Source organism: Xyrauchen texanus, chromosome 38 (genome assembly GCF_025860055.1).
Source record: "Xyrauchen texanus isolate HMW12.3.18 chromosome 38, RBS_HiC_50CHRs, whole genome shotgun sequence".
Taxonomy (NCBI): domain Eukaryota; kingdom Metazoa; phylum Chordata; class Actinopteri; order Cypriniformes; family Catostomidae; genus Xyrauchen; species Xyrauchen texanus.
This window is the reverse complement of record NC_068313.1, coordinates 31,463,969-31,608,147: the sequence shown is the minus strand read 5'-3', so window position 1 is coordinate 31,608,147 and position 144,179 is coordinate 31,463,969. Positions and strand designations below refer to the sequence as shown.

The window sequence follows — 144,179 nt, the reverse complement described above, 5'->3', positions numbered from 1 at the left end:
AAGGTCAGGAAAATGTGCCATCAAAGAAAAAAAAAGTTTGCAAACAGGTAATAAATAAATGTCTCTTAGCATCTACCGATAAAACTGTATAGGCAACTCTTATGTACACTGAGTGCTTTTCATACAAGAATGTAAAACTAAATTCAGGTGGTTGGTTGATAAAGTGACATTCCACTTTCATCGTCACTCAGATCGTCTTCAGAATCAGTGAACGCTTGTTCATAAGCATCCGGCTTGTCGAAGAAGTACTTCAAAACATTTTCGTTGTAACGGCCACGGTTCAGCTCGTCTCGCGACATTCTTTGCGGCGTCCATCTTCATTGAATTTTGATATCAGATAGAGCCGGCTAGAGCGCTGCATAATAAGTAGCCACGCTGTTGGGGGCGGGGGCAAAAGCGCCGGCGGCTATTCAGTACGGAAATACACACAGACAATGATACGCCCCTACTGCATGCTAGAATCTCCGAAAAACAAGCCGATTTCAACCTCAAAATGTACGCTTTTAAATATACCAATACTGTTATCTCAAACATGGAGAGGCTTCTTCATGATCTCAACTAACAGATTCTGCAAAAAAGCGGAAATCACCAATTTTGGAAAAAAACACTTGTTTGGATGAGATTATTTATCAAAATATACCACAGTCAAATTATCTTTGAATACAGACAAACTTTATAGCTATTCTAAACATAAAACTAATCTAAAACATACAACATAAAACAGGTTGGTGAGTAGTGACAGAATGTGAAGTAAATGATCAATACAGAGACATTGAAATTTATAGAGTCTGTTGACAATGTCTTAAGAACCATTTATCCTAATTTGAGTCTAAATTGATTTGCAATCGGATTACCCAAAGTATTTAACTAATACACCAGCACTTTGAGAAAAAGTCTTGGAGATGTACTTGCATGTCTTTGCGTTTCCTTGCATTGCATACTTTGTGTTGCTTGGTTCTTTGGCTCTTTGACGAAAGTTTGTTCCATCAATGTTTTGGATTCTGTTATGATCACAGATAGTTATTGTCTGGATGAAGCAAGGCCTTCTGCAAGGAGGACTCGTGACTCCCGTTGGGTGTGTGAACCGTAGAGCAGAGAGTGAGAGTCTTCCTCCGGACTTTGTGTGTCCTGAGTTTTCCTTGGACTCTACATGGCACGGAGGTTCTGGAAGAAGCAAGATAGTTGAAGAGGAGAAACCAAGTGACGGTTCAAACGAGAGCGTTGCAAGAGAGGAGTTTAGCAAAAGAGGGAGAGAGGACATTCTTCCTTGGGTAGGAAAGTTTCAAACTGAAATTGGCCACACCCTAAAAGTGTCCTGAGCCAATCAGAAGTGGCTTCTCAGAGTCACTTGGTCGACTGTTCTGTCCATTTCCAAAGCTGATTTATGATCTTTTGTGGAGGATTCTTACAAACTCAAGCTCAAAAATAGTGCATGTTTAAACATGAACTTTTATATCTTGACAGCAATACAAGTGACATGACATTCGTTGTCATCAACATTCTCCACGTAAACAAGCAAGCATTTACATGCTAAATATGACATTCTTTCATGAATATTATGTGTAAGTAACAAAACATGAAAATCCCTGGTTACAAATCATACTGGTTAATTAATTGGTTTTACAACATGGATAATACATTACACGTTATGAGAAACCTGATTGTCGGGGTATAATATCCAGTTGAATAGTTACCATTCTTAGTAGAATGAGATGAATCATACCAGATTAAAGATTATAATCATCGATTTCTCAGTTATAAGTGATTACCAATAACTACACATATTTTAGAAGTTACATCGGCTATAACCATTCATTTGTCAGTTATAACAGTGATCACAGGTCATAGAGATATTTACAGAGTTATCTAGCAATACTAGGTATTGTGTACATTGTGGGTTTAAAAACATTCTGTACATTTTAGAGGGTTAACTCAGCAAAATACAACGTTCATGGATTCCTTTTTAGATGCTGTTTGCAGCATAATAATCACAATGTCTCGTGATCTGATGAGTCTAAGTGAAGCAAATTGGTTATATCGAAGGACAAAACAAAGTGTGTTCTGAGACTTTCTTGTAAATTCCAGGGAGTGTGTTCTCTGTCTTTTATTGCTTGTGACCCCTGCACCCAGGGGCCTCTTTGCAGAGATGGTCTTATTAGCAGTTTAGGCGCCATGGATGAGTTTTTATGATTCTCTAATGGCTCGGTAGGGGAACTCTCTGATCTGTGTAATGTGTTGTTGTGTTCATTTGATGGCTTTGTTCGTGGATAATCCTACAGTAAGTACATAATCTCAGTACAGCAAACTCTTCAGGTTCTGACAAAACTCAATATATGCTTTAAAATATCCATAATTATTTACAATTCTCAAAACATGTCCAACTTTACAGCTGTGAAGGCGCTAATAGGCTACATAGCTTTTCAGGTCAGTCTGCTCAGGTTCTTCCATCGATGAATAAAGACTCAACAAAATAACTCAAATGCTTCTATATGGCCATCGTCCTGAAACCCATAACCATTAACAGATATGTGAGGAAGAACAATATCACCTTGCTATAATTTGTTCTCAAGTTTCTGTCATTTAGTACATATCATAACGATTGTTTACACTTAAACGGAAGTTCCGCCCTCATTGAGCGCAAAGCATCATGGGACTCAAGAATATTGTGGATAGAGCATTGGACTTTGACAGCCACAGTTCAAGCCCAGCCAAATATGCACGTAAGTGAAAGTGGTATAGAAGCGACACAAAATGATGTGGTTGCCTCATTTTTTGATTTGCAGTTTTAGTTAGGGTTAGGTGTTAGTTAAGGATGTCGGTTTTTGTTAAACTCTCATTTGTCTTTCCAGACACTATTAGTTAGGTTTAGGTTAAAGTATTTGGTAAGGGAGGTTCATTTTATTAAAACTTCCATCTAAAACTCACCTTAAAAACCTTGTCGATTACAACCTCATTTCGCTCAGTTTTGGCACCTCCCACTGGACATTTCACTTGAAAACTACAGCTAAACATGTAATCAAGCACGTAATTCCAATTTTGCGAAACCATTGCAATTTTAACATAAATTTCATGAGACCAGGCTGGGTAAAATGCAACTTCCGAATCGCGCTCATCATTGATTATGTGTACGCAAATATTTCCTGGTTTCCAAGTGACCAGAACTCGTGTCTTTGAGGCTCATCAGTAGCACCACAGGAAAAGGTAAAGAGTACTGTCAGAGAACCAGAACATTCATTACAACATGTCAACAGGATGCTCAAACAAACATAGCAATGTTTTGACAGTGCCACAGAGCCACAGAAGATTTTTACAAGAATATCTCAGCTCTGTAGATCCATACAATTCAAGTGAATGGTGACCAAAACTTTGAAGCTCCAAAAAAATCACATAAAGGCAGAATAAAAGTGATCCATATGATTCCAGTGGTTAAATAAATATGTTCAGAAGCAATATGATAGGTGTATGGGGGTGGGCACATCAATATTTAAGTCCTTTTTTACTATAAATCTTCACTTTCACATTCTTCCATTCCTTTTGCCAATTCACATTCTTTTTGGGTAAACTATCCCTTAAACTGTTTTTCATGCTGATTGATTGATGTGTAGTCACAGATGTACAAATATCAACTGTTTTACATCTGCTTTCAGCATGTCTTATCCAATAAGTTGTTTGAGTCTGAACTATCCATTTTATAATGCAGGATATGAAACTGCACTTGTGGTGTTGGTGTTGCACATTCTGGGAAAGCTCTTCCTTTCCACAACATTAAGCCAATAATAGCTGTCATTATTGTGACAGATTAAGCATGCAGATAGAGGAGATCTCTATGTTCAAAAGGCCATGATTAGAGAAAACAACCACTTTGCATTGTCTCTTTCTTTGTCTGTCTCCACAATGTAATGTTTTTGGGCTCATAGTCCACTACATTAATGCAACTAGAACACATATTAGAGTCTCCCATGAGTATCAAGCTGTCAGAGAAAATTCAGTGGGTTGTAAGTGAATAATGCAGTTTACCTGAAATACTGCACTGTAAATAAAGTCTCATTCAGTCTTTCTCTCTCTCTTTCATCCACATACACACACAAAGCAGAAAACCCTATTGATTCTGCAAAATATGTGCAAGGAGAATGTGCTAAACCAAGACAAAGAGATTTGAGAATGCTAGAGACAAAAAAATAAATAAAAATTAGCTGAGAAAAAGACGATGTGTGGATGGACTGTAATATAACGAATCTTTGTATCTTCAAGGAAAAGTGAAGGATTATGTTAAGCCAATATATCCATGTCAAAGCAATCTTGATGTAGCTGGTGGGCTGTAAAAAAAAATCACATGGATAAAAAAATATATATTTGGGGGTTTATCTGACAGATGTTTTTTATTTAAAATAAAACAACAGCAGCGGTTGATGGGACTAAATTGTAATAAAAACAAAAACAAATAAATATGGTAATGAAATAAGGTAGAGGCTAATGTTAAACTAATACACACATAGAGCATTAAACTACCCCTGCTTCAGCATACATCATCGTAATATACAGTATGCTTAATTCACAGCATTTTATACATTCAAGTACTTGCTAAAATACTCACAGTATCTAATGCATTTAACACATGCTTAAATCACTCAAAGCATTTTACTTATTAGGCTATTATACAAGGTATTGCAGTTCAAAACAACATCATTCTCATTACATGTTCTCATCTCATGTTTTCACATATAACACATATTGCAGTTATTCAGTAAACTGGAAAACACTCTGGGCTATAAATCATTGATGTTTTATAAATCATGGTTTATTCTAAATGTACATAGGCTACCCAGCTCTCACATGTGTGCAAAGAATCAAATAAATCACACTTCACACATGCAATCCATATGCATCCTTCAAAAATAGCCCAAAACAAACACTCCGTTTTAACATATGACTCATGCAATTTAACAACATTTTGCATTACATTTTATATTTACCCAAAGAACTCTCAAACGGTGAACAAAACCGGGAGCACCTCCTGCAGAATGTATGCTCTCACTAGGGATGGGAAGATCGATCCTAAATTATCAATACTTCCGATATTGGTCTTGTATCAAAAATATTGATCATCACACAAAAATGATAACCATAGTTTTACTACAGTAATATTGTAGTAGTAACCATGGTTAATTGTGTATTAACTATGGTTTAACTAAATACCATGGTTAAACTATAGTTACTATAGTGTTGTAATGGTAAACAAAACAGAAGTCTAATCATTTTCTGTTTAGGCTCAAAAATGTAATAAATACATAAATAAATAATAATAATAATGACTTGAATTATGACAAAAAATAATATTTTAAATGACCCATTTATCCCAAGAAATAAAAAAAAATTTATGACTGCCGTAAATTACATTAATTTTCTCCACTTGGCTACATTGATAAGCCTGATCTTTCTTTGCACAAACAGTCAAGATGAATTTGCACTGTAGTAAAAAGAAAGAAATATTTGTAATTAAATAGCAAATTTAGCATATGGCTCCTCTGTCAGTTAATGGTACTCATGCTGCACCCAAGCCAAAGGGATCAAAGCAGACACAAAACTAATTTACCCACCGCAGCAGTGTGAAGGGCCTTTTGCCCACTAACAATCCACTGTCTCATTTCACTTGTGTTGATTCATTAGTCCATGACTTTCTAACCACTAAACATAGAATGGAAAGTGATCAAAACAAGAGCTGTCAATTAAAGGAATTTCCCTGTTCACTTGCTTTTATATTTGTACTTATGTATTGTGCTTTTTATTAAGTTTGAAACCTTTATAAAATATTTAGAATATTAGATTTAAATATTCTATACAATATTCGAATACAATTTGTATGATAATGAAATATGATATATATATATATATATATATATATATATATATATATATATATATATATATATATATATATATATATATATAATTACCTGTACATCTACTTGTTCATGCAATTATTGTATCAGCCAATCGTGTTGCAGCAGTGTAATGTGTAAAGGCTATAGTTCCTAGCTTCAGACGCTCGAGCACCACTTGAGGCCAGAGGAGTGAGGTTTACTGCACAACTATCATGCACCAGCTGGCTCTTGTTACAGGGGCATGCATTAAGTGACATAAGAAGTTTTATCTCCCCCTTTTAAATATTGAAGAGCCTATTCATTTATATGAGCTCATTATATTTACTACCCCATTTATTTCCTAATTTAAAACATCATTCAAACAGAACATATATTACACAGGAGGAAAACTTAATCATTTGTCTCTAAGTCTTGGAGGTCCAGACTTTAAAGCCCTTTATTGACTTGCCCTTATATTTACAGCGCAGTGATATATAAGCACAGGTAAGACCATGGATGGCTCCTCATTACCAATGTTAGGTCAGTGTAGCTAATCTAAAACTACTATTAATATTAAATTATAGTATTTATAAAGAAAATAGTTGTCAAAACACATTTAGAAATGTTAACTACCACTGCAACTGTTGTTAGGTCTAATAGATTCTACCTAACAGATTATTTAATATAAAACTATAAAAATGTTATCAAAATATAACTTTTGATAAAAAAATGTTACTACTGTAAAATCTTGAAACAATTTTGTAAAAGTGATGATGTGTAATGAAAAAAAAGAATAAAAGAGCTTTTGTTGCTCTTTCTTGAACTTGAGTACCATGTTCAAGAAAGTTCCTGCCGTGTTCCAGACCCAGGGCTGGACTGCTAATCTGGCATACCGGGCATTTTCCCGGTGGGCCGACACACTTTGACAGTGGTTTCAACACTACAAATCCACAATAACTCTGAAACACGTCAACTATAAATTAGATTTTTAGAATTCAACGTCTGTAATTTTCCTTCCATGTGCAAGAAGGAACGATGGGTGTAGGTTTGGGTGTCAAGGAAAGAATAAAATAGACATAACAGCATATTTGTTTAGAATCTTGATCAAAATGGGTGAGCCTGATTGACACTATGAAGAAAATACAAGCAGTTTCCCTTCAATGAAAGCAACAAAATGCAATATATCCATGAAGAATGCTAGTGACCTTACCGTGACTTCAGCATCTACAGAGTTTAAAGCACTGAACCACACATTGAACCATCCAGCCAGCTGCCTAAATCCTTAGAGGCTCTTAGCTGACCTCATTACTCTTGATATGTCATACCAGACTAATCTTTAAAGGCATCAAGAGCTCACCTAACTATAGATAACATGATTACGAGACTAACAACACTTGGATTCTTAACACAATGGATTTCATTTTGTGACTGATTTAGGAGCATATGCAATCTTAAATGTCTTTTTGGAATTTGGTGAGGGGGTCGGACAGTGTCTTGTGAAAAATTCTCAACTGGGTGTGTTAAGTCAGTTTTGATTCAATGAATGGACACAAGTGAGTAAAGTCAGCAGACAGATTATACTGTATGTATCACTTCTGATTCTGATACAGTTTTACTGCATTTACTGCCTGTGTTTATAATTGATCTTACCAGGCATATAGAGTTCAATTTGCTTGGTTGTTCAGGTTCTCAGATAACCCCATGATTAAACGGCACATGGTGATGGTGCCTAGAAATAAAGGTCAGAGGACATCAAACAATTCGATGAGATCAGGTAATTAAATAAATAAATTAAAGGTAATTGCTTTGTGATTTAATCCACAGCAGTTTAGCTGTCAAAACAAGCTATAAAAAGTTGTTCCTGTTAAGTATCTTGAGAAAATAAGGTCTGGTTGATTTGCAGTGCTCTGGATTTGGCACGGTTCTGTGATTTAGGAAAGAAATGCTTGGTTTAGTTGTGTTTCAAGGTGAGTACTCTACTGAAAACAGGTTAAAGGATTTTATGACTTACCATTCATTGTCTGTGACAGTCTGACATCAGTTTATGGTTCTTTTTTATGTTCTAACACCGAAGAGCGAATGAAAGATCAAGGACATCAATTAAGTGCCATAATGATGGCAGGGTGGCTCTAGTTTGTGTTAACTGGTTTGTATTTTTAGTACTAAAAGTAGTCAACTCGAGCGAGAAATTCGTTTGACGCGTTGTCGTGAAAGCCTATCAGCATTGAGATTGTCCGGATGTCACTGACGTACTGATGTAGCAGAAGAAATCTGGACAAAGTTATGAAAACATTGTTGTAGCGGTGTATGGGAACCCGGAATTGTATGACACAACGTCATACATGTACAGAGACCGGATGAAAGAAGACATCGCTTGGAGGAAAGTGAGCGAGGAAGCTGGACTACCTGGTAAGTTCTGAAGATATGCGCGTCTACTTGATTCCAGCGATTGGTTGTATTTAACTATTAACCAAATTATAGAAGCCCCTCCCCCTGTCCTTTTCTGTAAGGGGGAATACTCGCGGGTTTGCGTTAATCATGCGAACGCAAGTTTAAACACAAATTTATAATCCAGTGGTCAAACTCACGTGAGCAATGCGAGGCAAAATTTTCTTCGCATTTTATGTGAACGCACCATAAGTGTTTAAATTCAGCAATTCATCATGCACCGTTTGTACCTCCAATCTTGTGGATTTTTAAAGACAGGTGTACTATGCATTTGTTGTTGTTTTTTATGTTATTATATTCTTTAAGCAAAATATGATTTCTTATTTTATTTTAATTTAGGATGAAATATGACCTGGACATGGTCTTGACAGTTGACTGATGATTTTGGATTTGGTTACCGTTTAGTGTATAGTAGCTGCTCAGGGACACAATAGCATTGTTGCATGGATCCTTGTTGGGTTAGAACCTACAACCTTTCAGTTATCAGCTCAGATGTTTATCCACTATTCCACACCACAACAAGCAAATGTATCATTGTGTTATTATTTACTATGCAGAAATTGTAAATAGTTTGTTTTACTTGGTCTTTTGTCTATTAATTTGAAGGGATAGGAAATAGAGGGGAGACAGAAGGTGAACGTGATATTCTTTGATATTTGTAATATTTCTTGTTTTGAATTTATGAAACATTGTTCTGTACAACCTCTAGATACATTTTCAGTTCTCTTAGAAATGTAGGCCATGTACACACTACTACATTTTTGTTTAAAAATGAATTAATTGAGTTGTTTAGGCCTTTCATTCACCCTAGAACTGTGTTTTCCTCAACCAAAAACTGAGACTTTCACAAAATAGCTCCATACTAAGAAAACCATGGCGTTAGGAAACTGAAAACAAATCAAAATGGATTAGTGTGGACGTGGCCTTACTCTTAGTTCCTTCAAGAACTTTAAGGACTGTTTATGATTCCTCCAGTAACCCCATCATAAGAGAAAAGCTTTGATGCTTTGGAATAAATATTGATGTTCCTTGAGTACATAAATAGAATATTTGAGACTCCTTTAAATGGTGCCTAGAGTTGAATCTCTTTTAATTTTGTTCATGTACTATTGTGTTTTCATCCAGTATGAGAATAATTTGAGGAAATACAAAAACAAACATATTCATAAATTCAAGATTTAATTACATCCAAACATTGTTTTTAATGCATTGCTACGATACAAAAATATATACAGCAAAACAATGCCTTCAACAGACCACCACAAATTTGCATCAGCATATCCACTATACATCAAAGAGAAGAATATTATGTGAAAGGGAAACATTCATCAAGGTCCTGGTTAGCAGTTTGTCAGGACCCCCACCCCTAAAAAGAACTGGCTCCACCAAATCCCATTACAATTCTGATGCTCACATAGTCCAGCAATAACAACAAATCTGTGGTGAAGAAGCAGCCAAACAAACCAAACTCGCAGCCTTGTCTACATGTCCATGACATAACCCTTTGCCAATTGTGCTCGCGTGAGACCCATGGAGGGAGTGGCAGCATGCAAGACGAAGAGCTTCAAATGTTCCAAAAATTCCAAGAGTTACGGGTATGAGTTGGCAGGGCAGGAGACTGTTATGCCGGAGACACAGAAGACACCTCTGTCTTGCTGGTGGACACAGAAGACTCCTCATCTCCCATGGGGTTTTTACCGCTGAACAGAGTGGTTAGCATGCAACTGCGGGACTACAGGGAGCCGAATGATTGGATACCGTATTTGATAAGCTTTTACACTATGTTCACAAGGAGGTGCTTTATTCAAGGTGCTTTATTATTGTTATTTTTGCAGTTCTGTTTGGTGATGCTAGAGGTGCAGAAATGAGCTTTAAAATAGTAAAAAGTGAGCATACCTATTTGTTTAGCAGCACATAGATGATAGGGTTAAAGCAAAAAGCAGGAATAGCCATGAACTGGGCAGAAAAAGGGGCTCCTTTGTTGAAAAAGATCCAAGCAGCAACACTGGCATATGGGGTCCAGGCCACCATGAAGCCCACCACCATCAAGATGACCATACGTGTCACTTCTTTCTCAGCCTTCTGGGTAGAGGCTGAATCTTGCTGCTGTGCTGCGGCCTGTCAAGTCATAAAATGTGTATTGACATCCTGTTCCTCTGCGGTAGGTGCGCTACAGTTTGTTGGCGTATGTTTACATTCCCTGGTGAGTATATCATTGTTTTAATTAAAGGTGTGCTATGATATCCGAAATGGCTTTTTCTCTCAAATCAGATCAGTTTGAATGACACTAACCAATAGAAATCATTACGAGACAATGGAAAAGCAATTATAGAGTGAAACCACCATAGAACGATTGTACAATGCATAACATTTTGTCTGCCAAGAATCTGTCTGGAGTACTTACTGCTTTGACAGTGCATACAAGCCGTCCATATGTAAAGAAGATGACGGTCACAGGAATTATAAAGTGGCCAACAAACATGTAGATCACGTAAGACTCATTGTTGAATTTAGGGCTGAGTGTGTAGTAATTTGGCACACACGAGCACTGTATGCCCTCAGGAATGTACCTGTAGGAACAGATACCCCGAGTAAATTAATAACCACCAACATACCAGAGAAGTTCTTTTTTTAAGTATGCAGTCATTTATACAAAGTGACTTTAAGCAAACTTATTGCAGTTACAATCCCCCCTTGGCAACATGAAGTAAAGTGACTTGATTAAGAGCACAATGATTTGAACCTTGAATTTGAATACATTTGAACCTTGAACATTTAAATTAACAGCCAGATCTGTAACGACTACACCACCAAGCCCTCTAAAGAACAAACTTATAGGTAAAATAAAAATGAAAATAAAGTGAAAAGAATAAAAGATGCTCACCTTGACCAGCCAGCAAGTGGTGGAGCAGCACGAGCCATAGTCATAAACCAGGTGAAGCCAATTCCACCCATGGCATGTCCTGTACTGAATTTGAAGCTCCCCATGGGCTTACAGACCACTACGTACCTTTCAATGGCCAGCACCACCAGTGACCAGAATGCTACCTCACCTGATGGGAAAATCAGACAAATCACTTTTACTTTGTAAATTAACTCGATAAAAGGATAGATGTTAATATGAGATGGTTCTATGATATCTTAAAGGGTGTGGCTATACCATTATAACTGGGGGATTATTTTTGGGAGTTTATTAAAACATCACATTTTTCAAATGGTTCCTACACCCCTGCTATTTAAGTTTTTCAGCATCACTGACCTCCAAGTGTCGCCATAAAACCTTCAAATGGCGCATGCCATTGGCCCAAGTATGAAGTAGCCATTCATGGCTGAAGTGATGGTGATGGTGAAGCCAAAGCAGACCATGATCATCCCGGCAAGTGCCAGATTTACTAGGATATAGTTCAGTGGCTGCCAGAGCTTTTTGTGTTGTGCTGTGACCAAAAGAGTCAAAACCATTGATTGGAAAGCCCAAGCAGATGAGCAGGAACATGTTAAACACTAGAAGCCTAAACTGCCATGGGTCTGCCAGATAATACTTTGTGTACAAGACAGGGTCCCATACCAGCTCTGTGCGGTTACTCAAAGGGATATAGAAGTTGTCGCCCTCGAAGCCATGCAGCCCAGGCATCTTTTCAGACATGTACGATGATGATCTGAGTTTTCTCTTTGCGCTTTGCCTTCCCTTCTGTGCCTTTTCTGCATTGTGGTGGTAGTTTTTATACCTTGAGTAGATTGACTTACAGAGATTCATGGGGAAGGGACAAAATGGGATCAGGCTGGATGTGCAGAAGGTGGCGGATGGAGAGCTAATCTGATGGAGCTTCATTAAAAGGTGTGAATCATGCCAAACAATTGCTTGTTGAGACCAACAAGAGATCTGTAGGTATTTTCAAGGCCTATCAATCTAACACTGACCTTACAAAACAATGTGCTAACGATTTACAGTTGTGTCTGTAGTGTCAGGCTTTCACATTTAACCTTATATTAATTGATATATATTAATGTGTACTTTTATTTATCACACTGCCAAAAAAAAAAAACATAATTACCAATCACCTAAAATAAAATAAGTTTTCACAACTCATTTGTGGAATGTTCTTACATGTTACAAATAAAAAAATAAAAAGGGAACCAAAGAACAGAACACTTGAAATTTTGCCTTTATCTTTTCATTCTGTCAGAAGTGGGGCAGTTTCTTAAGAGCCCCAGTGATTGCGTGTTCTTCAGTCAGACACAAAATCTAGAATGAGTGGCTGACCCTTTCATCATCCGCCTCTGCAAATGTCAAACGTCACTGTTTGCCTTCACAAACTGACAGTAAGTGGAAAAAATAAAGAGCTCTGCCTTGACAAGGATCCTCCTTAAATAACTACAGAAACACTTAATTGTTAATCCAGAATAGCAGTATTTGTGTGATGGGCCATTTATGCCAACAAAAGCTAATTTTGAAAGTGCTTTCAATTAAATGGGGTAGCTTATTGTGTACAAATCTGATGTATTTATAATGTTACCTGAATGTCAAATAAACTGCACTTTTGGGTCAAGAAGATCAAGGTGTGATGGATGTCAGACATTATGTCTTGTTTTGAATAGCCTCTTTTTCCTTTCACATTAATGGACACAATTTTTCCACTGGCACATTGAGTTCAAAGCACATGGTACAGAGCAGAAATGTTTTACTGATATTTCTTTCCTTTTTGTCCTGACAAGTGTCAGGGTGCTCATCTCTGGCAGTTATAAATATAATTTAGTGGTTTCAAGCATTATCCAACAACATAAAATAATAAACAAATGTAGGTTAAAGTCCTTTAATCTAACTTCCTCTTTGTAACAATGTGGAACCCTTCTTTCCTTTTGCCAGAATTTCTCAACCCAATCCTGATAATCCTGACTAAGAATTAAGTTTACATCACATCTGCCTTCATCTGTACAGTAAATAAGATTTAATGTTTTGTAAATGTCATGTCGTTTTAAAAGGTTCCCCAAATTTGGTGTAATTTGTCATGGTATTGGTTTAAAAATCTAATATTAAAGTCAGATATTACAGCAGCTACTTCCAAAGTCTTAATTATTTCTGAGAAAAACAGCTTTGGTAAATTCTGTTTTGTGCTCTGCAGTATAGATAAAAGTTTTAAATTTATGCCAAAAGGATTATGGATTTACTGTCTGCTTATCATTCACTGTGTTGAGGAAAAAAATTATCGAATTAGGTAACGCTTAGTTCCCCTACTGTCACTCACTCGACGTTGTGTCGATATAGTGACAATAGGTGTCGCTCCTGGAAGCCCCAGACATCTCTGATCTACGAGAAAAGGCCAATGAAAATTGGCGAGTGGAATTTGCATGCCACTCCCCCAGACATACGGGTATATAAGTAGCTGGAATGCAACCACTCATTCAGACTTGTTCTGAGCTGAGAGGTTGTATTTCACTGAGCTGAATTACTCTGCCAACCATTCATCTCTCGCTCTTACCAGCTGTTGTTTTCTACGGCGCATTGCAGCGGTTCTCCCACTCTCGCACTGGTGTTGAGCAGAGATACACCCCAGGGCACTTCAGCAGCGAAAGAGTGTATTTTCTAAAAAGAAAAAAAAAAAGAAAAAGAGTATATTTTCTCTAAAAATATAATTTTCTTACTAAAAGAGTGGCACTTACGAAAACATCTTTTTCAAGATGCCTTTTCGTTTCTGTGTTTATTCCTGGTTGCGGTCGCTATCTCTCTGCTTCTGATCTGTCTCACATGCTTGGGTGCTACTCACGCGGAGACGATGTTCGTGGATGGTTCATGCCCTCATTGTGAGAGTATGACGATGGATATGTTGCGGTCGTGGCTTCCCTTCATCAGAGGGAAAGCCACCTCAGCAGCTCCCTGGCTTGGTCCTTCTTCCTACCGTATGAGGCAGAGTCAGTTAGCACTGGGGCGATCTGGGGACTTCAATGGGAACCTCTCCGCTGGGAAACCTCCAACGGACCTCCCATTCCCCAGCACGCTCGTATGCCCCGGTCGAGTTCTAGGATGAGACTGCCGGCCCGTCACAGGGTGGGGTTCGTCAAGAGGATGAGCTGTCGATTGCAGCATCGGAGACCAGGTTCATCATGTCTGACACGGATGACTCGAATTGACTCCCACCCTCGGGTGCATTAGCCCAGTCGCAGGCTGACGCGGAGCTAGGGCCAAGCTTGCCCAGGCAGCCGCGAGTGTCGGGCTGGAGTGGAACCCTCTGCTCACCCCTGAACCCTTAGCGGCTCGACGATTGGTTCCTGGGACCAGAGCGCCGCTCACGGCGATTCGAACCCGATTCGCGAACTCCTCCGCTCTCACTACCCTCGACGGTGGGGCGGCAAGGGGGTACTCTGCGATTCTTCAGGTGGATCAGGCGGTCGTGGTGCACTTGTGCCTGCAGAGCATCGTCATCTTACGGGTCATTGACGGCTAAGACCTTCAGAGCTTCTGGACGCGCCGCCACCATCCTGCATGCCATGGCACTCCTACAGGTGCACCAAGTCAAGGCACTTAAAGAACTGCACAAGGGTAGTCCTGATCTGGGACTAATGCAGGAGCAGTGCTCGGCGTCCGATCTCGCCCTCTCGGGCAAGTGTTGTCCACCTTGGTGCTCCAGGAACGCCACCTTTGGCTCAACCAGGCCGAGTCGAGGGAGGCCGACAAGGTTTGATTCCTTGACACCCCCATCTCCCAGGTTGGCCTGTTTGGTGACACTGTCGGAGACTTCGCCCGGCAGTTTTCAAGGAAGTGAGGTGAGGAAGCAGACGGAGGCTATTCAACACATCCTGTCCCAGCGCGGCTCAAGATCCCGCACCCCATCTGCTCGTTGTCAAGGGCGTCCCCCTGCAGATGTAACACCAGCTCCGCCACAGCCCGACCCAGTGGGCCAGCCTCGGCATGCAGCCACCCGCAGGAAGCAGACGCCACGCCGGCCGCACAGAACCTGAGAAAGGCTTCGAAGCGCATCTTAGTGAGAGTCCGGCATCAGGATTGGTTTGCTGCAGTTGTCCTGAAGGACGCACTTAACACAGTTCAGTAGTTGTGGCATTTTCCATAGGGACCCCTAATGTCACTACATCGACACAACATTGAGTGAGTGACAGAAGGGGAACGTCATGGTTACTAACGTAACCTCTGTTCCCTGATGGAGGGAACGAGACATTGTGTCCCTCCTGCCACAACACTGAACTACCTGCTGAAATGGCCGGGACCTTGTCTCGGCTCCTCAGTGCAAACCTGAATGAGTGGTTGCATTCCAGCTCCTTATATACCCGTATGTCCAGGGTAGTGGCATGCAAATTCCACTTGCCAATTTTCATTGGCCTTTTCTCAAATATCAGAGATGTCTAGGGCTCCCAGAAGGGACCCCTAGTGTCACTACATCGACACAATATCTCATTCCCTCCATCAGGGAAAAGAGATTACATAAGTAATCATTACGTTTTTGAGTCATTTGAATTTTTTAATCAGTACAATATAATCTTTAATCAATGTCAGTATGTAATGATTTACCATATGCATATGTCAAAACAAGTATTTTTTAATGGTGGTACATGGTTCTTAGATTCTGCTTCCTGTATGTTTGGGCCATTTTCAGGTGTTTGTGAATATTTACAAGCTTACATGTACAGTAAATAAACAGTAACAGTTAGCAACAGAAATATCTCAAACAACGGCATAATGTTCTGAAAGCTACAAACACATCTGATTCTCTTCTCATCCTATATTTTAACCTAAAATGGGAGAAAGCGAGAAAGAACGAGAGCAATAGTGTATTTCCTTTTCTTGAATTTTCATTATATATGCTGTTTTTGGTATTGTTTCCTAGCCATATGAAGTTACAGATATCTTAAATTATTTAAATTCATGGTGTCAGATTTGCTGACTGAACAGATGTGTGTGTCTTGTCAATATAGCAAAATTACCCTATGTAATGTGTAATCTGACCAAGTACACCATTACAATATTCTATTTGTTTCTCCAACATCCTTTACAACACATAAGCGGACAGTAAATTAATAATCATTATGGCATAAAAACAATTTTCGTGAATATTGTAATAGCAGCACTGCTGCTGGGTGTACCTGAAGGGACCTAAGAAAGCTAAATAAATTATTTGAATGATGATGTATGTACAAATTACCTGAGGCTGAAAATAAAAGCCACACTGCAGGCTACATCTTATAACTTTTAAAGCACCCATTGTTTTTATTTTGTCCCTTTATAAATGTTGTACTCATTACATCACATCTCTGGTTGTGTTTTAGAACTTCCAAGTCTGACCACAAGAGATGTTCAAACAAGGTGGAACATGGGCTAAAGAACTTAATTAAGACTTATACAGCATGTTCACCATTAAAGGGATAGTTCTCCCAAAATAGAAAATTCTGTCATCATTTACTCACCCTAATGCTGTTTTAAACCTGTATGACTTTATTTATCCCATGGAACACAAAATTAGATGTTAGATAGTGTTTATTTCAGTCAATATCTACTTCAATCTTCTTTCAATACAATGAAAATAAATGGTGGATAACGTTCTACAAAATACCTACTTTTGCATTCCATGGAATAAAGTCGTAGGAGTTTGTAACGACATGAAGGCTAATGAATGATGACATTTTAGTGACCTATCACTTTAAATGTGCCTCTGTGATTGTTGTTTCACACACAGGGTAATCTGTTTAATCAGATCTTTGTGGTTCTCTTATGGCAGATGAGAACTTAATTGATATGATAAACTCAGTGTGAGTATTTGTTTCCTTCCAATGCTGGGCCCGTGACAAGTGATTACTTGAGGAAACTCAGCAGCACTCCTCTGAAATCAAGTCAACCCCCTAGAGTGTTAATAATTGAATGATTGGTTCAAATAAGGAGTCCAGAAAGTTCCCTTAATTAAAAATATCAAACCAAACAAATACACCAGTCTTGTTGTGTTGGTTGCTATTTGAAATTTATGTTATATATGAAATGAAACTAGAATTTACTTAATCTTATGATTCAATGTCAATCACTTTTACACTCAACATTTGCAATTCAGAAGACAGCTACAGATATGGTTCAAAACAAAGTTTTATCTTTAAGCTTTAAACTTTTTGGTTGAGAACAGGGAGCACATTGAACAATATATATTTTTTCCAGGAACCCACAGTGACTTAAGCTTTCACTTTCCTTTAAGTGTCACAGCAACTCTTCAAGAGCTGGTTGCAAGTCATCTTTCATGTATAACTCGAGATCCAGATCCGGATCATCTAGATCAAGGATGATGAATTTCTCCACCACTTCAGCACACCTGAATCAGGAAGTATATTAAACATTCAGAACAGAGCAGCATGACTTGGTTTGCTAGTTGCACATGTTGATTCCTGGGTTAATTGCAGCATTTTGTGAAAAGACAACAAGCGATAAAAGCTCGGTCTTCCAACTGAACTGTACTGAATAAAGCGATTTGTGTGATTTCCTCAAAACTGCTTTGTACTTGCTGAGCAATTACTCCAGATTTAATTGCATTTCCAAACCCTGACATGAATTGAACCATTGTTCTACCAGTATGTGACATAATCTTAAAAAGAACTATCCCCTACCTGTTGTTCTGTTCATCAGCAGAGGGCCTGTCTATCTTTTTTATGGGCCTTCCTGTTCTGTACAAATCTGAAGCCTGCACAGACAAAAAAATGTAGGATGTTAAATTTATCCACTAGAGACAACAATATAAATAATAAAAAAAAACATAAAAGCATGAAAATATATGGTTAAAATGGAAGACATTTTCTTTTTAAACCATGTCATACCTCAACTCCTCTCTTGACCAAGGCAGGGGGGATGCCAGCAAGTGTGGCAATATTACCCGCATAACTCGACTGGCAAATGCCATCTTTAACTTCGTACAAGAACACCAGCTCTTCCCCCTCTATAGCCGTCTCAAGAGTCTTTCAAACAACAACAATTTAAAAGGAAGAAGAAGAAGAAGTAGTTTTATTTATATAGCACCTTTCCCAAGCTCAAGGTTGCTTTACAATAAGCTGGTATGATTTAGACATTTCATTGACACATTGCGAATGTACCCAATAAAGTACACAAATGGGGGGAACAAACAAACAAACCATAACTTATTTTATAAGTGGATTATTAAAATTGTATAGAGAAGAGATTAATTTTGAGCTGGGAATTGAAAATGGATAATGAGGTGAAATTACGAAGACTAAGACTTAGTGAGTTCTGTAGTTTAGGAGCCACAGCACAGAATGGCCCACCACCTACGGTGGATAATCGAAACATGGAACTGAAAAAAGTCCAAGTTCAATGGATCTAAAGAACAGAATGGGGAGATACGGGTGGAGTAGATCAGACAAATAGACTGGAGCAAATCCATTTAAAGCCTTAAATGTAAGGAGTATTTTGAATTGAATTCAGATGCAATGGGAAGCCAATGGAGATTATGCAGAAGAGGGGTGATACGGACAGAGCACTTAGTGAAGGTGAGAACTTGATGCTGCATTTTTTTTTTTTTTTGATAAACCAACAGAGTGGGCATTGCAATAATTAAGACATGAGGTGATCACAGCGTGCACCAATGTTTTGGCATCCGCCAAAGTGAGAAAGGATCAGAGGCGTATATTCTGTAAGTGATAGAAATAATGTTTAACAACAGTGGAAATATGAGAATCAAAAGAAAGAGATGAGTGCTGTGAGATGTGCAGAAATCAGACTGGTAAGGTTAAATTTAAGAGAGCAGCTGAGAGGCCAGTACTCATTCTAAGATGTATGCTACAAACAGTAAATGTGACCTGTAACTATTCAGATTTAAAGGATCTATTCCAGGTTCCTTTAGAATTTAAGTAACTGAAGCAGTTTTAGCTCAGGTGGGACTGTGGCAGAGGTTAGGCTACAATTAATCAAATGTGAGACAGTAGCTGAGATTTCAGAGACACTCTTTCTGAGTAGAGAGGTGGGAGCAGGGTCAAGTTGACTGGGAGAAGAGTTAAGACTTCATAATTAGATCACTAACAGCAGAAGGAGTAGTAGGAGCGAAAGTGGTCAGAGAGTAATTTGAACAGTGTGACATACACTACCAGTCAAAAGTTTTGAAACACTTATTCTTTATTATAATTTGTTTTCTTCAGTCATCTTAAATTCAGTCATGTAAGTCATCAAAACTATGGAATAACATAAATGGAAATATGGGAATTATGTTGTGACAAAAAATAAAAAATAAAATACTGTGCTATATTTTAGCCTCTTCAAAGTCACCCTTTGTCTAGAATTTGCAGAAATGTACTATTGACATTTTCTAAACCAACTTCTTGAGTTATCACCCTGGGATGCTTTTTAAACAGTATTAAAGGAGTTCCCATCTATGTTGGGCACTTATTGGCTTCTTTTCTTTATTATTTGGTCCAAGTCATCAATTAAAAAAATGCTTAAGCATAAGCCTTCAGATCAAAAGATTTTTAAGATCATGAGAAACATTTCAGTCAAGTGTTTCAAAACGTGTGGCTGGTAGTGTAGGTCCTGAGTGAGAAATATGTGGGGAATCACTGGTGAAAGACAAATAGATAGATTTTAGTTTGTCTGTGAAAACATTGCACAAGCTCATCAGAGCAAGATACACTACCTTCTGGAGGCATAATGAATTTGTTTACAGTGCTTTAAGTCTGCATAGAGTGTTTTTAATTGAGAAGAGGAGCGTGCAGCAGTGATAGCATCCCAATAGTTAAGCAGGTGTTCTGCATAAGCCAAAGAGTGAACAGTAAGTCCGGAGCTCAGGAGTGAACCAGGGTTAAGCACGATTGGAGGGAACCAGCCTAGTTGGAACAGATGCATGCTTTTCAAGTGCATTACAAATAGCATCATTATAGTTGGAACAGACCATTTATGTACAGTGAGAAAGTAAGGAGTCTAATAGATGAGAGGCACATATTGAAGCAGAAAAAGATTTGGGGTCGACAGAGCTGATTTTACGGTAGGGTAAAACATTTATTTTCCATGCATGGCATATATATATACTGCATGTTGACTTTGCAACTCACTCTAGGGGTCATATATTAGAACTTATTTGTACATCTGGCTTATTTAATGTCTGTCTCTGACTCTCATTTACCACAAGCTCACAAAATGTAGCTTTAGTTTTAATATATACAGTGAGGAAAATAAGTATTTGAACACCCTGCTATTTTGCAAGTTCTCCCACTTAGAAATCATGGAGGGGTATGAAACTGTCATCGTAGGTGCATGTCCACTGTGAGACACATAATCTAAAAAAAAAATCCAGAAATCACAATGTATGATTTTTTAACTATTTATTTGTATGATACAGCTGCAAATAAGTATTTGAACACCTGAGAAAATCAAAGTTAATATTTGGTACATTAGCCTTTGTTTGCAATTACAGAGGTCAAACGTTTGCACACACTGCAGGAGGGATTTTGGCCCACTCCTCCACACAGATCTTCTCTAGATCAGCCAGGTTTCTGGGCTGTCGCTGAGAAACACAGAGTTTGAGCTCCCTCCAAAGATTCTCTATTGGGTTTAGGTCTGGAGACTGGCTAGGCCACGCCAGAACCTTGATTTGCCTCTTACAGAGCCACTCCTTGGTTATCCTGGCTGTGTGCTTCGGGTCATTGTCATGTTGGAAGACCCAGCCTCGACCCATCTTCAATGCTCTAACTGAGGGAAGGAGGTTGTTCCCCAAAATCTCGCAATACATGGGCCCGGTCATCCTCTCCTTAATACAGCGCCCTGTCCCATGTGCAGAAAAACACCCCCAAAGCATGATGCTACCACCCCCATGCTTCACAGTAGGGATGGTGTTCTTGGGATGGTACTCATCATTCTTCTTCCTCCAAACACGGTTAGTGGAATTATGACCAAAAAGTTATATTTTGGTCTCATCTGACCACATGACTTTCTCCCACGACTCCTCTGGATCATCCAAATGGTCATTGGCAAACTTAAGACGGGCCTTGACGTGCTGGTTTAAGCAGGGGAACCTTCCGTGCCATGCATGATTTCAAACCATGACGTCTTAGTGTATTACCAACAGTAACCTTGGAAACGGTGGTCCCAGCTCTTTTCAGGTCATTGACCAGCTCCTCCCGTGTAGTTCTGGGCTGATTTCTCACCTTTCTTAGGATCATTGAGACCCCACGAGGTGAGATCTTGCATGGAGCCCCAGTCCGAGGGAGATTGACAGTCATGTTTAGCTTCTTCCATTTTCTAATGATTGCTCCAACAGTGGACCTTTTTTCACCAAGCTGCTTGGCAATTTCCCGTAGCCCTTTCCAGCCTTGTGGAGGTGTACAATTTTGTCTCTAGTGTCTTTGGACAGCTCTTTGGTCTTGGCCATGTTAGTAGTTGGATTCTTACTGATTGGATGGGGTGGACAGGTGTCTTTATGCAGCTAACGTCCTCAAACAGGTGCATCTAATTTAGGATAATAAATGGAGTGGAGGTGGACATTTTAAAGGCAGACTAACAGGTCTTTGAGGGTCAGAATTCTAGCTGATAGACAGGTGTTCAAATACTTATTTGCAGCTGTATCATACAAATAAATAGTTAAAAAATCATACATTGTGATTTCTGGATTTTGTTTTTTAGATTATGTCTCTCACAGTGGACATGCACCTACGATGACAATTTCAGACCCCTCCATGATTTCCAAGTGGGAGAACTTGCAAAATAGCAGGGTGTTCAAATACTTATTTTCCTCACTGTATATATATATATATATTAAAACTAAAGCTACATTTTGTGAGCTTGTGGTCAGAAATGGCTAAATGAGAGTCAGAGACAGACATTAAATAAGCCAGATGTACAAATAAGTTCTAATATATGACCCCTAGAGTGAGTTGCAAAGTCAACATGCAGTATAAGGTTGTAACATTTAAATACATACGTCAGTTCATTAGCTCGAGGAGTATTTTCATGTACACTGAAATCACCTTGCACAATAACAGATAAGGACAAGGCACAAGAAATAGTCAGTGAATCGTGTAGTTCAGAAAACAAAGCCAGGATGAGACTTTGGAGGTAGATAGATTAAAATTACAGCCAATGATAGATGACCATCAACTTTAAAGACTATATACTTAAAAGAGGAAACATCTTGAAACGCAGTCAAAGTTAATTTAATACTCTCACGGCAAATCACAGAAAGTCCTCCACCTCTTCAATGAGGTCGTGGATTAGAAAATTTTGTGTATCCAGGCAGTGTAAGCAGGATTAAATTCAGAAAGTTACTGGGCACCTGCCAAGTTTCAGTAAGTAGAAGCATGTCAAGTTTTTTATCAGTAATCATGTCATCGAGTAGTGATGATTTACCCATTAAAGACCAACAGTTTAGCAAAGCACAGTCTAAGTTGGATGGAGAGGGTTTTGGTTTCCATAGTGGGGATCAATGGGAAATTATCTCAGATTGTCAAAATTAATTTTATGGTTCCAAGTTGGAGATTTAGGGAGGACTAGACAGTTTGACCAATTAATAGGAATGATAGTCGGAGATGAGCTGTGGACGGACCAAAAAAATCCTCTGTGAATGATGTATATAACGCAGACGACATACAATTCTGAGTTATTTACTCTGCTAATATGTATCTGTGGTAAGTTGGAAAAATCCTTTCAAAGTTCTGAGTTCAGAAGCTGAGTATTGGACAACCATAACGGATGATAGAGTAGGGTTAAGGCCAACAAAAAATACTCCAAACAGACCAAGTAGCAGCATTTGAGGGAAGCTATAGAGAGACATGGCCAATAACAGTTCGCTACCCGAAAAGACACTTAACCGATAATGCTGCGTTAGCTAGAACCATGTCAGACCCACACCATAAACCATAGGAAGGAAGGCTACCCAACCATACCAAGGATTTCCAACACAAATGATAAAATAAAGTGGAAACTCACTGTACCAAAGTGTCGAGGAGGAAATGGGTCTGAAGGAAGAGGGCTCAGAGATCGGTGGTGGGAACAAACAAAAAAAAGAGGCAGGTCAGTCTACAGGTTTCTTAGCATAATGAGTCCAGGTAAAAATCAGAGATCGACTGATAATCAGATTTTCCGATATTTTTTCCAATATTCAAGCATTTTTCTTTATCGTTTATTGGTCAATATCGTTTTTGTAATATCGGATCTACTGATAACTGCCGCCATCTAGCGGGAGTTCCTGAAATTGCACGCAAGATGGCCATTGCTACAGTGTGTGTGAGAGGAAAGGAAATAAAGCTGGGGGTTGTCCAAAGGTAAATAATGTAACTAGATTTTGCAATGTATCGCTTGAATGACATTTTATTAAACATAACAGCCATTAATGTTCTAGTCAGAAGTGTTACTTAAATGCTTGATGTGTAGTTTAAGCACTCAGAAACGGAGACAAACTCACATAAAGACAAATCCTGCAAAGTCCCAAAGACGTAACATTACTTCACATTAATCAACTGGAAGAGCCTTGGATGAGTGCATGTTGGGAATTGAATTCTCTGTTGGCTGTGTTTATTAGTCTTGTAAAATTGTCATTCAGGTAGATGCTCATGTTCCAATGGAATGACTGGCAGTGTGCCAGAATGGCCACCATATGCCAGCGCAGGTTTTAACACAATCCACTTGTTTAAAATTCCCTAAATTATATTAACATTTACTTATTAAACTTTATTTCACTATGAATCATCATCGACATGATTACAGCTCTGTGTAAATGTATTATCTCAGGACACGGTTTGAGTAAAAGTTTTGCATAAACGTAAAGACATCATGGGGCAAAATACTTGTGTCACAATAAACGAGTCTAAAATAGCTTGGTGTCGAATGACAATGAGAGCATTAATGAGATTTGCGTGTCATTTGCTTCAAGATAAGCTGCAGATGCTGTTCACTGTAAAACCAAAAATGTCAGCTCTGTCAGCAGGTCGTGAGGCAGCTGCTATAATCTAGATACTGATGAAATATTATTTAAACTGTAGGTCTTGTTTAAAATGGAAGACTACATTCATGCAATGACTCCCTTTTCTTTTATTTATGTTCTCCATTTGAAGTTGGAGGTTGAGGTTGTTAAATATGTTAAATTTTTCCTATTAATATTATTATTGTTGTTGTAATAATTATATATAAAACATGGTACGTGATTATTTTTGTAACATAACCTTTTTGCCATGTTTTTCTCGGTTTAATATTTTCTCTGTAAAATAAAGATGTTATCGGATATGTAAACAACATAAAAATAATCGTTATCGTATTGGTTTTAAAAAACAATATCAGTCGATCTCTAGTAGAAATGTATTCCAGAGGCAGTTCATCCAACTGTGTATAGATCCAATCAGACCCAGGAATAGCTGAAGCAAAAAACGAAATGAAAACACATGACAACAACAGACAAAAACCAGCGGCCACCAGCGTAAAGCAGCAGCACAAGTGTGCACAACGTTCTCACACCGGAAACAGGAGCCATATTTTAAACACAGTGCCGTTCATAAATAAGCACTGTGTAACAAATTAGACTAAATATTTTCTGAAGTGTAGCTTACATTTAAATGTAAACCATCTAACACGTATGTTACATTATTCATGCTTTAATGTTGTCATTTTATGCATATTGTTCTGTGCATACATTGTGCATTGCAGCCTTAGTATTAATAGATTTTTCTAGGTTTGTTGCATTGAGCCTTACAAAGTTAGTTTGTTTGTTGAATCCTGTGTTATTAATAGGTAAGTAAAAGTGACACACAAAAACTCTTTTTTATAAATACCACACTTGTTTAGGACTACAATGACTGTATAGACTGAGTCTGATCAAAGCGCTTTTTTTCCCCCTCAAACTCAAGCGTACAGAGAGAGTAAGTGAAGGACCATATACAGTATAACGTGAAGATGGATGAAATGAAAATTAATGTGCTAGTTGCAAAAAGTTTTCTTTCTTTCATTTTGTATCTGTTAAATGACAGAAAACAATTGGAATTATCTGTATAAAACATAATGGATTACTTGGATGACCCGGAAGCGTGGTTGCCTGTGTTGTGAGGTAATGATAATTTCATCTATAAGCCCAAAACAACTGCCATATCAGCCAGTTCAACATAAATGAGAAATGACGAGTGACAATGAAAAACAGTGATACCAGTAAAGACAGCAATGGGGAATCAGGCATCATGCCCAACTGTATGAGGCTGTGGAAGTTAGTCGACAAGAGCACGTGAGGACACTGTGAACCTTGACGCAACCAGTGACTGAGACATGCAGTCAGGAGAGACAATCCATCCACCTGTAACACATATAATATTTGCTTAAACGAGTCCTCTCTGTTCTCCAACTACTAAAAATGATTTGTTCCTACGAGCTCTATCTTACGTGCTGTTTCACACTTACTGTGTTGGTTCCTTTACCAAATTCATCCACCAGAACAAGAGAATCTGCTGTGCTGTGGTTCAGAGACTGAGCCATCTAGATTAGAATACATGTACTGTATCACAATTACTGGAAAACATCTGGATCTGAATGATGACATCACAGTTTAATTGTGATGGGGGGAAAATGTAATTCACTTATGCATTGTGATTCTTTGTCAAACAATTCTGGATCGATCCACGAACAATCAGTATTAGAATGCTTAATTAAATATTAATAATTCTGGTTATTAAAAAGCATGCACAGTATAAAACATTACCAAGTATAAACAGCAATCTGTCTCTAACCACATGTGATTGGATATCCCAAGACGAATATCACAGAAATACAAAGTGTAAACAGGGCCTATGCGTGCATGCCTGTGGCGTCACCTGGTTTAGGTCGATCATGAAGGTGCTTAGACCCACTGATACAGACTCACGGCTCTGCATGCGGGTGAAGATTCCATCCACTAGCCCGATCTCTGCCTCTTTAGCAGGTACATCTGAGCCAATCAGGGCCATGAACACAATCAGACCCACCTTTAAGGTAAACGGTCATTGATGGCATGTGTACATATTATGACTCAGTGTTTCCAAACAGGATTTAGTATTTATTTAGGATTTAATTATTATTATTATTTTTTGTATAGAGCTTTTTACAACACACATCGTAAAGCAGCTTTACAGAAAATTATGTTATATCAGAAAATTAAGCTGTAATGTCGGTAATGTCTTAAGAGTCATTATTGTGCGGTTTGATGAAAACAAAACTGTGGATATGTAGCTTTAATCTAATGTTGTCATTTGAACAACCAGTCAGTAATTAGATAATTTAAAGATAATTTTAAATTTTTAACACTGCCTTCAAGAGAGTCTTTGTTGGACCGATCCAAATAGGTGTGTTTGATTCAGTTTGATTTGGCAGTAGATTTGTCTAGGGGTTTAACGGTTCTCGGTAAAAAAACGAACCGTACCGTTCGCCACCCACGGTTCGGGAAGCATTGGCCCCACGGTCGGTTCACCTAATTTTTAATGACGCATCTGGAGCACAAGTTTTGGTCAAGAAAAAAAGCATTAAACAGACAGGCACAGTTACAACCTCCGCTAATGCACCTGAATGGATCTGTAAATGAATACGCTCCACCTGTGTTTTACGTGGGTCAACTTGATGACATGCAAGCGTTGTGTGTAGTTGAAAATGGCAAATGTAGAAAATGAACATTTTCTTTTTGCAGTCAATTACAACAGCGATGGTCAAAAGACGTTTACAAAACAGGCATTGTTTCCAGACATCGCTCGACACGAGTGCTGTATACTGGTAATATATGTCAATAATGCACGTGAGGGTTTATTTAATACACTCACATGAGTTCTTGTTCCCTCGCACGGATGTAATCTATCGCGAGTGTCAATAATGTGCTTTGATTAATGGCAATAAGATGCCGTTATAGTAATACACTTATACGTGATTAATCATTTACTCCGACATAACCCAGGGAGAGACGCAGGTGAGCCGAAACTGCACACACTCCCTTCCATTTTTAAGCAGGCACTCAGTACTAATTCAGACAGACATGAAACAATAACTAAAGCACTTGGGGTGTTCATGTGGGATTTCCTTGTATGATTAAAATACTCAAGCAGCATTATCACATCTCATCCCATGGATTTGACAGTAATTTTTTTTTTTTTAACAAAGCAACTACAGAACAGTACCAAAGCCGTGACCCTTAAACCTTGATACAAACCGAACTGTTAGAAATATGAACCATTACACCCCTCGATTTGACTAATTAAATAAAAAGAACTGCATCAATCAAGGGATTCGTTTCTATGTGCTGTATATTCATTGTTGTATGCAGCTAGGATGGACAAAACAAAAGTTGTATAATAGTTGTATTGTCCATTTTTTGCCAATATATTAATTTGTGACATGCAGTCTTTTTCTTTCACCACATAGAATTAACAAGCTTACAGGCACTGCAGATTCAATAGTACTCCTCAATAGTTATACAGGAAACAATGTCTAGACTTATATTCAAGATTATTCTCAATCAAGGGTCATGGAACTCTGTCTTTCATGGCTTTATTCTAATTTTAGAGTGCTACCTCTATGTTGTGTGTTGTGAATGTGATATCTATGATGTTTTGTGCTGTGCTTGCCTGTTTGAGGTAGATGCTCTTGCCAGAGGAGTTTGGCCCTGTAATAACTTTCACTTTGCCCTCAGTTTCAGTGCTGAAATAACTGTTTGATACACAGACTGGAGTACACAGCTCAAGCAAAGGGTGTCTGAGAGAGAGAGAGAATGAGAGATAGAGTGTTGTAGCAAATAAGAAACACACAGCATTCAACTCATCAGAAGAGATGATGTGCACAATGCAATATAAACAAAAGTAAGTAAAAGTAAGTTGCTCTAAAACAATAGAAATATTGTTTAGAAATAAGGCCAAGAACATTTCGATTTTCTGGTGTCAAACTTTGTGAGAATAACGCATAAAGTTGTATTTTATTTTGTGATGTCACTAGAATGGAGAGCAGGCCGCAGTTAAGCAATGTAAACTTGAAGCACATCTCTGACAGCTGTGTGCAGATATTGCCTCAGAGAACAGTGAGTTTATAAACGACTATTAAGGAGGGGTCAGAGTGAAATAACATAAGATAGCTTACTCCAGCCACTACTTTCCGTAAACACGAAAAGAGAACACATGATCACATCATATTTAGCAAGGCTAAAGTGATCATTTGCATGCTGACAGCTGATTAAATCACACATTTTAAGGGGCCAGAGATGAAATACAGGGAGGCTGAAGCCTAAATAGAGTCTAGAATTGCCTAGGATGTGTACCGTGATTCAACCAGGGCAAGTCTGTGGTTCGGTGTCAGAGTTGGACAGCGGTAGCCATGGTCCTGAGAGGCTTGAGCCAAAGCCATGAGACAGTCCAACTCTGCACACAGGGTCATGACCTTGTACATACAGCCACTCCGCTGCAGCACCAAGGCTTGAAGCTCCCTCATTACAGACATCTCCAAATCTGGATAAAAACACACATACAGTTACGTACAGTTTTAAATTGACACCAGTTTCATGCAATCAGTTCATTAAGAAAGCAAGAAAGAAAGAAAGGAAGAAAGAAAGAAAGAAATATTACCTATAATATCACAATGAAGGTCTCCCAGTATGGTGTCCAGCTCTTTGGTTCGAGCACTGCGGTAATGCAGTCGGTCCTGTGATAGAAACTGAACCAATATGTATAACACAAAAATCAACAATCCATTTGAACTTTAATGAGTGAATGACAAAGAGGCAGGAGATATTCACGCCACATGCACATGTAATTTCTGTGATATGACCAATGATTGGAACAATTTTGATACCACAGCCTGAGGGATGACATTAGTCAACAAGCTCTTATGTTGAAAGGAAGCAAATTTGATTGGAACGATTCATACACATTTTCTACAAATCCGCATATAGAAAAGAAAAAAAAAGGGACATTTTAATTTAATTAAATAACAGTGCATAGTCAACATAATGTTGGCATACTCACAATGAAGTCAAGACCATCAATCTCAAAGCTCTGTTTATCCAGCATAGTAGGTAATCTTGGCAATGACAGCAGAAATCCAATCTGTCATCAAAACACAATATGAAATACTACATTTTTATTGCAGATATCAACAAAATAATACCATCACTATCCATTAAAATGTATACAAGCATTTGATCATATCTGCTATTACAGACTTTGCCTTGAAATGCATTCCTTATGCCAGTCATTATAAAATAGCACCAGTGTAACCTAAAACCTATTATTTAAAACCTACTTTAATGATAAGATCCCTAAATATGTTTAAAAAAGGTTGTCCCATATAAGTTTAATGTGCAAGAACAACTAACAAAGCCCATCATAGGCTGACTTTTCAAAAAATGTAACCAGTGTTGCTCTGTGTATCTTTTTATAATATCGCTGTTTGTTTGATTGGCACAACATGACAGCTCCGGACTCAACCAATGACATGTGTGTGGTGTAGGACTTCCAGTTTGTCAAAACAATGGAAGACTGTAAAAGCATTTGGCCAATGTTTTTGCAATTCTGTTTGGTGCTGCTAGTGGTGTAAAAATACACAATTCACCTTCTGTAAAAATTCTATGACCAATTACAAGCTATTTCCTCTTCAATACACAACCTCTGCTTCCACAAAAAAAATGTATGAACTCAACTGTTAACAGTCAGAGTGGTTAATGCATGATCTATAGTTGCTTGTCATTTGACTACACTGCAGGACACTAACTGCAAAAACCGTCACCCTGGAGCAATCTGGGGCCAAGTGCCTTGCTCATGGGCACAATGGTGACCTCAATGCCTCTTTATTTATTGGGCCACTCCAACAAGGAATTTAACCAGCACCCTTTATGTTAACAGCTCAGAGTCTTAAGCATTAGATTACATGTCTCCCTTTAATGAATTGAGAGCAGCGTTAATCATGTCCAGACCAGAGGGAGGTAGATGACGCTACAGGTGGAGAAACGAGGGTCAAGGTTCTCCAGCTCTGTACGAGCCACATCGGTTAGGAAATCTGGAAGACCCATCATTGTTCTTTTCTCTGTGAAGAAGATAATACAGCTTTGTATAGTTGTTGATTTATCTGAATCTGAGATGACAAGAGTTGACAAGGTTCCTGATTTAAACCACTAGCAATTGAATTGAATAGTGGTTAGACGTGGTTACTATTCAGAACTCAAGAAATGCATGGAAAACCACTCACTCTCGTCGATAACAGGGTGTACATTTGGCCTTACGGTGAATCGATTCTCGGCTGTACTTCCATCAAAGTCCACCTGTGATGAAGAAAGTCAAGCATAATGCATTAAGAACCATTTAGTAATAATTTAACAAAAACACAAATAAAACAATTATTAAAACAAAAAGCGTAATATGTGTTGGTCTGAGCTCTATTATTCTCTCTCACCACTTTACTGATGTATGTGGCAATGTAGTACATGTCATCTGTAAAGTTTTCACTGATATCTTGAAAAAGTTGAATGGTTTGGGGTAGAGAGCGAACAGTGTCCCTAATGCATACTGCATTATACACCGTCTAATAAAAGAGACAAACAGGGAACAATAAATGTATGGCAAGCACTCTGTAGGAAGTGTATACACTAGCTACGATTAATTCATGGAATTTTGTGCGCACACCTTGTAAATATTTTGCCAGTCGATGACCTTAGTGCGAGAGAGAGACATTCTCTGCAGCAACATCTGTATGAAAGACAGGTTTTGAGTCAATTATTTGTTGACCATTTCTTGTTCTTCTTCATTCTAGCTGTTTTTTAGTTAAAAAAATCACAACATCATCTGAATGATGGTTGGACGATGGTTGGACGATGGTTGAAACTGTACCGAGATGTTCTTGATATTCCGCAGGCAGCTCTGTAATGTGCTGAGGTCAGCAGAGTTACGAGGTGATGTGAAGAAACGGATCACTTCCTGCCTTCTCTTTAGGACATTCAGATCTCGAGTAGGTCTGTGGAACCACTGGCTGAGACAGAGAGACAGAGGGAGAAAGGAGGTTCATTTTTTTTAAATTTTATAATAAATCTTAAACACCTTTTAAATGCACTGAATTGTCTGATATAAAAGTAGGTAAAAATTACCGTAAAAGAAGAGAACCAAACTTGCTCCGGCAGCAATTCAGTATGCCTGCGAGCACAATGAAACTATAGTTTTCCCACAATGCAAGTGTCCCATAAAAATGTTATGTTCTTAAATAAACTGTAAACACTAACTTTAAATAATACAATATTTCATCATAATCACAATAACAGGATTTATTTAACTGTAAATTGTAAACAGAAAAATGTTGTTTACCATAAAGACTTAGTCCCTCTTTTTCTCCTGACTGGAGCTTATAAACGGAAGGATGCAGCTCAGATTTAAAGATCTGGAGTGCACTGAGGAAAGAGTACATAGGTTTTAGAACTTTTTAGAAACATTTTATGAACACAACAACTGAAGCAGGGGATGACCAACCTGTATGCATCCCTGTCAATGTATACAACATCCTTCCTGTGAAATAGTGAACAAATCAAACAGACTTTAAAACTAATTGTACTTGTAAAACTAATCATTGTAAAAATACAGAATACTATTCATGTTTACAGACAAAGCAAAACAACACAAGGTCTATAGAGTGCAACAGTAGCGTTCTGAAATTAAAAAAGATTAGGTATACCATGTAAACCTTTCAAGAAGCGATGGTATACAGTATGCTTCTGTAGGAGCTTTGAGTCCCTGTTACTAGTGAAAAATTTAGACAAGAGCTCAGCAGCGATCTCCCACTCCCCTGAAGTATTGTCAACCACGTAATCAAGTGGGTCTCCCTACGCTCACACACTACATATGGATTTATTGCAATGAACCAAATCAAATATATTGCTCTTATATTTGTAATTACTGACAATATAGTTTCATATTGTTTCGTAATTTGTTTTATTCAAATATGTCACTTGCAATGCTTCATTGGATAGTACAAAATAGTTCATTCACATATAAAAGATGTTAAGTGCAATGTCGATTATTTACTTTTTAGAATTGTATACACTTTTTTTCAAACAAGAGTCATTATTGTGATTCAACCCAGAGCTTGTTCGGTTGGTTCGTGGCTTAGAACTTTTTTGAAGAATATTTTTTTTTAATCCTTAGAAAATGAACAGAAAAATACTTCAAGAACAGAGTACACAGAAAAAGTGGACAATCATTGTTGTGCAGTATTAAACAGTAATTTGAATGAATGATTGATACAAATTGTCTTACAGTGTGTAAGTCAGAAACTGAAATACAGGGATGCCCACACTGCTGTCCTCCATCTCTACAAATCTCCTTCTTTCAAGACACTTCAACAGTCCTCCTATTGACCTCACCTATGATAAAGAAGATTGTCATGACATGCCCATTAATTTCAACAGCAAGGATATTTCTCTAGCATGACACACCAATCTCTGATGCCTCACCATCATCACTGATTCTAATGGGATACAGGAGGAAAGATAGGGGATTTTTTCACTCTCTGTGATGGAGGGAGGGAGAAACGGAAGGTGTGCAGAGAGCAGTCGCTGTTTACTGACCTCCAGGCCTGCAGAGGGTGGGAGAGGGTAAATAATTGATACTGTTCAGGCTACTGTTCATGTCCAAAAACCTGGAAGAGAATTCACCATGGGTTCCCTCTGGATTTTCCTTTGGGTTATTATAATGGCAGTTTTATGGCTGTGGCATCCCAGTCCATGTCCGGTGCAGCGGGGATTATTTGTGGGTGGGTGAGGTGTGGGGCCTGGGGCTTGTACCTTCCCACCAGGGCTGGACTGGGAAGAGAAATCAGCCCGTGATTTTACATGGCAACTCGCCCAACTGTAGAGCGGGGGGGATTCACTGTCCTTTCGTGAATATTGCAGCGCCATTTTGTGGTCCGTTCTGCATAACGTGGCGGCTCATTTTTGCTTATCGCGGCCTACCGGCCCGCTCGGTTGTCCCGATGGCCATTCCGCCTCTGATCGGCACCAAAGTGCGTCGGCCCACCGGGAAAATGCCTGGTATGACAGATTACCAGTCCAGCCCTGCTTCCTGCCATCCCCCTGCACTTTTTCACCCTGGATTTCTTGCCTTGGGCTGGTTCTGCATTGCATGCCTCGCTTTTTTTAATGCGTCACATATTAGCTGAGATACATACACATCTATTATGAGCTTAACAAGGAATGTGTCAGAAAAAGGAGAAAAAGGGAAAAAAGAGAACACAACAACACAGGGTAAGCGTGGCATGTGTGTGGTGGCCTGGGCTTTGCCCTGGGCTGGTTCTACGCTGTGCGCCTTTCGTTTTCAGTGCATCACAGACTAGTTGACACACATACACACCTATTGAAGGAGGAAAAAAAGAAGAAAAAAGACCAATATAGGCAAGTGGGGAGTGTCCTAGGGGAGGGGGGTGTGGGCCTTGGGCCCTGTGCCCCGCAGCATCTCTCCCTGACGGCCCGTTGTGGTGTGACATGGGCGGGGGACTAATTTATGATGTGGCCACAGAGGGATCAGAGGCAGCCTTATAATAACTGAATATTATTATTATTTGCATTCTTCCTCGTCCTGTTTATTATTATTGTCATTATTCATATTTTTTGTTTTTACTACTGTTATATCTGTTATGCATTTCTAGATGTTCTTTTGTTTATATTCTTCACCCCAACACCCAGATACACTTACACACACACACACACACACACACACACACACACAGGAGATAGACTTGTCATGTTGGCCATTGGTATGTATGTTTGTTTGCCTTGGTTATTTTGCATTTGTTACATGTAAATACAGTCACATTCTTTGTTTGCATAATAATAATAAAAATAAAAATATGACAGTTTTGGATTATGAGTAAAATATGGTCTGTGGTAAAGCCTACTTGATGATACGTGGACAGTTGTTCTACAACATAAATTACAAATGTGCATTATGAAGCTACAAAACTCCCATTATAAAAACCAATAGGAAAATCCAGAGGAAACCCATGGCGAATAACCTTTCCAGGTTCACCAAAAAACTGATGTGTCACGGCTAAACAGCTCTATAGTTAGGGTTGCCACTTCTGAAGTTGTCAAATTAGGGACACCTAAATGGGGGGTCACGGCCCCTAACCACATCCTCCACCGTTTTAGCAATAAACTTGTTGAGTTAATATGCATTATTAATAAAACATTTATATAATTTCTTCTATACTAAAATGAGAACTTTGCTGACCCCTGACTAATAAAAAATACATCTTTTATATGTTAAAAATATATTCATTTTATTTTTTGATTATTTGTCCTCTTTATCTTATTTATGTAAACATTTTGGTTGGTATATATGGATTTAATTTTCTATTTGTTTATTTTTTCCTTCACCTGTACTTATCTTCATAACTCAGTAAACGTATTCATACATTGTCTGATCTTTTTGAACATTTATATAGAAAAAAATCCAGTTTTAGCACCATTTGTGGACTTTTCAGACAGTCCCTTCCCACACCCTCCACAGTATTAGCATGTTAGCATGTTAGACAGTCCCTTCCCACACCCTCCACAGTATTAGCATATTAGGCAGCATAGGCAAATTTTCCAATTTGTATCTTTGTTAAATTAGGGATCTGGAACCATTTCACCGTGATGCCATCTGACCATCTTAAATAAGGGACAAGTCACATCCTTTATTGATTCGATACAGGACACATCATTTTATCTTTAAATACGGGATGATCCCTCATTTTACGGCACGGGTGGCAACCCTATCTATAGTGACACAGAACAGGGCACAATTTACCAAAATTAGCACTTGGAAACATTACGATCTCAGGCTTGTAATCCGGATTGGATTCTGAAATTAAAGCAAAAATGTTGAGAACCTAAATTAGACACTGGTTTGACAGTCTTAATGATAACATGATAACTCACTAGATTTAAAGATGTTTAAGAGATTGATTATCTGTGCTGATAATCTAAAAGTATAATTTAGACAAAGATAAAGCGTTTACCGAGATTTTTGAAAAACTGGGTCAAGCTGTGGTCCTGTTTGGCACTTGTTATGATGACGTTTGGACTCAGCTCCTGTATGACTGATTAAAAATTCACCACAGTGGAAACACTAATACACTGGCCACATCAAGACCCAATCAACCAAATGCATCACAAATCAATGTACTTTATAGCCTGATTTAACATGCAAGTCAAGTTTATGGCAAATACAAACATCAGACACAGTACCTGCAAGAAATGTGTTTTATGTGTTCATGTGAATTAACTGTGAGCTTATTAATTTTCATGGTATTTCCAGGTTTTCCATTGGAGTAGGACCAGTTGCTCTCTCCACCCATTGAGTCCTGCAGTACCTCTATTCAGCAGCTGGAGGTCGCTGTTGTCCACTGTGTCCGGCATGAAATGCAGCGTATAATCACGTCTGTCATAGTAACTCAGTCCAATTTGACTTTGCTGAACAAATACACTCAGAAAAATCTACGAGTAAACAAACAGACCACATCGCTGTGTTCCTGACACAACAAATCACTTCATAACTGAGATATGATTAAAATAATAATCATTTACCTCACGATTTTCCTCATCGTCATCATCTCCATCTACACTCGTAGCTCTAAATGCAGGTTCTTGTACTAAACCGCCTTCAGCCATATTTCACTGTACAAATATAGTTAAAAGTTTGTATACATGTCTTATAGTTTGCATTCTGTTAATTAATGATGCCATTTCGACTAAATGTAATCTCTCCAGACCTGAGGCAAATAAACAGGTAACATTTCTGAAGTAGTAGAGGTCGACTAAATTAGATTTAAACCACACGTTTGTATACATTTCTGAGGTAAATTACTGTCTTAAACACAGGGAGAGAAAATATACTATTGTTTAAAATATTTGTTTGATTCTCATTCAGTCCTCTGACCACAAGAGTGAGACACAAACCTGTCGTGTGAGGATGGCGAACTACACAGGCGCTCGGTCAGTCTTTCCCAAATGTAATAACAGCAAGGTTAGTCGCATCAGATCTTTTAAAAGTACTCCAGTGTTTTGTTTGAGGTTCTTGCAGTAGTGTAATCGGGGTCATTGTTTACAGGGGGAGGTACGAGGTACAGCCCCCAATATTTAAACCATGATCAATAGAACACAGAACAAGTGTTCTGACGATTTGTGCTACCCATCGATATGTGCTACTTACTGGTTATGCGCATGTGCAGACTCACAGTTTTGTTCAGGCACGTTGGTCTATCAAAATATGCAACTCCTGACATCTTAAAGATGCTATTACAGAATATGCTGCTCCTGACATCTTGAAGGCATAATTACAAAATATCTCAACATACTCTCCATATTCTTAAGGTGCATATGGAGTGAGTAGTGATGTAAAATAAAGTGAATTTGCACTGGGAGCATTATTTGATAGGGCACGTTGGTCTATCAAAATATGCAACTCCTTACATCTTGAAGACATTATTATGTAGTATTGTTTTTTCTAATGACAGTGAACATAAGGTAAATATTCATGTGTCAAAAAATGCTAACTACCATATGAATATTTGTACGGTCAGCCAGCTGAACAAGAATAACTGAAAGTTTCAGTTAGGAAAGGTGTGCTTTGACAGGTCAAAGATGAATATTTTATGATAATTTTTACTTTTCACACAGTTTTAAAAATAAAAACAGTACAGTATACAGTACTCATAACTTATAATTTTATTATAATTGTATTTCATATAATATACAATAATGTCATTTTTACTTGTTATATCAAATGTGATAATTGCTGGTTCATTTAAAATATAAAAATATGCTCCCCATACACTTGCCCTGTTTTAAATGAAAAAACGATGTCTTAATATTGTGAGATTTACATCATTATGGAAACAGTAGCTAGAAAATGAATCGACATTCTCTGTGATCGATTCGCGCTTGGGTAGCATTTTACGACAAGGCAGCACAAATCGTCAGACACCGGCCCGTAGACAGGAGGGGTTCGGGTAGTTCCCCCCTCCTCACTGCCAAAGCTCCAGAATGTATTTATTTCGTTTATTCATTAATATCATCCTTTACAGAAGTTACATGCGCAGCAACTGACGTTATGCACTAATAGCAAAATATGTGAGCGCGGTAAAGTTTGACGTTCGACATTCGTTGGACATTCGGTTTCTCAGATGTAAGGGATCGTCTGAAAACTCCACTCACTACGCTAAAACATAGGAGATGTCCACTCATTCATTCAATAGACTGCCGAAGTTATGACGTCACTTTGTAGGCCAAAACGCGGAAGTGAGTCAGCATTTTAGCACTTCCGGTTCCCTCGCCCTAAAGTCTATGGGTTTTTTGAATGGGTTTTTGCTAAATCGCCTGAAATAAGGTCTGTGGTTAACAAAGCCTCTAAATATTTTCACGTTTTGATCTATGAAATAAAACACACCAGTTATAACCTGCTTGTGGTTTTTTAAACTGTATTGTGTCTTAAAAACGGTGATTGCTAACAAGTTGCTAAAAGGGACTACATCCTTTGGCGGGGACTTTAGACGTCATCATGACAAACAGCCTCACGTTCTTAGAAGTTTACCATTCAGTTAATATACATAACGTTATATATTTAGTCTTTTCAAATTGTAGTTTTTCCAAATATTTTTGTACACAGGATTCTGTGATTTATAGTGGTTCTCTCCTCGATCTATGGTTTTTCTATCGTCTAAGAAAAAGGACATAAGATTGGAAATTGATACGGCCATAGCTAACGTTAGTGCTTATGAGATGGTAAAATCGCGGGTTTTTTTCTGGCGAATTAGCAAATGCTATGCAAACATACAATCAAACATAATACAGTGAAAGATAATCTTTAAAGTTTATTTGGGGCACAATGATCAAGGCATAATAATCTTAAATCACAAAGAAAATAATATTAAGGTTTATATAAACTAACAAAATAATAAACAAATAAATAAAACATTAACAAAAGATTTTTAAAAAATCTCAGAGAGGCACGCATAAACAAAATTAGTTTCTAACATTTTTGGAAAAAACGAATGGGCAATATTTCTCATGAAAAAGTGGATAAGTGTTCATACACAGCGCAGATCATAATGAGCGAGCGTGTTTTTTAAATAAAGTTTGAGGAAGCTTGATGATGACGTTGATCCACGACCATGGTGTGCTGTAGTCCGTTTATATCCTACCGTTAGCATTTTATATCTGACGGCTATATTTAGGCTTCAAAATGAATACATTTTGGATTAACTTGTAAATATTATCTTGATAGACAAAACGTGTAAGGGTCACAACTCTTTGTTGAACACAGATCTTATTTTTTGCGATTTTCCAAAAGTCTATGGGGAAAATGCATAGCTTTTCGATCGAGGGAACCCATGCGCCGCTAACTTCCGTTTTGGCCTACAAAGTGACGTCATAACTTCGGCACGCTATTCAAGTGCAAGTTATACATGAAAAACAAACTGTAAATACATTTTCACATTCAGAATGTTCTTATAACTTCCCAGAGGACAGACAGAAATACTACAGGTGAGATTATTGCAATATGATCAATTATATAAGTACAGTAATCAATTATTTTAGAAATAATATTCACAAAACCTCACCAAAATTATATTTTCTCATTTTAAAGGTTGTAGTAACTTCCCAGAGGATTGACGGATTTATTACAGGATAGATTATTACAGTATCATCAATTATATAAGTACAGTAATCAGTCATTTTATAGCAAAAACATCACTAAAATTCAACAAAATTATATTTTCACATTTTAAAGGCTGTAGTTTTTTTATTATTATTTTAGTGATTTAGTAAGTCCTTCTATCCTCTAAAATTGATTATTGTACTTATATAATTGATTTTTCCCCAATGTAAAACTTGCACGTGTATGAATGAGTGGCCATCCCTATGTTTTAGCGTAGTGAGTGGAGTTTTCAGACGGTCCCTTACACCTGCGAAACGAGAATGTCGAACGTCAAACTTTACCGAGGGCAACGACATCCAGCTGGATAGTGCGTATGGCGCGAAAAGAGCAGGAGAGACGGAAGAGAAAGCAGGCAGCAGCGTCGTTGCTGCAGAATATTGAACATATGTTCAGAAAGACTGCCAAACAGGGTACGGTTGTTATACTTGGTAAGCAGTTTGACAAAATGGTAGTAAATATATTCAGTGCATCAAAAAGTGTGAAGATGAAGTATTTGAACCTCATAATTAAATACAAAATGAGGGGAAAACTGGAAAAAGGTCCACTTTTAGAAAAGAAAATATATATACCATTTATTAATATACCATAAATTAGGTAAATATAACACTCACAATATATAAATATGGAAATCATATTAGTTACAGTTACTGTGGTGGATATCCAACAAAACACATATTCATGATCAAAATGGCTTGAGTAGATAGTACAAGTGTCAGCTTCTGGTCAAGTACATATTGCATAGTAAGTTGATTGTTTAACAGAATATCTAAGCACCAATATACAGACAAAACAACAAAAAGCCTAACAACTCTCTGCCTCTCTGGATCTGAACTGCAAGCAGGAACTTACTTGTTTTAAACTGCATGTAGAGACATTTATTTTTGAATGTATAAAATGTACAGATAAATCAGGCTTTAAACAAAACAAAACTGTAATGTAGACACAGACTTATGTTACATTAGTTCCACAAAATTTTCCAAAAAGTACAATTTGTAACTATTATAATGTGTAATTATTAGTAGTTATATATATGACATTATTATAAAATATCTGTATATGATGCAATTCTGATGAAACATGACAAGAACTATATTTGGACTTTCCATTGACTTCTATTTTTTCTAAAATTAAAAATTACAGTATAGCTAATTATAATTAGCTACTATGGTTGAGAAACACACACATAGCAATTGTAATACGATTGTAAACATGCATTTACATGTAAAGCAAAGCGCCCACAACAGAGCATTTTTCTTCTTTTTTTAAATTCAAAATTCAGAGTTAAATTTTGCATTACAGATTATTAGTTAAGCTTACTGTAAATAAAGAAATGTCATAAGAACTGAGAGCAGAGTGCTGGGCCCAAAGAAAGCAGAATTGGTTGAGGCGCCGTTGCAAAGTTGAGTGTTACAGCAGTCATTTGTAAAAGTGAAGTTTACACCCATAGCAAACTTCTCTCCTGTTATGCCACAAAATGCAGAAAGAGCACAGCTCTTTTCATACAAGATGACCTGAAAATCCCCTGTTCAAAGAAAAAGACATGCACAGAAATAAATGCATACACAAAGTAAATGGCTGAGTGAGAATTTACATTATACAGTATATGCAATATATACTGCATACTGTATGTAAAATATAAACATGGGTGGATGGATGGGAATTAATGACATGTTTGCATACCTCTCTTTCCTACAGCTTTGCTAGAAAGGCACAGCTGACCCGGTGGACAACTGATAGGGAACTTCAGACAGTCCAGTGGGGAGATGGCAGGAAATACACACGTATAACAGAACAAAGGATCTGAAATTAGTAGATAAAGGGAACCCAGCTTTACTAAATCTGAAATAAATAACTTAAATAATGAGCCAATTATAAGCTGCATCAGTTGATATGCATCAAAAGGTAAGCTGTTATACTTTCCAAAATTGAAATAGTGGAGGAGAGCCGAGGTAGTTAAGATACTATTGAAATAATCTAGAAGATGATGAAGGAAACACTTTTACAATGAAACAGGTGTAAAACAATAAAACTTTTGTCCATCCATCCATCCATCGTCAACCGCTTATCCTGTGTACAGGGTCGCAGGGGGCTGGAGCCTATCCCAGCTAACATTGGGCGAAAGGCGGGGGACACCCTGGACAGGTCGCCAGTTAAAAACTTTTGTCAATATCAAAAATTTTTTACTCACCCACAGATTGGAGAAGACAAAAGAAGAGAAGAGTAGTAAGTAGCTGAGACATTATTTTAAGTTTTTCTTTCTACCTCCAATGTTTGATCGCTTAAAAGAATCAGCACACTTCCAAACTGTAAGTCCTTTACAGGTCAGAAACATCCAGGATGTGAATTATGAAACCTGCGTATCATCAGTGATCTGATCCTCATTCAGGTCCTTTTTTAGCAACTGCAAGTTGTAGATCACTGACTTGTCTTCAAATATGTCTACACCACCCTAGACCATAATTTAATCAACAGAGAGTGTGTTAGTCAAATTCACATAAAGCAGAGGCCGCTGTATTTGAAATGGCCTATTACTCCTATTACTTTATATAAAGTTAATTATCAGTAATATCTCATAAACTGTGTTATAGCTGGAGGTCTGTTGGTAACCTTTAAGTATGTGTTCAGTCGTTTTGAAATGTGAAGGTTTATTTTCAGATGCCTTTGCTGGCAGAGTGGAGTAGCAGTTCTGATTTAATCAGAGAATATATTTGTTAATGGAAGACATGCAGGAGAGAGGATGGCATGTCAACTGATGGTGAGTCTTGTGACTGTAAGATTGGTCAAAACATGCTGTAGAAAAAGATAACTACATAATTCAGTGATCTGTTAAGGCTGCTTATACCAAAGATAAAAGTGTTTGGCCCAGGCTAAAATGTGAAAGAATGTGTCCACCAAAGTATAGGAGAAGCTGGAAGATTTTGTGTGCAATAAAGCCTCTTTAGTGTTCAGAAAAGTTGCATCAACCATCAGCAATCCCTTGATCCCATGAACTGAACTTGGAGATGTGCAAGACTCTGAACACCTCTCCAACCTTATTAAAGGCTTCCCAACGGGATAAAATAATCTGGAGAGTTACTTGTTTATTGACCCGATGAAATTACATTTGCCGTTTTATTACCTTATGTTTCAGGCAAATACTCTTCTCAGTGCTGGGAACGATGGAACGGATGGGCCAATCACAGTTGTTTGTGATTACGGGTACAATTCACTCATTTTCTAGAGATTTATTTTGTATCTGTGTTTTTAAAAGATTTAAACAAGCATGCATTTTCATGTACAAATGTCTCCAGTAAAAAATAATGTATTTAGATTTGAATGTGGCCTTATGGAGTGTCAAGTCAATGTGTGTTTTTGTTCATGTTTTGATTTCTTTTTGTTCTTGTAGTTCTTGTTCGTGTAATTTAATTCCTAGTCTGGTCAAGTGTCTTAGTCAAGTGGTTTCCTGTTTCCCTTATGTTTCATGTGTCTTGTTCTTATTTGTTCTTGTATCAAAAGTCTTGTAATCATGTTCATCAGTTCTTTTTGTTATTGGTTCATGTTTATTAGTCTTATCTTGTTTATTAGTTCTGTCCTTTCATTGGTTGTCTTGTTATCTTGTTTCCACAGTGTGTGTATTTAACCCCTCATGTTTGCCTTTGTTGAGTATTATTTGACGTGAAATGATGTATGCTTTCAGAACAGAAAGGCCTGGTTTACGCTTTAGAACAGTGGTTCGCAAACTTTTTACAGTGGCGTACCCCTCCAAACATTCAACATCCACACGTGTACCCACTTTCTAACGCATAGATAACATTCACTCAAAGTATTTTGAAAATATGTATTTTTAACACAAATATCTTTGTAAATATCTCCCTTATTTAAACATGTTATATTTGTACACTTAATAAATGGCTTACCGATTGAGATGGGTATGCTAGATATGATATAACTGCATAACTTGAAAACTCCCCCCTCATCGTGTCGCGGTACGCAAGAATAGCTTTCGATTCTGTGCCTGGAATTGCGCATCATTGCGTGGACTGTCAGCATTCGGCCAGGGTTTTTCTGGTTTTGGCCACTAGTGGCCCCCATCATGCCTTTTGTCTGATCCAGTTATTATTTGCACCTGTGCCTCGTTTCCCTTGTATGTATTTAAACCCTTAGTTTTCCTTACTTCTTTGCTCTGTGTTTGAATGTTAGCACCCAGCCTCAGTGAAGCTGTGAATTGTTGTTGTTGTTGTTGTTGTTGTTGTTGTTGTTGTTGTTGTTGTTGTTGTTGTTGTTGTTCCAGTTGGAGTCTCTTGTGGTACGCTGTTTTGATACTCATTTATTTTTTGGATTATCTTTTGAGGCCTTTTTTCTGCTGTACCTTCTTACCTTGTGGATTTACCTTTTGACTTGGTGTATTACCTTTTTTCCTGGAATGACTTTTGATGTTGTGGATTTATATTTTTTGCCTGAAGATCTTTACTTTTTACATTATTAAAACAACATCTCCAATACTGCTATGTCTGCCTCATCTTTTGGGTTCTGCCGACCACTAATGGCTCAGTTTGCTAAGTGACTGTTTCTCACACCGGAGACCCGGGTTTGAGACCGGGTCCTGACATGGACGGCATTGCCAATGTCCTGAAAATATATGCCACCTATCAGGATGTGTTATCAATGCTATATTCAAACTGGGTTTGAATGTTATTTTAGACAGTGATGAAATCAAAAGATTGGCAAATCTCTGAATTTTATTCGCGGACCCCCATTGTCACCTCACGTACCCCAGTTTGGGAAACGCTGCTTTTGAAGAAGCTGAACTTTTTTTCTTCTCCTGGACAAACTAAAGCACCCTAGGTGAACAGAGCCTCAGTTTATACTATTTGACATTGTTTTAAAATTAGTTCATATAGGGTGGTGTTTTGGTGTTTAACTGTAGATACTGTTCCAGCCAAAAGTAAAGACAATAATGCAGGTTTTTCTCTCCGTAGAGTGCCTAATTTAGACTTGTCATGGCCTCTTCCACTTCTCTCTCCATTAATTTGTCGTGGCAATGCTGTAGAGTTTGTGTAGCAAATCACTGCAATTTGTGTTCTTAAAAATTACACTTCCACACAATTCCTGAGAAACGGCTTCAATATGATCCATTTGAACCACAGTAACCTAGGTAGCAACTCCTCAGATGTAATTTTATGTAAATGAAAAATGTCATGTCCAAACTACACCCACGAATAGTTTCAAACAATGATCAACCCTCTTCGACCTGCCGAGTTCTTTTGGGTCAAGAATTTCAGAGATGAAATGTGAACAGGAGAAATCTCACCAAATGAACACTTTAGCAGTACATAAACATCACAGCATTTCTTGATCATTTGTAAGCAAACTAAGCGAATACTGTTCGCCCATTAAGTATAAATTAGCCATAAGTGTCACGTTGAGGAAGACACTGTTTGTTTTAGGAAACTGTTATTTTATTAGTCAGTTCAGGGTTTTACGTTGCTTACTCTAAATTTCCACAGCTTATTCAGTCAACAATGATTTAAAAGTTGTAGCTCTTTCATTTCAGTCAATGCTGTTGCTGCAAAGTAGTGTTGCTGCAAAGGAGTGCTGCTTGCATTTAGCAAGGTTTTGAACTTTAACCAAGAACATAAAAAAAACGACTGCTTTTGCTTATGGCTGTAGTATTGTAGTATGTCAAAGTGGAAACAGAGCACTTAAATGGTGTAGTCATAAAATATTTAGGGGACGGGTCAATAATAAATAGTTTTCTTTACTTTGTTGACTTTTCAAACCACTGAAAGTTTAGTCTAATTTAAAATGGATGTTATTTATCACTGTATAAACATCCAAAACCTGAACTGAAATTTTTCATATACAAAATAATTTTACTATGGCAAATCACCTTGAGTTAAAAGTCTCTGTCATTTTCTTGGCCTAGATTTAATTCATGCGTATGAAGTTCAGTTTTTTACATCTTCTTAACAACTTTGATGTTTCAGAGACGCTATAATGAAAGCATCTTTTGATGTTCCATCCCAAATTCCATGTCCATGTTCTTTTGCTTTCACTGGCTACTCATATCAAATTTATATCACTGCAGAGAAAAAAATTAAGAAACATGCCATGGTCATGTTAGCTATCATGCTAGTGATTTATCTACACTAGACTTTACACTGTCTAAACTTAAGTGTTAATAACCCAGGGACTGAAACACTGAACTACCATCACTCTTAAGGATCAGAGAGCCTTTTCTCCTGTTAAATTCTCCATGCTGTAAACTTTTGCCTTTAACTTTAAGTTAAAACTTAAGTGTTACTCCAGGTACAGTAGAAGGCATTTGTAGTAAGCAGGAAATCATTAACAGCCCAAAAGCAAAACCCCATTAGTGGGACTTGTTTTTTTCGGAATAGTTTCGAGACAGAACTAACCACTGACACAGGAAGTGCAGCTTCATGCTCAAGTGACAGAAATTAACATATCTCTTATCTTTACCAGAAATATGTGTCTTTTTGCTTATTTCTTTTATGTCTGAATGTATTATGCAAATATATTGTAACATGCTGGCAATTCACACATGAGAGAGTTCTCTTTTTGTTTCTCACTGTTATTAACAAGCTTTGAACTTTAAGAACAAGGGATTCGATTTGCAGGTAAAATAATTTTTTATCTGGCTTTCAGTTGATTTATTTTATTGTGGTAAACACATTTGTCAGATTGGATTAGTCATGAATGCCAAATGTGCTTCTACAAACAAAATAACTTAAGGGCTTTTTGTGATCATATTGTGAACATGCTGTCTGAGAAATGTTAATAATATCAAGTTCTAATGTAAGATTTGGAATTATTAGCATGACTGATTAAAATGCCTGATTTGTTTGCAACTGTAAGGGTGAATGCAAATAGGTAACATGTTGTAAAAAAGATTATATAGCTGCAAGCTGCAGTTACAGAGCCAAGTACATCACCGAGTTTAATTTCAATAGGCAAAACTTTTCTTGATATACAACCTCTTTTCCTACTTGGCCCTAAGACGCAAATATATATTCAGTAACTTGTGTGCATCTTGGCCTCAAGAGATCATCAAGAGTCAATTTATGTAACAAATTGACAAAATGTGTAGATAAGTAGTGAAAAAAATGGAAGCGAATCGAGTATGCAGAAATTCAAATCAACTATTCGTAATGGCATACTACCATACAACATGCTTTTTTTTCCTATTTGGACTGTTTGATGATTTAAGCATTTGCAACCACATCATATGTTATTGACTAAATTGCAAGATCTTTATTGATATTATTATACTAAGATACTATCCTTACTATTTATGACATATACATATAGTAGTGCCATTCCAAACTCTCAGCCAATGACTTCAATGAGCTTTGCATAAGTTTATAAATCAGATAGTTTTAATATTAAGAGTTTAAATATTAAATAAGCCAATCAGCCCTAACAGTGTGCCATAGTTCCCTACATTTACCTACCACTCATTTCGATGTGCTACCTTCTGTTCTTGGTCCCTAATTAAGAAAACTGATAAATAATCCAAAACCTGTAAAGATCACCTGTAATGAAAAAACTTCCTGTTGTCAAAATGAAATCAATGGAAAACATCGGCTGCACAAGTTACCACAAAAATGTACAGAAAAAGGAAGAAAAAACAGACTGACTCATTCGCAGCTGTTGCCTTCAACGTAAACACTTTCACCCACACATGCTACATCAAGCATTAAATGTGTTATCTGTGTTCCAGAGACAAAACTCTGGTGCTCAAAATTAATAATTAATTGTCTTTCATATCATTAGTAGCTGAATGCAAACTACAGACAGAATGATGGTTCCTGAATGGATTCCTCTCTTTTTGTTTGGTGTGTATTGATTTCTTTATTCAATCATTTATTTTTTAGTAATCTAAAGTGCATAAAAAATATAATCTATATTCTTGCTTTAATTTATCAGTATACGTGAGGGTGTAACTGATATTGTTTTTCCTGAAGTTCTCTTGATAGGTTTCTCCACCATATCAAGTACAGATTTTGTAAATGTAAAGGAAACAAAAGAAACAAAAGCAGAGGGATCATGTGTAACTATCCCCTGTGATTACACAAATGAAAGTATCAAACCTAAGGCACTACTCTGGTTTAAAGATTCATATTATGACAAAAATGAGTTTAATGGGACTATTGTATATAGTAACACAAATGACCGTCCTCAATCACAAGGTTACTCCAGCAGAGTGGAATACATTACTTATGAAAGAGACTCGGACAAAAGAATAAAATGTGATTTAAGAATCAATGATCTACAGAAGACAGACAGTGGGAACTACAGCTTTAGATACATTTCAAGTGCAACAAAGTACATGAGCAAAGAGAATATGACTCTCACAATTGAAGGTAAATTATGTAATTATTTATGGAGATTTCATGTAAATTGTGGAATTTAAAATGTAACTCTTTAAAATAAATTTTTTGATTAAAATTCAAAGATTCCGAATTAATAATCCTATAATAAAGGTAAAGACTTAAGTGATTATATTGTTTACAAAAAGTAAATTCTGTGAAATGTAGCTTATGTTTGACACTACTACCTGTTAAAGTTTACAAGGAGATATATAGCTTTAAAATGGTCTTGAGTGACAGTTCTGGATCACCTGTTTTACTCCACATTTTTTCCTCATTCCAGACAATCCTTGTAAGGTACACATCGAACCATTCGAGTCAAAGAGTCCAGTCAAAGAATCAGATGAATTTACTGTTCGTTGTTCCACATCTGGTTCCTGTCCATCTAATCCAGAATGGCTCATTCACAAAACAGGACAAGAACCAGAATGGGTGGACATCTCATCAACTGATAGGATGATCATAGAGACTGAAGATGGACAAGAAGGCAAAAAGGTCACCAGTCTGAAAATCAATGTGACATGGACAGATGACACCAGGATTCTGTCTTGTCGTCCAGCAGGAAGTCAGGACAGCTGCCTGATCAGAAGTGTAACTTTGTCTGTAGAATGTACGTATGATGGCTTATTCATTATGTCTGTGATCAGATAGAGTATTGTGTCATTTAAAGTCATTAAAGTGAAGTTGGTTTTGAGATAATGTTGCCATAATTTGTTTGCAGTTGGTTTGATATTTTGCATTTAATACAATGATATTGAAATGTGTTTAAAAGTGTCTTAAGTGTCCAAAAATGTCCAAATACTTTTGGGGGCCACTGTGTATAGAACTACATTCAGCTCTCAAAGGGCTTTCCCATATTGACTGACTGTTGTTCACTTAGTAAAAATTAAGTGCAATGTTTCCAGGTGTCCACTTTATATCTGCTTTCTTCTGTAGATGCACCTAAAGAGACAAATGCAATTTTAAACTCTGAAGATGTCAAGGAGGAAGAGTCTGTCACTCTCTTTTGCAACAGCAGAGGTCATCCTAATGTCACCATCGAATGGTTCAAAAACGAGCAACCGCACATTTCAAAGTCTGAGTTGAGTTTTGAACACATCAAACCAGAACACAGTGGAGACTACAATTGTAAAGCTACAAATATACATGGAGACATGAAATCGAATGTCATTTCAATCAGAGTGAAGTGTGAGTTTGGTTGAGTGGTTTGTCAGCAGTCCTTTCTATTATTATACACATTATGGTTTTTTTTTGTAATCCCTAATACATCATCACATTGGTATATAAGATTATCTTTCTTGTATCTATCCTATACATTTTTCAGATGGTCCAAAAGGTGTTACAGTGTTACCTTCTGGCAAAGATCTCAAAGAGGGAGAAAAACTGACACTGACATGTTCAGTGAACGACAGTAACCCACCTGCCGATATGTTTATTTGGTACTTTAACAATTCCGAGGTACAGTGGCAAACCACAAAGGAATTAACCATCAGCTCAGTTACGCCAAACAACATGGGGAACTACCATTGTGAGGCAAATAATGGAATAAAAACAGCAGCGTCTAACAATTGCTGGGTAGATGTTAAGTGTAAGTATTGTTATTATTTTTGATTCCCTTGAGATGTGATTTTTTTGTTTTTTTACCCATTTTGCATTTGTGGGTGTGTTTATTGTGTACTTGCTGGTTGGTATGATAAATTCACTGATGAGCCAAAACATTATGACCAACCGTGAATAACATTGATCATCTCCTAACATGGGCACATTTCACGGTCTGGGTAGATTAGTCAATGTGTTAAATGCAGGAGAAATGAGACCTGAGCGACTTTGACAAGGGCCAGGTGACTAAGTCAGAGCATCCCTGAAATGGCAAGGCTTGTGGGGTGCTCCCGTTCAGCAGTGGTGAGTACTTACCAACAGTGGTCTGAGGAGGACAAACCGGCGATAGGGTGTTGGGTGCCCAAGGCTTATCGATGCATGAAGGCAATGAAGGCTATCCCATCTGGTTCGAACCAACAGATAGACTACTGTGGCACAAGTCACTGAACATTTTTATGTTGGAATTCAACAAAGTAAAGAACACTAAAGTTGTGCATTTTTGGGTGAGATTTGGGAAGATTTTAAGGTATTTATACCTTATTTGGATCAAATTACTAAATTACACCATTCAATTTCATATAAAATAAACTCATTTTATGATATCTTTACTTCAATAAAAAAAACTTAATTTCAGTAAAGTGAAAGAGTGACAAAACATCATAATAAATCGTACATTGGGGGTCTCTAGTAAAATCTGCTGGAAAATAAAATAACAATAATGTGAAATGAAAGATATGTCCAACAGATGCTTCAGTGCTCCTTGCGTTGGCTGATCTCTATAAGCCAATGTTGTAAAAAGCATAATTTTTATATATTATCACAAGTTATGCATTGGATGCATTTTTAGACATTATAAAAACAATTATTTCTCAAATTGTTGCATATTTTTAGCTCTGAAATGCTTGCTCAAATTTCACCACCTGGCGCACTGATACTAAGTCATGAGGTTCCAGCTGATATCTTTCAAGACATGATAGCCAGTGGGATGGACATTAAACTTTACAAAAATGTTGTGTTCTACAACTTTGATAGATCTTCAAATTAGCTGTCTGTCTGTCTATCTAGTGTATTGTGACATATCAGCTATAAACAATATGCCCTCAAATTTATAGTATTATTGATGATGCAATGATGAATCACTTGTATTGTTGTATTTCTAATTTGTAAGTTGTTTTGGAAAGCTCCAAAATGAATACTGTAAATTTGTCTTGTCTCTCAGATTCACCACGAAACATTAAAATAGACGGCCCAACCTCTGTAAAAGTGGGTTACAGACTCACTTTGAAATGCTCAGCTGATGCCAACCCAAATCCATCCTTGTACACCTGGAAGCACACACTTGAACCGATCTCTTCTCTCCTATCCTCATGGAGAAATGAATGTTTATCCATTGAGGCAGTGACCATTCAACATGCAGGACAGTACACATGTGAAGTTTCCAATCCTCTTGGCACAATGAATACCTCCACAAAGGTTGATGTACTTTGTAAGTCCATTTAATTCTACAATGTGTACATATACATTTAGCATTCCTTCGAACTGTGACAGCAAGTCCTGTGCCTTTTTACCTTTATAGCATGATTATAGTGAAAAGAAATAGAGTGTTTTAATTATCAATATGTCTTGTTTTCAAATCTATATTCCTTAAAACACATGAAGCATTTACTATAGAAACCTTAATAGCACACAGCATCTAAGTCTCGAATGACTCGCCCCAGCTCCATTAATTCAATTATAACTTCACCAGTTGGTGAAATTTTCACAAATAACACATTAATGTGCATGTTATGTTGTCACTTCTTGAACTCTGCAGATCCTCCTACTGAACTCAAGTTTACCAAGATGAGTGAAGTGAGAGAATATGAAGTGATCTCCATTAAATGCACAGTTCAAAGCTTTCCTGAGTCAGAGCTTACAGTGACAGGACCATCTAATTCCAGAAACATGCATAACAATGGATGGAACATAATTAAATCTACAAACGTGTTAACTATCAACTTTAATGTTTCTGAGTCAGATGCAGGCTGGTACAAATGCACAGCAAACAATTTGGTGGGATCAAATAATACAGGAAATGAGTTGATAGTGTTGTGTAAGTAATAAACAGCAAGCAAGATTTAAAGGAGTGTAAGATTTACTTCACCTTAAATAATATGTATTTCATATTCTCTTTTGTCATGTGTCTGCAGATGGACCTAAGAATTTGAATATTAGCTGTAAAGGGGAACAGAAGATGGGGAATGAGTTGACACTTACATGTAATGCTCATTCCAAACCTGAAGTGACCTCATATGAGTGGAAGAAACATGTCAATGAAGAGTCAGTTGGACATGGACAGAAACTACACTTCGATTCATTAAAAATCTCAGACTCTGGTCAGTACACATGCATTGCTCGTAATTCCATTGGAAAAGCAAAATCCCAACCAGTTAACATCAGAGTGAAGCGTGAGTATACTTTTCCATTCTGTTCATTTGAATGACTTTTGGCAAAAATGCTTCATCTGAATGTTTTGAACCCTAAAACCATTTGTGAATGAAAAATATTCATACATTTTTATAATAAAGGTTTCGGTTTGTCTGTTTTCTACAGATGCTCCAACCATAAATATTCTCCACAACATGACAACCTTAACTCAAGGGAATTGGGATCATCCAGTGTATATGACTTGCAGTGCAGATGCATACCCTCCTACCACAGACTACAAGTGGAACAGACTAGAGGACAATAAAACTACATTCCTGTCAAACCAGCAGAACTTCACTGCTCAGAAACCAGGAAGGTACTACTGCATTGCAACCAATGAGATTGGAACTTCACAGCCCAAATACATCACGCTATATGATCGCTGTAAGTATACAATATATTTATCAATGAACTAATCGATAGAGTGGCATATTTATTTTTGGGGAAACAAAAATTAGGCTCTGAGGTATCGAGTTGCTGTCTCTTCAAAGGCATGTACAGAAGGCTATATAAAAGGTCCTACATTTCCAATAAATTTTTTTGTCAGAGAAATTCTTTGGAAAGATGTTGAACAATCAACTCAAATTTAAACAACAATAAAACCCACTGAACAGACTGTACTTCTATCCTTCCCTCACAGCCTAATTTTTATTCCTGTCAGAAAATAAATCTGGTGCTACTCTGAATTAAGTGTATTAACTATTCAATTAATGATATTTTAATTTGTTGTATATTTATTTAAATTCAATACTGCAACATTTTGGACCACCGTAACTGGACAGTCCAGTTATAGATGCTTAGGTTGCTACTGTAATTATTTGTTTATGGAAACTCATTTGATGATCAAGACAGGGTTAGGATTAGAGTTCAGGTTTTGTTGATTTTCTCCCATCATTTTCTTACCCTCCTGCCATCCCAGATGCGTATGACTTTCTTTCTTCACCAGAACACAAATGAAGATGTTTCGAAGAATATTTCAGCTCTGTAGTTCCATAAAATTTAAGTGAATGGGTGTCCTGTATTTGGTTTGAAGCTCCAAAACGCACATACAGTATAGCCATCACAAAAGTAATCCATACGATTTCAGTGGAGTAGTTCATGTCTTCTGAAGTGAAACACTATATGTGTGTAAGAACTATATTTATCAATATTTAAAACCATTTTTACTACAAATGTTCACTTCTGTACAGCTTGAGGTTTGTATGTTGACAAGTGTGGAGTTCAAACTGCCTCTTGAGTGATGTAAGTGTGTAAGCCTCCTCTCCATAGATATTCATATGTAGATCCCTTATTAGCAGCTGTTTTTTTGGGCCGCGATACTGTTTCCACTCAAAAGCATTTTATATTGCGGTCTGAGCAAGGATCTCAGTCTGAGGCATCTCCTCCATTCACATGCATTCAAACTGATGCAAACTGCTCTCCTTGATGATTTTAAGTCTAGGCCTTCAGTGCGATTCATGCCATTAAGAAAACACAATTTCACAATGAATATGACACCGTATGCCCATCATACATTACGTGGCAGTCAACTAATAATATCAACTTACTTTTTAAAAACATGGCCACGCACATAAGCCAGAACCAAGGAGGTATAATACCAAGAGAAAGCTCTAATTCTATTTTGCTTGCAATTGTTTCGTCAGGGTACGCGGTTATTTTTTAAATCTTGATCCGACAATGAATGCTCAAGTAGCCTAATATACACTTGGAAAACTCCTGATGTTGCTATAACAATGCAAAAAGCACTTACATTTGCTTGAAGTTAAAATCAGTCCTCACATTCCTGTTAAATTAATCAATCGCATGATCATGCAGAACATCTCAGGTTTTTAAATCCATAAGGATCTCTTTCTCAATGACAATACCAGCAGTGATGACAGCCGATTCGTCATTAAAACCTTGCACTCTGCGCTTTCAAATTACGTCACTTAAAGCGTGATTATGTCACTCAAGACCAGCTAGAAGACCTGGACTGGAACATATCCTAAAAACCACACCCACAAGTAGAAATAAATCAATATGATTGGCTGATTAATCTGACAATCTGATTTAAGATGCTTATTCACTGCAGTGTTGAGGGATTCTGTGGAAATTCTGAAGGCCAGATGGGGTGGAGCTCAAACTCAGTCGCTGCTTCGGCTAAGGAGCATTGCTTCGGGGATGCGATTTGTGAAAGTTTATTTTTTTTCTATTCATCTGTAGATTAATTAGGAGTTGAATGTGAGTGAATATACATAGGTAAAAAGGTCAATGAGAATGAAAGGATGAAAAAAAAAAAAGAATTATTAGGCATGTTACACCAGCAGAGAAGGCTTTGCTGGCCCTGAGAAATCGCCACTGCCAATATGGCGCCAAAGTTGACAGATCCAAACCAGCCGAATGAGGCATCTATGTATGATTATCTGTACTCCTCTGCTGTAAACAACACTGCGCTTCTGTTTAGTTTTTTTAACTTCCAAAGCATTTGACCTCTACCCTTGTGAATTTTTAGTTTTTTAAATATTGATCTATTTCTTACACCTAGCGGTTCGCTTCAGAAGACATGAATTAATACATTGGAGTTGGGTGGATTAATTTTATGAAGACTTTATGTGCTTTTTGGAGCTTCAAAAGTTGGCACACATTCACTTGCATTTTGTGAACCTATCGGGCTGAAATATTCTACTAATATCTTAATTTGTGTTCTGAAGAAGAAAGAAAGCGATACATGTCTGGGATGGCATGATGTGAGTACATTATGAGAGAATTTATATTTTTGGGTGAACTATCCCTTTAAGTAAAGTCAGGCCTATAATTGGTATTAGTATAGCGTTAGATTGCAGTTTCAGGTTTTACAGGGTGATGATCTGATTATTAACTCATCTCTTTCTCTACCCCTCTTAATTTAGACAAGTTTGTCAGGATCCTCTATCAGATTATATTGCCTATCATTCTCCTGTTCATTGTAATTGCTGTGGCCATCTTTCTTTTACGAAGGTAAATTCCTTTTTCTAAGCATTTCTGGAGAAAAGCTACAAAGGGATCTGTGATGTTGAAGTTACTTGTTTAAGCCCTGACAAATCTTTGTAGCCCACATGGCTGGCTGAGATTGAATTTACTGTCTTTATGTTTGGGGCCCCAGACACCCCAATGATGTGCAGTATGTGTAAAAATAATAATATTATTTTCTAAATTAATCTCTTATTAATTTAATGTATTTCCCTGACCTGAAAATCCTGTTATAGATATTATTATTATCCTGTAATAGACAGACATTATTTAAGCCTTAACACACTCTGTTGTATCACAATGGAGGTACTGTATGCAAGTTTCTAAAGATTACAGCCAGTATTAGTGCTGTTTCTGTTTGATGTCAGCAAAGGCACATTTTAGAAATATACAATGAAACAACTCCATACAGTGTATCCAGAAAGTGCGCTTCACTTTTTCCACATTTTGTTATGTTACAGCCTTATTCCAAAATGTATTAAATTCATTATTTTCCTCAAAATTCTACACACAATATCCCATAATGACAACGTTTGTTTGAAATCTTTGCAAATTTATAAAAAAAAATAAGTATAATATAAAGTATTCACAGCGTTTGCCTTGACACTCAGAATTGAGCTCAGGTGCATCCTGTTTCCACTGATCATCCTTGAGATGTTTCTACAACTTGATTGGAGTCCACCTGTGGTAAATTCAGTTGATTGGACATGATTTGGAAAGGCACACACCTGTCTATATAAGGTCCCACAGTTAACAGTGCAAGTCAGAGCACAAACCAAGCCATGAAGTCCAAGGAATTGTCTGTAGACCTCTGTGACAGGATTGTATCGAGTCACAGATCTGGGGAAGTATACAGAAAAATGTCTGCAGCATTGAAGGTCCCAATGAGCACAGTGGCCTCCATTATCCATAAATGGAAGTTTGGAACCACCAGGACTCTTCCTAGAGCTGGCCGCCCAGCCAAACTGAGCGATCGGGGGAGAAGGACCTTAGTCAGGGAGGTGACCAAGAACCTGATGGTCACTCTGACAGAGCTCCAGCATTTCTCTGTGGAGAGAGGAGAACCTTCCAGAAGAACAACCTTCTCTGCAGCACTCCACCAATCAGGCCTGTATGGTAGAGGGGCCAGACGGAAGCCACTCCTCAGTAACAGGCACATGACAGGCACCTGAAGGACTCTCAGACCATGAGAAACAAAATTCTCTGGTCTGATGAAACAAAGATTGAACTCTTTGGCCTGAATGTCAAGCGTCATGTCTGGAGGAAACCAGGCACTGCTCATCACTTGGCCAAAACCATCCCTACAGTGCAGCATGGTGGTGGCAGCATCATGCTGTGGGAATGTTTTTCAGCGGCTGGAACTGGGAGACTAGTCAGGATAGAGGGAAAGATGATTGGATGAATGTACAGAGACATCCTTGATGAAAACCTGCTCCAGAGCGCTCTGGACCTCAGATTTGGGTGAAGGTTCATCTTCCAATAGGACAACGACGCTAAGCACATGGCCAAGATAACAAAGGAGTGGCTTTGGGACAACTCTGTGAATGTCCTCGAGTGGCCCAGCCAGAGCCCAGACTTGAACCCGATTGAACATCTCTGGAGAGATCTTAAAATGGCTGTGCAACGACGCTCCCCATCCAACCTGATGGAACTTTAGAGGTCCTGCAAAGAAGAATGGGATAAACTGCCCAAAAATAGGTGTGCCAAGCTTGTAGCATCATACACAAAAATACTTGAGGCTCTAATTGGTCCCAAAGGTGCTTCAACAAAGTATTGAGCAAAGGCTGTGAATACTTATGCACATGTGATTTTTTCCATTTTTTATTTTTAATAAATTTGCAAAGATTTCATACAAACTTCTTTCACATTGTCATTATGGGGTATTGTTTGTAGAATTTTGAGGAAAATAATGAATTTAATCCATTTTGGAATAAGGCTGTAAAATAACAAAATGTGGAAAAAGTGATCCCAGATCTCTCAGATCCCAAAAAGAGGGTCAATAATACAACTAAAAAGCAATAAAACTTTATAAAATAAGTTTGTATTATCTGCAGTATAAGGTTGCCTGAGGAGCAGTAGTAGTATTGTGAATTGTTTATTTCAGTTTGTGTCTGACAGAATTATTTTCCTTCATCCAGCAGTCATTTTCTAATGATTGTGCTTGTTTTTTTGCAGGATCATCATCAAGGCAAGAGCAGATCAACTAAGTGGAGCAGATAATCCATTGCATTTTTTCCCAATAATGCTGTCACGGTCTTCCACATTGACAAACTTGCTTTTATTGGTTATTTTACTTCTGTTTATATCAACAGCTGCTCTTCTTACAGAATAATTCATTTAACATTGAACTCAGGGGTCTGGGTAGCTCAGAAAGTGTTGATGCTGACTTCCAGCGAGTTCGAATCCAGGGTGTGCTGAGTGACTCAAGCAAGGTCTCCAAAGTAACCAAATTAGCCCGGTTGCTAGGGAGGGTAGAGTCATATGGGGTAACCTCCTCGTGGTCGCTATAATGTGGTTCTCGCTCTCTTTGGGACACGTGGTGAATTGTGCATGGATGTTGCGTGGAGTAGCATGAAGCCTTCAAATGCGCTATGTCTCCGCGGTAACGCGCTCTACAAGCCATGAGATAAGATGCGTGGATTGATGGTCTCAGATGTGGAGGCAACTGAGAATTGTCCTCCACCACCCAGATTGAGTCACTAAGCCACCACGAGGACCTAGAGTGCATTGGGATTTGGGCATTCCAAATTGGGGAGAAAAGGGGAGAGAGAAAAAATTTACATTGAACTCACCAAGAACATTCTATGACTTATATCTACAATAAGACAACTCGATAAAATAGTATTTACTGAATAAGAGATCAGCTTTTGAAAGGTCTTTTTTGTATGGGTTATTAACACTTAGGGATCTCGAAATAATACCCGGGAGAATCTGTCTATGGCAGGCATTCCTGATCCATGTCATGGGAGAGCTAATCACTCGGATGCAACGCTCCATCCCCAAGATCTTATAAGAGTAAATGAACTGAGTCCAAGGTAACAGTTGCATGACTGATATTGTGAGTCATTAATGCAGTCCACTTTATGTCATTAAATTAATCTGTTTCTCTTAAGGCCGTCGACTAATACCCACACTGTGTATGCTGTCATTAAACAGCCACAAACGAAACAGGTGAGAGAATGTATTCCATTTAATAGAACGGAATGTCAAAAAATCCTTATGACAACAGGTGATTTTGCTTGGCAAGCTTGTGAGATTTTTTGTCTTAAAGGGAGCACATATAAACAATGGCTTGGGAACATCCTCCTTAAACTATGCCACTCTGGAGTTTCCAGGAAGAAATGAGGCAGCAAATAGGTAACATCAAGTGTGAAAATGAAAATCAGTAGTCAAACTTCAATTATGATTACTGTAATGAATGATTAAATTATATAACTGTGAAGAAGATATGCAATTACTAAATTTGTTGGACCTATTTTTAATTTCATTACAACTAGGCCTACTTTGCCATTCCCATCGTCCTTTAGTATGACGTTCATTTTGCTGTGTGATTCAATCTTGGTTGACCTTAATATTTAATAAATGCAATCTAATGCACTGCTGTTGATTTTAATTATAGTATATTATTGTTATTTTAGAACACCTGAAGGTACTGATGATTCTGTAGTCTATGCCACGGTATCAAACAATAAACAGTCAAAGGTAAGCCTTCAGATTACACCAGAATGATCTTTCAATGTATATTTACCAAAAACATTCATTTCTGTCATCATTTGCTCATCCCTATGTTGTTCCAAACCCATATGACATGCTTTCTTGCGAGGGAGATGTTTGGAAAAATAGTTGGTCTCAGTCATCAATTACTTTCATTGTATGGAAACACAATGCAGTGAATGGAGACTGTACGTCATAGTGTACAGTATATTGAGAATATTTTTATGATATCTCCCTCTCCAGAATTCCCAATCCGAGCAACCTGATTATGAGAATGTTTCTTCTAAGGGTGCTCCAAAACGTCCATTCCCAAATATAGACTGGGATTCTGATACCAGTGAAGAAGACGAAGTGCATTACGCCTCTGTGTCTTGTTCTGCGAAGAGTCCTCTTGGAAGTTCAAGCTCTGATGAAGAGGACAGAACTGTATATTCTAACATAAAACATAAATGAAGCTAGGAGCAATTGTGTGTAATAATTCTTAATCTGATTTTTTACTTGACCATTATAGACAATTATTTTAAACTTATAATGAATATATAATTGTAATAGATATATATATATATATATATATATATATATATATAATAATTATAATGTGAATACTTTGGAATGTTTTGAATTATGCTGTAGAGATACTATTTTTTGTGTGTTTCACTCAGGTCAAATGCCTGAGCAATGGAGTGAGCATGGAAAGATACTTAAAGAGTTTCTTATGCTACTCTTAATTGTGTCACTAACGTTTAAAAAAACAATCAATGTACTTTTCCCGCTGTAAAGTGCATGCTTCGCATTCACCGAAGTATTTAGTTGAGCTGAGCTGAGAAAGTGAATCCAGCTTATGTTTTCTGAAGTTTGTGACTTGTGGAATGTTCTGCCTGAAGTATTGCTCTGAAAATGTTGAGACTTTTACTATAAAACTCATTGCCGACTCTTTCTCTTTTTGCCGATCATGACTTAAAGCTTGATTACACTCCCTCATGCTTGTTGCATGTGCAAGCACTGTACATGTGCTCTGTGCATATGTCAAAGCTGAGGATGCAGACATTGATTAAACCACTAGAGATGTGCGGATTACATTTATGCTGCCTCCCTGTCCATTTTGGAAGTTATGGTCCCCATGGGCTTGCGTTGTATATTGGACATGAAAGAGGTCTAAAAATACAGTACGATTAAAACTTAACAGACAAGTTTTAGTATTTCTTATTTTGCAAAAACACTGCACATAAAAGCAAACTGAAAGAGAACCTACCAGTAAGTGAGGAAACAGAAAATAAGAGAAGTGAGAGAAAGTGTATTTTTCATACGTCTTAGAATAAGGAAGTTAAGAATATTTTCCTCATTCTGCTTTATATGTTTCTTGCTTCATTGTCTACACCGCCAATATGCTAAAAATATTCTTGATAATGTGAAGCTTCTGAGTTCTGCTGAGTTTCAAATTCAATGTGTTTTAATTGAATTTGTGGTGAGAAATCACTTATAATAAAACATGTAAAGACACCTACAGTATGTGCAAAATCACTTAGTGGCATTTGCATATTCAGCGACACTAAAAAGTATTTGGACATTTAAAACACACTTAAAAATGTACTGTGAGGCCTTTTCCCCAAATATTATCCTTTCACTGACAGGACAGTTATTGAAAAAAATATTATTTTGGTCACCTTGAACAAAAACTGAAAATTACAAATAAGTATTTTGTCTCAAAATAAATGTGATAATTTCAGGGATTTTCATTAACTACATAAATTTGCAACATTATATACATTATATATATATATATATATATATATATATATATATATATATATATATATATATAATGTTGCAAATTTATGTAGTTAATGAAAATCCCTGAAATTATCACATTTATATATCAGGGTTGTAGATTTAACACGTTAATTCAGTGTGATTGATTTTATAAAAAATAACGCAAAAAACTGACGCAAGGCAAGGCAAGTTTATTTATATAGCACATTTCATACACAATGGTAATTAAAAGTGCTTTACATAGAAGAGATTAAAATAAGAATAAAAAAATAAGAATAATTGAAACAGTTTAGAATAAAATAAAATACAGTACAAACAGTCGGACACACAGTGGCACAGTGCTCATTCAGTAAATGCACAGCTAAACAGATGTGTTTTGAGTCTGGATTTGAATGTGACTACTGTAGGAGCACATCTGATCTCTTCTGGAAGCTGGTTCCAGCTGCGGCTGGCATAAAAGCTAAAAGCAGACTCTCCTTGCTTAGAGTGAACCCTTGGTATTTCTAGCTGATGTGATCCTAATGATCTGAGTGATCTGTTCGGTTTATATTCAGTGAATAGTGAGTGTATATTGAGGTGTACATTGACGGGTCCTTAAACAAGCCCTCATAATAAATCTTGAGCTGATTGACAAATTCACTTGTGAAATGGATTACTGTGAACTGTGTGCCAATGATTGACTTATGATCAATAATATGGTAGTAAACAATACATTGTATTAGAAAGCCGCTTTTTGTATTGTCAAGAATGTAATGTATTTTAATTAAATGAATAATTTTTATTTTTTATATATATATATATATATATATATATATATATATATATATAAAATATTTTTAAAATATTTAAAGACAACTATGTATAATTATTTCATCATTATATATTTAATTATTGTTAGAATGAGGGCTTTCTCAGCAAATATTTGTATATGAAATTAAATGTGATTAATTAATCGGGACACCATGTAATTAATTTGATTACATTTTTTTAGCAATTGACAGTCCTAATATACACTCACCAAAAGGATTATTAGGAACACCTGTTCAATTTCTCATTAATGCAATTATCTAATCAACCAATCACATGGCAGTTGCTTCAATGCATTTAGGGGTGTTGTCCTGGTCAAGACAATCTCCTGAACTCCAAACTGAATGTCAGAATGGGAAAGAAAGGTGGTTTAAGCAATTTTGAGTGTGGCATGGTTGTTGGTGCCAGACGGGCCGGTCTGAGTATTTCACAATCTGCTCAGTTACTGGGATTTTCACGCACAGCCATTTCTAGGGTTTACAAAGAATGATGTGAAAAGGGAAACACATCCAGTATGCGGCAGTCCTGTGGGTGAAAATGCCTTGTTGATGCTAGAGGTCAGAGGAGAATGGGCCGACTGATTCAAGCTGATAGAAGAGCAACTTTGCCTGAAATAACCACTCGTTACAACCGAGGTATGCAGCAAAGCATTTGTGAAGCCACAACATGCACAACCTTGAGGCGGATGGGCTACAACAGCAGAGGACCCCACCGGGTACCACTCATCTCCATTACAAATAGGAAATATCACCCTGCAGCTATTGCCTGGTTGCCCACTAAAGCTAAGCAGGGTTGAGCCTGGCCAGTACCTGAATGGGAGACCTCCTGGGGAAAACCAAGGTTGCTGCTGGAAGAGGTATTAGGGAGGCCAGCAGGGGGTGCTCACCCTATGGTCTGTGTGGGTCCTAATGCCCCAGTATAGTGATTGGGACACTATACTGTAAAAAAGCACTGATGGGATGTTAAACCTAGGTCCTGACTATCTGTGGTCATTAAAAATCCCTAGGGCACTTTCTTGTAAAGAGTAGGGGTTTAACCCCGGTGTCCTGGCCAAATTGGCCCCTATCTATCATGGCCTCCTAATAATCTCCATCCCTGAATTGGCTACATCACTCTACCATCTCCTCTCCACCAATGTGTGGTGGGCGTTCTGGCGCACTATGGCTGCTGTTGCATCATCCAGGTGGATGCTGCACACTGGTGGTGGTTGAGGAGATTCCCCCCTATACTATGTAAAGCGCTTTGATTTTGAGAAAAGCGCTATATAAATGTAAGTTGTTGTTGTTGTAGTAGGAAAAAGAGGCTACAATTTGCAAGAGCTCACCAAAATTGGACAGTTGAAGACTGGAAAAATGTTGCCTGGTCTGATGAGTCTTGATTTCTGTTGAGACATTCAGATGGTAGAGTCAGAATTTGGCATAAACAGAATGAGAACATGGATCCATCATGCCTTGTTACCACTGTGCAGGCTGCTGGTGGTGGTGTAATGGTGTGGGGGATGTTTTCTTGGCACACTTTAGGCCCCTTAGTGCCAATTGGGCATCGTTTAAATGCCACGGCCTACCTGAGCATTGTTTCTGACAATGTCCATCCCTTTATGGCCACCATGTACCCATCCTCTGATGGCTACTTCCAGCAGGATAATGCACCATGTCACAAAGCTCGAATCATTTCAAATTGGTTTCTTGAACATGACAATGAGTTCACTGTACTAAAATGGCCCCCACAGTCACCAGATCTCAACCCAATAGAGCATCTTTGGGATGTGGTGGAACGGGAGCTTCGTGCTCTGGATGTGCATCCCACAAATCTCCATCAACTGTAAGATGCTATCCTATCAATATGGGCCAACATTTCTAAAGAATGCTTTCAGCACCTTGTTGAATCAATGCCACGTAGAATTAAGGCAGTTCTGAAGGCGAAAGGGGGTCAAACACAGTATTAGTATGGTGTTCCTAATAAACCTTTAGGTATATACTGTATATTAGATGAAATTGCTTTAAAATTGTGCCATTGTACCCTAGGCTTATCAGATGACATGACACAAAAACAAAACAAAAAAGAGAGAGAGAGAGACATTTTTGACATTTAAAACACTATTTTACCATCATATTATAAAAACATTTTCAAAAATACTTAATAATAAATACAACTTCTAATTCAATATAAATCCCATTAAATTTTCAACAATACCAAAAAAACACTAATTTATCATCATCATTCACAGAAATAAAGTTGGTATTTATGCACCACTTCCTTTTAAAGGTTAACATATCATTGTTCATTTTATAAAATTCATACTCTATTTTAACTCTAGATTCCACCAAGGCTTTAAACAATTTTACTATTCCTTCATTTTCAATTTTATATTGACCAATTAAAACATTGGAGAAAGTACAGCACTCACTTTGAAACCTAAGATATTTAAACCCAAAAATGAATGCTGTTGTGTGGTGGCGTAGTGGGCTAAAGCACTGAACTGTTAATCAGAAGGTTGTCGGTTTGATCCCCACAGCCACCACCATGGAGTCCTTGAGCAAGGCACTTAACTCCAGGTTACTCCAGGGGGATTGTCCCTGTTATAAGTGCACTGTAAGTCGCTTTGGATAAAAGCGTCAGCCAAATGCGTAAATGGTAAATGGAAATGTTTTTGAAAAAATCCAACTAAAGCCTTCAAAGATGTTTTCCAAAAGAAAAGACGTATAATTCTATGACAATCAGAAAAGATGTGAAAAACAGTATCTAGTACATTACAAAAATTGCTGATGAAATGCTAAGATTACACTTAAACAAAAATGTTTTTGTTGCTAATGCACAATGCAGGATACGAGTTTGTAAATCTCCTGATCGTTTTGGCAATGGACTTTTGTAAAACAAGTGCCATGAAGGTGATTGTACATTAGGGACAGATAAGTAACTCCTCCATTTTGTATCTGACTTATTCTTAAAATGTTCACAAAATCTTGACTTCACACATGCTATATACAAATGTTGCTTATTACTTTCTAAAAAGGACAAATGTTTAAGTTCTCGTAAAGAAAAGAGTTGTCTTATATCATCATTATCCTGCCAATTATGAGGTGTAACAAATACTTCAGGAAAAAAACTTTGATTTGAACCACTAGCAAAACACTCTTCAAGAAATATATTTAATGATATAGGAAATTATGATTTTAACTTTCTTAAAACCTTCATCACTATCCTTTCTGACATTCTCCACATTTGTTTAGTAATTTCTTGTACAGAAAATCATTTATTTTGTTCTGTGTCAATTAAATCTCCCACTTTTAAAACACCAGATGAAGTAAAAGTTGTGATTTCAATACTTGATAAATTAGATTGATGACATAACCATGAATTATAAAAAAGTGGTTCCTAAAGACCAAAATGGTTCTCTCTTTCCACTTTAAATATACCCCATGCTCTTAATACAGACCAATAGAACCCATTCATTCTCAAACCTTCAATTATATTATTAGACATTAAAAATAGTTTTCTGTCAAGTCCCATTTTACTAACAGCTCGTAATACACTCTTAAAAAAAGGGTTCCTCTGGGTTCAATATAGAACCCTGGGGTTCCGTACTTGGCCAATAGAACCTTTTACCAAAAAAATGGTTCTATGTAGAACCCTTGAGAGCAAAGAACCTTTTTTATTAAAATGGTTATAATTCATGTTTTATGACTGAAGTGTAAACTAAAGATTACACAATAATTATAGGCCTACACAACACATTCACAACACTTTTTGAGTCAAGACCCATGAAAATGACTGCTGTAGTCAAAAACAAGAGTCAAAAAATATGAATATCTAGTCAATGTATGATTTGAGATTTGCCTTTAAATAAAAAATAAAATGACCAGGTGTTTTCTTTATTTTGTATTCCATATTGTGATGGCTTTAATCATAGGTTTTAATCTGTCGAAGGTAACATTAAAAAAATAATTATCGTAAAAATGCCCTCTGGTGGCGTATATGCGTTGCATCATCCTTGAATTCCTATTGGTGGATTGGCGAAGATGACCCTCCGAGAGACAAGTTGACTGACAGTTTGGCTAATTTTTCAAACTGAGGAGTCCGCCATTTCTTCCCGTTTATACCGTCAGGTAAGTTACGTTTTTACATTTTTAAAATAATTTTAATGAAATATTTAGTATTGTAGTTAACATTTATATTGGTTAGACTAGCCCTTGTGTTACATACTGATACTAGAAGCAAAAAGGATAATATTTACCTCAGACACTGCTGTGTAACGTTAGCAGTGACGGGCTTCGTCAGCCGTCGGTTCAGAAAGCCCTGTTAAATTGTTTTTCCTCCGGTTTTAAATTATTTAAGTTACAGTCTCCCTTTATTTCCTTGTTAATGTTAATTAAATTGTCAATAACAATAAGACAGCTGTGTTATAAGGAGACGAGCTTCGAGACAGAAGCTTGAATTTTAATTTCAATGAAGCGCGCGCTCGTTGTTCGTTAACGGTACATTAACGATAAGCGCCAATTCAAATATAAGCGAACCGGGTGGAAGACTGAGGTGTATGATATGTGAATGTTTGTCGCAGTTTCACACATACTTAGGCCTGTGTTAACAGGTGTAACGTTAGAAGTTATTAAAGGTGCCCTAGAATTTGAAATTGAATTTATCTTGGCATAGTTAAATAACAAGAGTTCAGTACATGGATGTGACATACAGTGAGTCTCAAACACAATTGTTTTCTCCTTCTTATTTGAATCTCGTTTTTGAAAACCCCCCCTGAAAAATAGGCGAATCTCCACATAACACCGACTGTGACGCAACAGTCGGGATCATTAATATGTATGCTAACCAAGCTTAAAATCCTTATCTTAATTTATATTTTTATTTTTCTTCAAACAGCCTGGAAACTGAAGTGCCTCAAATATCTTGTACTCCGTATGTATCATTGTTTTAAAGTTTAAACAGACTGTATTGTGGCAAGTAAAATTAATATCCTGTATAAAAGACTTCAACGTTGTATTCATGTTTACAGACAAGAATGAGGGCTCATTTGTTGCCCAACCTTGGCCAGCAGTATACAACCTGCCTGTCTTTCCCCCTGAATTGCAAGCAGCTTTGCAGAGGAAGGATCCCGGCTTTAAGAAGAAGGACAAGTCTCACATCTGTGCATTACTGATTCAAGTGTTGTTTGGCAGCATCACTAAGCACACCTGGTACAGTATTGTATTTTATAACAGTTAAATGTATTGTATGTTTTGGTTGTTGGGTACTGAAATAATATATTTGATTATTTCTTAGGTACCCAAATCATAAAATATATGTAGTAGTAGTAGTAGTAGTAGTCCTTTATTGTCACATAGTAAACCAGTGAAATTGGCCATCGACCTGTCCATACAAACATACATATGACAAGGGGATAGACAGGACAGGAAGACAGGGAATTAGAAGAAATACAGCATGACATGAGGAGAGGAGAGGAGAAAAAAAAGGCAGCCCCCAGACTATGCTCCTTAAGAAGTACAGTGTGGGAACAGGGAAAAAAACACCTCAGCAACATTAGCACATAATCAGTACACTCTACAACATGAACAAGACTTGCAACAGGGGAGGGATTGGGGGTGGAGGTGGCCCAGCACAGGCAAGCAGCCATCCGGACCTGCAGCCATGTTCGGCGCTGGTCACAGACCCGCCTGTCAGACTGGGGGTACAAAGCGGCAAGGCGAGGGATAGGGTATCGGGCGGATGATTGCATATCTGTATATATGTGTAAGAGTTCATGTGTGTGTAGGCCTGGAGAGTCGCTATGCCAGCATCTAATCTAGGTGCCTCAGTCCGCAGGGTTGTCATAGCGATACACAGCAAGTTGCCATGGAGACAACCTTGATCAGGTCCCAGACATAGTCAACAATCACCAGGTGTCTGGGGAGTCGGGGAAGGAACGCGGAGTGGCTCACTGCAGTGCTCTTCCGGGAGTTGTTGTTCCAACAGCGGCCTTGGCCAAGGCCAGTGCTGGTTGAGGGTGGCCGAAACAGATAAGATTGGGATTGTTTGGTCTTAAGGAGAGTAGCCGCATTCTAATTTACACGGCTATTCTCCTGGTCCATTTTGGTCTCTGAAACGATCCATTTGCCTTGCAAAGCTGTGAGCTTCTCCATGATGTTATCCGTATTTTGGTTCATAGACCCAGTCTGAGTGCAGACAGCTCTGCCCACTGTTTCAATCATGACGGGCAGCCTTGTGAGGCTTTGGACAGCTGTCACCGTCTTCTTAACTCCTCGATAAACCAGGGCAATGCCTAATCCAATCAGCAGAAGACCTGTTATCATGGTACCGAATAGGTAGATATCTTCAACGTCCTCCACGGAAAGAGACGCCAGACACACGACCCGCCACCTCTCCCACGCGTCCATCGTGTAGCCAGCTGCGAACGTTCCGTCAGGGCAGACAGGTTCCCCCGAACCCAAGCTTCTCGTCGAGAAGATGGTGTCAATTGCATTGAGAGACCAGTTGATCAAATCCATGATGACTTAGTTTGAAGAGCAGTGCTGAGAGAGTCTCTCAAGTACAAGACAGTAGACTAGATATGACGAGAGGAGCAAAGCAGGGAAGATAAGGGTAGGGAGAGGGTGAGAAAATGCGACCGCCTTCGTTGAGAGCCAAGAGGTTTTTCTACCTCAGATTGTGTTGGACCTGGAAGTAATGGGTGAGGAGGAGACAAGTTTCCAGGAACACATTAATGCCATCACCCTGGAGTTGCGTAAAAGCAACCCCAGTTACTCTGAGGTCAAGAACCGGATGAAGCGCACTCTTTTCAAAAGAGTACAGATTATGGACATGCCTGCAGCTGAAGTAATGGAGCAGTTTCCTTTTCTTGGGGTGCCACAGCTTGTGAGTAAACACTGTTACATTTTGTGCCAGGCAAATAAGAAAAATCTGTGTATATTATATTTCTGTGAATTATGGAGATGTTCTGGGGAGTTTGATCACCCGCTTTCCATTTTTGAAGGATGGCAACTCCTCTGGTTATGTATGAACATATTGCTGCTCTTTTAATATTGTGAAAATATTGAGATCACTGCTCATTAAAAAAAATCGCACACAGAAAAAAATCTATTTAAAAAAGAAAGTATAAATGTGTCTACAGGATACCTTGTTGGAATGCCTTAGAAACAAATTAAAAAAAGAAAGGATTCCCTTGGTTAGCTCATCAATCATCCTGCAAATGAAGGAGAAGTATGGGATCAAAAGGAAGTGTGCTGGACAAACATATTCTGAGGGACTTAGTCAACAACAAGAGGCAAGTTCAGTTCAATAAATTTGATTTTGAAGGTAGATTAAATTAGTCTTAACATGAAACACATGTTGACAATTATTTCAGAGTGCAAAATGTAGAAGAGAACCATTGGATATACTGGCTAGTGATGGGAAGTCTGGCTCTTTTCAAAGATTTAATTTAAGATTGATGTTTCAATCTTAAATATTTTATTCTGTGACTTTGATTCATATTTACGTACTGCACAATACTGTTTTTCTACCTCAGATTGTGTTGGACCTGGAAGTAATGGGTGAGGAGGAGACAAGTTTCCAGGAACACATTAATGCCATCACCCTGGAGTTGCGTAAAAGCAACCCCAGTTACTCTGAGGTCAAGAACCGGATGAAGCGCACTCTTTTCAAAAGAGTACAGATTATGGACATGCCTGCAGCTGAAGTAATGGAGCAGTTTCCTTTTCTTGGGGTGCCACAGCTTGTGAGTAAACACTGTTACATTTTGTGCCAGGCAAATAAGAAAAATCTGTGTATATTATATTTCTGTGAATTCCTATAGCTCATTTGGTAGAGCAATGCGTTAGCAATGCAAAAGGGTATCCTGGGGAACACAAACTTATAAATGTATAGATTGAACGCAATGCAACTCCCTTTAGATAAAAGCGTCTGCCAAATACAAAGTATTTTATTTGATATAAAGTTCTTTTGTTTTATTCTTATTCTAATTGTATTATTTTAATTTTAGATATATACTTCTGTTAAAATTGAGGTCATTTAGAAATGGGAGCTCTAGCGCAAGTTCTACCGGGAAGACTCTAATATCACGTCATTCATTAACCACAGATCTAGCCAATCACCACTCGACATATGCAGTATTTTTAAGCCTGGTGAACACCCATTACTAAGTTCGCAGAAACTGACGCCGGCGCTCACTCACCCGCGTCTCGATTGCAACCATAATGACAATTTGCAAATTGAATAGAAAAAAAAAATGTTACATGGTATTTCAATCAAATGGGATTCAATGCCTGTAATAATTTTGATTACCACGCCCACTATTTTTCTTATTGAAAATTCTGTCTCGGAAATACATCACTATATGGTAGTCAATTGCAACCTTTTTTAGCAAAAAGTTCATGCTGACTTTAAGGAACTTGTTTGGCTGAAAGTGTGTAATTTGGATACAAGCACCAGAAGTAAACAAATGTTTTGTATTTTTAAGATGCTGCATGAAATGACAATGAGGTTTGGAACAGACTTGGCAAAGAACATGGAAACATCTCTAAATGAAATGGCCCCAAACATCATCAGGAGTGCAAAAGAAGAAAGTCAAAAAAACCTCTACGCAAATCTCATTGGACCAGCAGAGGAAACCACAGAGGGTAACAACACCATATATTTTTTCCCATCCAACCTATCTGTTCCTTGCCCAGTGTAAAGTTGCGTTGTCAATTTAAAGGTAGCTCCTATAAATTGTATGAGTGAAAACATGTATTAAAATAATGTAAATATTAAAGGAATAGTTTACCCAAAACATTTCGTAATTTACTCACCTCTTGTCATTTCAAATCTTTATGGCTTTCTTCTTCAGAACACAAAAGAAGATATTTTAAAGAAGGATGGTAACCGAACAACGGCGGTGCCCATTGACCTGCATTGGCTTTGTGTCCATATAATATAAATGGGTACCAGCATTGTTTGGTTACCAACATTCTTCAAAATATATGTTTTTGTGTTATGCCGAAGAAGGAAAGCCATATAGGTTTAAAATGACAAGAGTAAGTGAATGATGACAGAATTTTCATTTTTGGGTAAACTATCCCTTTAATTGATTTCTGTACCTAATGTACAATCATTTGTATCTGTTTATAGGTCTCGTTAGGAATGCTGCACTCATTTTATTGCCAGCACTATTTAAAGAAAATGCCACTTTCCTCTACTGTGTGGATAGTGTAAGTATAGTGTCTTCTGTAGTTTCATTAACATTTGATGCACTTGACTTGAATTAAAGGAACTGTTTATGCAAATATAAAAATATTACTCAGTCTACTCACCCATATGCCAAATTTTTTAAATTTACCCTTTAATTTACTCTCTCTTCCTTAGTCATAAGTTTTGGACATTTTCTACTGCTATGTACTGTCATTGAATAGCACCCCAATTTTGAGTGCATCGATCATAAAGGAAATCTATACAACTCCAGGGTTTAATACTTGTCTTCTAAAGCAAAATGGTACGTACAAATGGTACGTTAGTGAGAATAAAAAGATTAAATTTGCCAAGATAGGTTACTATAATTAGACTATGTATAGATAAGAGAATAACATGCAATGGGGTGGCACATGAGCTCCACATTAATTATTATGAGTCTTGTTGGCCCTAGCTGTCATATCTGTGTTGTGTCATGAACGATTCAGTCACAAGAACGAAAGAACCAATGAGATTCCAAGTAATCAAAGTGGAGCTGATGTGGTAGCATGTTGAATGTTCTTCAGTCATCCGTAATGTTGACATTAAAACACATTACAAAGCTAGAAAGAGCCAGGATATTATTAAATATATCTCAGATTTTGTTTAAGTGAAGAAACAAAGTTATACACATAGGTTGGCTTGTTGGTGAGTAAATTATGGGGTAATTTTAATTCTATTCGATGACATCTTTTAATTGGTGAAAAGCACTCAAAAGGTGAAATGTTTGTTTTACAGGAACCCAAAGGTCCTACATCCACCATTGTGTTTAACGGCTCTCCTGATCCCCTCAAGGCTGAAAGTGTCAGCATTATAATGGACAACGTGACCATTATAAGAGAGGCAGACATCGACATGACACAGGCTGTGGAATGCCTGTTTGCTGTCTATTTTCTTTTCAGTGTGCAATACCTGGTTCACATTAAGCACACAATGACTTTTATTCAAAAATACATGCTTAAACTTAGGCAAGAGCATGTCAAAAGAACACCAATACCTGTACTAAAAATGTACAGTCAACTTCTGTAAATTGTAGTGATATTTAATACATTTTAATTGTTCATGTATTGTTTTTTATCTGCATTGTCAAATATCAGAAAATATTTTTTTTTCTTGTACAGTACTTCACTTTTACATGTATCTCTGAAATATGTACATACAGTACATAAACAATCTTATTTATTTTTATTGCAAAGCGAAAATGCTTAAATTAAATAATTCACACTAAATGGTTGAATGTAATAAAACATCTTAAATGTAAAAAGGTTTTGATGTCTAATACAGTATACAGAGGTGCAATTTTAAATGTCACTAATATTTTTTGTATAATCAATTGAATAAATTAATTTATGAACTTTATGGATTGATTATATTTTCTTATTCAATAATAATGATCTTGTTTAATAATAAAGAACCCTTAAATGGTTCTATATAGAACCATCTAACTTGGATTCAAAGAACCATTTGGGGTTCTTTTTATGGAACCCATTAAAATGGTTCTATATAGAACCATTTTGGAGTTCCATATATGAAGCGGGTGATAGAACCATTTCTGGTTCTAAATAGAACCATTTATTTTAAGAGTGTACTGCTAAACCATATGTGGCCGCAGGTCGGCGTTATAAAGCAGTTTTTGAGCCGACTGTATTCTCATTGTTTTCCATTTAGAAATTAAATCAATAAGGCCTTGACCACCCTCAAATAGAGGTAGGTTCAGTAAGCCTTGATGAAGCCAGTGATCCTGCAACAAACTATAAACAAAATGCCAATAAGATTTATTAATAGTATTCAATGTTGTGACTAGACGTAACAATGATCAGAAATTGGTGTAGGATTAATTTTACTTTCGAAAAAAGTTCCTCTTCTACATTTCTGGACATTTATCCTATCTAGTCTAGCCCCCGATATTATATTGGAATTCGTTTTCAGCCATGTATACTGCCAAGTTTTAGGGAAGAAATCTCTGCAAACATCTACAAGTGAGTGAAATATTATTATTTTCTTTAGAGCTTCTGATGAATTGGGGTGGGGTTCATCATGATTCCAATGAACTGTATAGTCAAGGGTACAATTAAAATCTCCAGCCACAATAATTAGGTTATCACAAGGAATATTAGTCAAAGCTTCCTGTAATTTAAAAAAACAAAACTCGTTCATACCTGTTAGGAATATTTTGGATCTAGTTGCGATCTCCAATTCCCCGTTCCCGTCTTTCGATGTTCGTGCCCAGTGAGGTGCAGTTGTGAGTTTGAGTCTCTGGAGACTTTGTGAAGGAAGTAGAAAGAACAACACACAGTCGGTCTGTATTCAGTCTACTCAACATTTATTACAGCAAGCATGTAATTTATATTCTTCATGAGACAATAAACAGCCAATAGTAAAGCGACAACAAGGCTTATGATCAAGGGGAGAAATTGGGTACTCTGGAGTAATACAGGAACAAGGCCATATACAGATGCCCCAGTTGTTATGCCATATGGTTGACCCTGACCACCTCAAGAGGACAAGTATGACCTAATCAACTCACAGAAATAAGTATGCTGCATAAAATGCGGTACATCATAAAGAGGAAGCGAGAACAACACTGGGAGCATATATATTAATAAAGGAAAACGACAGATTTTGCAGAATAATATATACCCGTTGCATTATTCCAGGAATATTGGAAGCATTCCTCTGAACACTTTCGGATATGAGAACAGCAACTCAAGCACTTACACTGGAACCATGGCTAAGAAAACCCTGTCCTTTCCATTCACTTAGCCATTCTGCCTGGTTATATACATCTGTGTGTGTTTCTTGCAAGAATATCACACTAGACTTTTTAAAAGCCAAAAATGTAAAAAGAGCACTTATTTTTTCTTTATTACGACATCCATTAACATTTAAGGATCCAATATGTAAGGATGTCATAAAGTCTTACTATAATGCAGCGAGCGAACAAAAATCCCGCACAAATCTGTCCTGTACCATATCTCTAATGGTTGCTCTTTTTCATATCTTGATGAATCATCTTCTTTACTTTGGTAATAATTTTTTTGAGACTATATTGTTTTTGTCTGCTAAACTCCTCAACTGTTGCATTTATCATTACATCTCTACAAGACACTAAAAATCTTCTCAAATCTGGAAAAAACAGATTCCGTACATCTTTAGTTTCATCAAGGAAAACAGTAATCTCTCTGGCAGCGTAAAGTTTTTTTCACAGCCGCTCAATTCTGATATCTCTATTTGAGAATCGTTTTCTCCTATTTCGAGAAGGCTCCCTATACTCTCACATTAATTATCTGAATCACTATCAGACCTAGTGACACCAGAGCCAGCTGCAAACGACTGACTGCAATTTTCAGTCACTTCTTCATCTGATTTATTCTCATTTCCATAATCCATAACTGGATCTTCATCTTCTCTGTCTTTAGATTGATGATTAATACCTTCCAACACCCTAAAACAAAGGCTCAAATGCAAAGCTTATTGGGTTTAGTGAAATTTTGTCGAGCATGTGTGCCAAACTGCTCATTATATGACAAAATCCTGAGAAAAGCAACACTCTCAAGTGCTGAGGAACCTATCAAGTGGACTGCTGAAATTGACATTGCTACCAAATCATGATGAACCCTTTCATCTGTACGTGCACAAGGCGGCAGGCACAGCAGCAGCGATCCTCTCTCAGGCCCATTGCGGAACATATAGACCTGTGGCGTACTTGTCAAAATTTTAGAGGCAGTCGCCAAAGGCCTCCCTGCATGTTTGTGAGCAGTGACTGCTACGGCGTTGATGGTACAACATGCAGAACGTATTATTCTCTCACATCCATTAGTTGTGTACACCTCTCACCAGGTAAGAACAATCATGCACAACATTACCACATGACAGCACAACACTGATCGGAGTATGAAGTTATTTTATTGGTTACTGCTAATCTGACCATTAAACCAACCTCCGATGTACACGCCCTGACTTTATAATTACAAATTGCTGACTCAAGGTGAATTTTCCAACAACACACATGAATGCTTCGATCACCTAAAAACATGTACTTTACAAATTGCTGACTCAAGGTGAATTTTCCAACGACACACATGAATGCTTCGATCACCTAAAAACATGTACTTTATACAGGCCGAATGTTTCATCATCTGCCCTGGAGGAGGGGAACCATTGGTACGTTGATGGGTCCTGTTCCAGGCCAAATGATTCCGTATACTGGTTTGGGTATGCTGTAATGGAACTTCCAAATCGAATTATTGAAGCTTATTCGCTCCATATAAATCTGCACAAGCTGCTGAGTTGTTTGCGTTGATCAGAGCATGCCATTTGACTAAAGTTAAATCAATAGATATATACAAACATCATGTGTGTATGCTGATGAGGTAGCAAAGTGGGCTGCAAGGGAAGTTATGGTAAGCCCAGAGCTGAATCAAACTGATAAGACTTTCCATAATACAATCAACACTGGTGAAAGACAATGACATTAAATTGTTACAGGTAAATCCATCTGAATCTGACAACATTGGGCCTCAAATTGAGTGAAATCAAACTTATTGCATAAATGGGGTACAAAATGCAGTAAAATGTATGTCTTATGTCTAATATGCGCACAGAACAACAGACACAAGCCTGCGAAGCACGACTCATTACCACACTCGGAACTGCCATTCTAAATGGACAGAAGCTTTCCTGTGTGTGAGGTAAAATTATAAAATGGTGAACATTTGGCAAAATAAATAATACAGAGATTCGGCTGACTGAGCTCAGAATGTCACCATCCTCTGTTGTTAATCTCTCCATTTGAAATACTAATGGGTAAGCCTTTCCCGACCCCTTGGGTCAAAGGCCGCGCTGGCTTTCTCTCCACAGGTGACAAGGAGGTGGTGATTGCAGAATATGTGGATTCCCTCATTAAATATTAAATGGCATAAATGGTGATATTTCTCTCTCCCTCTACCTGCAGAAAGCACTACTCATTTGTTCCAAATCAGCAGATTCTGGTGAAGTGTCTGAAACCAACAAAGTTAGATGAACCAAAGTGGGCCCAACTACTGTACTGGCAGTGACCAGAACGGGGGTGCTAACTGACCTTCAACCACAGTGGATCCATGCAAGCCGCATGAAGCTTGCTCCAGAGGAGGGCCTTACTGATTCAACGTGAACGGTGAAAGCACTGGAGGAGCTGAACACGCAGCGCCAGTGCCCAACCGGGAATCTGCGAATTAGGAGGACCCGAAGAGGGACACGGAACAGTCAACATGAAGACATTCCTACTGACACTGCATATGGTGCTGTAAGAAGTAGAGACTAGAGAGTAAAAATATATAGAATCAGTTAAATTAACGCCTGTTGTGAGTGTTGAAAGGAATCTGTTGCAGAAAACAAAAGAGAAAACAACTGGGGCAAATAAATCTAAAGAAAATCAAAAGCTTGTCATGGTCATTGTCCGAGGGGGCAACACAGAGACCATTTTGGTTATTTGATGAACACAGTAGGAGTTTCATCAGACATTTCCATTTATGTTCACCTCAGACATGTTGGTGTAATCAGCATTATAATCATAATTCTTAAAATAATATGTCAAGAGAAACAGAAATAAAGAAGTCAGGGGTGTCAGTCAAAATATTTTGGCTATGATTTGAAGCCATAGAAATTGAATGTGTTTTCTGCAGTGTGATAAACCAATAGTGGAGATGAGATATATACTCGCATGCAGAGCAGGACTTTGGCTAAATGAGGTGCATGGGAGGAAAATAAGAGTTTATAAATATCTTAAAGTCTTTATCAGGGCAAACTGAGAGCTAAATGCATTCAGTAGTGTTAGGACTGTTGATAGTCTTTAGTTCGAAATCTACAGTAGGACACTTGGAATGCCGCCTTTGAATGCGACCTTCTTTCACAGGACTTCGTAGGATGCATGAGGTGTATTCTTCGTGGGCACTCACAACCCAAAATCTTTCCTCCAAACAAATAGAAAGGTCGTTCTCTGTGAATTTAGCTCATTTTTCTTCTACTTTGTCTCAATTAGAGAGTGGTGTCCCTCAAGGGTCAATCTTAGGACCCTTGTTATTTTCACTGTATATGCTTCCTCTGAGCTCAATTTTTAATAAGTACAGCATATCTTATCACTGTTATGAGAGGTCTATATAATTTATATCAACAGTTAACAAAAGTACTTATTGACGGTCAGGTTAATATTCTGTCTGGCTAAACCTTAGATAACCACCTGTAGGCTTAGCTTGAAAGAACATAAACATCAACATCAGGTTGATGTTGTCATGCTAAACTTAGCTTGTAGTGGTGGTTAGTTAAGGCTAGCAACATTAATCTGACCGTCAATAAGTAGTTTTATGATCTCGATATACATTACATAGACCTACTATCTACCCCCCTCTGCCCCCTAGCTCTCTCTCTACTCGCTCTGTCCCACTCTATTCAAATTTTATTTAATTTTCTTTAAAATTTTTGTTTTATGTTAAGTTGTGACTTTTACCCAAATCTTAGAAGTATTGCATATCGTCTTGACAGCGAACATAAATCACAGAATTGGACATTGGGTGACACACAATTACAGTGCTACTGTACATATTATTCAGCTCTGTGTGTTAATTATTATTTCTGTTTTTATTTCAAATTCTTATCTTTGTATCTGATCCTAGGTCCTTCCTCAACAGACCGATGCAATGATTGTGTAGTTTTCATGCTCATGAAACACATCAGATGCAACACATTAGGGGACCGGGTTTTGGACCATTGCTACGCTCCCTTCCGGGATGGCTACAAATCCTTCCCCCGACCACCATTTGGCATATCGGACCACTCTTCCATTCTCCTTCTGCCAACTTACAGGCAGAAACTGAAACAGGAATCACCCACCCTCAGAACGATCCAGTGCTGGTTGGACCATTCAGAATCTACGCTACAGGACTGTTTGGATCACGTGGACTGGGAGATGTTCCAGTCCGCCTCTGAAGACGACATCGAGGTCTACGCTGATACCATAACGTGTTTCATCAGGAAGTGCATAGATGATGTAGTGCCGACCAAAACAATATGGATGTACCCTAACCAGAATCCGTGGATTAATAGTGATGTTCGTATAGCACTTAATGTGCGGACATCCGCTATTAATTCCGGGAATGCGAAGGAGCATAACAAAGCCAGTTATGCCCTCCGCAAAACTATCAGAGCAGCCAAACGCCAGTACAGGGACAAGACTGGAGGACAGTTCAAGGCTGACTCTAGAAGTAATATCATCACAGACTTCAAAGGGAATAAAAACTCGTTGATGAGTTTAATACATTTTATGCTCGTTTCGAGGGAAACAACACTGCCCTTGCAAAGCGAGCTCTTGTGGCCATAGCTACAGTGGTCAGGTAACTCTCCGTCTCTCTAGCAGACGTAACACGATCCTTCTGATTGGTGAATATCCGTAAAGCTGTGGATCCAGATGGCATTCAGGCCCACAAACTAACTGGCTGGTGTTTTTATGGACATTTTCAACCTTTACCTCTCCTTGTCTGTGGTCCCCACATGATTTAAAATGTCCACCATTGTGCTTGTACCAAAGCTATCCAAAATAACTTGCTTAAATGGTAGTTTATATAGGTATTTTATTTCGTTGTGTTGTCTCATGTAGTCCTATGTTGGACCTTTGTTGTTTTTTTATGTAGCACCATGGTCCTGGAGGAACGTTGTCTCGTTTTGCTGTGTACTGTACTAACTGTATATGGTTGAAACGACAATAAAAACCACTTGACTTGACTTGACTTGAAATGAATGCCGTCCTTTTGCTCTGACCCCCATAATCAGTAAATGCTTTGAGAGACTAATCAGAGATCACATCTGCTCTGTGCTGCCTGCCTCACAGGGCTCACTGCAGTTTGCTTACCACAACAACCGCTCCACTGGGGATGCCATTGCATCTACACTACACACTGCTCTCTCCCACCTTGAAAAAAGGAACACATATGTGAGAATGCTGTTTGTAGACTACAGCTCAGCATTCAACACCATAGTGCCCTCCAAGCTTGATGTGAAGCTCTGGGCTTAAACACTGTGCAGCTGGATCCTGGACTTCATGTCAAGCAGATGCCAGGTGGTTAGAATGGGCAGCACATCTCCTCATCACTGACCCTCAACACTGGAGCCCCGCATGGCTGTGTTCTCAGCAAACTCCAGTATTCCCTTTACATACATGACTGTGTGGCATCACATAGCTCCAATGCTATCATTAAGTTCGCTGATGATAATACGGTGGTACATAGGTCTGATCACTGACAATGATGAAACAGTCTACAGAGTGGAGGTGCACACTCTGACATGCTGGTGTCAGGAGCACAATCTCTCCCTCAACATCAGTAAGACCAAGCTTGTGGTAGACTTCAGGAGAAATGACAGAGAACACAGCCCCAGTGTATTTTTATTGTATACAGTCTTTCATTTTGTGTATACTGTATATTGTATATTATTAGGTGTATATTGCATATTGTGTTGTGTAACAAGATGTGTAAACTGTTGTGTAAATCAGATGTTTATTGTAATTGTCATACTGCTATGTTGCTTGGAACTGCACCCAAGACTTTCACCCACTGTTGCACTTGTGCATATGGTTGAGTACAATAAAGGGATTTTATTTGATTGTGAATTGTAATAAGGCTTCCATTACACCAAGGGGTATCCTACAATTAATATTAGCAATGTGAGAAGCTAAAATGCTGAATGAATTTACATTACTAATAAATATATACAATAGATACATAATTCAGACTTTGCTCCATCTGTGAAGAATAAGTACTTATACGTCCCAGGATGTATATATTTTTGTTTTTTTATTTTTACACTTCTACACTGATGCCAATCAACAATGATTTACTGTTGTTAATGGATAGTGAGAAAAGGATCCCAGATGAGCCCCCAAATTATGTTAGGACATCTTTTATGCTAACTCAAAATTTTCCCACCTTCTACAAGGAAATAATGACTGGACCACAACCCGCACGTCAGACATCTGACTTCAGTTCAAAGGGACAGATCAATTAACCCCGAACTCGGCGAGATGCATCATTTGAGGACATTTCCAAGATGAGCATAAACTGGAGCTGGGATTTGGGATACATAAAAACAAACTTTTAAATAGTTTCACAGCATGAAGTGTATGAATATGCAATGTACATTCAATATACAAGAGGATGTTAAGAAGAATTGTTTGTGTTTCAATCATTGTCAACATTTGCACCTATTTTGCTCTTAATATAGCTACTATATAGCCAGCTAGCTAGCATCTGGAAGGCTTGGCTGTGTTTATGCATTTGGCATGTGTTCATGTCACCACGACATGTGATTTACTGGAACCAGGGCTGGACTGGGAAGAGAAATCGGCCCGGGAAATCAGCCCAGGATATTACATAGACTTTCGCTGCCCTTTTCTGCATATCACGGCGCCTTTTGTGGTCCGTTCTGCATAACACAGCAGCTCATTTTAGCTTATTGGCCCATTTTGTGGCCAATCCACCAGACCCCTAGGTTCTCCCGATGGCCAGTCCTCCCCTGATCGGCCCCAAAGTGCGTCGGCCCACTAGGAAAATGCCCAGAATTCCAGATTACCAGTCCAGCCCTGACTGTGAGTAATTTAATTAAATATTCCCACTTACGACTTTGTCTGGAGTGCAGCATTAGTCAAGGGAATTAAAATAAACATATACACACAAACATCTACCTATGTTGCATCTTGTACATGAAAACTCAGCAAATGTGCAACCAATGAGAATCAAATTGAGGGCACAATGACTTAACCTGTTAACTTGCTCCCCCACTTTGGTGAGGAATGGGGTAAATGACATACCCAAAATAAAAAGTTTATTGCTCATGAGTCCCTCTGACTACACACATAATCAAGAATCTTTAGAAAGCTAACACTTAAGACTTTATGAAATCTTCAAAATTACTCAATCTGTTACTAACATAGACATAATGTGCAAACACAAAAGAAAAAAAAAATATTTAACACTTATTATGAAATAAATACACAATGCTGTGGGATAGACACAACAGGCTAAAGCTCGATATCTTACCAACCTGTTTCAAATTTGAAAGTGCTACTAGCAAAAATATGCTTTTTGTAAAACTTTCTGTACTGTAAGTGCCTGTCTTTCGGAACGCTCAGTGTTGTCAAGGCGACAGGGCGCGCCAATGAGAAGTGCTTCTCGATAATTTATGCGAACTATTACCACCCACATTTTGCCATATTCGTAATTTCCTTGGTTACATTTCCTCATAAATGAAACCCCCTCTTGAGTGCTATTGGTAGATTTTTTTAAACAATCAAATTTGCCAATGCATGATCATACGTCATCAGAAACAGCTGTTTTCTTGCGCAATTTTCTAAAACTATGACCCAGTTTTATTCAGAAAAAATCAGGGGTGCGATACTTCTGTTCCAGACACTCTAATAAGCGAATTTATTCGTTTTGTTTTATCGAAGGGCACGATAGACGCGCATAGTTTGTCGAATTTAATGAGATGACGTCATAGTGTTTATCGATTTCATGATGTTAACAATGGAAGTTCTGTGAATTTTTAGGAAAAGTTCTCGTGTTTTTGGTCAAATATTTACTATGGATGTCGTGTAATGGACTATTGCAGTCAAAACAGACGGATGACATCATCGAATCAAAATTTACACAACAACAACAAAAGGTATGGATTTTCTGTTTGTTGGTTTGTTTACACAAAATATGAAATCATCAGCTGACAGTCTGATTAATCAATGCCTTCATAGGAAGGAATCTGCATCCTTAGATCTTTTAAATTGTGTATTGGTTGAACATATTACGTAATAAAGCGATACTAAACACACGTGCTAAATTTAAACAATTGAAAACAAAGGCAACCTGCTGCCTCCGGGAATAAACTAGATAATGACCAATAGTCTTCAATCCAATAGTTACCATGTCGGCTAAAATTTTACACATCATGGATTAATTGTTATTAATACTGCACTTCTGAAACTATTATTGCTCATTATCTAACAGGCCAATGAGTGCATGGCGATTATATAAGTGTGATCTGCAAGAAGAAAAAAACAAAAACAAAAAAAAAAACACAGAACACATACTTTTCATTCACATACATTCATTCATTTTATTCTGGATTGGATTCACTTTCTCTGTATTGAGTAGAAAACAATATTAATGATGAGACATTGAGAAATCACACACGTTTCAAATTACTCACGTTGAACATAAAATCACAGATGTTGTCATTTCTCATCCAGAACGTTTTGCATCCCAGATTATTGTTTTTCTCATGGTCATTATTTGTGCCCTGAAAAGTTTGTTTACAATGTGGCACTATCTAACCTTGTATAATTTGTATACCCTTTTGAAACATGCGTGTTCTCATACTTCCATGAGATGGTTAGGTTTTCTTTTTGGAAGGAATGTTAGACGGTGCAGATGAAGTTATTTGCAATGTACTCTGTGGCATCTGCCAGTTCAGGCTCAATAGTTATATTATAATGAAAACCTGAAATTAAAATCTTGCAAATGCTCTCACTTGACATTAAACGCATTAGGCATAAAAATTACCAGTCCAAAAAGGTTTAATACAAAAGTGCCAGTATTAAGTTAAAGATAAATATAAGTATGAATACGAATGAATTTTACATTTTTGGACGCAGATGAATATGTAAGTGATCTTTGTGTTATTTTATTTATTTATTTATTACGTACATTTTGCTCCTTGTAGCTGTTGATGTTACACCACCATATACATTACTGGACACTCTATATTTGAGCTCTCTGCCTTAACAACACCTTTGCGTTTCATAGTGATTTTCCAAAGGACATCTTTAATTAGCTCATCATCTATTCTGTAAGATCCTTCTATGCTGTTCAGAATGAATTTTGGTTTGCTGTATAGACAGGTGTGGAAAGTGACACATGCCACTGTAATGGTATCACCAGTTCTTTCACCTCCATAAATTTGGCTGCTGTGGACTCACTAAAATAAATAGAAATGTTACAATTAGGTAACACGCACATAAGGAGATCATTATGAAATGAGTGTAACACCAGTTCCAAACTTTGATGAAATCAAAATTATTACTTTTGAAGTACAAATTATTTACATAATGTCAACAAGAATTGTGGAGGTGACATCATAAATCTTGTAGGTGTGCCATCCAACATTTTCAGGGTCAATCCAGGCATATGGTTTCTCTCGATTGTGGGACATTTCCAGGCTTTTGATCACCAGACTACAATCTGGTTTTGATGGGTCCATATAAATCAGATTTCCCTGTAAACTTGTCAATGACGTGGTTCGTATTCAAACAAAGGATCATAAACCAAAGGATAGCCCTTAGAGACCAACTGAGAACACACAACCCTAAGGGGGTTGCTGGGTGGGTTCAATGAGTAGTTGAAAGAACTTGGAATAATCAGAGAGGAACCTTTGAGGCCATGAATTTAATTTGGCATTCTCACTTCTCATGCCAAAGCATCATACAGAATACCTGTGGGACAAAGTTTGGAGAAGTTCTGGTACCGAAGAGCGACAGCTCTGTCCGGTTCTGTGTTGAATAATGGAAAGTGAACACAGTGTCCAAATTTGATGCTTATCCAATGCCGCAAACTGACATGTTACTCGATCAGTTGGGCGTGGCTCAATTTTACCCAATGCTGGACTTAGCAAAGGGTTATTGGCAGATGCTGCGGGCAAAGCATCTCTCTCTTTAGAGTAGTCTCCCATTCGAATCACTGCGAAAATGCTGGGTTATTTTTTCTACCCAACCGCTGGGTTGAGACTGTTGGGTAAGAAAGCTGGCTTGATTTGACCCAACTTGGGTTGGCAACCATTCCTCACCAGTAACCCAACAGCGCTGGGTTGTGGATAGAGAGCAGGCACGTGACGTTAAACAAGTTCCAACGGTTCTCTCAAGTGTTCATATAGTATCACTCCGCCCGTCTGTGTTTTCAGTGTTCGTGACAGGAATATGTGTGTAAAATAAAAAAATAGCGAATCAAAGTGGGACGGAGAGAGAAATGTGAAATTGTCTGCAGCGAGGAGCGTGTTCTTTTAAAGCTTGCGGGTTTTGGTTGGAGTAATTTCTATCACACCAAGACCGCTGATGTGCGCGGGAACTGTAAAAGTGGAGCTTAAGAGGAGTGATTTTAAAATGCTTTAAATGTAAAGACGCTAAAATCATCATGTCGATTCCCTCACATACTTTATTCGGATTATCTTTCAGTTTGTGTGCTTCTTGGCGGCAAGTCTAATGCTTTAGTTGGACTAATTTCGTTGGCGGAGGAAACACATTTTACTCCACAGCTGAATGACACCCGTGATGCGGCTTGAATGTTCAAAGCTGGAGTCTAGATGCGAAAAAGTAAGTGATATTTAAAATTGCTTTTTGTTTTCATGCAATAATTTCGCTTATGTAATATATCCAATATAGTATTAGTATGTACTATATTGGATATTTATCTACCTAAAATGTGATAGGGTGAAGTTTATATTTCTAACTTGATTTTTCTGTCAGAAAGGTACTTCAAAACATTTCCCGCCCTGTTTCTAGCGAATTATCGCTCTGTTTAGCTGTACGTTTAACGGAAAACATAGATATATAGCTAACTAGGTAGTATTTTGTCTGAAAGTTGCTTGGTAGTTTTTTGTGTCGAAATGTCCCGCCCTGATTCTAACTAGTTACTGCGTTAAGTTTTACATTTGATTGCAAATTTTATTCATCGTCCCTCATTACACAATTATTATAGAGCTATGAGACATTTTTACCTAATTTTCAGTTCTTTATTTAGTACATTAGACCTGACAACACATTATAAATAGCCAGAAATGCCTAATCATAGATAAATTAAGGCTAGTTTGCTTCATGTGACGTCAAATTTGCCATGCCGTTCTCTTTAATTGGGATATAATTAAAATTTGGCCATAATGATAAGATGCCTTTTAACTGGTATTTATTTTCTTACAGATGGATGAATATGTGAAAGGTAAACTGACAGAGAGGAATCTTGAGGAGTTAATCCCTACATTTGAAGGTATGTATTCATTTATAATATTTTACAGGGTTGCTGTAGTCATTGCAAATAGGCAATTTCAAATAGGTTCATAATGAACTGATTTAGATGTAACACACCACTGACAAAAGTAAAGGGCAGAAACATGACATTTAAAGTAACAGTTCACCCCAAACATTTCTGTCATCATTTACTAACCTTCAAAACATTCCAAATCTAAATCGAGTATATTATACTATATATTTTATAGACTTATATACAAATATTTTCTTTATCCGCAAGATCAGAATCTAAAGATACTTAAAACATTCAATTAATTGAGGAAAAAAAAGTCACTGTGACAACATGCCTCAATGGTGTCACAGCTGTTACAGTGGAACATTGCTAATTTTCCAACATATTATTAGGGCATAAATAATACATTGTGGTGTTTTTCTTCAAAATATTACCCTTATTTAAACTATCTTGAAACTTACATTGAAAAGACAGGAGCACTGGGATTGAAGTCCACTGATTTCTTAAAGGGATAGTCCACCCAAAATTGAAAATTCTCACATCATAATCCTTTTGTTCATCAGATGACCACAAATTAATATTTTTTAAAAGATATATTAGGCAGGCTGGTCCTTTTTTGCACCTCAGTGGGTCCAAACACTGTTGATGTCCAAAAGTCACATTTAGGCAGCATGCAGGTAATCCATATGAATCCAGTTGCTCAATGAAGGTCTTCTGAAGCAAATCGCTGCGTTTTTGTAAGAAACAAATCCATATTTAACTATATTATGTTTGGTCATTAACATCATAAAAACTAATTCTTAACTAAAGAAACATTTCCGTTCGTGTACCAGGACGTGATGTCATGTCATGTGACACAAATATTTACATTGTCTGATTTTTATATATATATATATATAAAAAGGTGTAAAAAAAGACTGGTTTCCTGAAGAGATGCATGCTCAACCCGACTTTATTGATTTTATTCTCTTGCTCTATTTTTCCTTTTGGGTCAATTGGTGATCAAATCACTACACCGATCAGCGAACACACATAACACATAAGAAATGACGTCACAAAACTCTGCTAGCATCAAACCTCATTGATACTCAGTGATGTCATGATGTCATACCATTAGGTTTGATTTAATGGCAGTGTTATAATTTTTGTATATGCAAGTTAGAATGAGTGTCAGGATTTGAGAGTAAATAATGACTTATGTAAGTTCATCATATAAAATTATTGTATTGCTTCAGAACACTTCTGATATAGACTTCATGAGCCACATGATGTAATTGTCATTTTTGGAGCTTGAATGTTTTGGTTTGGTTTCATTTGATGACATGGACAAAAACAGCTGAGCTCAAATATCTTCATTTATGTTCTGAAGATGACAAAGTCATGCAGATTTGGAATAACGTAAAGGAGAGTTAAATGATGACAATTGTATTTTTGGGTGGACTATTCCTTTAAATTATTATTTGCTCTCAAATTTTTTTTTATAGTTGATCAATTTAAGCCCTAATCAAATATGGGGAAATACCAATACTTCAAACATTGGTTCTTGTCTCTCCTGAGCCCAAATGTCATGACATAAGAACCAGTGATGATTTTATTGATGTAGCCACCATGTTGGATTTCAGCATTGTATACTGGCTATGCAGCATACAAAGTAATTGTGAGTCACATTAACTACTTCAATGAAACTAGTGCTTTAAGCATAGTGACCAAACATTCAAGAGTTGTATTCTTCTTACATTGATGCAGAGTTACAGTATATTATGTTTTATTTATTTTTTTCTTTCCAGATTGGCACCAATATGGCTGAGTACCTGCGACGTGCAAAAAACACCACCAGATTTCCATATGTCCTGATGCTTGGAGACGACTTGCTTGCAGTGCTTTCAAGCCTTTGTTGTTAAAAATGGAGAATCATTTGACAAAACACATTGCTGGCAGCAGTAGATGTTTGCTTTAAGGCATTCTACACCTTAGATGTCAATTTCCCTAAACTGTGTTCCCCAGTGTGGGAATTTGTACAGATTGTGGTGTATGGACTTCCTGGAACTGAATCCCCCACTAAGGATCTGTCTAAACTTCTTATATTGCTGTAGATGTTTGCATTTAATGCATTCTACACATCAAAACAGTGTTTTCATCTTGTCAGTGCAGAGCCAGGATCAAGGGCAAAAAACTGTTAAGAATAGTTTTAAGAATTGAAATTTTTACAATGACTAGAATTTTTTTTATTTTGACTGTTTTCCTGTGCTTGTTGCTCAGCTTGTAGTGTTATATTAGAAAGTTTGGTTGAATGTCAAAAGTAAATTTTGTATCCTTTGTAATTGCACTTCATTTGCACAAACTCATGCAAACACATGTTGTGCATATTGTATACATTTCAGGGTTTCAGTAAATTTTTACCATTTTATTATTACTGTAGCATGTATTACTCTTGTCATTTTGTGTGTTAAAGTTGTTTTAATGACCAAGATACATGTGTAAATTTCCAACCCAATTGGGTTAATTTTAACCCAGTGGTGTAGTCATTTTTAACCAATAGATGCACTGTGTGCTGCATCTCGGATGTTGCTGTTACATATGCAAGAGCGAGGTCAAATGTTAATTCTCATGAGAGCCTTTTGTTTTCTCGAGGGGTAGTCCAGACTTGCTGGCACCCGCCTTACAGTTTTCCCCGTTTTGGCACCGTGGGCCACTCACAGGATTTCCTGCGGTGTCACTTCAGTCTTTGTAAGGTGGGCAGCTGTAAGGGGCTGAGAGCAAGTGCCATGTCGGTTGATGTCCGTATGGATCTGATGAGGCATCTGAAGTCGCAACATTGTGTCTGGTTGAGGTTAGCGCATGTGTTCAGGTCATAGAGTCCATCAAGGCTTTTGTGGCTTGTTCAGTGGACATGTCATTCCATCATGGAGAAATATCTGCTTCTGGTTGCACCTTCCCTTTAATGATGATCTGACTCTTAGAAGAATTCTCTGCCACCTCCAGTGGTGGTCTTCTGGGCAGACCTTAATAAGGAGTTCTCACTGGTAATGCATATACACCTGGACATCTTCTTAAATGACCATGTAAAGATGAAACTGATTGAACATGTTATACTGACATGAGAAAAGGTTGAGCAATACATCAATACATGATGAAAAGACAAACAATGAATTCATGTCTCAAGTGTGACTTTGAAAATGCAAAGGGGTCTAATTAATATGATTTTTTTATTTTTACTACCATTGTGATTTGTGGTAATGGAATTTAGATATACTTGATCTGAATTAATTAAAGGAAAGATGGCACCGAGTTCAAGGTAATTAGAACATATATCATCAATATACATTATTACAGTGGATAATAAATTAAAGCAAACATACCACAAAGTCAGTATAACTAGTATCTTCAGCAGTGACATGCATCATTAAACATATAGTTATAATAATAATTCTATGATTGTAGAATCACAGTTACAGACATATATAATAATAATAGTGGTGCTAATTCAAAATTATCTAATGTGTGTGATTTGGTGGCTAAGTCACAATCAATGATATATGCCTATTTTCAAAATGTGTAGTGGATTGATAGAAGTATCTGCATTTCATATCGTCAACTTCTTTTTTTTTTTTACATTGTTATTAGCGATGTGTTGAAAACCAGGGGCCCTCTGGTTTGCAACCATGCCAACAACAATCAATTGGTTCGATTTATGTGTAGGTGTAAATGTTGAAATTTGGGTGGCAAGTTTGCTTGCAATTAGTAATTAAATCATCGATGTGTGAGTGTAGCCCTGCATATGTCATATGTACATTACAGCATTTCAAATCAGTTGTTGGGAAGTTGTAAATAGTGACTGTTTTATGGAAACAGGTTTTTAATGTCCTATGTGTGAGAGGATGTGTGTATGTGAGAGGCGGGCCAGATCTTCAATGGATTAGTATTTTCAGCATCTAGGCCATTATTTTGTTCCATGATGTGTAGTGATAAAAGTGTGTGCTCTGTATGTTTAGGAGATGGGTGGAACCTGATCTAGAGCAATTGGTGTTGCACAATTTTGGTTACGGTGCTAAAGGAGGTCATACAGCTATTTTTGTTTTTGTAGTGCTGTGAGGTGTGAATGGCCTGTTAGATTTTGCTTTCCAACCCATCACCAGCATGGCCAAATTGTTGTTCAGGCTTGAAGCAAGGGGATCAGAAACCTTTTTGCATCTGTCCCTCACGATATTGCAACCTGAAATATGAATAACCACAGAGAGAGAAAACAGTTAATGTTGAACCTTTAATTAATTTGCATTTAGACATGTGATTCTTTATTTTCCTCTAATGGTCAAAGCCAAACTGTTACAGACAGTTTTAGTCTCTCACTGTATGGTTTGTGTCATCATGGGGAAGAAGCATTTTGCTTTACAAAAACATGTACCATTACAATGTCTAATGCCAATTATATTTCAGATATCAAATTAGACTGAGCATCTTTAGTGAGATCTGAATTACTGCTGATATTTTAGTGCAGTTTCAAGTGTGTAGCACCTTAAGCAGTTCCTGCAGTTGAGTCTGCACAGTCTGCTGTTGTGAGCAATATAGGCTCCAGTTTTGCTGGGGAATTTTCTGAGCGTTATTTTATTTTATTTTTATTGCTCTCAACACAGCTCTGTGGTCAAAGTATCAGTTAATCTCTTTCCGTGATGTGTTATCTGCTTTGCATATTTTAAGCGTGCTATTCGCACGTTTGATCATCTATCTTTGATCTCTGTGGTCTGTCAGGGCTGTGAAATTTCTGCCTGATCTTTAGCATTTTATACACTCATCTTTCATTTTCTACACAGTAGAATATTCACCCGATCAGATTTAACCTGTATACCATCCCTCTTGGCACTGATAAGAGAACCAATGAAATTTTATCACAAGAATTTTTCAGGGCCGGTAAGGTTGTTTGGTTGGCATTGTCATTACAAATATATATGTCTAGTATACATCTGCAATGCCATGCATCACCTTTCCCCATCTATGGTCATGCTTGGCCGTTATAATATAATGCATATTATAATGTGATTATAATACAACTATATTATATTAAAATAGTATACATTAAAATAAGTGTATTACTAGTCTCTGCAGGTTTTCTGGAATGAGATATTTGTCATCTCGCTGCTGTTTTGAGAATACATGCCTTTGATTTGGCTCTTGTATCAGATGCATGAGCATGTGCATTGTATGTAGAGTAACATGTCAGGCTGAAATCTTTTGATGGTCATGCTGCTGTAAGCACCCAATGACTGAAGGTACATATTTACATGGGGCAAATTTCTGCTCAAGGTGCAGAGCTTTTGCAATTACAATTTGAAATTGCATGCAATTTTCTCATTATCTTGAGTTAAGATGCCACTAGGTGTATTCTCATGCAAATCGTCCTGGAGGAACGTTGTTTCGTTTTGCTGTGTACTGTACTAACTGTATATGGTTGAAACGACAATAAAAACCACTTGACTTGACTTGACTTGACTTCAATATGAAAAGTGTCTGGGCAGAGTCAGAGGTGATGCAAATTGCAAAGAGTGTTCTTAAGTTTTAAAGGCCTAATGAAGCTCTTCAGTCTTCTTAAAGTTACTGAAGGTTAATGCTAATTGTGTAAAATTACTGGTAGTCACATGGATTTTTGTACTCCGTATGGTTTAACTGCAGATATATGGTAAATAGCACAGTGTGTCATATCAGAGATATCCGACATAGTAACACATTCAGCTTGAAACTGATGAACAATTTCAAGAGAACCATGATTACAGTTATTTCTAATTTATACAAGACGAAAAGTCTGGAATGCCCGAAGCATTTACAACCTCTAATCTAGGCCTAAGTGTTTATTGTGACACTTAGCTACTGCTGAAACGGTGTTTAGCACAGTTGCAAATTTAAAAATAGGTTGTCATAGTACTCGAGTACTAGTTCCATTAAACTAGTAACATTTCTGTTGTTACTATGTGTTTTCTTTTTATCACATCGCTCTGTTTTGTCCAATCTTGCTTTTCATATGCAAACACATCGACTTGCAATGTTTATATCTCAATCACTACTTTTTAAGTTGTTTACAGTTGCTACCCGCTTATTCTTTTGAAATGTTGCGAGTTCGTTGGAGGAAAGTACATAAACAATAGCGACGGTGTTCATTGATTTTATAATTAAAGTACCAGTTGCAAACCTCCCTTGAATATCATAATAAAACATTGGATGATGTTATCTCCAGTTTAAGTCTCCTCGTTTATGCGAACAAATAGATCATTAATTTGCAGATCAAGAGATTTCTTTCCTCGTATACTGCCGCTATCATTTCCCTGATGTACATATGGTTTTGTCTAATATCTTTGGCCCCACCGGATATTTTCGGTCTCCGGTCTAACAGTGGGTATTCCGACCCGTTCTACAAAATGTGCCTGTATGGGGTGCGTCTGTGCTTTCCCTCAACACTTCTAATAGGCAAAAAAGAATAGACTTACCACAGCAGATGAAAATAGAGAAGAAGATCAAACCTCATGTCCTGTGTATAGTTGGAACTGAATGTGGCGCTTCGAAAGACATCACTCGCCTGTGGTTGGGAGATCACGGAAGGGCTGTCACCACTTTGTAAGCCCGTTTGTCGGTCCAATGGCGGTCTCCAATAATACGGGTGAAGGTCTCTGCGTGTTACCGTCTTTACTTTTACGCAACACAACAAGATTAAATGAAATACATTTTCTCTTATGTATTACCTCATTATTTCATCTGACTCCATAAATGAAAAAGGTTTTAATGATGTCTGAGCATCATTAAAAGCGAGCGAATGTTTGATTATTCTTTTTAACGCTTTAATTATATTTTACCCGTTCAGATTAGGAAACTATGTCGCTTTCAGGTCCTCATGTGTTTTTCTCTACACTGCGGGTCTCACGATCACAAGCTCATCAGTCTTTGATCATCAAACAGAGGTAATTGCCATATACCTGAGATCGGTCACTTTCACGTTTACACAATCAAAGATACATCAGTATAGCCCTCATGGAATTGCATACACTTGAATTTAACTTAACGTTTTCTTCAGTAGAGGTCATGGCCACTATTACAGATGTAAGTTGACCGACATAACTTCTCTTATAATAGCTTTGGATTGGCCATGCCGTGGTTTCCCACGTACACTTATCTGGAGAAACATTAAATTAAAACAGAGGTAAGACACCCAGATTTAGATTGGTTTGGTTGCATTTGCTGTTCTAAACGGAAATTCCCTTTTTGTCTTTGCAAACCAAGTACACTTGAATTGATGCCAAATATTAGTCGTCACTAATCTGATGCAGACTTGCGGTAACAAACGAATCGTTTAATCTACTTGGGAAAACAATTTCAGAGTCAGTCATAATAAAATAAAATGTTTACAACTTATTGACCAGGTAATAGAACAATAATTCAAAATCCAATTCATAGAGTAAAATCATCGATCAATCAAATATAATAACAACAATTCGGAAATCGAGGAATTTATAGAAATATTTACCTGGCAACGAAAACTACACACAGCGATCGTGTGGGAAGTCTAACTACAGACTCCCTGAACCTTTTGCCCATTTTCCTTATAAACCCAGATAATTCAATATGCTTAGCAAATGGTGGTGTCTGTCATTATAATTAGATTTTGGTCCCCTATTGAGAGGTTCACAACTGTGGAATCAGAATTTGTAATTGAATGGATTCCTGAGTCCTGTAGATTTACATACAGGAGGTAATTTGTATGGAGGATCTGGAATTTTTTAAACTCCAATCCTGGACATGTCATATTTAACCAAATTGAATTGTTTTTTTTATATGGCACAATTTTATAAATATGTATTTTCTAACAGCAAAATTTTGTTTCTGAATTCTTACACTGTAAATATCCCATTTTAAAAAATACAGCTTCAAGTTTTCAAGATGAAGAAGAAATTCAGAACACCAAATTCATTATTCTAAAATTCAAACCGCAGAAATTCAGATCTACAGAAATTGGGTCAGAGATCAAGCTTCCGTGTTCCACAGGGAAGAGTAGAGGGTCACCACACACCAGCTATTAGTGGAGAGGAGAGAGTAGAGTGATACAGCCAATTATTGGATGGGGATAATTAGGAGGCCATGATTCAGAAGGGCTTATGGGGGAAATTTGGCCAGGACACCAGGGTTACACCCCTACTCTTTATGATAAGTGTTCTAGGATTTTTAATGTTCACAGACAGTCAGGACCTCGGTTTAATGGCTCATCCAAAAGACAGTGTCTTTTTACAGTGTAGTGTCCCATCACTATACTGGGGCATTAGGACCCACACAGTCCACAATGTGAGCACTCCCTGATGGCCTCCCTAATACCTCTTCCAGCAGCAACCCATCCAGGTACTGACTAGGCTCAATGCTGCTAAGCTATAGTGGGCAACCAAGCAAGAGCTCCAGGGTGATATGGCTGCTGGTGAATTATGAAGTATCTTTAGACAAATAATACTGAACAATTTACAACAGAGATTAAAAATGTATTTTTCTTTTAAGCAATTTTCTAAATTTGTATATAATACCTAATTTAAAATTCAATATTTTTTAAATTACAAGGCCACAACTGACAGACACAATAAGGCCAGCTATGATGTTTGTTTTTGAAGAATTATCCAATTGCCATTTGTTAAAGGTAGCTGATTTCTTCTTTAATATGCTAGTGTGTGAAATATGTGTTATCATTCCAATTAGTAATAAAGAAGATTAATTGAAACCAGAGCTCTATAAGCTCTACAATTTATTTGTAGAGCTCTGCTATTGCATTTTTTCTTCTAAAAACTGAAATTAATACATACCAATTTTTTTTTATTAGTAAGAATTATAATTACAGAGCTCTCTAATGACATTTGTACTAGTAGGCCATGTCCACACAGCAGCATAATACGGTTTTCAGACCTGTTTTGAATGCTTAATATGGTCACGTTCACACATAGGATGGTTATTTGGAGTGGTGGTGGTGTAGTGGGCTAAAGCACCAACTGGTAAGCAGAAGGTTGTCGGTTTGATCCCCACAGCCACAACCATTGTGTCCTTGAGCAAGGCACTTAACTCCAGGTTGCTCCGGGGATTGTCCCTGTAATAAGGGCACTGTAAGTCGCTTTGAATAAAAGCGTCTGGCAAATGCATAAATGTAAATGTTATTTACAAGAGTGACAACCGCATTCTATAACCGAACTGACACCCACAAATGTTCAGGCCTCACAACTTCATTCTCAGGAAACCTGTGCTGTGTGAACGGAACTTTACCAGTCAAATAGCTCTTAGATTTGTCGTGTACAGCAAGAGACATGGTGCACTGTACACGTGTACACACGTGATTTGGATTGAGCAGTGTGAAGCATCTTTCCACTGATCATGGGATAAATCATGCTTGTTTTGATTACTTGATTACTACCTCGCCCCACCCACTGGATTCTATGCCCCTGTGTCAACTGATTATTAGCACCATAGTACTAATATTTAATATACTAATAAGTAGCATCATATTTAATTCCTGAGATTAATAAAAAAAAATAGTCTGCAAGGGATGCAGTCCCTTCAATGGCTTGCACTATATAAAGCTTCTAGATCACAACTAATTTTCCACATTTCTTCCAAAACCTTAGTTTTATTCTTAATGTATCATCAGCAGAATGACCAATAACAGTTCAAACCATTGAAGAGACTGTAAGCCTATCCCTCACACCATTGGTTTCATTCCTATCAAAAATTGAACATGGCACCAGTTCCGGCGCCATGGGTGGGCATTGGGGGGCCTGGCCCGCCCTGTGAGTCACTAGTGCCCGCCCTGGACGATCCTGTCTCCCTTCATCAACTCTACGTCACGTCTCACATCTCATTTCATCACGATCTCACAAAGCTCTTTTATTATGCTGCATGCAGTATTCAGCACTGAACAAAAACTCCAACATTTTGAGCGGGGAGTGGATTTAATCTGAAATGCATCTGAATGGCCATTGCGTTTTAGAAATCAACACATATGTCTGTGATTGGCTACATTGCACAACGCTGCAAAAACACTTTATAATGAGAACATCTACTTATGCTTGTGACTGTAAATCGTTATTTTGTTTAGATGTTCTTATTGCTTTTGTGCAATAGATGAATAACAATGTATTTGTTTTTGGAGGTTTTATTTAGATAGGGAGTCCCACGAATCGTTTTATTCTCTCGCAACCCATTACCGCCCGCACTCGACCATCAAATCTAGTCGTAAATGTTAGTAGTCCCGCGGGAGTCGACGAACCACCAGTCCTTGCTTGTTTGCACTTTTATTTATATTTTTTTATCAATAGGCTACTGTAACTTTCGTTACAAGTTGGTAAGTTGATCGTTTTGTATATACATGATGAATAAACTCCTAAATAAAAATAAAAATGTGTTTGGTCTGATTTAAAAAATAATATTTTTAAATGGATTTGATTGGTTTGTCGATAGTGAGCGCGGGAATGTTTGTTTGTGTCCTAAGCATAGTAGCGCTTAATAACGATAGCTGTTATTTTTTAAAACAACTATGCTGAGCTATTTCGTGTGACAGTTACCATGGATATACGGCGTTTCTTTAATCAAAGACCACCAAAGTTGGCAGAAGACAGCAGCGAGGTAAGGGGAGAAGACCCACTTGTTTATTGAACTGTCGAAATCAGTGTTACATTTTCAATCGTGATGGTATTCAGCACTTGGTTGTATGGTGTTGCTTCATGTTATAAATATAAAAACTAACTTACACATTTAGAATTTTTTACCGCAGTATGCTAACTGAGTTTCTTTGTGTGAGCTGCAGTTAGGCCTATTTGTTTCATCGAGAGGCTGCGCGAGCCTAAACAGCACAAATCTTTAGCATCAGTTATGAATTTGAATAGCGTCAGTACATTATGTAACAGGCTACTATCGATCATTATCATTTTATCATACATATTCAATTCATAATCGGTCATATCATTTAATGTTATTATGCAATTAGGGAATTAGGTTTATCTCAGTTGTGCCCCCCTGAAAAAAATGTAATGCCCGTCCGTGAATTTGTGTCTGGCGCCGGGTCTGGGCACATTGCTTTGTGAGATCGCGATGAAATGAGATGTGAGACGTGACGTAGAGTTGATGAAGGGAGACAGGATCTTCCAGGGTGGGCACTAGTGACTCACAGGGCGGGCCAGGCCCCCCAATGCCCGCCCATTGGCGCCGGGACTGGTTGTGCCCCCTGAAAAAAATGTAATGCCCGTCCGTGAATTTGTGTCTGGCACCGGGTCTGGACCTAGAATCTGGTTTGGGATGTGACTGAAGACTGCCGAACTTTTTGTCAATGCATTTGATTTTTATGCTTGGTTGATTTTATATACTGATATAGGATAGGATTTGGATTTTGAATCTAAGCTGATGAATTGGGCTGTTGCATTAACTGACCAGTGAGTTGCCTTTCTTTACTTTTTATCATGTTGCAAATTTTATCATTGTGAGCAAATTGGTATTAAATAAATTGGATAAATTCTAGAAGTGGTCGTTGTCCTTTTCATTTCAGTGGATAAATTAAATGCTGGTATAATTAAGAACCTCACATTCCGGTGTGACATAGATTTTCATTGTACTTAATAAAACCTTTTTTTTTTTTTACATTTACAATACTATTATAATCAGGGACTAAAATTGAAATGTTTTTTTCTGGGCAAAAACAGCATTTTTTCTAATGATTCAGAAGTCCTCCAGCCTCTCCAAAAGGTTACTGGTTAGAACAAAATAGATGAACGGTTAATAATGCTCTTTTTAAAGTGACAGTACTCTGCGCTTAGGGGTAGGTGAAATATGAATTGCTTTGTTGCCAGATCTTGAAAGGAAAAACAAAGCATGATTGGCATGTGGCATAGAAATCATAACCTGCAGTTAATTAAAGGGATAGTTCACCCAAAAATAAAAATTCTCTCATCATTGACTCACCCTCATGCCATCCCAGATGTGGAGCGATCATCCCTATGTCCTACTCACTACGAAAGACAGAGTTCTTGATGTGGGCACTCTGAAGGGAACATGGCAGTAAAGTTTAAATGTAGCCTTCACTAAAAGTCTTCTGAAAGGGACCTTTATTATATAAAATACTAAAATACGACCGTGAATGATGTCCATAGTCCATCATATAATGCAGTATTACATACATACAATACATACAGTATGTGGTCCAGTCTTTACTGTACTATGTCCAGCCCTGAAATGAAATCCAATCAGTTACATTTTGTGGATTTTTTATTTTATTTTTTTGTGGATTAAGGCTGTTTTCTCTTGATCATGTATTTGCATTATTTGACTTTTAGGTTTGACATTTGTTCTGATGATCTTCGATAGAGCAACTTCAAGGGAAGCAGAAATAGAGAACTGAAAATAATGGTCTATATATTCTTTTTAGAAGGTGGGGGCTAAAATGAACATGCCTCCTGCTGAAATTATTTCTCAATGGTGTATGCGTATGTAGACATCAGTTTTTGTCTTCGGATATTCATTTGGCACACCAGTTACTTTCCTGCTGAAAAATAAGGTAGGCTTTTTTCTGTTCATATGATTATTACTGTCATCAACAGAACAAAAATAAACATATTTAAAAGCAACACAAAAGAAACAATATTTGTCATAAACTAAATCAAATTTTTATTTACATTCTTATTTATTTAGGATAAGACCATAAAATGAATCTACAAATCATCTAGTAGGCTCTACAAGTAACGTCAACTACTTGAATTTACCTGTTACTGCCAAACATTTGCATTGATTTTGATCAAAGAACATGTTTATTACAGCAAACAAGATCTTTATTATATATATACGATAAGAAAAATGAAATTAGCTTGCAAAAATTTTTATTTATCTTGTCTAATGTCATTTCTGATTGTTTTAACTGATTGACCTTTTCTGCACCCCTAGAATCTTTCCATTCCAGCATGGGTGTGCGGGTAGTGGTTCTGCTGTACTGGCTTCATGGTAGGACTCCGTTGTGTTTCATCCATACACAGTACATGGACAAAATATGATAACATTTTGTATAGTTCATTTTTCTTAAATCAACATTGTTTTAGACTTTAAAGGGATAGTTCATGCAAAATGAAAATTCTGTCATCGTTTTGTCACCCTCCTTTTGTTTCGAATCCATATGACATTTTCCCATGAAATACAAAAGGAAATGCATTATGTTGGTCTGATTCGCCATTCACTTCCATTGAATCCTTTTTCTAAGAATGAAAGTACATTTTGAGGTTTCATTTTGCCTATTGTGCAAAACATATCTATTTATATTCCATGGAAGAAAAAAGTCATGTAAGATTGGAACAACATATGGGTGAACTTTACAATTAATATTTTGTTAAATGTATTTTTTTATTGCAGTTATTTTTGCTCCAGTGCTTTCTGATGTGTGGAAAGCAGAATTAGAGCCTAACATGGATGCTCTCGTGTCATCTTGTGTTGTGTTGCCCTGTTCTTTCAAATACCCTGGAAAAGAACAACCATCCTCGCGGATGAGGGCCATTTGGCACAAAGAAAAAATAAATGAAGAGTACATCTATAGTGAGGATAATTTGAAAATTATGGACAGTTTCAAGGGTCGCACAAGAATGGTTGGTCGACTGGGGGATTACAACTGCTCTTTGGAGATCGATGATGTTAAAAATCATGACAACGGTCCATTTTGCTTTAGGGTTGAGTTAGAGAGAGCTGAAAAAGACAAATATTCATTTATTGAGAGTTGTGTTTCAGTTAATTTGAATGGTAAGTGTGTTTCTTAGCCCTCAAGCTCTATTAGGAGATTTAATAAAATTTTATAAAAAATGTTTTTCTTTAAATCAGTTTTCTCCATTTTCATATACAACCTAATTTTAAATTCAGACTTTTGGCCAATTACAAGGCCAACAGACACAATATGGGTAGCTGTGTTGTTTGTTTTGTGAAAAATGATCAATTTGCCATTTGTTAGACAGCTGATTTCTTCTTTAATATGCTAATACTGTATATGTATTAAGACAAATGTGATTTGTCATTCAAGAAAATCAAGATAAAATAAAACCAGAGCTGCAATTTAGGCAGTCTGTGGAGGAGGGTGTTCCAGTAGTCTTCAAATGCTCCGTCATGCACACCTGTCCTTCCCATCATCCCACTCTCACCTGGAGCCGCCCTGAAAAAGATATCCTGCTAAGCTACAAGGACATTCGTCATGGAAACTGGGAAGTGGAGTCTCTACTGACCATCACACCCAAAAAAGAGGATGATCACAAAGATATTACATGCACGGTCAAATACCACGGAGGCCTGGAAGCCTCAAGTACAGTCAGTATTTATGTGAGAGGGTAAGTCCAGATTCTTTTACCAAGAGCTGCTATAAAAATCATGTGCATGTAGCCTAGCTTGGCTTGAGATTGATTACTAAGACCTCTTTTGTGATTGGGAAGAGATACTGTAAGAGTTTTATTAAATAGCACCTTTCTAGAAACTCAAGATCACTTTACAAACCAACGTGTTTCATAAAATTAGTTTCTGGTGAAGTTTAAGAAACAAGCTTAAATGAACAAAGAAAGAAAAGAAAATTTAGGTAAATGATGCTTTTGAAGTTAGAATGAAACTCTGTTTGCAATCACTTCTGCAATCGGATTGCTGAGTAAAACATGATACTCAATAATACAATAAAAAGACCTTATGGCAGGATTTTTTTAATGTAATTTATTTGAATTACAGTACATACAAGGATGGTTCCGGGTCATAGGAGGAGAGGGATTGAAAATAGATATATGTGACATTAGCTGAAAGGAATTGTACTCAATTATACCACAGATTTATAAGAAAGTAACTGGGGAACAATGTTGATTTCATGCTTTTGATTTTATCAGAACAAGCAACTTTAAGTCACATCCTCATTCCAACCATCACTGGGCTTGTAGTTTCGGCTTTGTTTGGAGGGCTGTGTTTCTTCATGGTCAAGAAATACAAGTGAGTGTGAATCAATACTTTATATTTGAACTACAGACTGACGAAAAGATTTTCATTGTACTTAATGAAAAAAAAAGTTTTTTTTTTTAATTTACAATACTACACTTATAATCAGGGACTAAAATCAAAATGTTTTTTTCATTTCGTTCCGATTCAGAAGTCCTCCAGCCTCCTCTCCAAAAGTTTACTGGTTAGAACAAAATAGAAGAACGGTTAATAATGCTCTTTTTAAAGTGACAGTACTCTGCGCTTAGGGGTAGGTGAAATATTAATTGCTTTGTTGCCAGATCGCGAAAGAAAAACAAAGCAACATGGTCTGGAAAAACAAGCCCCAAATAAATCAGTCAGCATCAAATCTTTATTAATGCATCATATCTAACAATAATTCAGTGAAGAATAGAAAACAACTGAGAAATGTACTTTTTACCTCCAATAATGTTGTCCTTGTTCCTTCCATAGTTGTTAAAAAGGTCTTCATTCACAGAATACGACATCCTCAATAGGCAAAAATGTTTTATGATGCAGCAGTTTCCTTCAGGATGAAAGCACATTAAAAAAATGTCGGGCTACATGAAGTGGTGTAGTTCCAAAAATGTACTGTGATAAACCGTTTGGCCTTTAGTTTCGTGAAAACATTATCAGAACAAAATTAACTGGTTATAACCGGTTACCAGCATTTAAAACATTTTCACTAGTTCTCGGTTACGTTCTGATAAAAAAACAAATTTCGTTTTGCGTTTTCGTTCCTTGAACCTATTAGTCCCTGCTTATAATTTACAATATTTTATTTGACTTTTGTTCAGGAAGTCATATTTTCTTTTAAAATGTTCAAATCTTTCCCAGAAAACGTATTCAAGAACTCCAGTCCAACAATGACAATGGGTGAGTGTTTAATATCAGAATCAGTAGTCTAAATCAATGCCTAAATAGCTCTTTGGCTTTTGGTTAAAGTTTCTTTCCCCATGTGGCCTGATTTCAGCTGAAATGGGAAGTCGTTTCAGAGGCGGAGCAAGTTATAACATTTTGATGGAACATTACAAAGACATTTATTTTGTATTTTTTAACATACTGTACACCCAACAGGAACATATTAAGAAAGTTTCAGTAATGGTGTAAATTGTAATTTGGATATAGATTTAATACGAATAATAATACTCTTTTTTCGTTCTTTTTTTAAGAATGTGGAATCGACTATCAAGAATGTCTCGCAGGTAAATAGTAAATGTGAAAAAAAAAAAAAAATCTTGTTTTATCTGCAATTTCAATAGCCGTACCAACCCAATTTTTAAGCAGATAATGAATTAATTTAATATCTTAATCTCTTACTGTGGTTGTTTGTTTTCACCAGATTTCGGCCAGGTGAAAACAGGAATCAACAAGGTGGCAGAGACCAGAGGCAAGCCCTATAATGCACTTTTCAGCGAGAAACCAAGACAAAACAGATTTGTTTATGCATGCAGTATGTTTATGACATGATTCAAGAGTTATTTATAGCATTAGGGATTTCTTTCTTTTCTTTATCAATATTTCCAATAGGGATTGAAGATATTGTATTGAGCTAGCATGGAGAATATTTGTTTCCTTATGAATTCGCTAACAAAACTTCAAAGTACAATGCACACTTGCACAATATCAAAGTTTGTAACCATTTGTTAGATTTGAAAGCAGATTTGCTTAGCCTTGTACTGCAGAAAACATCATAAAATATGTTAATTTGTAAAAGTCAGTGTGTGACTTATTGAAAAGGGCTACACCGTACAGAGACTGTCTGCCAAGAACAATCTATACAGGGGTTGGCAACATTAGGCACGTACGAGAGGACAAATACTCCCAAACGTGGCACAAAACTCTGCTATCCAGCTGAACTTTCTGCTTAACCCATTGAGTAGCACAAAGCAAAGCAAGGGATCTTAAAAACGTGAATATTTTTCAATCTACTTGAAAATTAACCCTTTCTAAATCAAGCATATATTGACTTCAAATGTTTCCACAGTTTATAAGGCACAGTGATTAACAAGGAAATTACAAATTGTATTTCACATCATTAAGTTGCAGCAACTATACAGTACAGTACAGTCTGATGTCTATATTCAGCACTGTTGTTAGGGCAGATGCAGCAATTACTTTTAATATAGAGATGGAAATGTGTCAACACTTCTCCAGCTATGCTTCTGTGAATTGACACATATCAGTGCAGTTGTGGGAGGTGGCATGTTAAATATAAATTTCTAGAAATGAAGATATGACTAGATGAAATGTCGACATCATTATAATTTTTTTTTTTTAAATGTTCTATTCCTCTTTTTGATTTTAGGAGGTCTATTTGGAGTCGATTTTCAAAGTATGCAAAAACATGCTGCTTCTTCAATCTGTTTAAATACTGAAAAAAAATCTCCTTCACATGAGTGTAAAAAAGCCATCAGCAAAATCATGATAACCAAATATATATTTAATATAACAATAAATTACACTGACATTTACAGTTCAGGGATCAAATTGGTTATGGCACCATGTATGAAACACATGCATTACATTACCCTGACAACTGACAAAAAAAATATTTTAACTCCTTCATATGAAACAATAACATTTTTAAATAGATATCAACACATATTGAAAGGTTAAAATGTTTATTCTGTTGATCCTAAACAATAGCATGTGCTGTAATCTTTGATAGGAGAGGTCAAGGGCATCAAATTGACAGTAATATTGACAACGGGTAAGTTGCTTACCTGTCTTTGGTATGAACCAAGTTTTTGATGACATAGGCTAATTATAAATAACTTTATTACATTTCATTATTGGAAGGCTTGAGTGGTCATGTAATACTTGTCAAGTTTAAGAATTTTTCACATGGCTGTAATGTATAGAATATATGTTATACTGCCTCATGTACTCTTTGGTTACTAGAACAAGCTATAGTGATAATATACATTCTTAAAATAAACTTCTCTACTCACAGGAAAAACAATGTTTGTACAGTGTCAGGAGGCAAGCCTCGTATGCCATCACCAAAGAGGTATAGCACATTTTTGTCCCTACAGAACACTATTCATTGAACTGAATGTTACTCAGAAAAAGAATACTAATCATGTTCAGAAAAGTGTTATATAAAAGTGTAATGGGGTAAGGTGGGCAAGGAGGAGGCACACAAACACACACACACGCACGCACGAGCAGCCGCGCGTGTCCTCAAAGCCTGCCCCCACCCTCCTAGTCACATAAAGGTCTTCACATTTTCAAAGTTTACTTATAAATATCTGGTCTTGTCTTATTTGCCACAAATTTATGTTTGTTCAGATCATAGTTTTACTGTAAATAAAAGTTTGACTTTTATGACATTTCAATAATTTCCTAAAATAAAGAAATTTGCTTAATGAAAAATTAAATCATATCATTCATAAGTGATAAAAAGTGTGTTTCTTTTCATTGCTATTCGGCAGATATCTCATTTTTGCCATCTTGCATTACAAATATATATATAAAAAAACTATAACTATTCTTTTCTTTGTTCCCCCTTGCACCTCAGTCAGACAAAAACCTACTCTGTGAGTATCATTTATCTCTATAATTGTTACATTTTGATAAACATGCTCAGTTTTTATGACTTCACATGCTGTCTGAATATGTAATGTTAATGATTGACACCTTTGACTTCTGTATTTCTTCTTTTGAAATATTCCATTAAGGGTTATGATTATGAGGATGATTACACCAACACAGCTGAACTCAACATATATGGAAATGCCTGATAGAAAACATCGCATGTCGTTGAAGCCATTGTCTAGCAGTCAATATTTGTGCTTTGATGCATGGCACTCATGTGGGTAGTCAAGTTTGCGCCATTCCCTAAGCTTCATGAACAGGGCCCAGAACTGTAAAGGTTCATTGTAAAATTGTGCTTTATTTTCATAAAAATAAATATAAAGTTTGCTTTTGAGTCTGTTTTCTTTTTGTATAGACAATTGTAAGTCTGTGCTGTGAGTCTTAACTTCACTCTGCCATATTATTGACTCTTGAAGAGGGGCCCAGATATGAAAGCCAACATGCAAAAAAAAAAAAAAAAACTGTTGCCAAGTCCTCATACCCCATACATTCCAGCAGCACATGCTGAAGAGATTCAGAGTGACCCCAGTGTGCACATCTACCAGTTGGGTGGAAGTGTCTGATTAAGTCCAGGATATCCTATCCTGAGACAGGTAATGACTGCCTCTTCCTTTCGGTTCCTACCAAGCCTCCTTCCCAAACCAACATTATTCTGGATATTATATAAATGTCTGCCTGTATTGTTTATGACCCAGTATTATTGTCATATTTTCCCCAATTGAGTCTTTATGATTAATTTTGCCCTCAGCTTTACTCAGCAGAGCTTTCATGTTCACTGTTTGCAATTAGAGTGATTGCTTGGCTAGTTTGTCAACAACATAATTTTCTTCTGCTCCTACATGAGCAGGAACCCAAGCAAAGCAAACTGTCAGACCCTTATTGTGTATGTTAAATGATGAATTTAAAATAGAAGATCTTGTATGCATGATTTCATAGATCTAATGCTTGTGAGTGCTGCCCAAGTATCAGATGCAATTAGAGCATTATTAATGTTGTTTTCTTCTAACCAGTGCAAAGCTATTAAAATATCTACAAGCACAACTGCATGGGTGATCTGTAGTTCTTTCCTTAATTGCTACCTCATACTGTAGGATAAAAACTGCAGCTCCTGCACATCCAGTCTCTGGGTCTTTTGAGCCATCTGTAAATAATGCTACCCTCCCAGCAGGTACCTGTTTGGATTTATTCCTCAGTTGTCACTATTATATTTAAATCTATTTAATGATGGCATCACAAATTACCATGGAGGAATAACTGAAAATGGAACTGTCAGACTGTATTGAATGTTACATAAACCTTAATTTTCTGCTTTTATATTTCCTATCCATCCAAAGCTTCTAAAATTGTTTTTATTGTGCTCCAACAATCCTGCAGGATGTTCTTTTTAGGGTGTGAGCTATAATACCCCTTAAGATTAATCCAGTACACCAGCATAAGTTTCAATCTACTTAAAGGGTAACTAAACCCTAAACCAACTTTTTTTAGTTAATGATCTGTAAGAATGGGGCTTTATTAGTACTGGTCATTGATTCAAGTAATTTTTTTGACATTTGTGTATAAAGTGTTTTAATTCTACAATATATGGTGTAAAAACGTCTGAGTGCTGCCCTCTTCAGGTTGAACGGTGGCTACTGCAGTTGAATTTTCCTATTGGCTGTTGCGGTACTTCGTGACGTAAGCGGTGACAGCTGACGTAAGCAGGTTCCAGCTCACCACGCCAGATTCATGTACATGTCGTCTTGCGACCGTGTGAGGAATAATAATAACATAGAGTCTGACAGCAGCTGTCAATTAATCCGTCACTACGAGACACACTAGGAGTCTCACTTGTATGGCCGCTACTGGAGATGTAAATTCAGAACCTTACACTTACATTTTGACATGAGTGGAGACTCCACCCCCAGGTGGTCCCAAATTGGCCAACCCAGACTTGGTTTTCGGACCTCACACTACTTGCGAATGCATCTCCCTGGCAGATTCCCCTGAGGAAGCACCATCTGGCATCCGCGCCCAGACCTCTGGAACCTCCATGTCTGGCCTTTGGACAGGACTTGGAAGATCTAAGTGGCCACCACCAGCAGTTGTAGACATGATTACTCAAGCCAGAGCTTCCTCTACCAGGCAGCTTTATGCCCTGAAGTGCCGTTTGTTCGAGGGTGGCTGTCCCCCTCCACCTTGAAGGTATATGTAGCCGCTATAGCGGCCCACCACAACACAGTGGATGGTAAGTCCCTAGGGAAGCATGACCTGATCATCAGGTTCCTCCCAGGCCATGCTTCCAGGAGTGAAAATTTCATCAAAATGTTGGGGGGACAATAAACAAGGGAGGGGGGACTCAAATTGTTTAAAAAGTTTTTTTGTTGTTGCCCTGTTTGCATTATTTTATATCTTAAACAATTATTTTAAGAATATATCATTATATTATTTACAATACACATATTTTAATGATATTTTTGGGGGGGACAACCCTCAGATGGGGGTGTCCTGACCCCCCCGACCCTCCTGCGATTTCCGCCTATGCACGCTTCTTCTCCTCGTGGGATCGCTCTGTAGTCCTCCTCGGCCTTCGGAGAGCCCCCTTTGAGTCAGTCGAGCTGAAAGCCCTCTCTTTGAAGACGGCCCTACTGATTGTGCTCATCTCCATCAAGTCCCTATAGAAAAAGGCCAAAACAGCTGAACCGTGTTACCTGGACTGCTGATGCAGGTGCAAGCAAGCTGTTGCGTTATAGCACCAGTGGGCAAGCCTCTATTTGGAGATGGCAAAGCAGACAAAGAGCTGTTCATAGCGTCTGAAGCTCTGTGTGCGATCCATATAGGTGCTCAAAGCAAGCACCGGACACAGCAAAGACAGGGCTGGTTCTGTCTCCCAAGGCAGCGCTTGCTGGCTCACCACCTGATCCCTGAAGGGGGTCATGGGAACCTTGGGCACATAGCCCAGCCGTGGTCTCAGGATGAAGTGAGAATCTGCCGGACCGAACTCCATGCAAGTGTCGCTGAAAGAAAACGTTGCTTCCCCCCCTCAGGGATGTGGGGAACTACATGATGTCTTTTTGGCCATTGGGGGAGGTTACTTGCAGACTGATGCTCCTGCTATATAACGCACGCAGCAGCTTGCTTGCACATGCATCAGCAGTTCAGGTAACACGGTTCAGCTGTTTTGGCCTTTTTCTATAGGGACCCCTAGTGTCACTACATCGACACAAAGTTGAGTGAGTGACATAAGGGGAACATCATGTTTACTGTCGTAACCTCCATTCCCTGATGGAGGGAACGAGATGTTGTGTCCCTCTTGCCACAACACTGTACTAGCCGCTGAAATGGCCGGATCTTGTCTCGGCTCCTCAGCACAAAACCTGAATGAAGTGGGCATTCCAGCTCCTTTTAAACCCATATGTCTGGGGGAGTGGCATGTAAATTCCACTCGCCAATTCTTATTGGCCTTTTCTCAAAGAATGGGAGGTGTTCGGGGCTCTCAAGCGCAACCTCTAGTGTCACTACATCGACACAACATTTCGTTCCCTCCATCATTGAACGGAGGTTACAACAGTAACCATGACGTTTTTATTTTCAATTACACATTAAATTCCATTATTTAAGAGATGTTTTCTCAGTAAGTATGTGTGTTAAAGATGGATACACTCATTTGTATCTGTTGACTATTAAGAAACACAGACCTCCAACCAACGCAGCGGCTCCAAGCCCAGAAATTAATTAAATGAGGAGGTACTTGAGATTTTCTTTTTCTGACAAAACCAAAATTACTTCATTACTTAAAAGCATAACTTAACAATTTTTTTTAATCAGTTGGTTTGTTTACAGGTGGCACGGTGGTGCAGCGGTTAGCACTGTCGCCTCACAGCAAGAAGGTCGTGGGTTCAAACCCTGGTTGCCCTGGCCTTTCTGTGTGGAGTTTGTATGTTCTCCCTGTGTCTGCGTGGGTTCTCTCCGGGTACTCCGGCTTCCTCCCACCATCCAAAAGACATGCAGGCTAGGTTAATTGGTGTCTCCAAAAAAAATTGCCCTAGATGTGGATGTGGATGTGGATGTGGATGTGGATGTGGAGGTGAGTGTGAGTGTATGTCTGTCTATGTGTGGCCCTGCGATGGACTGGTGACCTGTCCAGGGTGTCCCCCGCCTTTCGCCCAATGTTAGCTGGGATAGGCTCCAGCGACCCTGTACACAGGATAAGCGGTTGACGATGGATGGATGGATGGATGGTTTATTTACTCTTGGTTTATCAGACACCACCTATTAAGGCAAAAACTTATCAGCTAAAAAAAATTCAAAATTTGTTTAATACATTTATAAGGATATAAAGCTAGGCCATATGCATATTACTTCAAACACCTTAAAGGGATAGTTCACCAAAGAATGAAATATCTGTCATCATTTACTCCATTCATGTTCCATGGCAGAAAGTCATATGAGTTTTGAACAACATGAGTGTGAGTAAGTAATGATCGAATTTTGTTTATGGGTGAACTATCCATTAAAATCACTACAATATAACAGTGTTTCGTGTTTCAAAACTTCCTTTCACAAAAATATTTATTTGACCGTGCATGTGACATCTTCATCTTCTTTTGTGGGGTGATGGTCAGGAGAGACTCCACTGCCCAGGTTCCATGACGAATGTCCTTGTAGCCATCAGGATATCTTTTTCAGGGTGGCTCCAGGTGAGAGTGGGATGATGGGAAGGACAGTTGTGGGTGACTGAGCATTTGTAAACTGCAGGAACGCCCTCCTCCACAGACTGCTTATAATATAGCTCTTGTTTACTGCAGTCTCTGTGTCATATGAATAATAAACTACATATTTCACAATGTATATATTATTAACTTAGAAATCCATTTTATAACGCAGAGTAATGAGGGTGTATTAGTTATTTTTGTGTTTATGTTAGGACTGCAAAGACGTCTACAGAAGTGCCTCCCAACTGCTGGATTTTTATGAATTAATTTTTTTAAATATATTTTTTAACTTCAATACATTAAAGTTTGATTCATTTTATTTGTTTAAATATTAATTGAAATGTATAAATCTTAAAAACAGGCTTTTTTTTTATTATTGTTAATTACATGTTCAACTGTTTTTATAGGCATTTGCTTTTAACTATTTATCTCCAAATATTAGTTCCCATGTTAGTATTTCAATTTTATTGATATGAAAATTGTCATGATATGAGGAATATTTCAAATTTTTTTGACATACTGTATTAGAGTTCATTGTACTATATCAACATTATTAGTTTCTAACTCAAAACTTTGTCCCCGTTGCAGTTTTGCTTTCACCCAATCAGCAAAAATGATTTATCGCTGACACCAACTTTGTGACCTCAAATTAATGATAAAATGCTAAATTACTTTCTCAATATGCTATTGTATAAAATATACTTTTTAACGAACTCTTGTTTTAAGCAGAGGTTGCAAGCAACACAAAAAGCACATTTACCAATCATAGTAATTTACACACAACTGTCCATATTGATCTCTTTCAGCGGTGTCTAATTCCACTGTGAAACAAAATGGGCCACTGTCATGGTTACTGACATCATAAATAATCTCCAAAGAGAAGTTGAGATCACCCAGCCATCCGTGAAGTCATGTGCCGACCCTTGAAACTGTCAAGAATTGTTGTAGAATCTTCATTATAGATTCATTATAGACGTATATGTGTGTCAGATACCACTTGTACGTGAGGTCGGCTGTTGACCTCTAGGTTATTTGAAGGAACAAGGCAACACAAGATGAGACCAAAGCCTCCATTGTAGGTTCTACTTGTGCCTTTCAAACATCAGCAAGCACAAATGCACCTGCAGTTAAATTAAATGACTGTAAACTCAATTATATATTTACATTTTAGAAGAGTACTCATACAAATGTATAAAATATTAGTTGTCCAAACATTGTATGATTAAAATGTTAAACAGACCTACCCTCAAGACAAAGCCAGTGGAATAAGACTCTTGCTAGTGCACCCATGCTTTATGGAGGACACATTGATGCAATAAACCTGTATTTAAAATGTTAAAAATGAGTCAAATCCTAAAACTCTAAAATGACTGTAAAAATTACCATTTAAACAACTTTACAGCTCAAATAATACATGTATTTTAAAAGAAGAATTCATGTAAGGGCTTTTATAAAATTATAAGCTTCACATTTCTGCATTGAAACCCTCCAAACATTGGCACCATTCACTTCCATTTGAAGTGCCTCACTGTAACCTCCATTGTTTTTTGTTTTTTTTTAATTGAGGAAATGATGAAAAACATTTTGTGGTAAAAATGCTGTAGATTGAGCTACTTAACATATATTGTAATTTTCATTAAGCATATATCAGCTACAGCCAGGGGCGTAGCAGTTATTTCAAAAGTGGGGGTGGCTCACACAGACCCAACACTTACAGTGCAGTATTACTATATTACAGTATATATTAATATACTCTAAATTGATGATATAAGTAATATATTAATATATACATATTATTAATTTCCTTTTAATATTTGTAGTATTTTAATGATTCAAGTATTGCTAAATAATTGCAAAATTAGCAGCAAAAATAAAAGGCATCTTGTGGAGCACTTGCTTCTGTTTCACACATGAAAATAAAAGACAGAGCACAAGCTGGTCCTTGAATAAATGATTTAATAAATTAAAATAATGACAATTGTGAATGAGTACAATATTATTCTTTACTTTGTTCTTGTGCATTGTGGGATTTGAATGTAACCAAGTGGCTCAAATGTTTTGACTACATTCACCAAAATTTGTTTAGATCCATTAAATGATTTAGTAACCATTTCCAGTGATGCCAGAAGGTGGTGACAAAAAGAGTGTCTTGTGTTGATTGCAAGAAAATGTTAATCCTTTAAATTGTGTATGTCTACAGACCTACAAAGAGATTTTAGTAGAGGTTTTAGGCATTATAAGAATAATGCAAATCTACAGTATCATTTCCCTACAGCTTGTGGCTGCTAAGCATGACTTTTATCAAAAGACAACAATAATAGTCTTATAATAATTATTAGTTTCAATAATGTCTGTATGTTTTCATGTATAACAAAGCATGTCTACATATCTATTGACTTCAGTAAAATGCCTAAGAACACAGCAGATCAATCATTTTTCATAAAGTTTGTCCACTGCACACCAACATAGAGGTAAAAACAAGAGCTGATATTAAAATTTGCTTTACATATTTAACACAGATCTAGTAATCTGTTTAAATTGATTTAAACTGTTTAAAAACAACCAATCAAACTATTACCTCACAAACAATGTAAAAAGCATAACTCAATGAAGACTCATACGCTGATATAATGTCCACTTACAATGTGTTCTTAAAAGAAGGATTGCATTTCATGTAATGCTGCCAATCATGAATGATATGCCAGTATATAACTCTCATTTGTGTGTTCCTCATCTCTAGATTAATGTAAATTGCAGCTCCAATTTAAGAAAACACGGTGAGGTAAGTTTTAGAGATTGTGACAATGTGGGCTTGTCTGTGTCATGGTGATGCTCATTTATTTTCAGTGTGAATCTGTAACTGTGGGCTCTTATAACTTCAGTTTCTAAGTTTGCATTTTTAGATCAGCGCTGCAACATATCAGTGCCTACCTATCTCTGCCCATGCTCAGGAATACGGAGATCGTTCCCCAGTCTCTGCCCATGCTTACGACCACGGAGGTCATTCCCCAGTCTCTGCCCACATTCACGACCACGGAGGTCGTTCCCCAGTCGCCGCCCATGCTCACGACCACAGAGCTGGTTCCCCTGTTGCTGCCCACTCTCGCGACCATGGGGTCAGTTCCCAGTAACTAATGGCTCCTAGCTCCAGCCCTTTCCCGGCTCCACCCCTCGAGCCTCTCACGGCTCCACCCTCAGAGTTTTCCACGGCTCCAAAATCAGAGTCTTCCATGGCTCCGCCCCCTCAAATATATTTATGATGTTCTGACCTGCTCCTCAGTTTATGGAAGTTACACACCTTAGACCCTGTCGGAAGTTTATTTTCCTAGTGTTGGCAAGTATTGATCTGGAATTAACTATCTGTGGATCTGTGCCTTCTGCCCAAGTTCTCTGTAAGACTAAATACTGTGTTCAAAAGACTATACACCTTACCTGAATACTCACCTCACGCTACTTACCTGTCTCCACTGTGTTCAGTTCAATAAACTCCCGCATCTGGATTCATCTCAGCTCAGAGTTGGTGTGTCATTACAGCTGACCCCTAGTGAACCAAATAGAATGTCAGAACTTCTTTAAGCTCTTTAGAAAGTTCAGCAGATTCATCGAGGCTAGATATCTGAAACATCTGTTTCGGAAAATAATTTTCTGCTTAAGTCATAAAAACCATTCAAATATTACTTGCACGGTTCCTGTTTATCTGGAAATTAAAATGGAACTTCCTCTTTTTTGTCATTGTTTTGTGAATTATAATGAAAGGCATTTCTGCAAACCATATCTGTTCTTGACCCAAAGAAGCATTTCAAATATGCTTTTGTTGTATGCTATCTGAAGAATGGACTTCTGTATTTAAAGTAATTATGCAAGGACATTTTGTGAATTAAATTCATTTAAATTTCTTAATGATGTTCAAGTGTCTCCAAAAGTATTTGAACACTTAAACATGTATGCATTTGCATTCCAAATGTTTGGGGCAATGCATGTCAATTTGAAGAATTAGGGCATTTACGTAGATAAATGATCATGGTGTAGACACCAACATCCTACAGCAAATATTATAAGTTTGTAGCTTCTTGAACACTTTATTCTGTCACCATTTCTTGTTTTAGCAGCCCATATAGTATGCCTTTAACCCACACACAAATAAAATAATAAAGTGTCAACTCTTGAGCTAGTAAAAGGTCACTGGTCGCTGGTTTGATGATCGATATCATAGACCATGAAGTTCATAAGATGAAAAAGTGAAGTTCATGACCACACAGTGGTAACAGTCAGGCCACTGGTGGTGTATAGGCTACTAAAAAGCAATAATGCACAGCAGTTATGACTTCTCTATTAAAGTTCTTTCAAAAGCAAAACCTCATTTTTGGGGTTGAAGTGGTGTGATTGTGATTTAGCAATTCCTACATTTTCTGTGTTAAAAATCTAGTTCAAGGTTGACAGTTGTTTATGTTAAAAGCCAAAGTGTATAATGTCGTCCCTATAGTGTTACAATAAATGTACAAAAATAATGGCGTTTTCAGAACAGAATTCTTTTTGCATTGAAATCAACCGACAGAGTTGTATAGTTAGTATAGATGTCTTTACATATTATGCTGGCATAGAAGAAAGTATTTTAACATAAATTAAAAAAATCAGCTTTCCTATTTAAGCAATAAAGATCATAAACGTCAATGTTACTGTCGTAACCTCCATTCCCTGTTGGAGGGAACGAGACGTTGTGTCAGTGTAGTGACACTAGGGGTCGCTCTTGAGAGCCCCGACCACCTCCCATTCTTTGAGAAAAATTAAATTTCAGCACCAACTGCGCGTGCTCAGTCTAACTACATGGCGAGAAAACAGATGCTCTGAACCGGGGAGAGCTTGCTCTTTTCCCAGTTGACCCAAAGCCCTAGATGGCTGAGGTGCCTGAGCACCAAATCCCTGTGGGCGTATAGCAACACTCGAGAGTGTGCTAGAATCAGCCAGTCATCGAGGTATTTGTGGATGCCCACTTCCCTTAATGGGGCAAGAGCTACCTCTGCAACTTTTGTGAAGAAGCGATGGGACAGAGACTAGCCGAAGGGGAGGACCTTTTACTGATACGCCTGGCCATCAAAAGCAAACCGTAGGAAGGGTCTGTGTCAAGACAGAACCGAGACGTGAAAGTAAATGTCCTTAAGGTCTACCGCTGCAAACCAATCTTGATGCTGGATGCATGTCAAAATGTGTTGCTGCATCAGCATCTTGAAAGGGAGTCTGTGTAAGGCCCGTTTCAGAACTCGCAGGTCCAAGATTGGCCGCAACATGACGGCACAATGAAGTAAGAGCTGTAGAACCCTTTCCCCATCTCGGCTGGAGGGACAAGATCTATCATGACCTTGAAAAGAAGGGTCGCGATCTCCGCACACAGGGTGGTTGTGTACTCACCCTGCACCGAAGTGAAGTGGACTCCCCTGAACCAGGGAGGGCGCATGACTCACGCAGCCGAGTCGGATGGACCTGGCCAGCCACCGCGACGGTTGGAAAGCGTTAGCCACGTGCCCAAGCTCCGGGTGAGGGCACTAAGGGGACGATCGTGTCTGATGTACCTGGAGGTGGGGCCTCATCCCGAGATGGCTGCGCTGAGGGAACCTTCAAAGCACTTACCTTGCTCTGCGTACCCGGCATCCAGCAGCACCATAGGCGTTTGTTGTCAGAGACAACATAGTCCAACAGGCCCTGGAGGGGAGTGCCGGACAATCCCGCCAGGTGGCGGTGTTCTGCAGGCACAGGTGCATCACAACTGCCTTATCCACCTGAGGGAACTCAGTGTACATGTGGGCCACCCCGCCGTCGAAGGTAGTGAGAGCGGACGAACCCGGAAGTCTGTTTCGGGCAGCGAAAGGTGCCCTCCACGACCTTGTGAGTTCATCATGCACCTCCGGAAAGAAAGGAACCAGGAGGGCATGGCCGTGAGTGGCGCTACGAACCCAGGAACCAATCATTGTGCCACGAGCTCTCTGGGGAGGCTGGAGGGTTCCAGTTCAACCCGATACTCGTGGTGACCCAGGCAAGCATGCCAGTCAGCTCTGCATCGGCCTCAGACTGGGCGGGCAGACCCGAAGGTGGCAGCCTAGTCACGTCCTCAGCGTCAGACATAGGCAGTGCGCTCTCCGATGCAGCAATCGAAGACTCATCCAGCTTGCTGGCCCCAAAAGAGACATCAAGCTGGCCGTGAGGCGGGCTGGCCTCATTTCAGAACCGGACGGGCGCAAACGAGCGTGCTGAGGATCGAGAGATCCACGCGGAATTACCCAAATTGCCACCTGTGCCAGCCAGCCGGACCTGCCTCATACCCATGGGTAGAAGGCGCGGGGGGCTCTACGACCACACAACCACATCCAGGAATCACTCAAAGTCGACGTTCAACGTCAATGTGTGTGTGATCTAATAAATAACATGTACTCTTTATTACCATACCATGTATTTGTACTATATATTTTCAAACTTTCGAAAACAGTTCACAATTGTCTTTTCGGATTCACCCCATATTCCTTAAGCCGGTGCAAGAAATACAACCTCGAACACAAATTATTAATCTGAGAAGACAGGCTCAATGTGTTATCTATATGGACCCCTAGAAATTTAAATGAAGAAACTTGAGATATAGGATTACCACCTATTATTACTGGACTGTGGTCCCCCACAGACCTATGGTCAAATATCATTTCAACTGTCTTTTTTCATTTAGAGTCAGGTAGTTATGGTCACATCACTGTACAAACCTGTCAACTTCTGAGAAATACTTGAGGACTGGTATTCTTGTGCAATAAACTCAAAATAGCAGTGTCATCAGAAAATTAGACAATAAAATTACTTTCCATGTCTCTAGTACTTATTAGTATTTAGTGTAAATAAAATCGGAATAAGATGTCGGTTAATGAAGAAAAATAACATTGGGAGAAACCAGGCTCACTGTGGGAGCCAGTTCCCCTCTAGTTCCGCCCATTGCGTATATAATGCCAATTCAGTTATTTATATGCAGTGCAGGTTGTGGTTTAAGATTAGTAAACTAAGTAAGTGTTAAGGTCCAGTGTTTAAAAACACTTACAGTTGGAGTTGGCATCAGTTCATGCTGCGAAGTCCATTGTAAAAACTGTTTGCATTTAGTCGTCATCACTCAGAGACACAAGCAGTGAAGTCTGACACCAAGCAGGAAAGGAGCTGGATCTTGCCATCTCTTGTAGGGATATGAATGGTTGAGACATGGAAATAAATAGAATAATATTAGCGTAGATGTCATTCAGTTTTATGCAGAGTTATATAGATCATGATAGATGTTCTGGTTCTGGCAGACCTAACTAAAGCAGCCTAATTGTGAGTTAATGGATAATTTAGGTGTATGCCTGGCTAAATAGCTGGGTCTTTAGTCTAGACTTAAACTGAGTGAGTGTGTCTGTGTCCTGAACAGAGTTAGGGAGACTATTCCATAACTTAGGACACAAACAGGAAAAGGATCTTCCTCGTTTTGGGGATTTTTATATTCTAGGAACTATTAACAAGCCAGAATTTTGTGATCATAATGAACATGATGGAATATAGCATGTCAGAAGGTCAATTAAATACTGCGGCACTTAACAGAGTTAACAGAATTTTTTTTTAATGAATATAAAATTGAACAGGTAGCCAATGTAACGATAATAAAATGGGGCTAATATTATAAAATATCTTGGTTTTTGTCAGCACTCTGGCAGCTGAAGAAATTGAAGTTTATTTATTTAACTTGCTGGGCATCCTCAAAGTAATGCATAACAATTAACAATCAATGAATAACAAAGTCTTGAGGTCATGAGTGAATTAATAAATGTTTTGCCATCAGCAACAGAGATCATGTGTGGTAATTTAGCAATATTTTAGAAGTGGAAGAATGCTAATCTACAAACATTGGAAATTAGATTTTTAAAGGACATATTGGTATCAAATATAACACCCAATTTCTTCTCATTAGAGGATGACGTAACAGTACATCCATCGAGAGTCATATTATATTTTAGTGGCTTATTTTCAGAAGTTTTTGTTCCAACAATTAGTACCTCTGTTTGGTCAGAATTTAGTAGCTTCAAGATGGCACAAAGTATGGCTGCTGTGCTTCGCTGCGAGCTCCTACTCAATGTTGCAGTTTTTTGTTTATTTTGTCTATAATTCTTGTGTTGTTCATCTTCCTTATTGTCTACGACAGACAAACACTTTTGGACATTTGTTCTTCAATAGCATACCAATAACCGGACTTTAAATACCTCAATGCCGACCTGCTGTTTTCAAACACGACAGCGGAGCCCTTTGTCTGGGTAGCCCGGCCGTGGAAAGGCAGCCGGAAAAGGTGAAGGAGAGCCGGCGTTCTCGTAAGACTAAGACATCGACCCCGCTACCCAGCGTTCTAATGGCAAATGTTCAGTCTCTGGACAACAAGCTCTGTGAGCTGAGAGTGCAGATCTCTTTCCAATGAGAGATGAGGGACAGCTGCATTATCTGCCTTACAGAAACTTGGATGTCTGCAGAGATTCCAGAATGTCCACCATTGTGCCAGTACCAAAGTAATCCAAAATCTCTTGCTTAAATGACTGGCGCCCTGTTGCTTTTACCCCCATCATCAGCAAATGCTTTGAGAGGCTAAACAGAGATTACATCTGCTTTGTGCTGCCTGCCTCACTGGACTCACTGCAGTTTGCTTACCACAACAACCGCTCCACTGATGATGCCATTGAATCTACACTACACACTGCTCTCTCCCATCTGGAAAAATGGAACGCATATGTGAGAATGCTGTTTGTAGACTACAGCTCAGCATTCAAAACCATAGTGCCCTCCAAGCTTGATGTGAAACTCCAGGCTCTGGACTTAAACAGCTAGCTGTACAGCTGGATCCTGGACTTCCTGTCAGGCAGAATGGGTATCAGCATCTTCTCACTGACCCGCAACAGTGGAGCCCCACAGGGCTGTGTTCTCAGCCCACTCCTGCATTCCCTGTACACACATGAATGTGTGGCAACAAATAGCTCCAACGCTATCATTAAGTTTGCTAATGATACGACGATGGTAGGTCTTATTACTGATAATGATGAAAGCCTACAGGGAGGAGGAGCACTTCATATTTATTTCCACTGATTACATTGGGTGGCTTTATTCCTAACCAGTTTAGCCACAGTACAGTTATTTTCTATGAGTTTGCTAAAATATGCTTACCCGGCAGCTTTTAGTGCCTGTTTGTATCTACAGACACATTTTCCTTCCATGCACCGCCAAATAACTCTAATTTTGTATTCTTCCACTTGTGCTCATTTTCCTAGCTGCTCTCTTGAGAGCATGAGTGTGATCATTGTACCATGGTGCAGGGCTTTTTCTTGAATTTTCTTTCATCGAAGGGGGTGACATTTTCAAGAGTGCTAGAGAAGAATATTTTTTGGCTTTCTGATTATGTGAGACAATTCTGGAAGATTATTAGTGCAGCGATCTTTAGTGGTCGAAAGAATAGTTATACCTAAATGGTAGTATATTGTAAATTGCAGAGATTCCAGAATGTCCACCATTGTGCCAGTACCAAAGCAATCCAAAATCACTTGCTTAAAATCACTTGGAGTGGTGGTGGCGTAGTGGACTAAAGCACATAACTGGTAATCAGAAGGCCGCTGGTTCGATCCCCACAGCCACCACCATTGTGTCCTCGAGCAAGACACTTAACTCCAGGTTGCTCCGGGGGGATCGTCCCTGTAATAAGTGCACTGTAAGTTGCAATCTCACAATAACTCATTTATGTTATGCTTCAACAGTAAAAATAGTGATAATTATAATATTTCATTATATTAACTGCTTTCAAACTTTCTCATCTTAAACCAACTTCCAAAAAAACCTGTTCCAGAACTTTCAGTCTACTTCTCTTATCCCCTACTTTCTTTTGTCCATTCAAACAACATGCATCAAAAACTGTAATACCTTTCGGTATTCTGAATCTAAGTATTACTTCTCTTGTTAACCATCAAATCTTTAATAGCACACAAACTTTACTTTTCTTTTTCTACAATCTCTTATCATTCTCGTTTAAGCAGAGCTTTACAACACCTATCTTGTCATTTTATTTCTAATATAATCCCCTCTCTAATTTTTTTAACACTAGAACTACCGGAATTCTATAACTACTAGAATTACCATAGCAGTCATTCTGACTGTTCATACAAGACTGTACCGAATGTCATTTTTGTCATGTAATATTTTCGAAGCTTCTATTGCGATTTTAGAATGAAGCTTCTAATGTCTGTCGTCATATACACGCACCTAAAGGATTATTAGGAACACCTGTTCAATTTCTCATTAATGCAATTATCTAATCAACCAATCACATGGCAGTTGCTTCAATGCATTTAGGGGTGTGGTCCTGGTCAAGACAATCTCCTGAACTCCAAACTGAATGTCAGAATGGGAAAGAAAGGTGATTTAAGCAATTTTGAGCGCAGCATGATTGTTGGTGCCAGACGGGCCGGTCTGAGTATTTCACAATCTGCTCAGTTACTGAGATTTTCACGCACAACCATTTCTAGGGTTTACAAAGAATGATGTGAAAAGGGAAACACATCCAGTATGCGGCAGTCCTGTGGACGAAAATGCCTTGTTGATGCTAGAGGTCAGAGGAGAATGGGCCGACTGATTCAAGCTGATAGAAGAGCAACTTTGACTGAAATAACCACTCGTTACAACCGAGGTATGCAGCAAAGCATTTGTGAAGCCACAACACACACAACCTTGAGGCGGATGGGCTACAACAGCAGAAGACCCCACCGGGTACCACTCATCTCCACTACAAATAGGAAAAAGAGGCTACAATTTGCAAGAGCTCACCAAAATTGGACAGTTGAAGACTGGAAAAATGTTGCCTGGTCTGATGTGTCTCGATTTCTGTTGAGACATTCAGATGGTAGAGTCAGAATTTGGCGTAAACAGAATGAGAACATGGATCCATCATGCCTTGTTACCACTGTGCAGGCTGGTGGTGGTGGTGTAATGGTGTGGGGGATGTTTTCTTGGCACACTTTAGGCCCCTTAGTGCCAATTGGGCATCGTTTAAATGCCACGGCCTACCTGAGCATTGTTTCTGACCATGTCCATCCCTTTATGGCCACCATGTACCCATCCTCTGATGGCTACTTCCAGCAGGATAATGCACCATGTCACAAAGCTCAAATCATTTCAAATTGGTTTCTTGAACATGACAATGAGTTCACTGTACTAAAATGGCCCCCACAGTCACCAGATCTCAACCCAATAGAGCATCTTTGGGATGTGGTGGAACGGGAGCTTCGTGCCCTGGATGTGCATCCCACAAATCTCCATCAACTGCAAGATGCTATCCAATCAATATGGGCCAACATTTCTAAAGAATGCTTTCAGCACCTTGTTGAATCAATGCCACGTAGAATTAAGGCAGTTCTGAAGGCGAAAGGGGGTCAAACACAGTATTAGTATGGTGTTCCTAATAATCCTTTAGGTGAGTGTATTTTGACATCATCACCCTAAAATATAAAAAAATCCTCGAACAAAATCCTCAATTTGAATAAAATTGAATAATATGGATTAAATGGAGCACCGAGCGCCAAGCAAACGCAGACAGGCCTACATAATACAATCTTTAATGTAATACTGTATATAATAGTTTAAGAGCTGCTAGAATGTCCAGGAAGGTGCGTGCCTCGCTTTGTGTCTGGAACATTTTAAAATCCATGAATAAATGGATCTGTTATGTTAGGATAGGTAATAATAAACATCAGGACAAGAAATTGAAATTCTAATGAATGTGAAAATGTATTAGTTTATCGACATACAGTATACAGAACCTTCTATTTTAGCTTATTACAGATACAAATTTTATTCTTTATATTCTATTATTTTCTTTGTAAAATAAAAACAAATCTTAGGATATAATAACTTATAAAAACATCACCAATATGCATTTCAATGGCCAAAAGTGTTAATATAGAATATGAAAATTTGCTAAACGGATATAGAAAGCAATACTTGTTTTACAGTAAGCAAAATATCATGCTGTAAATTTATAATGAAAGTATCGTGCTGTAAAATAATGAAAATATTGTGCTGTAAAATTATAACGAAAGTATCATACTGTAAATTTATAATGAAAATATTGTGCTGTAAAATTATAATGAAAGTATCATACTGTACATTTATCATTTAAGTATCATACTATAAATTTATAATGAAAATATTGTGCTGTAAAATTATAATGAAAGTATCATTCTGTAAATTTACAATGAAAATTACATGCTGTAAAATCATAATGAACATTTGGTTGTTTTGTGGGAAAACACAGCACATCATTCACTGATGCTTGTGGATCGATTACTCACGATATAGTGTCACTACATCGACACAATATGAGGTGCCCCTAGGGACATTATTCAGAATTACCATGCACATACATGTACTTTTCCTCTCACATACACATATGAAACCAAATTCATTCACATACTATAGTGAAATGCTCACACACATACAAGTGAAATGCTTTTACAAACACAACTGAAACGCTCTCATACATACAACTGAAAATATTACGCTCACACACACAACTGAAATGCTCACACACACACAACTGAAATGCTCTCACACACACAACTGAAATGCTCTCACACACTCAACTGAAATGCTCTCACACACGCAACTGAAATGCTCACACACGCAACTGAAATGCTCTCACACACGCAACTGAAATGCTCACACACGCAACTGAAATGCTCTCACACACGCAACTGAAATGCTCACACACGCAACTGAAATGCTCTCACACACGCAACTGAAATGCTCACACACGCAACTGAAATGCTCTCACACACGCAACTGAAATGCTCACACACGCAACTGAAATGCTCTCACACACGCAACTGAAATGCTCTCACACACGCAACTGAAACGCACTCACACACACAACTGAAATGCTCACACACGCAACTGAAATGCTCACACACACACAACTGAAATGCTCACACACACACAACTGAAATGCTCTCACACACACAACTGAAATGCTCTCACACACGCAACTGAAACGCACTCACACACACAACTGAAATGCTCTCACACACACAACTGAAATGCTCTCACACACGCAACTGAAACGCACTCACACACGCAACTGAAATGCTCTCATACATACAACTAAAATGATTACACTCTCACACACACAACTGAAAAGCATTTCAGTATGTTGTATGCAAGCATTTCAGTATGTTGTATGAAAGCATTTCAGTATGTTGTATGCAAGCATTTCAGTTGTGTGTGTGAGAGCGTTTCAGTTGTGTGTGTGAGAGCATTTCAGCTGTGTGTGTGAGAGCGTTTCAGTTGTGTGTGTGAGAGCATTTCAGTTGTGTGTGTGAGAGCTTTCAGTTGTGTGTGTGAGAGCATTTCAGTTGAAACGGAAGCACATTTCAGTTGAAACGAAGGTGGTTAAAGTACCCACTCCACTCCAGTTGGTGGCAGTAGTGTATGGCGTTTAATTTTGGACAAAACAGCGCAAGCGCAAAAACACAGCGCGCAAGTGAATTTCAACAGTGTGAGCACCATGACACAGCTCGCACGTAAAATTTAAACCTGCAGAACTTGCAAATCACAAACTCGAGCACAAAAATATGATTGTGCACACAAATTAACAAGTCCCACACACGCGCGAAGTTCTTTTCTGCACACGCACGAGTTCTTTTCCTATGGGAAGCCAAACAAAGCAAAAGTGGGACGAGACAGCGGGGGTTTACAGAGCTCGCGCCGCGCTGACATGTCATCTGCGCGGTTCAATGGTCCGAGCCGCGCGCCAGTTCGTCAGCGCAGCGCGGACGTGTTTCCTAGCGACACCCAATGGGCAGCGCGCGCGAACAATCCTCAACAGCGCTGCGCTGACCAATTTAAACAGCGCAGCGCAAACCATACATGCAAATAAATGTAGGCCCTACAATAAAGAAACCCCTCCTTCCTTACAAAAATTGGTTCTCTGCTGAAGTTTAGCAGTTTTTCCCTACAGAAGACAAAGAAGAAGAAAGACAAGATGAAATGCATACATTTCTTATGTTTATTATCTTTAATAGTGTTAGTAAAGAGTAGTGTTGTGATATATATATATATATCTGTATAATGTTTTAGAATGACCTTAGCAGAAGGTTGGCGTGCTCCTCAAGACGACTACGATATTGAAAGTCATTGAAGTTTCTGCTTTGTACAGCTCTTTCCGTAGCCTCTATACATATGTGCAGTTCTTCAAAGTAGGGTATCGACGCACAACACTACTCTTTACTAACACTATTAAAGATAATAAACATAAGAAATGTATGCATTTTCATGTTGTCTTTCTTCTTCTTTGTCTTCTGTAGGGAAAAACTGCTAAATTTCAGCAGAGAACCAATTTTTGTAAGGAAGGAGGGTTTCTTTATTGTACATTAATTTGCATGTATGGTTTGCACTGCGCTGTTTAAATTGGTCAGCGCAGCGCTGTTGAGGATTGTTCGCGCCGCGCTGCCCATTGGGTGTCGCTAGGAAACACGTCCGCGCTGCGCTGACGAACTGGCCGCGCTGCTCGGACCATTGAACCGCGCAGATGACATGTCAGCGTGGCGCGAGCTCTGTAAACCCCCGCTGTCTCGTCCCACTTTTGCTTTGTTTGGCTTCCCATAGGAAAAGAACTCGTGCGTGTGCAGAAAAGAACTCGCGCGTGTGGGACTTGTTAATTTGTGTGCACAATCATATTTTTGTGCTCGAGTTTGTGATTTGCAAGTTCTGCAGGTTTAAATTTTACGTGCGAAGCTGTGTCATGGTGCTCACACTGTTGAAATTCACTTGCGCGCTGTGTTTTTGCGCTTGCGCTGTTTTGTCCAAAATTAAACGCCATACACTACTGCCACCAACTGGAGTGGAGTAGGTACTTTAACCACCTTCCGTTTCAACTGAAATGTGCTTCCGTTTCAACTGAAATGCTCTCACACACACAACTGAAATGCTCTCACACACACAACTGAAATGCTTGCATACAACATACTGAAATGCTTTCATACAACATACTGAAATGCTTTTCAGTTGTGTGTGTGAGAGTGTAATCATTTTAGTTGTATGTATGAGAGCATTTCACTTGTGTGTGTGAGTGCGTTTCAGTTATGTGTGTGAGCGCATTTCAGTTGTGTGTGTGAGAGCGCGTTTCAGTTGTGTGTGTGAGAGCATTTCAGTTGTGTGTGTGAGAGCGTTTCAGTTGCGTGTGTGAGCATTTCAGTTGTGTGTGTGAGAGCGCGTTTCAGTTGTGTGTGTGAGAGCATTTCAGTTGTGTGTGTGAGAGCGTTTCAGTTGCGTGTGTGTGAGCATTTCAGTTGCGTGTGTGAGAGCGTTTCAGTTGCGTGTGTGAGAGCGTTTCAGTTGCGTGTGTGAGAGCGTTTCAGTTGTGTGTGTGAGAGCATTTCAGTTGTGTGTGTGAGAGCATTTCAGTTGTGTGTGTGAGCGTAATATTTTCAGTTGTATGTATGAGAGCGTTTCAGTTGTGTTTGTAAAAGCATTTCACTTGTATGTGTGTGAGCATTTCACTATAGTATGTGAATGAATTTGGTTTCATATGTGTATGTGAGAGGAAAAGTACATGTATGTGCATGGTAATTCTGAATAATGTCCCTAGGGGCACCTCATAACACAACGTCGAGTGAGTGACAGAAGGGGAACTCGGGTACTGTCGTAACCTCCGTTCCCTGATGGAGGGAATGAGAAGTTGTGTCCCTCATGCCACAGTGCTGTACTAGCCGCTGAAATGGCCGGGACCATGTCTCTGCTCCTCAGCACAAAACCTGAATGACAGTGGGCATTCCAGCTCCTTTTATACCCGAATGTCCAGGGGATTGGCATGCAAATTCCACCCGCCAATTCTCATTGGCCTTTTCTCAAAGATCAAGGTATTTTGGGGCTCTCAAGAGCGACCCCTAGTGTCAATAGATTAACACAACGTCTCGTTCCCTCCATCAGGGAATGGAGGTTATGACAGTAACCGAGACGATCTTGAGATTGACGCAGTAATCAGTGTAAAACACAGTGGAGAAAATGATTGCACGCTGTCAAGACACGAGATGTAGACAAGCAGGGAAAAAAGAGAGAAAACAGGGTGCACGTGGTAAAATACACGCAGTTGAAACCGTAGAAAAACCCAAAGCATATGGCAAAAATTACTCGTACATTGTGCCGGCAGCAACCGGACCAGGAAGTGACAGTGCAGTGATCAACAACTCTATAATACTCTACAAGCTATAACATAGAGTGCCTTAGACTCTATCTATATTGCCCCAAGGACACTTTATAACTAATTTATATTTTCTGTGACGTGTCCAATATTAAAGACAGTGAAGTTATGCGCTGTGGCAATTCGGGGACTTCCTGTGTGATATCTAAACAGGATGTTGGTGTGTATGTGTACATGATATGAGGAGTAGAAAGTATGCTTTTATTCCAAATTTCCCCCAATTATTTTTGCTCCCACTAAAGATGTTTATGAAAGAAAGTGTTTTAAATTAAATGTTTTCTTTAATAAATAAATCAGTTCAGTGGAAGTTCAATATTGTAAAAATAAGCTTAATATAAGACCGTACATTTGTTTAAATTTGTTGTTTTTTGTGTTGTAAATGAATAAGTATGTTACAGTAATAATATATATATATATGCTTAAAATGTAATAACAATAAAAGTAGATCAGACTTATGTTTTTTGCCTGGCAGATGGTATAATGGATTAGATAGGAGGGGGGACCCAAGAATATCATAAAAGCTTGCAGTGTGTTCCTTTGACTTTGACAAAAATGCCCTATCAACCACACCACACAGCAATGCACTAAAAACCACTCAGAGCACCTTAAACCACAGAATAGATGCTGCTCTATTTAAAATTCCTGAACTTCCCTACATTCAGGAACTTCCTATATTCCTAATATGGTATTATAAAATAGTTCTATATTATAAAACTATTTTATAGTATTATTATTAAGCTATATTATTCACCTATTTAACGCTTTGTGAAACTTTCAGTGACCAGTGTGAGCATATACAGCATAATGAATATGTACACCAATTTTTAAATAAGGAAATGATGGACAAGTCACGGGAGTCCTTAAGCTAGGAAGTGATTCTGAAAATATTAAAACCAACATCACTCAGTGCCAGAAAAGAGGGAAGTACGTTCGTAAATATTTAGCTCTCCAGCTGCAGATCAACTTAAGCACAGGCTGTGAAGTAAGTGAGAAAATTAAATGATCAAACCTTTGCTTATGGCAGAAATTCACAATGAAAATCAGTTTCTGTTGAGACGATCCTTCTGGAAAGAAAACAAAATAATATGTGTAAAGTGTTCAAGTCTTATAGATTTGCATGAATGGCACTTCAAATGTGTGTTACAGCTACTTAGTTTGCCTGTTTGCGTCCACAGTATGGTTTGTTTTTTTGTGTGAATTTAATAATACATCTTAATGAGGTAGGCTTCTTGCACCTTTCTATTGGGGCTGTGGGAGTACATAAGACCAAAATGGTTAAAAACACTAACCAAAGTTAAAAACATACATTTCCAGGTGCTCAACTTTAATCGGAAGATGGAGATTTTCTGGAACAGTTTATTCACACTCTTTCTCTGGCTCAGAGGTTAGTAAAACAAAACAGAATTGTGTTTAAACCATCTACTGCATTTTAAGGTATATATATATATATAGTTTTGGGGAGTAATGGAATGCATGTAACGGGATTACGTATTAAAATGCAAAATATATTAGTAACTGTATTCCATTACTGTTAAAATTTAAATCATGGGTATTTAGAATACAGTTACATTCAAAAAGTGTTTTGATTACTGAAGAGATTTCTTTGCATTTTTTTGGTCATTTGTTTCATTTAATATTTAGTCCTTTCAGATGGAAACATTTATACATATAAATGATGCGATCCAAAGTGCATTTGAACAGCGGTGAAACACTTTCTTATGATGTGTTACATTCATACGAGCAGAAGAAATATAAATAAAACTTGTGTAAATTGTCAGCTTTACCCTAAGCTAAAATGACATTTCTAGCTATTTTTTTTTTTTAAAAAAAAGTTAATTCACATTGGATCATAATTTCTTTCTTTCTTTATTTATGTATAATCTTTATTTAACCAGGAAAGTCCCATTGAAATAATACAATCTCTTCTTCCAGGGAGTCCTGGTCAAGACGGCAGCACATATAAGTTTCACAATAAAGTTTAAAAGATAAATACTGCAAATATATAAAGAAAACAAAAAACATATAGTCGATATATACAATCAGATAAAAACAATTACAAGTTTCCTTTAAAACAGTTTGTAAAAGATCTTTAAAAGTGCTCAAAGTGGGAAGTATATTTGAATTGATTACATTTTGCAATTCATTCCATGCCCAAGGAGCATAAAATGAAAAAGCATTTTTACCAAATTCAGAATGTACCCTTGGGACTTTCAGCTGAATTTGAGTTGAAGATCTTGTGTAGTAGCTATTTGTACAATAGGTTAAAAGCTTAGAAACATAAGGGGGTAATTTACCTAAAAGTGCCTTGGCAATAAATACAAACATATGCAATTTTCTCCTGTGATGTAAGGATAACCAAGCTAACGATTCATACAAAATACAATGATGAGTACGTGACTCATCAAAATCATATATTTTGTCTTTTTTTGTGTTTAAAACTAGTTTCAAATGTAATAATGAATGTTATATTATTTGAAACACACTCTGCAATCGCTGTAAGGCTTGATTTAAGGAGGGAGCCACAGTATAGATAATAGTATAATCAGCATACAAACGTATTTTAGCTAGATTTATTCCAAGACCTAGATCATTAATACAAATGGAGAATAAAAGGGGACCTAAAACAGATCCTTGTGGAACACCATTGTTAATTGTTAAGAATAGATGAGCTATAATTTTTCAACTGAGACACATTGGGTTTGTTCAGAAAGGTAGATTTCAAACCATTTTATAGTGACTTCACTAAGACCTATATGCCGGAGTCTCTGTAATAATAAATTATGATCAGACAGAATCAAATGCTTTTGAAAGATCAATAAATAATGCTATCTAAGGAATTAATAATATCATTTGTGACAAAAATTGCTGCTGTAATAGTACTATGGCCTGATCTAAAGCCTGACTGATCATTAAGGATATCATTATCATTATTTTCAGGTATTTTCAGATATTAGGGCAAAAATCATATTCTTAATAAAGTTTTTTTTATTGTTTTCCTGTAAAAATATCTAAAAATCATTAAAACAAGATCAATTTGATTAATCTAGTTTCAGAAACATCACTGCATAATATATTTAGGTTTTTCAGGGAATGTATTTTTAACATGTGTATTTTATGTTACTGTACTGTCAGAGATTTTATAGTCAAAACAAGTGAAAAAAATCTATCAGTGCTGAAGAAGTAATCCAAAGTATTTAGACTACTTTACTAACCTTGAGTAATCTAATGGAATACATTACAAATTACATTTTACAGCAGTAGTGGAATACATTTGAAAAGTAACCCTCCCAACCATATATATATATATATATATATATATATATATATATATATATATATATCAGAAAGATCCTGTGTAAGAAATTCGCTCTCTGATGCATGAATTACTAAACTACACATCTTTTAAACAATTAACCTACTGCAGTTCTAAGAGGTTCACTCAGTAATTTGTTTTTCACATTTAAAAAGTTTTACTTCTAAAAACATTTATTGTCATTTTAAAACATACTGAAAAAGTCTTGACCACTCATGTGAGATGAATAGTTCAGTCATTTCAGTAACATTATAAAAGCTCTTTTATTCTACATGGGTCAGGGACGCCTTATGGGGGCAACCGTGTTAGCATCACATGACTGATAAATACTACTTGCTTAATCTCAGTAACTGCCCTATTATCGGACACATTCATTCATGGATTAGATTCATCCTGTCTTAAAAACAAGTAACTGCAACAACTTTGTATGAATGATGCAGCATCAGGCCACTAGGTGTCAGTGTAAGCCACACGTCACTGCATTACTGTAACAGATGTTCGTATTTGGGTCAGAAGGACACAACTATTCAACTCAGGAATGTTACTGTTTATTACAGAATATAATCGTGTTCAATTAAAGTGCAACGGTGAAGCTTTAATTGTTGAAAATTGAAACACGGCAGCGGCCAACACACAAACAGCTTCTCAGCCAGGCTGTCTCTCTCTCTTTCGGTGGACTGGACTAGAAATGATAGAAGAATACACGACTATTGATTTAAAGTTGCTAAGTATCAGTAGGCCTACATGAATAAAAACTGTAATTAAATTAGTTGCAAAATATTTATAAAATATTTGAGCAGTTTGTGAGTGTAGGGGAGTCCGACTCAATGGCATCATTCTTTTTCTACAAAATTGAGCTACTTAATTTATTTATGAATTTGAAACAGTGTGGACTGATGGCTTCAACAGAATCAAATACCATCAATTGACAACCTCTGAGCTCATGGTAGGTCTGTCTTTAAAGGTTTATAATTTATCGTTAAAAATCAATTATGGGATTTTTAGTTCCGGAACCAGACTGTTGCGATGGATTACTATATTTCTAGTTTAATTCAAAAACTATTGTAAAAGCTGCACCAACACTGGGTAAAGGTCCAAGGTAATCCTCCAATGTTGGTTTTGATGTAGCATCACACCCTGAAAATGTATTACTGGGTAAAAATGTATTTTAAAGAGGGTTTTGGTCCTATTTTTGGTGACTCAAAAAGCAGCTCTATATTACTCAGTTAATAATCTTAGATATAGCCCATGTAGAATTTAAAATATAACAGTGAGTCATTCCTCAGACAATGGAATTACAGTGTAGTTCCAGTCATCTATGGGGAAAAAACTCTTAAGTGTACTAGAAATTACCAACACAAGTGGAGAAGACAATATTTTCAGACCCTTTACTAAGATGCAACAATGCATAGGCATATTAACTGTTTATCTGTAATACAATTTTTAAAACCATGACCTCTAACTGATAAAACTGAAAGGCAATGTGGGTTTTTGGATTTAATTGGTCACTAAATAGTCTAAGGATTAAATAACAATAATATACGGAAATGTATTTTATATCTACTTGCAGTGCCATCTATTTCTGCTAACCAGTGGAGTGCCAAAGTCCCCAAATCAGTGGTGGGTCTGGCTGGCTCATGTGTGGTGATTCCTTGTAATTTCAGCTACCCATCAGATGGAAAGACATACACAGAGTTTACAGGAATCTGGTACACAGAAAATTATGACATAGTCTACCATAAAGAGACCTCCAAAATCATCCAGAAATTCAAGGATCGCACTAGCCTCCTTGGAGATTTGCATAACAAAAACTGCACTTTAAAAATCAGCTCTCTGCAGCACAGTGACAAAGGGCCATTCATGTTCCGGATTGAGATAAAGGACCTTAACATGTACACATACGGTGACATGAAAGTTTCTGTAAATGTGAAAGGTAAGAGCTGCAATAATATGGATAGACTGTTCAAGACCTCAATGAAATGAACTGTATAGTACAATTTTCTTTCCTTTGCTGACTTATTTTCTATTGAAAATTATTATTATTAATTAGTTTTTCCAAATAGCCAATTACTGTACCTTTAGTTTAAATCACAACCATGAACCATGATTTGCTACTTTCTGTTGATAACATTAGTTATCATTATTTTCTTTCCTTTTCCCTGGAAGAGAAAGACTCCAATTTGGAATGTTGTCAACTTTTAGGAGGATGCTAGCATAGCCTCAAGCTAACAAACATGGACTTGGAGCCACAAAAATCCCATTTTGATTTCATTGGGTCTTTAAGTGAAATCGTCAAAGCTTTTAAATTTCAACTTTGTTTTCAAACATCCATGTTCAACCTAAGAATGTATCTGACTCTTGAAACATAGTTTGATGTTTACTATCCAAATATCATGTCTTTTAGTGAATGTGTCTGGGACAACATTAAAGTAAGAGTGATGGAAAAATACAAATCTGTATTCTTATCACTTCATCAGATGCACCAGAACAACCTACCGTCTCTGTGACAGAGGAAGTGACATCAGGGACACAGGTGACAGCTACCTGTGTTGTGACCCATTCCTGTCCATCAGACCCTCCACGTTTCACCTGGAGCCATAACGGCAACAGCATGAGTCAATCTCAGGAACAAGATGCCGGTCAATGGACGCTGACATCATCTCTCACTTTCACTCCATCTAGAGAGGACCATAATAAACGTCTCATTTGCTCAGCTGAGATCACTGGAGAGAAGAAAGTGACAGGCTACAAAACGCTCAAAGTTAAATGTAAGAATACACAGTCAGTTAAAGAAAAACATCTGCTAGATGTATAAATGTAAATATAAATGTACTGGAGCAAATAGATGTTCCCAGAAATGAATGTACACACACTACAAGTCAAACGTTTACACGTCTTTTCATACTTTACTATTAAAAGCTAAGGTATACTTACATTTGCCATGTGTCATTCCACCTTGCGCAAAGCCTTTCAAAGTATACTCTAGTATGGACATTTTTTTAGGACAGTAACACCAGGCGCATACACAGATGATGCACACAGATGTAGGCTGTCTGTGTGTCTAGAAATACTGTGCTAATTTATGTTGTACAGATTGAGCACATAACGTAGTGTCATGTGGAAAAGTGATGTATACTCTACTTTGGGCTTTGAGTTTATGAACGCATCTATACTGATATGCGTTATATATGTATACAGTACTACATGCTAAGACTGCTTTGTGATACTCTTTTAGCACAGTTAACACCAGGCACATACGGCAATGATGTGCAAAGATGTGGATGTCTATGCGGCACACTTACAATCTGCACATACTGTGCCGATGATGAAAATTGCATCACACGCATTGTGTGTAAAGCATAACGGCATGCAGAAAACCAAAGTATACATTGCCCTTTAGTCAAATGATTACCACATTTTAGAATTACATGAAAACAATGCAATAGTATAAATGGAAATGTGGGAATTATGTAGTGACCAAAGCTTGTTAAACAAATCTAAACTATCTAATATTTTAGTTTCTTCAAAGAAGTCCCCCCTTGTCTAGATTACAACACATTTTGCACCCTCTGGGCATCTCAACCAACTTTACGAGGTGCCACCTGGGAATGGTATTGAAGTACCTAATCCCAACCTAACTCTAACCCTTGCCATCTACTCAACATTATATCAACATGCTATTTTAAACAGATCCTCCATATAATGTCAGTGTGGTTATAAATCCACAAGAAGTGAAAGAGCATGGCTCTTTAGATGTGACCTGCAACAGTGACAGCAACCCTCCTGCACAGAGCTACCAGTGGTTCAGCTTAAATGGAGCAATACTGGCAAACACACAAACTCATAGACTGGAGAAAGTGTCTCGGTATACTGAGGCCATTTCCTGCACAGCCAAAAACACAGAGGGAGAAAGCAGTTCCAGTCCACAGAAGATTAACGTGTTGTGTAAGTAGTGAATATTGTGTGTAATGGATCAATTATTCAAGTATATTCAAGATTGTAGAAGTATGTCATTTCTGTTTAGCATCACCAAACATAACTACAAACTTAGTGATTGTATTCAAACAGCTTTCCCAAACACATTGATTCACAGTGTACAACCTCCGATTCGCACTACTCATTAATTATGTGAATGCAATTAATTTGTCGATTCCATGGTACCATAACCAGTTTCTTTGAGATTTCACGTGCAATTCGCCATCAATAGCTTGACAGGAAAAAAGTAAACACATTTGAATTTCTGCAAAATGTCTGATAGGAGATGCCAAATGTAACACAATGTAGGTGTCATTAGACTAGCTTTAAAAGTTGTAATTTTTTTAAACCTAAGATGAAAAAAGGGCCACTCCTGCGCAAGACACTGAAAAAACAACAAGACATGCAAAGGTCCAAAAACGAATGTCTAGAGCATGTTTACGTAGAAAAACAATGGACAAGAGTGCAGACAGACGCAAAATCATGTTCTTTGATCATTGTTTTAATTTTCCGGTGCCACGTTTTATGTACACTGTATTAAGTTAAAAAGAACTTCCAACTTTTAAAAACACATATCTAGACACTTGCATTCTGATCTATTCGTTGCGCTGCATTATAAGAATGTGGTCAATCTGAAATGCCTGTATTGTAATAACTTATGTTTCATCCACCTTTATTTCAATCAGATCCTCCACATAATGTAAATGTGGTCAGTAAGCCATCAGTGAAGGAGAACAGCTCTGTAGAAGTGACCTGCACCAGCGATAGTAACCCCCGTGCAGACAAATACCAATGGTTCAGCTTAAATGGGACTTCGTTAGGAAATGAACAGAATTATACTCTAGAGAGAGTGTATCGGCATTTTGAAGCCATTTACTGTACAGCCATTAACAGAGAGGGAAAAAATAACTCCAGTCCATGGAAACTTAATGTGTTGTGTAAGTAACCATAATCTGTTTAGATTCAAGATTCAAAAAGCTTTTGTTGGCAATTTTATCCATCCATCCATCCATCCATCCATCCATCCATCCATCCATCCATCCATCCATCCAGCAATCTATTTTTAATCAGTTTGTTTTTGACATCGTTTGATCATGGTTTATAGATCCTCCAGAGATTAAAAATGGATCTTCCTGCAAGTCCGAAATATCTACAGTGTGTGAGTGTATTGTGGACTCCAACCCCCCTAGTGAAGTGAAGTGGTTTGGTCCAGATTCTTCCAGAACCTTGCCCAGCTCCAGTATCCATCAAAACAAGTCTATTACCATATTTACCATTGAGGGAGGGCTGAGTTTCCCCAAGACTCTCCATTGCTATGCCACTAACAGTGAGGGGAACACTTCCATTACCTTCCAGATACCTCAGAATGGTGAGAAGTCACATCCAGCCCTTTTGATTTGTTAATGTATTTTTGAAATAGCATATGATCATGGTTTTGATGCCAAGGGGATTGGTTAAAGAGTGGTTTCTTTCTTTACAGGTGTCATATTATATCTTGCTGTTGCTGTCTCTGTTATTGTAGTTATTTTAATGGCCATTTTAGTGTGTGTAGTAAGAAGGCACTGGTAAGAATCTCTCTCTCTCTCTCTCTCTCTCTCTCTCTCTTAAAGATATATTTAACCTACTCACTGACTTAATCATTCATTCTTATTACATCTCCTTTGTTCCTCTTTTGCTCCCTGGAATCCTCCCTGCACTTGAAATCCCTCTTTTTCTTGAAGTGGACGCAGAGCTACACAACAGCCTAAAATGAGTATTAAGAATGAACATAATGAATTGAAGACAACCCCAAAGTCTTGTTTAGAGAAGTATTCATAATTTACTATTTACTGTATATAGTCAATATAATGTGGGGTCTTAAAGTCTGAGACCATATTAGAATTTTTTAGGATGTAACAAAATTTAGTCAAAGAGAAGTTATGATATAAAATGAAGAAATATTAAAATATTTGAAATGCTGAACTATTTCAAGATGACTAATCAAATGAACCTATTTTTTTAATTTGTGATATTGACTTTGTTAACTCAAAATATCTTTTATAAGAAGATCTTTAAAAAAAAGATTAGATGTTATCAGATGTGTTGCTTTAGGTTTCACTGTGGGTTTTATTTATATTATCTGCATATGATTCACAAGTTCAAGTCACACATCAGTTGAAGGTGCTATAACGGACAAATACACTCAGATTTCCTTGAAGCACAGGCCATGTCTTTGGAGTTGAAACCTCAGTTTTCGGTTTCAGTTTTGAGAGCATTTTCGAGTCTCTGTTTTGTGCGAGGTGATATTCTGAAGTGGTGCGAGCTGTGAGGCGATCGTCTGTGTTCCGCTGCTGTTATTGGGTCCTTCAATAAAGTATAATGTGTGAGGAAGGGCAGCCGGTGGAGTTTCTGGTGCCCCCCTAGGGAGTTGGTGCCCTTTGCAGGCTGCATATACAAGAATATGAAGTGCACTATGGCTGCCGTCACATCATCCAGGTGGATGCTGCACACTGTTGGTGGTTGAGGAGAGTCCCCTGTTCACTATGAAATCGCTTTGAGTTTAGTGTCAGAAAAGTGCTATAGCCTATAAATGTAACATTCATTAATTCAATAACATGCATGCTTAAAGCAAAAGGGGTACATGGCAAAACAATGGATTTTCACTCAAATTGTAATGCTGATAATAGGTCTCGTGCTTTTGGACCCCATTACAGTACATATGTATTAGTCACTTAAATATGATCCAAAACTGTTTTATTAATTCTTTCTATATCTTTTTATGAAAAACAGTGAAGAAGAGAAAGGCAGTGACACAGATATTTATACAAACTCAGTCGACCAACCTGTCTATGACAATTTTGGGGTATGTACAACTTTCTATGAGTGACAAAACATTTTAAATATTAGCTTATAAGTAAGATGCATTAAAAGCATGTAATGTATAAATGCATGTAATTTTATACCTAGGGTGACCAGATTCCTGCTTGTGGAAAACGGGACAGCACCCTCTTAGCAATAATTGACATATCCTTACCTAGGCGCAGATCAACGTGAACTAGAGGGTGCAACCATATCATTAACTGTTGTCACCTTGTACTTTTCACTGGCAGCAATTTTTCTCAGTGTCTGCTTGTCTTTCAAGAGTTTATCGTAAAATGCAGAGCAGTCCAGTCCAGAATTAAGATGTACGAAAAACATTGCCTTCATGACTGTTACACTGAGTCGAGTTCCCTTACGATTCGGTTCACTTGACATTGTGTATTAATGCATATGGTGGAGTGCTTTCATACACAACCTATTTGAAACCTCGCTATATTAACACAAATATTTTAATGTTGGCTATGGTGTTTGAGGCACGGTGGGGCCGAGAGGTCGAACAGGATGAATTTGAGGTGGATTTCGTGCCAGCAAATGCCCCACGAGCCCCTCAATCGCCCCGAAGCGCAGTTTTCCCAGTACGCTATGTGCGAAATGAGCTCTGCCCCTCTGATGAAGCCCTCTGAAGAGTGCCCCTGAACGGGACAATCTACATAAGACAGAACTAATGCATTCAGTCATGTACACCATTTTACCAGAGCACCATCCACAAGATGCCTCTATGCACTAAAATGGAAGGTTTTCACTGATTGGTGTCTCTCGCATAGAAAGGACCCAGTAAACTGCCCTATACATGAGATTCTAATATTTCTTCAAGAGCGATTAGGCAAGTAGGAATTAATCATAAAGTTCCTTAAAGGTGCAAGATGATTAAACCCAACTTGGCTGCAACAGTCCCGACTTGGGACATAACTTTAGTCCTAAAAGTTCTCGCAGGGCCCCCCTTTGAGCATTTGGACTCTGTTGATTTGTGCATGCACTCCATTAAGACCGCACTACTGATGGCTCTGGCCTCATTAAAACAGGTAGGAGACCTGCATGCACTTTCAGTCGACAATTCTTGTCTGGAGTCTTGTGAGTCTGTCTTTCATTATAAATAAACTCCCTTCCCAACTGGGTCCATAAGGAGTTAATTATTCTATATGACTATAGTTCATGTATTCGTTATGAGTGCTCTCCTCCTGGCCATCACGAGGATCACTCACTGTGGCATGCTTATGTCGGTCATTGTCCCATAAGACTATGCCGCCATGTTTCCTTTCTGGGAAGTTAAGTCGTGTAGTGGGTAGTGCTGGAATTCTGTTCCCCATATGCGTTAATATGAAATGTCAAGTGAACTGAGTTGTAAGGGAACGTCTTGGTTACGTACGTAACCTCGGTTCCCTGAGATGAAGGGAACGAGACATTGCGAACGCTAGCCGCACTACAAGATTCAGAGGTCTTGAGGCATGAATGATTGGCTCCTTGATCTCAGTCAGCAATTCTGAGGAAATGGTGTCTGTGCACCTGTTTTTATAGCGGTCATTTTCGCGCCAAACAGGCGGGGCTCAAACACCATAGCCAATATTAAAATATTGGCGTTATTATAGAGAGGTTTCAAATCACTCCCCCATATGCGTTAATATGCAATGTCTCATTCCCTTCGTCTCAGGGAACCGAGGTTACGTACATAACCGAGGTGATTTATCCGGTGTCCATGCTGCGTTCATTAATGACAACACACTCCACAGGTGCAGATGTCCCAGACAGGCATAAAACAAACAAAATCTTGGTTAAGACTCCGAAGTTGATGCTCTTGTTCTCCGGCTCATGAAAAATGTCTGTCCATCTCTCAGACACAACCATTTTGTTCATGTTCCACTCAGTGATGCGCAAGCCCGAATGGGTTTATTTGATGAATATCAAAGAGCATGGTTTCATCCATCAATCTGAGAGTGCGGATTCTGGAGTAGAAGTGTTTGAGGCTGCTCTGAATGTGTTTCCACTCTGGGATGTCTCTTACTAGGGCCCAATCAAGTTTTTCTGTGTTCTTCAATAAGCGGCTCTGATGCTGAATAAAAGTTTCTCACTGCACTGAAATCATCTGTCACCAGCGTCAACCAAGGCATCTAACTGCTTTTTAATGTCACAGGGTATTAATGATTCCTCCAGCCTGACCTGCAAGACTTTTCATGAATGTGCAAAGCTATGGCTGTGCGCAAAAAGTGCTTGAATAAATTAGATGTGTTAACATTTGATGTGTTGCTATAGGTTTCTGATAAATAGTTTGGAGAATTCTGTCAGTTTTACTCCAATAATTTAGCTACAGGTGTTGACTTCCATTGCTATTGCATTTCTTGTTTTTTATTGGCAAGTTGCCTTGTGACTGATGCTGAGTTGTGAAGTAACGCTCAGCAAACTTACTCACTGCACCGCCAAAGAGGCCTTTAGTGAGGAAAACCAACAAATCAGTGAAAATGTCAAAACAGTGGGGGTCAAAATGTCCAATTTCACCCCCATCTAGTATTCTCAAACAAAAGAGACATTTCTGACTTATCTTGCTCAAGTTTTCTGCCTAAAGTCAATGCACATGGCTTTAGATTTACAAATATTTAACTCTAAAAAAGCAACCTGACACCATTTCAAAAAGTAGTCCATAACAGGACCATGGTCCTTTTATTCCTCCACCAAGTGCTCACTACTACGGTGTCATCTGCAAATTTCAAAATCAGATTTTCAAACTGACTATGCCTCTCGTCAGTACAAAGGATGTAAAGAAGAGGAGAGTGAACACATCCTTGGGAAGAACCAGGCAATGTAATGGAATCATACCCGGCAAGCTGTTGTTAACACTCACTCAGATCTGTCGGCGAGGAAGTGAAGTATCCAAGCAGCCATGTTGGAATAAACACCAAAACGGATAGAATTAAAGGCTGAGGAAAAATCCACAAATAACAACCTGACATGATTTCCACTTCCCTCTTGATGTTTAAATAAGTGCATCATAATAACTAAGTCCAATTTAAATAGGTGCAATGTGCATCTTAATTGATGTATGTTGACAAAGCCAATATACTGTTATTCTTTGGACTTTGTTTAGGGTTTTCTCTATACGAAGACCAAAATGATCAATTGTAACTACACCGATAGCTATTAAAGCTACATCCACCAAACTCAGAATGGACCTTCAGACTGTTCTGACTCGTTGCTATATCATGATGTAGGTTACAATCGAAAATCTATTCATCTACTGTGTATATATATATTTCTGAAGGTTTTATCTGAAAAACTGAAAAAATAAAAAACTATTTGTCAAGCAACATCAAAGTTTGTCTGAACAAACTTGATCTACCAAGTTGTAATTTAAGGAATATTTGGGATTAAAGTTAAGCTCAATCGACAGCATTTTTGGCATAATATTTATTACCACAAAATACATTTTGACTTGCCCCTCATTTTGATTAAAAAAATTGAGGTTATAGTAAGACATTTACAATGAAGTGAATGGGGGCTAATTTTTAACATTAAAATACTCACTTTTTCAAAAGTAGAGCAACAAGACATAAACAATATACAGTGTATGTGTCAACATGGTTTTAGTGTGATAAATTCACTTACAATTGTTTTTTGTATAAAGTTATTTTTACAACTTCGTTGCCATGATCAAAAAATCTAAAACCCTAAAATGACTGTAAAAATGACGTTTTAAACAAATTTACAGCTCAAATAATACATGAGTTTTAACATAAGAATTAATGTACAGTAAGTGCTTTTACATAATTATAAGCTTCACATTTCTGCCTTTAAACCCTCCAAAAAATTGTCCACATTCACTTCCTCATTCAAGTGCCTCACTGTAACCTCAATCTTTGATTTGTTTTTGTTTTTTGTTTTTTGTTTTTGTTTTGGAAAGGAGGAACATTTTGAAAAAGTTTTTGTAGTAATCTATATTATGCCACAAAGGCTGATGATTGAGTATAATTTGCATTGAACTGGGAATATTTCTTTAAGTGGGATAGTATAATAAACTGAATTAAAGTTGGCTGTGACATACTGTGCTTTCTTTTGTTTAGTGTGATGAGCAACAACTTGAAGATATGGATGAAAATGCAGTCTACGCTAACATGTAAATGTGTCATCCTACCAGAAATAATGCAGAGAAAGACCAAGAAAGGAACATGAATGTTGACGTCTGCAGGCAAGATTATGCAGTTCAACTTTTTAAAGACGATGTGCCTGCAACTGAGAAATACTTGTATGATATCATGAAAACTATGCACGTGAATAACAAACATTAGTAGCACAGAGCACTATAAACATATAGGGGAGACAAGGGCTAGTTGTCACATTTTTTGCTTATGTGAATTTTTTATGTTTATTTTTGGAAGTCAATCTCTGTACAAGCATATACCAAGTAGAGCAAGTCCTGGCAACAACAACAATAAAAAGATAATTTAACATAATTACTGTTTATATAACACACGTCGGCCTCATGATAGCAATATCTTTGCTTTGGCCAAAAGATAAATTTAAAACACATGTGAACTGTGTAAATATCTCTTCAGCTTTTTGGTAATTTCTGTTTGGAGTATAGATTTCACAAAAATTATTCAAATGTAAGAGGGTTTTGAATATGATGTTTGAAACCAACACATACATTTACTGCTTGAGAAAACGTCCATTTTTTATATTAATTGCACAATAATTAGACTTTTAACTCAAAAACGTACTGAGACGTAGCCCTGATGACATCTTGCCACAGGCTCCCCTATAAAAAGTGCATTGTATACAGTTTAAAGGCAAAATATGTGTATTTCATATGATATTTAATGCTTTTGAGTTCAGACTGCCTTTCTCATTATTATTATTATTATTATTATTATTATTAAATGGCATGCAGAAAACATCCTTTTATCCTGTCTGATATCATTTAAATAGCTATCATGAAATGTCACATCTGTCTTTGTAACAGCCATAGGCTCGGTGTGGTCCAGATCATTTGTTTAGCTAATAAGAAGACTATCAGCCTCTCAATCGTTGTGCACATTTGTAACAGTAGCCTCACACCTTAGAGCCACATTAGAGCACCCGCTTTCTATACTGGAGACCCTGGTTCGAATCTCGCTCAGAGCGGATCGAGCAGGACTGGTAATACACAGGGCAGTCTAGATTTTCTTGTGTAAGTGCCGATACGGTATCCATGGCTAATCAACAGTTAATTCTGGTGTAATGGGCTGGATAATGAAGAGTCTGATGGTCATTTTCACAGAATAAACACCAACAGAACTCTGATGCAAACCGGAGGTGGAAATCAGCCATTCAGCGATTTCTTTCTTTTCACATAATTACAAAATAAGTTTCAATCAGAGTATGTGAGTGGAGTGGAGCGGCAACAATTTCCCCTCCGCGCTCAAAGCATTCTTTAATCACTCCACCCCAGCAGGTTGTCCATTTCCTGCTCCTCGTACACACGGTCCTCCTGGATTAGAGAAACCCCGCTCTGTGTTTGCTCCATGGCAAAATAACCACTGTAAAATATTGCAGAATGCTTTTAAATATCACAGCCCTCAATGCAGAAGATTTATTAAATGAAAATAAATACACAATATACTAGGAGAAAAGCAACAATGTTCTTTATTGGAAAACTAACAATAAATTATTTTTATAGCTTACTTTTTAAACATGTCTGCAACATGTCTAAATCTCTGGATTTAATCAATTAAATAATTTACTAGATGAAAAAAACATTACATTTAAAATATAAATGACCAAATGAAAAAAAAAAACCTTAGGCCTACGCATTATTGCATATTATTTTCTATTATTGCACTTCTTTTAATTAACCTTGCCCTATAATTTTGTGAATGAAACAATCACATTTTACACTCAAAGAAGTGTTCTACACTTTTTTTTAAAATCTACATATGACTATCAAAACTATATGTCTAATGCAGAGTTCACTTTTACAAATACTAGCTTTTGAAGATTTTAAATATACCTCTCTCTGATCACATTTGCTGAGCTTCTTCATCTGCAAATGTATAATCCATAAATTAGCATACAGCACTAAAATAAATGTAGATGGCAGTTGATCAAAGTCAAACTATGCAATATTAACATATTGATTAGCTCAGTTGGTGTTTTAGGTCATTCTGCGTGTACACAGAACTGCAACAGCTGTCTGATCAAATAATAGACACGGAACAACAATTTCCGGACTAAGTTATTATTATTCTTGGGATTTTAACAAAGCAAACCTCACACATGAACTGTCCAAATATAAACAGCACATTACATGCCCAACCATAGACAGAAATATACTGGATCATTGCTACACAACAATAAAGGATGCATATCGCTCTGTCCTTAGAGCAGCTTTGGGACACTCTGATCACTGTCTGGTTCATCATATTCCAACCTACAGGCAGAAACTAAAATCAGCTAATACTGTAGTAAAGACTGTACAGAGGTGGACCAAATGATGCAGAGCTGGAACTACAAGCCTGCTTTGACTGCACCGATTGAAGGGTTTTTGAGGCTGCAGATACCAATATGGATGAGCTCACAGACACGGTGACATCATATATCAGTTTATGTGAGGATATGTGCATTCCTACTAGGACTTATTTAACATACAACAACGACAAATTAAATGTGTTCTACTCTAGATTTGAAAGGCACAATCTCACACTCCACCCCCATTCTGACCATCACTTCACACAAACATCAACACTTCTTGCAACCCCCCTCCTCCCCCCTGCTGTTGCTCAACACGTAATTAAGATCTGTGAAGAAGAGGTGTGTCGTGACTTCCAAAAACAAAAGACAAGGAAACGGCCCAGACGGTGTTTCAACCGTGCTTGTCTATAAACTAGAGCAGTGTGAAGTCCCATGCTGCTTCAAATGAAACCCAAAATCACAGGACTTAATGTCTACAGACTCGTCTCTCTGACGTCTGTGGTCATGAAATCATTTGAAAGACTGGGGTTGGCCCACCTGAAGGACATCACTGGATCCTTTCTAGATCAACTTCCATTTGCAACAGGTCTGTGGATGATGCTGTCAACATGGGATTTGGTCTGTCACGATTAATAATAATTTTGCTTGCAATTAATTGTCAAACAAAAAACTTCTATTATGACGATTAATTTTCTGTTTTAGGGCTATGATGATTAATCTTTCCTTTTAGGGCTTCCACAATTAATTGTAGAAGTAATTTTTTACAGATTTAACTTAAAATCAAAATAGTAATAATAAAATAGGGGTATATGATTTTCTTTTAAGGCTTTGAAATGAATGTATGACTTTAAAAATAATGTTTTTAATATCTAAATATTTCTAAATATTTAAAATATGTCTATTTTGGGTCATCTTTCATTTTGGTCAATTTTACATTTACACTGTTGTTTTTGGAACTCGTATATTTTATATGATATATTTTGAAATATAGAAATATATTTTATATTATATTATGAAATAGTAAAATATTTCTCATTTCAAATATTTCTTATTTTAAGACTCTTTGATTATTACCACAAGCCGTTATTTCTCATGAAGCAAAACCTTTGAGATTTTATTTCAACATTTTATCATTCCACAAATATAGAGAAAGTGTGCGTCTCCTCTGTGTCATGACATTTTTTTGACACTTTGTGTATGAACCCGGTATTAACAGGAATATTTGCCATTAAAACATTGTTTAAAATGAAGCCGGAGCAACTTACGTTCAAAATCAAAGTTTATATTTGTTCATTTATAATTTCACAGGAGTTTTGCTTTATGTGCTCTTTGGGACAGGAGCTGCTCTGGTTCACATACATGGCTCAGTGACGCTCAGAGTTCAACTGAATGAGACACAAATACACCATTGATAGCATTTAGATATTCGCTTTAAATTCCCTTAAATAGGCATTGAAATGTTATTGGAATTTGAAGTGCACAATAATCGCGGTTATCTCAAATAACCACGGTTAGATCAAATAACCGTGATCAGATTGTTATTTAATATTCGTGACAGGCTGCAAATGGGATTGCATCATATACTGCAACAGCTGGACTGCCAGGGACCAGTGGTGAATATTCTGGGCCAGCAAAGCCTTCTCTGCTGGCCTAACATTCCAAATAAATAAATATTTTTCATCCTTTCATTCTAAATCACCTTTTTGCCTATGCATTTTAATTGCTTTCCACTCTTAATTAATCTACAAACAAATAGACAAAAATGAAAAGATTATCCAGTCAGAATTTATTCCTTGATTCTTACAAGGGAAGTGTGACTGCTGTTTCACAAATCAGGGCCAAAGCAGCATGTGAGTCTGAGCTCCACCCCCCTCAGGCCTTCAGAATTTCCACAGAATCCCTCAACAGTGCAAATGAATGAGCAACTAAATTCAGATTGTCAGATTCATAAGCCAATCAGATTGATTTATTTGTTCTTGTGGGTATGATCTTTAGAAAATGTCCCGGTTGTGGCCTTCTAGCTGGCCTTGTGTGATGCAATCATGCTTTAAGTGATGTACGTAATTTGAAAGCTTAGAGTGCGAGACTGTCTGGTTCATTCAAAACAAGCTGGAGCTGAACATCCTCAAAACAGTGTAGATGATTGTGGACTCCAACATTAACCCCTGGACACTACTACCATCTCACAGGACCTGAAGTGGGTGCTCCACATTGACTCCATTGTGAAAAAGGCCAAGCAGAGGTTGTACTTCCTTCGCCAGTTGATGAAGTACACCTGCCACAGGCGCTGCTGATACAGTTCTACTCAGCAGTAATTGAGTCTGTCCTCTGCACTTCAGTAGCTGTCTGGTTTGGTGCAGCTATGAAATCGAATATCAGAAGACTACAGAGGAAAGTTCGAACTGCAAAGGATTGTTGGTTGCCCCCTACCCTCCCTTCAAGAAACTTACACTTCCAGAGTGAGGAAAAAGGCTGGAAAAATCAATCTGGACCCCACTCACCCTGACCACAACCTTTTTGAACTGTTGCCTTCTGGACGGCGCTACAGAGCACCAGAACAGTCAGGCACAGGAACTGATTTTTTCCCTTAGGCTCTCCATCTCAATGTTCAATGCACAGCATAGTCTATTTATATTTATACAACATACCATACCTATTCTGCCATTATATTCCCTTGCTTCTGTATATAACAGATTTGTATATTGTACATTCATGCATATACAGTATACATATTGTGGCAGAGTGAGCAAGAGACAGACAAAGTGGGTGTGGCGTCAAGCTTCGGAGAGGCATTTATTGGAAATAATAATAAAAGTAAAATGTCAAAAAGGGCTAATAAAGTGGGAATAGTGTTCATAAAGGGGGAATCTGGCATCCTTGCAGTAAAACGGGGCTCCGTGAAAGGGCGGGATAATGTCCATAGGATAGCCCAGGCATGGGCTGGGTCAGTCGGTCGCACACGCTCCACTCTAAAGTCCACGGCACGAGGGGCTGTGGCATCACTGGCGGCCTGTCTTCCCAGGCCCGCGGCAAGCATGAGGGCAAGGCGGTCAGGCATCTAGCCTGTCAGTGGCAACATGAGCTGTTCGACAACTCATTAATGCGTCCGGGGGTCCGAGGAATGGGTCTGGCAGCACACCATCTCGTCCAGCTCCAAACACTCCCAGCTCTGGTCCTGGGTGTGCGAGGACGCCAGTGTGTGCAGACGTGGCGGTTTGAAGCCGACTCCCTGAGAAGAGGTGCGCTCTGCGTTTTAAAGACAGCGGTGATGAAGCATTATTCCCATCAGGTGTGCTTCATACACCACTGGCTAAACAAGGCTTATTGCATCTCTTCTCGCTCTCCCACCCAACTCCCGTTGTGAGCCTGGCTGAAGGGCAGGGTGACGATGACAAGCCGGAGGGGTGGATCATTCTGCCACATCTCCCACCTGCCCACCCTGCCCCCAAGTGTCACTGAATCTGTCCCCTCCTCCCTCGCTCCTATCCAATCATGGAGTCCAGAGCCTGAGGTTCGCACCCTTTAGCCGCCACACACGGGAAAGCTACTTCCTCAACTAGTCTCTGGAGTGGAAGTATGGGGGATACCTCTCCGGGCCAGCCCCTGGGTCGGAACAGAGAAAAAATACAAATTAATATGACAGCCTCAGCCAGCCACAGGGTAAAGGTACTCCAGGCTTTACATCTACAGTAGAGTAACTGGGGAAATATCAAAACTTTTGGTTTTGTTCTTTTAAAAGTACGCTCAGTAATATTTTTAATATGTTGTCCTGGACACCTAGGGGATTGGATGCAGCATCATTCAAACACAATCGTTTTTAGTTGTAAATGTCATTGTAGAAATTCACTTTTCACACTCAACCACGATTAATTTAAAATATGAGTTAAGGTGTCCAATTACAGAGCAGTTATAGAGACTAAGCGAGTAGTTTTCAGCTGGTCATGTATCCTAACATGGCAGCCACCACGGTGGGACCCCCTCCATGTAGAGTAAAACTATATGAATATATGAATCTTTATCTCATGTGTGCTCTTGATTTTATACATGTTTCAAAATAATTATTCAGTTCTTTGCAAGTAAAACTTTTGTAATGAGGAAAAAACTACTGAATCTACCTTTAAGTGTT

General features: G+C 37.9%; 5 protein-coding genes and 1 pseudogene across 13 annotated transcripts; 4 read left to right on the top strand and 2 right to left on the bottom strand.

Annotated features, from left to right (window-relative positions):
• Positions 1-9,510: 9,510 nt before the first annotated feature.
• On the bottom strand, positions 9,511-11,940 carry LOC127631376 (green-sensitive opsin-3-like; annotated as a pseudogene).
• Positions 11,941-17,261: 5,321 nt separating this feature from the next.
• On the bottom strand, positions 17,262-36,410 carry msh5 (mutS homolog 5). Of its 2 annotated transcripts, XM_052110361.1 has the most exons (25): positions 36,188-36,410; positions 35,816-35,905; positions 35,602-35,725; positions 35,248-35,328; positions 35,037-35,090; positions 32,702-32,823; positions 32,505-32,611; positions 31,722-31,757; positions 31,560-31,642; positions 31,346-31,391; positions 31,092-31,230; positions 30,888-30,950; positions 30,658-30,786; positions 30,454-30,526; positions 30,182-30,291; positions 29,235-29,315; positions 28,836-28,923; positions 28,532-28,718; positions 27,849-27,975; positions 26,076-26,225; positions 25,666-25,740; positions 25,418-25,561; positions 18,108-18,245; positions 17,901-17,974; positions 17,262-17,608 (listed from the first exon to the last, which is right to left on the bottom strand). In XM_052110361.1, exons 2-25 carry the CDS (start codon positions 35,897-35,899, stop codon positions 17,497-17,499), a joined length of 2,427 nt encoding a protein of 808 aa, XP_051966321.1. In that variant the 5' UTR covers positions 35,900-35,905; positions 36,188-36,410; the 3' UTR covers positions 17,262-17,496. The 2 variants fall into 2 exon arrangements, with proteins under 2 accessions (XP_051966321.1, XP_051966322.1); XM_052110362.1 differs by lacking the exon at positions 31,722-31,757.
• A 9,063-nt stretch (positions 36,411-45,473) lies between these two features.
• Positions 45,474-59,788, top strand: LOC127631419 (B-cell receptor CD22-like). 4 transcript variants are annotated; one of them, XM_052109530.1, is made up of 17 exons: positions 45,474-45,565; positions 46,722-46,783; positions 46,913-47,311; positions 47,601-47,927; positions 48,254-48,505; positions 48,642-48,905; positions 50,136-50,402; positions 50,730-51,008; positions 51,106-51,363; positions 51,509-51,766; positions 54,271-54,358; positions 56,546-56,654; positions 57,275-57,405; positions 57,484-57,541; positions 57,642-57,727; positions 58,009-58,072; positions 58,328-59,788. In XM_052109530.1, exons 2-17 carry the CDS (start codon positions 46,729-46,731, stop codon positions 58,535-58,537), a joined length of 3,105 nt encoding a protein of 1,034 aa, XP_051965490.1. In that variant the 5' UTR covers positions 45,474-45,565; positions 46,722-46,728; the 3' UTR covers positions 58,538-59,788. The 4 variants fall into 4 exon arrangements, with proteins under 4 accessions (XP_051965490.1, XP_051965491.1, XP_051965492.1 ...); XM_052109531.1 differs by having other exon boundaries at positions 45,475-45,565; positions 47,138-47,311; XM_052109532.1 differs by lacking the exon at positions 46,913-47,311 and having other exon boundaries at positions 45,476-45,565.
• A 7,545-nt stretch (positions 59,789-67,333) lies between these two features.
• Positions 67,334-70,949, top strand: LOC127631706 (uncharacterized). The gene is made up of 5 exons (XM_052109960.1): positions 67,334-67,522; positions 68,175-68,384; positions 69,126-69,285; positions 69,776-69,855; positions 70,610-70,949. The coding sequence occupies exons 1-5, from the start codon at positions 67,334-67,336 to the stop codon at positions 70,898-70,900; spliced, it is 930 nt and encodes a 309-aa protein (XP_051965920.1). The 3' UTR covers positions 70,901-70,949.
• Positions 70,950-80,267: 9,318 nt separating this feature from the next.
• si:dkey-238d18.5 (myelin-associated glycoprotein) lies at positions 80,268-138,608 on the top strand. 2 transcript variants are annotated; one of them, XM_052109867.1, is made up of 11 exons: positions 80,268-80,560; positions 124,786-124,855; positions 128,355-128,717; positions 129,262-129,552; positions 130,475-130,729; positions 131,446-131,697; positions 131,865-132,128; positions 132,240-132,324; positions 132,481-132,567; positions 133,529-133,601; positions 137,668-138,608. In XM_052109867.1, exons 1-11 carry the CDS (start codon positions 80,483-80,485, stop codon positions 137,722-137,724), a joined length of 1,875 nt encoding a protein of 624 aa, XP_051965827.1. In that variant the 5' UTR covers positions 80,268-80,482; the 3' UTR covers positions 137,725-138,608. The 2 variants fall into 2 exon arrangements, with proteins under 2 accessions (XP_051965827.1, XP_051965828.1); XM_052109868.1 differs by lacking the exon at positions 80,268-80,560 and adding an exon at positions 124,380-124,453.
• LOC127631613 (sialic acid-binding Ig-like lectin 14) lies at positions 95,196-103,538 on the top strand. Of its 4 annotated transcripts, none has more exons than XM_052109869.1 (12): positions 95,196-96,903; positions 97,306-97,686; positions 97,961-98,260; positions 98,799-98,898; positions 99,742-99,780; positions 100,077-100,109; positions 100,247-100,294; positions 101,213-101,239; positions 101,576-101,617; positions 101,861-101,917; positions 102,432-102,446; positions 102,588-103,538. In XM_052109869.1, exons 1-12 carry the CDS (start codon positions 96,864-96,866, stop codon positions 102,727-102,729), a joined length of 1,224 nt encoding a protein of 407 aa, XP_051965829.1. In that variant the 5' UTR covers positions 95,196-96,863; the 3' UTR covers positions 102,730-103,538. The 4 variants fall into 4 exon arrangements, with proteins under 4 accessions (XP_051965829.1, XP_051965831.1, XP_051965830.1 ...); XM_052109871.1 differs by having other exon boundaries at positions 102,428-102,446; XM_052109870.1 differs by lacking the exon at positions 101,213-101,239.
• Positions 138,609-144,179: the final 5,571 nt, after the last annotated feature.

Coding starts and splice junctions, on each gene's coding strand:
- msh5 (XM_052110361.1), bottom strand. CDS start 35,899: ATGGCTGAAGGCGGTTTAGTACAAGAACCTGCATTTAGAGCTACGAGT. Junction 30,292..30,453: donor ACACCCTGTTATCGACGAGA/GTGAGTGGTTTT, acceptor TCTTCTTCACAG/AGAAAAGAACAATGATGGGT. Junction 17,609..17,900: donor GCTGATGAACAGAACAACAG/GTAGGGGATAGT, acceptor TTCCTGATTCAG/GTGTGCTGAAGTGGTGGAGA.
- LOC127631419 (XM_052109530.1), top strand. CDS start 46,729: ATGCAAACTACAGACAGAATGATGGTTCCTGAATGGATTCCTCTCTTT. Junction 48,506..48,641: donor CATTTCAATCAGAGTGAAGT/GTGAGTTTGGTT, acceptor TACATTTTTCAG/ATGGTCCAAAAGGTGTTACA. Junction 51,767..54,270: donor CATCACGCTATATGATCGCT/GTAAGTATACAA, acceptor CTCTTAATTTAG/ACAAGTTTGTCAGGATCCTC.
- LOC127631706 (XM_052109960.1), top strand. CDS start 67,334: ATGGGTGAGGAGGAGACAAGTTTCCAGGAACACATTAATGCCATCACC. Junction 68,385..69,125: donor TTCTTGGGGTGCCACAGCTT/GTGAGTAAACAC, acceptor TGTATTTTTAAG/ATGCTGCATGAAATGACAAT. Junction 69,286..69,775: donor AGCAGAGGAAACCACAGAGG/GTAACAACACCA, acceptor ATCTGTTTATAG/GTCTCGTTAGGAATGCTGCA.
- si:dkey-238d18.5 (XM_052109867.1), top strand. CDS start 80,483: ATGTCGTGTAATGGACTATTGCAGTCAAAACAGACGGATGACATCATC. Junction 128,718..129,261: donor AGTTTCTGTAAATGTGAAAG/GTAAGAGCTGCA, acceptor TCACTTCATCAG/ATGCACCAGAACAACCTACC. Junction 132,129..132,239: donor CTTCCAGATACCTCAGAATG/GTGAGAAGTCAC, acceptor CTTTCTTTACAG/GTGTCATATTATATCTTGCT.
- LOC127631613 (XM_052109869.1), top strand. CDS start 96,864: ATGGGTGTGCGGGTAGTGGTTCTGCTGTACTGGCTTCATG. Junction 100,110..100,246: donor CTATCAAGAATGTCTCGCAG/GTAAATAGTAAA, acceptor TGTTTTCACCAG/ATTTCGGCCAGGTGAAAACA. Junction 100,295..101,212: donor CAAGGTGGCAGAGACCAGAG/GCAAGCCCTATA, acceptor TTTTGATTTTAG/GAGGTCTATTTGGAGTCGAT.